General features: G+C 42.8%; 3 protein-coding genes across 6 annotated transcripts in view; 2 read left to right on the forward strand and 1 right to left on the reverse strand.

Moving 5' to 3' along the window:
- Positions 1-1,206: 1,206 nt before the first annotated feature.
- Positions 1,207-50,265, reverse strand: NCKAP1L (NCK associated protein 1 like). 2 transcript variants are annotated; one of them, XM_023557163.2, is made up of 31 exons: positions 50,157-50,265; positions 48,814-48,924; positions 47,879-47,968; positions 38,840-38,896; positions 38,249-38,391; positions 37,216-37,306; positions 36,988-37,125; positions 35,905-35,953; positions 35,652-35,808; positions 31,388-31,444; positions 30,656-30,752; positions 29,821-29,930; positions 29,516-29,648; positions 28,571-28,652; positions 28,323-28,381; positions 27,959-28,104; positions 26,543-26,675; positions 26,122-26,241; positions 23,164-23,309; positions 22,789-22,920; positions 19,537-19,755; positions 17,887-18,017; positions 14,666-14,763; positions 14,460-14,553; positions 14,219-14,301; positions 13,857-13,937; positions 11,121-11,214; positions 10,083-10,199; positions 9,475-9,584; positions 6,723-6,812; positions 1,207-2,858 (listed from the first exon to the last, which is right to left on the reverse strand). In XM_023557163.2, the coding sequence occupies exons 1-31, from the start codon at positions 50,256-50,258 to the stop codon at positions 2,727-2,729; spliced, it is 3,402 nt and encodes a 1,133-aa protein (XP_023412931.2). In that variant the 5' UTR covers positions 50,259-50,265; the 3' UTR covers positions 1,207-2,726. The 2 variants fall into 2 exon arrangements, with proteins under 2 accessions (XP_023412931.2, XP_003405530.2); XM_003405482.4 differs by having other exon boundaries at positions 47,879-47,971.
- A 53-nt stretch (positions 50,266-50,318) lies between these two features.
- Positions 50,319-89,469, forward strand: GTSF1 (gametocyte specific factor 1). 3 transcript variants are annotated; one of them, XM_064284106.1, is made up of 12 exons: positions 50,319-50,510; positions 54,289-54,352; positions 56,323-56,411; positions 73,691-73,916; positions 75,898-75,942; positions 80,102-80,202; positions 82,017-82,143; positions 82,578-82,661; positions 83,126-83,189; positions 84,279-84,373; positions 85,299-85,335; positions 87,683-89,469. In XM_064284106.1, the coding sequence occupies exons 3-11, from the start codon at positions 56,367-56,369 to the stop codon at positions 85,313-85,315; spliced, it is 804 nt and encodes a 267-aa protein (XP_064140176.1). In that variant the 5' UTR covers positions 50,319-50,510; positions 54,289-54,352; positions 56,323-56,366; the 3' UTR covers positions 85,316-85,335; positions 87,683-89,469. The 3 variants fall into 3 exon arrangements, with proteins under 3 accessions (XP_064140176.1, XP_064140175.1, XP_010595626.2); XM_064284105.1 differs by having other exon boundaries at positions 54,289-56,411; XM_010597324.3 differs by lacking the exon at positions 56,323-56,411.
- A 43,120-nt stretch (positions 89,470-132,589) lies between these two features.
- ITGA5 (integrin subunit alpha 5) overlaps positions 132,590-144,179 on the forward strand; it is a 23,397-nt gene continuing 11,807 nt past the window's right edge. Inside the window, exons 1-9 of the mRNA XM_064284108.1 lie at positions 132,590-132,851; positions 139,972-140,102; positions 141,973-142,085; positions 142,169-142,289; positions 142,508-142,569; positions 142,664-142,709; positions 142,981-143,106; positions 143,337-143,381; positions 143,517-143,560. Of these exons, the coding sequence (XP_064140178.1) occupies positions 132,628-132,851; positions 139,972-140,102; positions 141,973-142,085; positions 142,169-142,289; positions 142,508-142,569; positions 142,664-142,709; positions 142,981-143,106; positions 143,337-143,381; positions 143,517-143,560 (912 nt within the window). The 5' untranslated portion in view covers positions 132,590-132,627. The remainder of the gene's footprint in view (positions 132,852-139,971; positions 140,103-141,972; positions 142,086-142,168; positions 142,290-142,507; positions 142,570-142,663; positions 142,710-142,980; positions 143,107-143,336; positions 143,382-143,516; positions 143,561-144,179) is intronic.

The following is a 144,179-nucleotide window of genomic DNA, read 5'->3' on the forward strand; positions in this document are numbered from 1 at the left end:
GCAGTTCTACTACTAAATATGTGAGCTTCATTAAATCATTTAACACCCCTGAATCTGTTTCCTGATCTGATTATAGGAAAGCCTGCCCTTGCAGAATTATTATGAGAATGGAAAAGCCCTTTGAAAAAAGTATAGGTGGTAAAGAAATATGTGTGTAATCTATGTTTATAAAAAGATACTGTGTCAAATGACAAAATTTTAGAAATGGAGAATAGATCAGTGTTGCCAGGGGTTAGGAACGGGGAGTGGGATGGTACATGAAGGAGGTGGGTATCGTTATAAAAGAGTAACATGAAAGATCCTTGTCATGATGGCGCTGTTCTGGATCTTGACTGGTGGCAGATACACAAACCTATACATGCGATGAAGTTGTGTAGAACTAAATACACAGAGAATCAAGTAAAAGTAAAACTGGGGAAATCTGAATAAGATCAGTGGATTGTATCAATGTAAATATCCTGGCTGTGATTTTTGCAAGATGTTACCAAGGGAGGAAACTGGTAAAGGGTATACCCTATCTCCGTGTTTTGCTTCTTCCAAGTGCATGTGCATCAATTAGCCCAATAAAATTTTCAATATAAAAAACATAAAATATTATTATGTCTACTCTCAATCCTTCTGCAGCATCTTGTCTTGCTGTTCTCTGGGAGATTCCTCTTAAGCAATTGATGTAGACGGAAATGGATCTCTATCCCTTCAAGCTGAAGAGCCCAGAGGAGACATAACAGTAGAAGGGTAGTTCTTCAGATACTTCTGAATCTTCTCTTCCTCACCAACTACCACAGTCTCAGTAGACTTGACCCTAAGGAGCCCTGGTGGTGCAATGGTTAAATATTTGGCTGCTAACCAAAAAGTCCCACCAGCCACTCTGCAGGAGAAAAGACCTGGCAATCTGCTCCCATAAAGATTTCAGCCTAGGAAACCCTATGGGACAGTTCTATTAAGTCAGAATCGACTCCACATCACACAAGAACAACAGACTTGACCCTAAATCACTCCTTAGAAAGTAATACCCTTCCCATAGCAAGGAAGGACAATTAGCTGATGCATGAAGCAGGATCCTCTTTGTATCTGTCCTAAAGAGCAGACAATCGTTGCTAAGAAAAAACTGTGTGTTGATTATGAGTGCCAAGTTAAGAAAGTATTGACTAAACCTGGGTGTCTACTAAGATGTCAGAGGAATAAAGATCAAATACACCTACAAAATTCAAAAACAGCTATCAAATAGCTTTAATGAAGGCCAGATGGTTTTGCTGAAAACTAAAAATTGCTTCCCTTTCATCAGGAAGTATGGACATGACCCTAATTAATCAACTAGCTAATTATATTTGCCCATTTCAGCCACTCTAGACCTGTGACAAATATCTGTTGCTCCAGTCCTCCCTAGCAGTGGGTACACAGAAGTGATGGATGGGGGCCTGTTTCCTGCCGTGGAGTTAACTAAACCTAGTTTAGTGCTATCTTGAACGCCCCAGGCTTTGTGACACTTGAAATTCTAATTAGTGCAGAAAAGGGCTAAGTTGAAACAGCTTGTACTCCCTCAAGGATACCCAATCTCAGGGCCCTACTATCTAATGAGGTCTGTGAAATTTAAGATCTAGAAAAGAAATCCCTGCCTGGAGCAACAGCTGTACCCAGGCTGGCAAGGGAATCTGGGGTTAAATGAGTCCCTCCACATAGGAGGGGGGAACAAAATCCACTGCCATCGAGTCAAATCCAACTCATAGCAACCCTGTAGGACAGAGTAGAACTGCCCCCTGAGGTTTCCAAGGCTGTACCCTTTATGGAAGCAGGCTGCCACATCTTTCTCCAGCGTAGCAGCTGGTAGGTTCGAACCACTGACCTTTCAGTCAGTAGCCGAACACTGCTCCTTGGTAAGAGGGAAAGTACCTCCAAATGGTACAGGAGGGAAAACCCACATGACTCTGGGCCAATGAGTTGTCCTATAACCTAGAATTGACCTAGACTGACCCTCTGCTCTGGGTTGTGGAGATATCAAAGAAAAAGCCTGCGGGGCTAAAGTTTAACAGATAACTTACTCATTACCCACAATGTGCAGTAGAGCAGGTAGAAGGGGGTCGGGGGGACAGTGCAAATCTCTAAAAAGCACTTCCGCATTGCCCTGGTAGGAAAGGCAATCAAGCTAGAGGCAGAGGGAGAGACCCAATGACTCCTAAAAGAGCCCCCACATAGGAAAAGAGGGGTTCCTTTGCTACTACTCTGAGGCGGGAGCAGGCTGAATGTTTGCTGAATGCATTTGGAAAAGGAGGAGAGGAAATAATCGTCCTAATGAATGTGCAGGAGACAATAGCAGCTCCAGTGGGAGGATTATAAGCTCATTATGGTTTAATACGATGATTGATCATCTCTGCCTGCCAGCATCATCCTAGAATAGTGATGAAGGTTGGAGAAACCCATGCCAGTCAGAGCTCAAGCTCTAGTCACCAGCAGATTGAAAATATACTTGTAGATCACTTATTTTTCATTGTAAAAATTCATATATGTGGCCCCAGTGCCCTCATTTTTTCCCATAAATGTCCCCCCTCCCCCAGCCTGCCCCACTTCTCTCTGATTTCTCAGCCCAGGACTGTTCCTCTGTACGCCTGTTCATCATCTCTGGCTCCTGGGCCTCTCCCTAGCAACCCCCACTCCCCTTCCCACCCCTTGAGAAAATGGCCACAGTTCCCACTATGGCAGAGGTTTCAGTAGGTACAAAGAAAGAGCCCTCAGTGTGTACTGGCAGGCACCCGGTTCAGGTGGAAAGTTCGGGAAACCTCCCGATAGGCATTTCGAAGCAGGACATAAGGAAAACAGGACTCCAGCATGTCCAGGGTCAGGAAGGATGATTCCTCTACCACCTGGAAGAGATAGGGCCAAGAGATGAGAACCTCAGGTAGGACATACCTCCGTGACACCCTGTTCTCCCTCAGCTCCCTGGGTCCTCTGAGGCCCTTAGACTTAACAAGTGAAAAGCATTCCAAATCACACTCCCCGCTTCTTCCCTCACTTGGTTTGGATTTACAATGGCAAGGTGGCCTCTCCAGCTCCATTATAATGGCCCCCATCCCCCTCCTTGGAGCCCTGGTGGTGCAGTGGTTAAAAGCTTGACTGCTAACCAAAAGGTTAGCAGTTTCAATCCACAAGCCACTCCTTGGAAACCCTATTAGCAGTTCTACTCTGCCCTATAGGGTCACCTTGAGTCGGAATCCACTCAATGGAAATGGGTTTGGTTTTGGGTTTTGCTCTCCCTCCTCAAGGCTATGTGAAGGGCTCAGAAACAGGTAGCAGGAAAGAATTCCTTCCCTAGTGCCAGAAAAAGCCCCATTCTCTCCCATCTGGATGCTAAGTCATACATAGGTGGGCAGCACAAATGCAGGTAGGATGTATAAAAGTGCCTATTAACATGTTTTGCAAAGAAGGAAACAATCACCACTACAGGCCAAGGAAGAAAGGCCTGCGATCCACCCGACTCCTCTTGTGCTGGGCCTTAGTCCCCTCCCTCCCTCTCTCAGTACAGTGCTTGGGGAACAGTAAGGATGCTGCAGAAAGGAGCAGGCATGATTAATTTGTTTAATTAGAAGCCTGCGTGCTGCAGTAGTCCCAGCAGCCCCCACAGCCAAGCAGAAAGATGGATCACGATGTCTGGATGAGACTGAAGGTGGGATGGCGGGAGGAGGGGGTAGGTTCCAGAGAGCAGCACAACTTAATGTTGGACTGGAGGGTCCCCATCCCTGAGGATGGAGCAGGGTTTATTAACATTTAGCACCCTCATCATCCAAAAGGTTGCAGGACTGGTAAAGCATGCTCTGGGGAGAAGTGTCCCATATCCTCCCGCGATGCACACAGATGGATCCTCCCCAATATGGCTGGTATTTCAAGCCCCAAAAAGCAATAAGGAAAAGAATCTACCATATCACTCTAATATGTTTTTCTCTCTGAAGTCCTTTCGAGTTTTCAAATTTCTAAGATTCTGCTATTCACAAGTACATATACACACAATGCACACAACAGCTTCAAAAGAGCAGATACTGCAGGCTGAAGGAAAGGAAACCTGCCTGTAAAACTCAAGCCTTGATCTTAGGTTTGATAACAGAATCTTGATGGGTAAGACTTTCAAACCAAAAGCCAGGAGAGAGATACGATCTCTTTTCCAGTATACTATCTTCAAGTACAGGGAAAGGAGTTCACTGACCCCAGATTTTCTACTCTTCAGTAAGTACAAGAAAAAAATAAGGCTCTAAAATGTTGGAGGTTCAAGTCTACCCAAAGGTACCTCAGAAGAAAGGCCTGGCAATCTAATTCTGAAAAATCAGCCATTAAAAACCCTATGGAGTACAGTTCTACTCTGACACACCTAGTGTCGTCATGTGTCAGAATTGACTTGATGGCAACTGGTTCTGGTTAACTAGAGGAAGTTTTAGGGTAGTGGTAACAGCCTTAGAATAAACCCCAGAAACTTAGGTTCTAGTCTGAAATCTGCCCATGTATTTTGGGGGAGACCTTGAGTGTAATCTTTCCCTCCCTCTTCCTCAGTTTCCTCACCCATGAATTGTAAGGACTGGACGAATTGCCAGGACCTGGTCTGGTTCTGACAATCTAGAATTCCATGATTCTATTTTTTTTTTTTTTTATGAGAGAGCCATCCATGCCAGGCACAGGCTGGCAGCATTGAGGGTGGGCACTGCCCAGGCTTGACAGCCAAGACAGAAAGACCCCAGGGAGAGAAGTGCCCGGCTAGGATTTGGGGCTACATGAATAGCCTCTTAACTCAGAATACAGCTCTTCCCTTCAGTCATTTCCAATTTCTCTGTGGAAACATTTGCATTTAAATTGCTTTGCAGCAGCTAGTCCCTTCTGCTTCCCCCTCTAACTAAAAAAAATGCCTGGACCTAGCTCTGCTCCTGCCAGTTTTCTGGCCTCCCTGCGAGGCTGAAAGGGGCAGACCCCTTACCACAATGTTGAAATAGGGGCACCTGGGTAAAGCAGGAGGAGGCAGGGCTGTGTGGCAATAGAGAATCACCTGCAATCCTACAGAGGTGGAATGAAGAGGCACACCTAAATCATCTGGAAACTAAAATGAACAGCAGAGAGAGGGAACTAACATTTGTTGAGCACCTACTATGTACTAAGCACTTTTGCATATATTATCTCATGAATCCGAACCACCCATAAGGATCATTTCCCACTTTTATAGACGAAGAATCAGAGTCTCAGAAAGGTTAAATTCCCCAAGGTCATGCTGCTCCAAAGACTGTGCTCCATCTGGCACACTGCTAGCATTTGGCCTCCCTCTGCCTTCATCCACACCCGCCGCCACCACACACACACACACACACACACACACACACACACCATCATTTCCATTCTCTTCTGCATCATAATCCTTTATCGGCCCAACCTAGGCCTTTTTCTAGCTGGAGAAACTGAGGCATCGATGCCACCTCAATGCCTATGCATTCAAAGAGGAAGACCTAGAGGGGGTCCCAGACATGCCACCCCTATCACTTGTGGGCCTGGGTCAAGGATACAAATGGAGGCCCGTATACCGTATGCCTAAATAAATTAAGCTAACAGACTATTATGTTCTATCTTTCTACCTTTGCAATACACCTTTATAGTTTCGTGGGAGGCCAGGTTTAAATTAAGAATTCTTAGGCTCCTCAGAGTTCTTCACCAGGATAAGATGAAGAGAAGAAACCAGCCCCAGCTGAATGCCCCTTCTCTGCCCACCCCCCATCTTGTGGGACTTTGTACACACATGTGACTTCCCTATCTGCACATCTAAACTCCAGCTACATTCCTTGGGCGCTGGGACACCCGCCAGTAACAAAGGCTGCCTCAGCAGGGTGGACTTGGGGAATAAGCTCCACGCAGGCCCTGCAATGGGCTGGAGATCCTTGGCAAGGAATTCTGGGGCCCCAGGTATCTTGAGTGTGGTCTTCAAGGGGGCAAACAGGCTCCATTTCAGCATATCCTCTCCCCATGAGCCAGAGAAGGGGCAAAGGAGGGCTTCTTAAACAGGAGGCCCAGGGTAGGAGACCTTCCCATCCATATCTAAGGGCAGTGCTAACCTGAAGAATCAGACTTTTAGAGCAAGACAGTGAGTAAGCATGAAGAGGGAAACAAGGTCACGAGAAAAGTTTAAAAAGTTAACTGAGTCAGAGGTCCCTGAAATTTCTGCCAGAGAAGGGGAATGAATGCCCAGAGCTTGGGAAGCAAGAAGAGAGAGCAAGAGCTGCCTGATTTGTGGCTCACTTGGCTCCCTACCTCACAGCTTTTCAGCTAAAATCCCTTCCCTCCCGAGCCCCTGAACTGCCTCCCCGACCTCAGCTCAGCTATATGCTCTTCAGCACCCTCTTCATAGTGCCCATAAAGACAAAAAATACACTGATGGGGAGAGGTCAGGTAAAACCAAACATGTACTGGACAGGTAGTTACATATGAGGTCCACAGCTGCCCCGCTAGCTCAGACTCAGCAACACTGTAGAAAAAGAAGCCCACTCAGCTAGGGGACAGGAAGGCTGTTTCCCACAGAGAAATTTTTGAAAACCCTAGGATTACAGGACAAGTCTAGAATGTTAACTAGAATGCAAAAACTGGACCCAGAGGGTCAGGTATGCTTTTGGGTGATGACAATGACAGTGGCCCAAAGGCCCTAAAGAGGAGTCTCCCTCTGGCCTTTCCTCTCTCTTCTCCCAGACCAGCCTAAACCAGATACATACCAAGCGCATGAGCAGAGAAATGGACTCCCGATTTCTGGTTTTCAGTTTGTCAGTCTCCTGGCCCAGCTGCAGGAGACTGACAGAGGCCACCTGTAAAAGAAGAATTTGTAAGGAAGCATATTTTTATGGAGGTCAGAGTAGGATAGCCTCGGGCTACAGTAAGTTAAGAAAAGATCAAAAAGGAGAGTTAAGAAGGGCTGGGACTTTCCTGGAGACTCAGGATGAAAAGTGGCATATCCCCTAGGGTTCAGAGATGCACACTGCCTGTACACCAGTCTGGATCCCGTTGGTCTACCAGTACAGTCACCCAGAACGTTATTGAATGTTACTGGGGGGGCAAGGAAAGAACCTAGGATGAAGGCAGGTGATACTGCTTGCCAGGAGATGAATCTCTCTTTCCTAGGAGGCCTCCAGATATGCTGTCTTCAGGCTGTTTACAGCTGACTCCCCACCCGTTACAGACAGAGCTTGCCCCAGACTCAGACCCAGTGCTCTTGGTATTCTCCTCTTGTTAGCTCCCAAATGACTGCCATCTCTAGGTACCGGCAGGGCCCCAACATATCAAGGAGTGAGGAAGAAAGGTGATGTAATTATATCCCAGGCCCAGGTTGCTTCCACTTAGCAAACAAAGAGGGTAAAAAGGAAAAATAAAAAAATGAAGCCCATTACTGTTGCGTCAATTCTGACTCATGACAACCCCATGTGTTAGAGGGTAGATCTGCTCCATAGGGTTTTCTTGACTGTAATCTTTATGGAAGCAGATCGCCAGGCCTTTCTTCCATAGCACTGCTGGGTGGGTTTAGACCGCCAACTTTTACGTTAGCAGTCAGGTGCAAACTGTTGTGCCACCCAGAGGCCTTATAAGGGAAAAGGAGGGGGAAATTCTCAGCCCATGTTAGAGATCTAGTATGAATTCCCTTTTTATCTACGGTGCTCAGAGCCCTTTCCAGAGTATGGACTGGTGGTCCCAGGTTAAATAAACCTTCTAACTAAGCTTTGGAAACCCTGGTGGCGTAGAGGTTAAGTGCTACAGCTGCTAACCAAAAGGTCAGCAGTTTGAATCCTCCAGGCGCTCCTTGGAAACTCTATGGGGCAGTTCTACTCTGTCCTATAGGAGTCGCTATGAGTCGGAATCAACTCGACGGCAGTGGGTTTGGGTTTTGCTTCTTTTTTCAAAACCAAGCTTCGGTCATTGACATGTACTTCTCAAGACAAGGGTATAATTCCTGAGAAGACTGTCTCCTCCTGAAAAGACACAGACAAAGCTGTAGTTCTTAAATCAGAACTATGCCTTGCAAAAGAATAAGCCTCCTATTCCTTAAGGCCCAAGCAGGCAGTGGGTAATGGACCATTTACCTGAAGTGCGTGGATGGGATTCCTCCATACAGGATTAGGAATGGAAAAACTCTGGGATCTCTTTCAACTCTGGAAAGAGATTACTCAGTGTTTTTCCAGAGGCAAAACTAAGATCAATGGTGATAGTTACAGGTTGTTACACTTTGGCTAAAACATTTTTTTCAAACACTTGGATGCAACCTACAGTATAACAGGCTGTCTGGCTTTAAGCACCAGGCCCTAAAACCTAGACCAGTGGTTCTCAAAGTGAGATCCCAGGATAAGCAGCATCAACATTACCTGGGAACTTGTAAATGCAAACTGTCCAGCTCTACCCCTGATCCACTGATTCAAAAACCCTTCAGGTGATTCTGATTTACACTAGTCATTGACTATTTACCAGTAATAGAGTTAGAATCCAAACCAAACCCATTACTGTAGAGTCAATTCCAACTCATAGCAAACCTGTAGGACAGAGTAGAACTGCCCCCGTAGGGTTTCCAAGGCCATAATCCTTATGGAAGCAGACTGCCACATCTTTCTTCCTCAGGGCGGCTGATGGGTTCGAACTGCTGAACTTTTGATTAGCAGCTGAGTGTTTTAATCACCACACTACCAGAGCTCCTTCAAAGTGTCTTCGAGATGATAAAAGTCAGTTGTCTCTCCAACTTTGATATGCATCAGATCACCTGGAGAGCTTATTAAAAACACAGAGGACTGGACTCACCCTAACCAAAAACCAAATCAGTTGCCGTCAAATAGATTCCAACTCATGGCGACCCCATGTGTGTCAGAAGAGAACTGTGCTCCACGTTGATGTGCATCAGATCACCTGGAGAGCTCACTAAAAACGCATCCCCAGATGCATCCAGTTTAATGCCCCTATCTGTAAATGATAAAATTGAGGCCCCAAAATTTCAACTCTTCAGAGGTCACACAGCTTCTCAGTGGCAGATCCAGAACGAGAATCCAGATTTCCTGACTTTTAGTCCCATGATCTTTCCAAGCATTCAGGTATTGTTGTTAACTGCTGTTGAGTCAATCCTGACTCACAGCAACCCTATAGGACAGAGTAGAACCCCACAAGGTTCCCAAAGCTGTAATCTTTACTTTCTCCCATGGAGTGCCTGGTGGGTTTGAACTGCCCACCTATCCGTTAGCAGCTGAGCACTTAACCACTGCAACACCAGGGCTCCTCAAGCATTCAGGTAGAGACAGAATACTAACTATTAGGGAATTTAGAAGAAACTCCTGCCTTTCACAAAGGAGACTCTCACTATTTACTGAATGAATTAGGTGGGAGAAAGACCAGATGATCTCAAAGGCCTGTTCAACAATAAGAGTCTATGGATTTAAGACAAACTAGTTCTCACCAGACCTTGCCATCTTGCATTCTTTATAACCTAGACCCACTCACCACCAGAAATTCCTTGAGGTGAGTTTCAATGTTCTTGTTGTAGACTGTGAAGAGGGCAGCAGACACCTGGATGATGGCTTTGGTCAGGCAGTGAATATTATTGTTGTAACCTAGGTTATTATTGATAGAGGGAGAGAAATAAAAGAAATGACAAAGTAAGCCACTCCAGGAGACTCCAACTGATTATTTCTCACGTTTTCAGGCTGACCCACCCCTATGTGACACCAAAAGGGCTAAAAGGCACTTTGGGATTACCAAAAAACTAAACCCATTACTATCAAGTCAATTCCAACTCATAGCAACCCTACAGGACAGAGTAGAACTGCCCCATAGGCTGGTGGAATCAAAATGCCAACCTTTTGTTTAGCAGCTGCGCTCTTAACCACTGTGCCGCCAGGACTGCACTTTGGGATTAGGGGAAGAATATTCCAAAGAAATTTCACTGGAATTGAATTTTATGCACAGTTCATTCTCAGATGCTTTCTGGAACAGAACTTTACATCTAAGTCAGAAGTCTGTATCTTCCAGACAAATGTCTTCATCTCATCTCCCTGCCCTGGGACACTAATCTAAATAGCACCGGTTCATCAAACCTACTCCTTACTTACCATCCTTCTCAATGTTATAGAAGGAAGAAGGATCTGTGGCAAGGAGCGGGAGGGAAACTGCAATAAAGATCAAGAGCAGGCAGGCCACCTTATATTCTTCCTCAGGGGATGAAGTATCTGGTGAGAGGGAAAAAGAAGAAAAGCAAGTAAGATCAACAAATAGGAATTATCTTCTACAGGGGTCCTACTTCACAGGATTGCTGTGAGGATCACAAGAAAATATCTATGAAACCACTTCATAAAGCACTATAGGCAAGTTCTTATTACTGAAGGGGACTGGGCTAGCATCCACCTATAGTGAGGGGCCTGAGTTCTGGAGGCCTCTTCTGGTGACTGAGCACAGCTCTTAGCTATGGGCTCTGCTGAAATGCAGCCAAGGACACTCTGCCAGCTGCCAGATGGGGTGGAGAAGCAGGAAAGAGAGGAAAGTAGGGGGAAAGCCTCTCACCTACCAAGAGAGTGGAGGGAAGGGAGGGTGAGTCTGGCAATTTTGAAGGGGCAGAACACCAGCCCTTTGTTGCATCCTATTCTGAGTATATGTAAGTATGGATGTGCTCATCAGAGGAAATGTGTAATGGAATGTAAGAGACAAGTGTGAGACTGAGCAAGAAGTGAATGGTGTCTAGGTGATTATGTAGGAGGGGCACACAAGATCACTGTGGGGAACTTAGGTGCTATATCACACAATTTAGCACAACTCCTATACTATTTTGTATTGTTCTCTCGTTGTTTCATTTGCATGGATCTAATTTCCCTAACCAGACTGTAATTTCCTTTGGGCACTTGCTAAGCACCAGACTCTCATTTAACACACTTTTTTGCTGATTGACAGATCAGTTGGTTGAAACCTGAGGTGAAATCTAAATTGCCTATGTAGTAAGTATTTTCTGGGGGCTAAAGTCTGTACTTTAAGTCTTTCCTTAGCTCCCAAGCTATATCCCCTGAATTCACAAACCCAAATAAAGTCTTCTTTGACACTGACATTTTCCCACCAAAATAGGGCCGAAGTCCTCCCTTGCCCCCTTTCCCCTATCTTACCAGCTTTCAGATTTGCAATGGCAGCCACCAGGGCTGGGTCAATGTCACAGCCCACTCCTGCAGCAGATGCCAGCTCAAAGACACTCAGGGTCACCTGATGGAGAAGAAAACAACACTTGGAAGAGGCTTCCCAAGAATGAAGTGCTTGGCAAAAGCTATAGGTAGCCGAGATTCCTGGATCACAGATTTGAAACATTTGCTGTACTATCATCATCTTTTCTAGGTATTCATTTAATAGTTCTCCCTAGCCTCCGGGGGCGAGGCAATGCTTTGGCTTGGCATTTGGACATACCATGGTACAAATTTATCTTTTCAACCTTATTTCTCTAAATGCTTCCAACAGTCAAAGCAGCCAGGGTAATTTATTCACTGTCCCAAAAATACAACTTACTTTCATACTTTGGCTCACGTTGCTTCTCTCTATAATATCCTTTCCTCTCCTCTAGTTATAGTTAAAAGAGCCCTGGTGGCACGATGGTTAAGCACGCAGTTGCTAACAGAAAGGTCGGCAGTTCAAACCCACCAACAGCTCCATGAAAGAAAACACCTGGTGATCTGCTCCTATAAAGATTACAGCCTAGGAAACCCTATGGGGCAGTTCTACTCTGTCCTATAGGGTCACTATGAGTTGGAATTGACTCAAGGGCACATAACAGCAACTTACAGCTAAGTGACACCCATCCCTTAAGGCTTAACTCAAACCTCATCTTCTCTGTGAAGCCCACCCTGATTACTTCACCCCAAACTCATCTCTCCCTCCTTAAACTGGTACCACCCACTTTACATTTATCACACACAATACCTTGTATTATTACTTAGATTTTCAGATAGGACATGAGACATATGGCTTATGTCACCAACAAGATCATAATTTTATAAGACCTCGTAGCATAGTGAGGGGAGAAAAAAGCTTTGGAGTGAGACAGATTTGGGTTCAAATCTTAGTGCTACCAAAATTACTACATATGTAACCTTTGCTAAAAGTTATTTAACTTCTCTGAGCCTCAGTTTTCTCATCTGTAAAACTGGGATGACGATACTTACCTCACAGAGCTGGTGTTAAGATTAAATTAGACCACATATGTAAAGTATCTACCCCAGTGACTGACAGAGAGTGATGTCAATAAATGCTATTCTCTCGCTCCTCCTCCTTTACCTTAAAGCCAGGAATGTTGCATTTCCTTGTATCCTTGCTAGTGTTTAACACAATGCTAAATACATAGAAGGCACTCAGTAAATCTTCATTGACTGCTACCTGAATCCCCGAACAAAGCCCCAATTCCCCACTCCCACTCCAAGTACTTAGATCCCTTTAGAAGCTTAAAAAAATGTTTTTAAAGACTTCAAAATGTTCTGAGAAATAAAGGATAACTGTTCCAATAATTGACAACCAAGTACAGTATCTTATGCAAAGAACCCAAAGACATAACAACAGGCATATATTTTGCCTATGGCACTTGACCCGAAGCCAAACGTTAGCCACACTCAGCTCTGCTGCTTATTTAAATTTCCTATTACCTAGAAGACCCTGCTCGTGGCAGCCATGTCTAAATCAGGCACCTGGTGCGTATGTGACCTGTGGTTTTCTGGAGGAAGAAAGGGATGACTGAAGGCAGAAGGGGATGACTGAAGGCATCTTATTTTCTCTTCCCCTAATCATCTCAACCCTCAGAGACAGTAACAGAATCTATGATAGACAGGCTATCCCTCCTCTCTACCCCCACTTGCTTATTTTCACAGGCAGGCAGAGCCTAAACCTCCGAGACTGTCCAGGAGATATAAGCTGGACAAGCTCCTTACAGACTAGAGCACTTGGCGCCAACATCAGCAGCTGCCAGAAGCCCAGGCTCACTGTAAAATCAAGGACTATTCAAGAGGGGCAGGCATCCCGGTGAAACATTGCCCTTTCACCTCATGACCACTTGGCCCTCATATGATCACAGGCAGAGAGGGGGGAAATTTTAACTCTTTGGTCTCAACATAAGAAAGTCTTTCTTAACATCTAACTTTAATTTTTCTTGCTACCACTTTCTTCTTACCATAGACTTCTCTCCATTAGAGGAATCAATTAATAGCCTTCCCTATACATTTGAAGGGCCTTGCCTCAAGTCTTTGTATTTCCTGCATAACATACTTGTCTGTTCCAGGTGATTCAGAAGATAAAAGGATGACTCAAAGGTAGGGGATGGGCAGGAGAAACAGATGTTTATGTTAGTGTCTTGTCTGTAAAAGCCCCTCTTCCTCTCTCTATCTCCTGTAGCAAATGAGGGCCTGAAGGTTTAAGAACTGGGAGAAAGAAAAGAGTAGGAAAAGGAAGGAAACTCTGAGGGTAGGCAGGGTGGGTGATAACGGAAGGAACAAGTTCTTTTACAAAAAGTACCCAAGCTCCAGAGGGGACTAGTTTGCACATAGTTTGGCATCTAATTTCCACACTGCTCATTTCAGGTGAAAACCTACAGATTCTATCCTAGATCTTAGTCCTCTCCCTCCAGTAATGTTTCCCCAGCCTCTACAGGGTCTCCCTGGCTTCCACTTCTCTCCATGCCCCCATGTCTCCCCAGCTCTGCTCTATCTTTCATGACTAGTGCTCCTCTCTCCACAAAGTCTCCCCACATTATTTTCCCATATAGATCCCAGCTCTTCTCAAAACCCTCTCTCTCTCCCTTACAATATCCTAGCTATATCCATTTTCAACAACAATCATCTGATGAGATTATACTTTGCACTCCCCCATACCTTGATGTCTGTGTCTGGAGTGACAAACTCCTTCAGGCACTCAATGGGACCCATAAGGAATGGGCAATGGGAGGAGAAAACCTGAAGGAAAAAGGAGATAAATAAGCCCACAGGATATTGGCCAGTGCCTTCAAAGATAGGTGGAAACAAACAAAAAAAGGCGTCAACATAGACAAGAACCTAGCCAACATTCCATGTTCTCCTGCTCCTTACGACTCTGGGTTTCCTCAGCTCATTTATCCCCAGGGATCTTCCTCTTTCTTTCTCCTCATCACCCACCTACCCTTTCCACAACTTTTCACATACACCCTACTTCCTGAGGTATCTGTAATTCAGTGAGCCCCTTCTCCCCGCAAGTTCACCTCCCGAAGTCCCTCTTGGGCCATGGCCCTAAAACTGAGGATCACTCCAATGATGGTCATGCGCTTCAGGACATTCTCAGCCCCTGAGGAGAAAGAAGAGCATTAGACAAGAGAACTGAGCAGCAGAATTAGGATGGTTTTGCTTCTTCCAGACCCAGCCTAGCCCCCAAGTCCCTGAAAAACCCTGTCATTCCCAATGCTTTGCCCACAGTTTCTTCTCACTGTAAGGGAAGGTACTTACCTATCAGCTGGGGTAGCAGAGAGGCCATCAAGTCTGGCTTGCTAAAGTTGGATCTGATCTGAACAAGTACATCCATGTTTTCCACCACCAGCTTCTGCAGCCCATGGAACAGAGAGACATTATGCAGGAAATGAAGAGTTCAATGTTACGTCTTTCCCCCAGTGCCCCGAGTCTGGACCTTTTCACAGGGCTTGTTTCCACAGTACCTTCAGCTCCACGATCTGAGAGGTCACGTGCCACAACAAGTTTTCACTCAGGAACTTCATGCCATAGGGTCCCAAGAGTTCAGCCAAGGCCCGCATCTCTAGAATAGAGTTACAGAGGTCCCAGGTGGGACTCAAAGGACACTGGGGCATTTGCACAACAACTATAGGGTAATTCAAACATTTAAAATGTTTTCCAGCTAGGAAAAGAAGTGGGAGGTTGGGGAGAAAAAGTAAAATCCCGCATTCAGGTGAGAGCTCTGGCCTGCATGTGCAATGGCTTACCATGTCCCCACTGATATGTACACCAGGACTTACAACAGATAATAACTATTTTACTTTACATTTTTATAAGAATCTATACATTCCCTAGCCCCTTCACCTGTGCCTGGGTTTTACTCTTGTGCTAGCTGTATTAGCTTTATTAGCTATAAGAGCCTCTCTGACTTTTATAATTCTCTATATGATGAAGTAATTAATAGCTGCCCTGAAATACCTTATAGAGTAAGATTGTGATACATTATAAGAATTTTAGAAAACTGTAACTATATATATAAATAAGGGATAATTATGATGATCACCATTAACAGCCCTCTGAGGTATGTTGCACAAGGATCTTCCACGTGCACTGTCACACTGGTTTTATACACAAGGAGGGTTAAGCGCTTGTCCAAGATCACCCAGCCAAGTTAGGGGCTGGTGCTAAAAACCTAGCCTCTTTTAACCCTCACTATGTCTAGATACCAAAACTATTTCCTTACCTAAGGTCTGGCTTTTTGTATGTTCCTCCCTTTGCTTCCTTTATTTAATGTTTCACTGTCCAAGTTTTCCTCTCCTTGGGCTAGTTTTCTTTTCTCAAAATCAACACACATCCCCAGAATCTCAGGGTTTTTTTTCTCTCTAAATCTTTCTTCCCTCAAGCCTGCTTGTGGCCCTTTGTGAAATAAATAAAACTTGCCCGGGGAAATCCCATGTTAGAAACACTAGTAACAAATACAGGCAGGAGAGGACTCTAGCTATGATCTTTGGCTATAGGCCCATTCAGCAGTTAAAGCCATAAAAGACCAGAAGTAACAAGAGACCAGTAGGAGAAAGGAAAATTTAAAAGAGTTAATAAGAGTTCAGATAGAAAAGCAAGTCAGTGCTCCATACTCAAGTCTCTGAAGGCAAGACCAGTTAATGTCCACCTCCACCAATGACAGAGGAAGTAGAACACAGTAGTTGACACAGTACCTTGTCCAGAATGGATATTTACTAGACATTTTTAGATTTATAATCGAAAGAACTGAGATTAGAACTCTAAAAAGATTTCCTAACTGGTGAACTTAAATAATGCTAAAATGGCTGACACAGGGGGAGAGGGGCTGAATCACATTCCTCTGGAGCTGCTGGAGAAGACAACGCTGATTGACCCGTTGGAACCTGCCAAACCTTCTTACTCCAGTCTTCTCTACTGTAGGCTAGTAACCCTAGGGCATCTTTCTCTTTCCATCTATCTATTTTTACAGTAGCATTGCCCCATCACCATGGCAACCCAGGGAAACTGGGGTGGGGTGGTAGAAGGGGGAATCAGCATTACCTCCTGCTGCTTGTCAGTTGTCAGCAAGGAATAAAGCTGATTTTAGAGGCTGCCTACAGTTTGTAGGTAGAGTTGATGAAAAGGGGACATCTGAAACCTCCAGCAGGTAAAAACAGTAGGGTCAGCATACTGATAGAGTTGGGTGAGGGTAAGAAGAAGGCAGAGCTGGAAAACAGAACTGTGTATTCTGACTTTCTTAATACTCCCAAGGAAAGGGAAGAATGGAGAGGTCAGGATCACTGAAGCATCTCCTACCTGACCCACCAACCACACAGGATTCATGATTTATATGGAGGTGAGGAGAAGCAGAGTAGTAGCATAGTTCATGAATCAGTCAGTCGGTAAAACCAATCTATTAAAAAGTATCTGTATGTGATCAGTGGTTACCAGGGCCTGGGGGCTGGGGTGTGTGAGGAGCAACTCCTTAATGGATACAGGCTTTCCTTTTGTGGTAATGATAATGTTTTGGAACCAGATGGAGATGGTGGTCGCACAACATTTTGAATGTTCTATATGCCACTGAATGGCTAAACAATTTTAATTTAAATGATTAAATTACAGTTAATTTAACATTATGAGAATTTCACATCAGCTTAAAAAAGGGGGGATCTGTATGGCTTCAACTCTATTTAAAAAGAGACCAGCTTCCCAACTCATTCATTATATGCTCCTTACCTCCCCACCCGCCTTGAAACACAGGAGCACTTCTATACACTGGGAAGCAGCACTGAATGGTGGCTAAGCACCCAGTATCTGGAGTTAGACTGCCTTGCGTTGAAATCCCAGCTGTACCATTTACAAATGTGTGACTTTAGGCAAGGTCCTAACCTCTCTGTAACTCAGTTTGCTTGTCTGTAAAATAGGGTAATAAAAGTAACTACCTCAAGGCCGTTGTTAGGATTAAATGAGTTAATACGCCTAAGCATTTAGAATTTAGCCTACAAGGAATGTCAGGCATTATTTCATCATCGTTATTATTGTATTATTATTAAGCATAAGGAGACTGGTGGTACAATGGTTAAATGCTCAGCTGCTAACTGAAAGGCTGGAGGTCTGAACCTACCCAGCAGCTCTCATCCAGGGAGAAAGACCTGGCAATCTGCTTCTGTAAAGATTATAGCCAAGAAAACCCTTGGGACTGTTCTATTTTGTCACATGGGATCGCTATGAGTTGGAATTAATGGCACCCAATAACAATTATTAAACATCAGCAATTCAAGCACTGGCTAAAACTCCAAACTTTATCACTAAGGAAAAAGATGCCATGACATCAGACCACTGTTTAATAATTCCAAGCATGAGGACGTCCTCTAGACACTTTATCCTCTGCCCTTCATTATATGTCCTACTCTTCTATTCTTTGTGGAAATGAAGAATAACCATTTACCACCCTTCCAGGAATAAATACCTTCGATGACTTGAGTACCCTTAACTCCCCCCATTTTCTTTCTCCACCTTTAACCCCCAGACCATTCCTCAATTCTAGCTTAGAATCCCCGTCTACCTTCCCTAGGGCAGAGATGCTGAGGAGAGTGTAAAGTGGGCCTCTGGGAGGGTAGGAGAGTTTAGGTGGGGCCTGTATTGAGATACTATATTGAGGGGAAAGGCCCAGCTCCTTGACAAGGAGACCAGGCCCCAGGCTTACCAGAGATGTCAGAGAACTCCTCTGCACTGAAGTTCTGCTCCCCTTCTCTGGGGAGGTTGATGAAGGCCTGCATGGCTGGGGCAAGGATGATGGCCCCACTGCTTGCCTGTCTAAGCAGACTTTCCAGGTACCTACAGGGTTGATCGGGAAAGCAGAGATTAGTGTTCACTCCCTTCTGCCACTACTACTGGTCTCAGAAGGAGAAACTCTGCTAAAAGCTGGGATAGGAAGAAGAGGTTCAAAGAAGACAGTACAATGCTCTAATTAAGGCCCCAGCCTGTTGGTTCAAAAACAATTGGCAGTAATGTTCCACTTGGGCTCTAATCTACAGGGTGTTTCACTATGCTGTCAAAATGCACTACATCCCTCTCCCCAGCCCCTGTTGTTTTCCAACTACTGCGCTCCCCTCACCCTTGGCCCTACTCTGTCAGGTAAGACAGGCCCAACCTGACAAGAAAAAAATCCCCACTAATTAGGCTTCTCTGAAATATACTTAGCCTCGGCCTCTCCAGTGAGAATGCTGAACTGAGGGCTCAGGAGTCCTGGAAGCCTGTCTCAAGTCAGATCTTCTGGCAGAGAGAGGCCCAATGAACAGTGGTCATCCAGCCTCCAAATACTCCCCACCCCCCCACCCCCCCACCCCCCCACCCCGACCTCTGGGCAAGCTGAGAGGGGCAGGGCTCTGGCCACGTCGTCAGAGGAGGTCTTGGCCAACCCCCTGTCCCTCACCCAGGCTCTAGCTCCTGGTCTGTGTCTTATAAAGATCACAAACTAATTGCAGGTAGGCCAAACCCAGTTGCTGAATGTGTCTTTTTTTTTTTTTTTTTTTTTCTCTTTAAATTGGAATTAATTGTAAAATTTTTAAAACTGAAAATTTTTACATTAAAAATAAAAGATTTAGTGGACCAGCAAGCAGCTGGAAGGGACTAGTGGCTGCCCCCTTGCCTTCTCCAACTCCTCCAAGTCCCTACCTAGCCCATGACACCCATTTACCTTACCTACCTGGCAACTGTTGACATGTGTATTTGCAAACCTTGTCTAAGCCTTTCCCATACTCACTGGTCTCTTCATTGCAGCTGACTCCTACTGAGTTGATATTGGATTAAGAGCGCCACCCAGTGGCTCGGGGAGGTAGGAATCGACTCCTTTCGACTCCTTAAAATCCCAAAAGAAATAGTCTGACTCCCACCTCCTTCAGATTTGAAGAGGTCCCCTTCCTAATTAAGAACAGTCTGCTAGACTTGACAGGGTCCTGTCTGGGGATGCGGAGGTGGTGTTCCACAGAGATGGCGGTACACAGAAAAGCTGGGGTGGAAAAAGAAATATGAGAATTTCAGAAAGAGGAAGAGAAATTATTTGAAATCCAAATGGTAAGAATCCAGAAAAAGGAAGGTTAAGAAGTGGAGATTAAAAGAAGAGATCAAACTGTTGCAGGGTAGGGTGATAGATGTTACATGGAAAGTTAGAAGGAAACCTTGCAGTGGACATAAGGATATCTGGGTTTGCCCCAATTTACTGCTCTAATCATCAAACAAAAACAAGCGTCTATGGCCCTGGGAGCTAAAATGCTTGGTCCCTGGAGTCCTACTGTGGAAAGGAGAGCACGCTAACAAAGAGGTGAGGCAGTGGGAGAGGATAAGCAGCACTGACCAATTCGTGTAGAGAGTGGTAATAGTCTGCTCCCCAGATGAGTCCAGTGGCTGTGTCTGCTGCAGGAGGGCACTCCGGATGATCCTGGAAGCGTCTGCACCCAAAAACTGGGCCAGTGACTGTATGAAACCAATGTATGCTTTGACTCCTGCCAATAGCTCAGAAGGCCTTACAATCTCCTGGGTAGGTGCATTGTAGCCAGCCAGCCACACAATGGCTCTAGGTGATAAAAATCATAATTACAATCACAGTGACAAACATAATAACATTCATCAAATGTATACTGTGTTCCAGGCAGTGTGCTGAGATTCTACTACATGCATTATCTCATTTAAACCTCACAGTAACCCAATAAGGTAAGTACAATTGTTATCCCCATTTTACAGGTGAGGAAACTGAGATATGGAGGCATTAAACCATTTGCTGAAGATCACACAGGTGGAAAGTTGCAGAGCTGGGCCCTGAGGGCCCACACCACCTGCATTTTCAGTGCCAGTAGCTGTCTTTTCTCCTTGGAAAGAATTTGTTCCAACCACTGTCAGAATTGGAAAATCACACCCAGAAATCCATGGGAATGCAGTGTAATCCCCAAGTGGCCAGGGTAGCCAGGGCTGGATAGAAAGCACACTTAGCTGACATGCAGCTACAGCCAACCTGAGAGAAAATGGAGTAATTGCCTACACTGTATTATTTCAGAGAAACACCAGGAAGACCCCTCCCCATGGACTCCCATCTCTTAATACCCCCCACAGATGCCTGAGATTTCAATGGTCAAGCATTCGGATGCCGAGAGGTTGGTGGTTTGAACCTACCAGCAGCTTCCCGAGAGAAAAGACCTTAGGTCTATTCCTGTAATGAGTACAGTCTAAAAAACCCTAAGGGGCAGTTCTACTCTGTCAAACAGGGTCAGTATAGGTGGGAATTGGCTTGCAGGCACACAACTTTGACCTCAGGCTTTTTTACTTATTAGACTATAAATCGTAGGGGACAGAAGAACATCACACTTCCAGCTTTTGTTAGTCATTTATGCTTCAAATATGAATGAGTTTTAGAAGTCCCTGAGTGGTCCAAGGAAACTCTGGTGGCATAGTGGTTAAGAGCTACGGATGCTAACCAAATGGTCGGCAGTTCATAATCCAACAGGCGCTCCTTGGAAGCCCTTTGAGGCAGTTCTACCCTCTCCCGTAGGGTTGCTATGAGCTGGAATCGACTTGGCAGCAACGGGTTTGTTTTTTTTTTGTTTCAGTGGTGCAAATGCTTAATGCCCCTGGCTGCTAACCAAAAGGTTGGAGGTCCAAGTCTACCCAGAGGCACCTTGGAAGAAAGGTCTAGCAATCTATTTCTGAAAAACCACCGTTGAAAATCCTATGGAGCACAGTTCTACTCTAACACACGTGGGGACACCATGAGTTGGAGTCGACTTGACAGCAACTGGATTTTTTATGAATGAGTTTATCATATTCTTCCTATAGAAGCAGGTGTTTTGTTGCTGTTGTTTGGGGAAATTTGTATGCAGGAGGAGAACGGAGCAGGAGGGCGGCCCACTTCCCAAATGAAAGAGAAAACAGAGGAGGTGCCTAACACTTGGTACCACTTGGAGGAAAATAATACATAAGGGACAGGCTGGAGGCAAACCTAATCTATTTCAGAGTTTTCACTAAGACCAAACCTCTAGGCCAGCCTTGGGGCTTTGGGAACAATTATGTCAATGAAGAAAGTACCAGAGATATTTATGGAAAACTAAAATAGCACACCCATGCTGCTACAGGGCCTGGAAACCACTACCAACTTCTAAAGGTCTGCACACGAACAATTATGAAACTATCTTCTTGACGTTGTGTATGTACCTGAGACCCTTCCTTCCGTATCATTAATATGTATGTAAGGAAAACAAACTAATTTTACTATCCCCCAAGTAAAATCCTAGTTATAAAATAAATCTGCACCTCCTACAATTAAAACAGACTACTAACTGGTCTCCCTGTCTCCACCCTTGACCCACTAGTGCAGCCACAGCTATCCTGTTGAAATATTAAGTCAGAACCTGTTACTCCTATGCTCAAAACCCCCGAGGTTCCTCAACTCCCTCAGAATAAAAGTCAAAGTCCTTCCGATGACATATAAGCAACTGCGTAATCTGCAATTCCCCCAACCTCTCTGATAACCTCATATCCTACCAGTCTCCCCAGGCTCGTTTTGCTCCAGCCACACCGGCCTCCTCCAGGTCCCTTTAACATACCAGATCTGCTCCCACCTCAGAGCTTGCTGTTTTCTCTGCCTCGAATGCTCTTTCCCCTGACAGCCACTTGGCTGGCTTCCTCACTTCCTTCAGATGTTTACTCGAATATCATCTTCTCAAGGAGGCCTTCTCTGGCCACCCTGTCTAAAACTGCAACACCCCCCACCACCCCGCCATTCACATGTTTCCTATCTCCCTTTCCTGCTTTATTTTTCTGCTTTACACTTATTACCATAACACACTGTATATTCTTCTTATTTTTTTGTCTATCTCCCTCAATAGAATGTAAGCTTCATGGGGGCAGGGGGTTTTATCTGTTTTGTACACAGCTGTATTAACAGCTTCTACAATAGTGCTGGCACACAGAAGGTGTTCAATAAATATTTGCTGAATAAATGAATGAATATACAACTTTTCCAAAATAAAACAGAAGATCAGGGGATTACCTGTAATAATTCCTCCCCCTACTTCCCTGATTTCTGATAGTGCCCAATTCTAATGATAGGGGTGTTCCTCCTAATTTGGGGGGACAACAGAAAGAAGGCAAAACAGGGGGAAGGGAATTCATTTTACTGAGGCCTATTATATGTCAGAAACTTTGCATTCATTATTATCTTTAATTCTCACTACCAATTTTCAATTACAGGTAATTCTCAATTACCTGTAACATAAATATCATTCTTATTTTACGGGGGAGAAAACTAAGGCTCAAGCAAGTTAGATAACCTGCTCCAGCCTCTTAGCTAATGGCCAGGATGTCAACGCTGGTGCTCTGGCTGTAAACAAAGGCCCTGATCATTCTACTATGGTGATCAATCTACCAATGGTGACCAATTCTGGCTGTTCATCAAAACCATTTGTAGAGGATTGCGGTTGTTTCTATTTGTTTTTTATCAAGACTGACTGTGTCAGAATCTCCAGGGTGTGGCATGACCACCAAGAGGAGAGTAAAGGAACACATATTTGAGAACTACCATATCATGCAAACATAGAAGACAAGAAAAGAGCAATACCTGTTGAGTCTGGCCTCCAGGTGGCTGCTGAGATACTCAGAAGGGAAGATAGTGTGTTCAAACACAGAAAAACTGTGTACGTGATTCATTGTCAGTGCCAGTTCTGTCAAGGTGAGGTGTAGCTTGTCCATGCTGGGTAAAATTGAGAAAGTAAAATGGGCCTTGATTACAGGTCTGGCACTGCTGACTAGTATCTGGGAAGGATTTGTTCAACCTATGACCCTCAGGCTCCTTTCATCTTCTAGGGATACTCAGCCTAGAATGGTACACATTGATGATGACTTCCACATTCTTTTGCTATATCACCTTCCCTCTTCCCTTCTCTCCCTTCTTTGATGCAGTGCCCAGTTTGCCCTCTGGGGCCCATGTCCTCACGTGGTGACGATGCTGCGGTTCTTCCGGTGACTTTCAGCTCCTGGCTTGTCCCTTTCCGGCTCTCCCTTTCTGGGAATCTGCCTCTGCTTCATGGTTTTCTTGTTCTTGGCCTTGCTGATGGTGGTCGCACAATGCTTAGGTAGAAGCTTTTGAAACAAACATAGGTGAACGGAGAAACAAGATTAGCTTCCAAACAGCAGAGAATCCCATCTAATAGTTATAAAAACAAAGTATCTACATTATTATCTATTTCTTTTATCTTTCTGCCTTTTTCTCTCCTTCCATGTTTCTCTTTCTCTAATGAGGACCCATTTGTAATGTGTTCACCCCTTTTATTTTTCATTAAATACCTCCCCATTTATGGGCTCAAAGTCTCAAAGTGGCAGTGTCTTTCAGGGATCTGGTCATCAAACCCCCACCCGCATGCTGAGAGTGTTTCCTAATGGAAAAATGCAAGTTAAAAAAAAAAACAAGATCTAAGAACTTCACTCAGCTGCACTTTCTAGGGTCTCCCAATCTGGGAAAACAGCTATTTTTGCTAGTATGGAACCACCATCTCTTTTGCTTTGTTCCTTCATATTCTATTTCATAGAAACAGTTATCCACACCACCACAGCCTTCCGAACGCAGAGAGCTCACAACATGGCCACCACTCTCTCTCTACCTCCTCTTTTCTTGAAATAAGATATTGTATTTTTTGCTAGTTAGCTTAAACATCAATTCTGCGTTTTTTCTCTTCACCAAAATACCCCAGTTAGCCATACAGGAAGTATAAGATAGAATGTATACGTTCAGGTATTTTCTTCAAGGCAATCACCACAGAATTGTATTTATTCCAGTGCTGCTAACAACTTGCAGAGTGTATCTGAAAACTCCTCCCTTGGAATTGCATTTAGAGCAACATAGGAGCCACACAGGAAATATGGTTTTGTTACTTACTAGTCACACTTTTTTTTTTTAATCCAAATTCTTGGCCGTTTCAAAGAATCAAGTCTACCTTGATGGACAAAGATGTATCAACCCTGATATTATTCAGTGGTGTCTATGGTACACAAGAGGACAAATATTATATGACCCAACTTACATGAAATATCTAGAAAAAGGAAATGGATAGAGACAAAGTTTATTAGTGGTTATCAGGGGCTGTGGGGAGGAAGGAATGGGGAGTTATTATGTTTCTACTTGGGGTGATGAAAAACTTCTGGAAATAGATAATGGTGGTGGTTATACAAAGTGAAGGTAATTAATGGCACTGAATTATACACTTAAAATGGCAAAATTTTGTTTTTTATATATATATCTCCATTATCATTGAGTTGATTCCAACTCATAGTCACCATGTAGGACAAAGTAGAACTGCCGCATAGGGTTTCCAAGGCTGTAAATCTTTATAGAAGCAGACTGCCACATCTTTCTACCAAAGAGTGGCTGGTGGGTTTGAACAGCCAGCCTTCCGGTACCAGTGAAGCACTTAACCACTGGGCCACCAAGGCTCCTATATATATATAAATAAAGTGTCTACGGTGGATTCTGAGAGCCGTTCCAAAAAATTATAACTCCAGTAGTATCGGCAACATAACTAACACAATTATTTACTCAAAACGGTAACTTTGGATGGGCTAATACTCACTGGGTTGCAAAGATTCTGGTGTGTGTGAAAACAATTGCTCACATCATGTTTTAGTCATCCCTGACAAAGCACTGAGCAAATCTCCTTAACTATGCCCCTTGCACGTAGTAGCTATTCAAACCGAGTGATGAATACACCCATTATACTTGTTTGCATATCTTCCTTGCATTAATTATTTAAATTTCTTTGAAACATGTTTTGTACTCTCTTCCTCAATCAGATTGAAACATTCCCCAAGGGCAGGGGTTGTGTTCCCTCCTTTAGAGACCTGACCCCAAAAATCGAGCACAGGGCTTAGTGCCCAGTAAATCCAAGTAATGTTAACAGCTGACATTTATTGATTGTTGTATACCAAAAATTTTATGTGCTCTATTCCATTTAATCCTTATGCACCTCTATGAAGAAAATATTTTTGTCCCATTTTACATACGAGAAAACAGAAAGTTAAGTTATAATGTAGCTATGCCTATGTACCCTCCCCCTCCCCCCGCCACATACACATGCACACACCTGGTTTTCTTTTCACCAAAGTTGTTACTAAGCGTGACTCAAATCCAGGAAGGGTAGGTAGTCTTGGCAACCTAAAAGACTCCAGGGCAACAGCAAAACAAGTTCCTCATTTTAGAATTTCCTGAAATTTAGGTTGAACTAATCATGACCAGGTGCTGTGAGTCAGTCAAGGAAGGGAGGAGGGGAAAAACGAGAATAAAAGGACAAGAAAGCAGCCCTGAGGATAAACACAGACAAGGTGACTGAAAATGTTCAGATGGCCACAGATCAGGATACAGATGGGTAGAAGAGAAGAGACAGATAAAATGTCCTACGATTGATCTGTGGGCCACTGTCCCAAGCCTGTGTACACAGAGGCAAGAGAGAAGGGGAAGAAAATTAGAAAGTTAACTCATCTCTTGGAACTCTTCACATGAGAGCACAGATTTTGTTGGAGTCCAGCTGTTCAAATAAGAGTATTTTTAGAAACTTCAACATAGTCCTAAGGAGCCCTGGTGGCACAACCCTTGGTTAAAGTACTCAGCTGCTAACCAAAAGGTCGGCAGTTCGAACACACCAGTCACTCCACAAGAGAAAATGTGGCAGTCTGCTTTTGTAAAGATTACAGCCTTGGGAGCCCTATGGGGCAGTTCTACTCCATCCTATCCTATTAGGTTGCTGTAAGTTGGAATTGGCTTGAAAGCAATGGGTTTGGTTTGGTTTGATCTAGACCTAAGATAGTAAAGACTGAAGGGACTGTGCTAAGAAAAGAATCATGCCATAAACTCAAGAACACAATGGCAGAGGGGAAGCAGAAACAATGGAATAACCAGGCCTACCTGCTCGCTCAGGTTTCGCTGTTCAGCGCAGATCTCCAGGACACAGTTGCTGGTCTGCTTGGCCAAGTCTTCCAGGAAAGAGTTGCAGTGGTGAAGGCCATGGTTCTTCAGATGAGGGTACTGTGGGAAAAGGGACAAAGGAAGAAATTGTCATCACCAGGGTAGCTGCTTCTTAACTCATAATACTGCTCTGATCCTCTTGCCTGAGCTACCCAGTTTCTTCTACAAAAGAAACTGAGACCCAGAGGGAGAGGACACATTCCACATCAAGCTGAGATATATTTAGGGACTCGTTTCACATCCCTATGTTTGTACCCTTCTTGGGATCAAAATCAACCCTTGAGGATATGTTTTCTATTTGGGGGAATAAGGATGAAACGTGATTAGAGAGATGACAAGGTTTGGAGTTCCAAACACCAACCTCTTCTGGGCACATCTCGTGAGTGCAGTGAACAAAATGAGCACAAATCAGGGGGAAGGCAATGGCATAACGCAACATAGCAGGTTCCTCCAGAGTCATAGCAAACATCTTCTCAAAAACACGGAGGTGAAAGCTGCAGAGAAAGAGGAAGAAGATTTAGAGCCATGGCACAGGAGCTGGTCCCCCTGAGACGGAGAGAATAGTCATTCTTTCAATAAATATTTATTGATACCCACTATTACCTCCTTGATTTACCTTACCCTGACGGAGAAGGGAAACCTAACTCTTGCAGACATTTTTATAACGGACCCCAGGGTGGTTTAATGACAATCTTCTTCCCTTTTCTTGTACAAAACTTGTCATTCCTCCCTCAGAACCTCTGCATGATTTGGGCCATTCCCCCTAATTTAGAACCCCTTGAATACTGCTAATTCACATCCCTCCCAAAATTCAACATTCCAACTCCAGAAATCCTCCTCAGGTTAATTTCATGAGACTCATCTTTCCTCAACCCTATATCCTCTCAACATTGTGCACTCATTTTACATTTTTTTATATTTACAATTATTATGTTGATGTCCTTTTCACATGCGGTTGTTATATCTATGCTCGCCTATATTGCATACGAAATCCTGGGTGGTACAAATGGTTAATGGGGTAGACTGCTAATCAAAAGTTTAGAGGTTTAGTCTACCCAGAGGTACCCCAGAAGAAAGGCTTAATGATCTATGTCCAAAATTTCAGCTGTTGAAAACCCTGTAAAGGAAAAGTTCTACTCTGACACACATACCGTCACCATGAGTTGGGGTTGACTCGACAGCAACTTTTTTTTTTTTTTTACACTGAATACAGACAGCAGAAACAACATATTAGGTTTTTTCAATATCCTAAAGGGTAGAGTTATATACAACAGTGGTCATCCAATAAACATTGAATGCTACCTAAGGAAGACAAATTAATTTTCATTCTCCAAAGACCTATGCTCCAGCTTTCTCAATTATTTTTAGTTCTGTCCACTAAACCTCTTAAGTTTTCCATGTCTCTTTTAAATTACAATGTCCCAAAAGCAAAAAAAAAAAAAAAAGCTGAAGAAGTTTTCAAAGATAACAGGGAAGATAATAAAAGACTGGAAAAAGACATGTGGCTGAATTATCTCGGAGAAGGGAAGGCTGTGTAAAGTCTAAATGACTTTCCTAAAGAGGGTGGCTACAGAACAAAAGCGAATCAACTTCAAATTCCTGTTGCTTAGGATTACTGGTAGAAACTGAATGAGTACGCTGTGCAGTTTGAGCATCTGCCTTTAAGGAGATCTCAAAGGAAAAAATACTTTCCTATCTGTCTAGGGGAATTACAATCCTTCACAGACACTGGCAGGAGATCAAGCGAATTGATAAAGAGCTCTGAATCAGGACATACCAGAAGATAGACAGGTCAGAAGTTTCCACCAGCATTTTCTCTACTGAATCCAGCATTTGGGAGTGAAACACAATGAGGTTCATCACCTTGGCTAAGTCAGGGTTCTCATGCAGGTGCAGGGGGGCCTTAGTCACACTGGTATATACCTGTGGTTGGAGATGGGAAAAGGGTGGAGAAAAACAAGAGAGATGAAAAGGGCTCCCAGCCTTGGGACTACAGTTTGGCCTCGGTATGTCCTGTTCAATTAGCAGTTTCCCAAGATTGAGTTACCCCCTATAGCAGAGCTTAGGAAATAAAATTAGAAGAGATTGTGAGGGAACGAAAATCTGAGGATGGGGGACGATTAACACCAATAGACTGTTACCTGTAGGCGGAACCAGTCCAGCCTCAAACCAGAGAATTCAAATTTCTCTCCATTATCAACTACAAAAAAAAAAACAGGCAAATTTTAAAAACAAACAACAAAACAGCACCCTAATATCCAGATTGCACAGCATGGCCGATCCTCTCCCAAGTCATCTTTTCTTTTATCCTAGATCAAGAGACTGATATTTCTAGAGAAAAGATGTTCTCCCTCATAAATGCTCTACTCCCTCACCTCCCTCCAGTTACCTTGTTTGAGATTCAGGGAAGAGAGAGTACTGACGAATGAGGACATGATGATGGACTCCTCCTCAGGACACACTGACAGGTTCTGAAAGTGAAGGTGAGTAATGTCAAGTGGGCATAGGTCCCACTAGGATAGAAAATAAGACCAAAATGCTTGGTCAGTGTATGAAGGTAGAAGGAATTGGTAAGTGCCACAAACAAAGAAAAAATGCGAAGCAAGAGATGGAGAGGAACGTTCCTGATTTCCTCCCACACTAACACTCAGTTTCTTTTTAATTTTCTCTCCTGGAGCCATCGTGGCGCAGTGGTAAGAGCTCAGCTGCTAAACAAAAGGTCAGCAGTTCAAATTCACCAGCTGCTCCTTGGGAACCCTATGGGGCAGTTCTACGTTGTCCTAAAGGGTCACTAGGAGTCAGAATCAACTTGATGGCAAAGGGTTTGGTTTTTCAGTTTTCTCCTATTTCTGTGTAGCTTCACCCAGGAAAAAAATGCTATTGAGATTATTAAAAAAAAAAAAAAAAAAAAAAACCTCAATGCCATGGAGTTGATTCTGACTCCTAGTGACCCTGTAGGACAGAGTAGAACTGCCCGACAGGGTTTCCGGCTGTAAATCTTTATGGAAGCAGACTACCACATCTTTCTCCCATGGAATGGCTGGTGGGTTCACACTGCTGACCTTTTGGTTAGCAGGGGAGGGCTTTAACACTGCACCACCAGGGCTCCTTATTGAGATTATCAGTTCTTTTAAATATATGTATGTATGCATATATACATATATGCATATATATATATACACACACACACACATACATATATATACACATAGAGTGGGAAATTAAGCTTTCTGATATCCAGTCTACAGAACATGAGATTCAACCAGGGTGGCTCTAAGAGGAAAATGACCAGGGACCACCCTGAAATTTCCAAACTATAATCAATTAAACATACCTGAATGATGTCACTGAGCACAAGTGCATCAAATCTGGCCAAGTACTGAAGGTGGTATTGCTGTATCACTTTGATGTGTCTTCGGACAAGAGCTCTAATCTCCTCCAACAAGAAAAGCAGTTCTGCAATGTTTCTACAAAGGAGTGGGTGAGAACAGGGAGATGTATAAGACCAGTAATATAAATTGAGACAAAGACGGTAATAACAAGGCAGAAATTTAGACTTCCTAAAATTATTTGATCCCTTCCTGTACCCTTTTCCCAGTCCATCTAAGGTCAAGGTTCTTAACCATATCAAATACTAACATGTCAGCATAATCCTCAGGCGTTTTTGTCTTGGTGACATTTTCTATGTGGCGAACCAGCCAGGTAACCTCATCACGAATGAAGGATAGGGCCATGAAAGCCAAAAGTGCCTAAGAAGAGTACAGGGACTATTAAGCATTTTCAACTTAAAGAATGGATCGCAAAGCATAGAGAAAACCACCATGATAATATGAATATGGACACAATTCTATAGCCACAACAACAGTGTCCAATAATAAACACACCAAACCCAAAACCAAACCCATGGCCATGGAGTCAACTCTGACTCATAGCAACGCTATAGGACAGAGTAGAACTGCCCCACAGAATTTCCAAGGAGCACCTGGTGGATTCGAACTGCCAGCCCTTTGGTTAGCAGCTGTAGCACTTAACCACTACACCACCAGGGCTTCCAATAAACACACAGACACACAAAAAAACCTCAGCACGTGCCCAGAATCAGACACGTACATGTTAATATTAGCTCATAGCCAGTATTCCCTCCCCATCAAACTAATTTTAGAAATAATTTGGCATTTATGTGGTTCTACAAGATTTAAAAAAAGCTCTGTCTTCGATTAGTTCACACTCAAACAGAGGATAAGAGAAGTATACAAATAGCTGTAATATATACTATGATTAGCGCCAAAAAAAGACTTATAAAAAGCTTTGTGGTCCTCCAAGGAGCTTCAGTGGAAATCAAATATCTATGTACAAATAGATCACAAAAGACTCAGAAATACAAAAACTCATGAATGCAAAAACACCTCCTCCCCAAAGAGTCTCTTATCCTTGGTCATCACATCCCCCTTCCCCCAACATTTCTTTCTCTTGCCTTGGGACCCAGTAGTCCTGGTTCATCAGTTAACACACTCCCCAACTCCTTCACTGCCATCCGCAGAAACTGTCGCCGTTGACAATGTAACTGGCCACTGAGGAAGGAAGGCAGAAACCAGAAAATATTGCCTCCCCCACCCTTAAAAACCCTCCACAGCACTCTGCTAACTCAGAACTGAAGCCACTCCCGAAGTCCATCTTTCAGCTAAAGATTAGACAGGCCTATAAAATAAACAAGAACACAGGTGAAGGAAGGTGCTTCTTAGTTCAATTAAGTATATGACATCAAATGGACAACACCTGCCCAAAAGTAAAGATGGAAGGGACAGGAAAACTGGATGAATGGACACTGGAACCTGGGGTAGAAAGGGAAAGAGTGCTGACACATTGTGGGGTTTGCGACCAACGTCACAAAACAATTTGCATATAAATTTTTGAATGAGAAACTAACTTCAGCTGTAAACTCTCACCTAAAACACAATAAAATTTCTAAAAACCCTCCACAGGCAGCGCAGAGGAAAGCTGCAGTTAAAAAGGAGCGTCAAGCGGGAGAAAGGTTCAATGCAAAAGTTAGACTTGGTAAGAAAACGCAAGACTCTATAGGGGCAGGAGAAGTTCCTGGGTTGAGGCAGAAAGGCTGTACAGAAAGTGGGGGTGGCTTAGGTGAGAACAAAGGTCAGGAGAGATTCCTATTCCATCTCCTCTCAGGGAACCCGTTCCCCAACTTTACCTGTTTGCAATTGCATGTTCCTTGCTTTCCTTTATGTCCGCCACTCGCTTGCCATACCTGAGGGTTGACACAAGCACAGAAGGGTTGGCCATACCACCAGTTAGGGGCCTTGCCCACCTCCCCAGTTCCCAGAGATTCCAAACTAAAGTCTGGGGGAGCACAAGCAGTCCTCACTAGCTGGATCTTTCCAAACCCTATTTTCTAACATGGCCTATTCCTAAAAGACTCAACAAGCTTAGAGATCAATCAATTCTACCTTATTATTTTGCAGATAAAGAAAATAATACGTAGTGAAGGAAAATAATACCTAGTGAAGGAAAATTACTTGTCCAAGGTTACATAAGGCTTTAATGGTACAGCTGGGGCTAGACCCCTTGACTTCTCATCCTATGCTTCAAGAGTACCTTCAAGTCAAGATTTAATCTTAGATTTACACTTCCAGGTTTGAGGGGGATAAAAGAAGTGTATGAATATGATATAGGCCCTGCTCTCAACTAAAAGCAGTTACTCCAGCTCTACCTTGGCTCACATTCCCCATCCACCTCCTCTTAGAATATAACTGTCAGTTACCTCTTTGTAGTTTCTTTAATCTCTCCCTCTTCACTGGCTCTTTCTTTTCTCCCAAAAAGTTCAAAGCCTCTTCCATTCTAAGAAGACCCTGGCTTGACCCTGACAATCTATCGAACTTTGCCCATTCTCCCGCATCACTAAACTCCTCAAGGGATATACTTTCAGTTTTTTACTTCTTCAACTCTCATTGACCGTTGAGACCCACAAGGCCTTTGACATTAGACAAACTGCTTTCTCTAAGATCAATGTGAACTTTTGAATCACCAAATTAATTGGCCTTTTCATTGTTCTTGGTTTGCTTACAATATTTGATTCTGGTAACCAAATGTTTCTCCTAGTCACTCATGTTCAAAATTCCAGCATTACCTTAAACTGGTCGCTTTCTACTTTACTCACATGTGTCTTCTCTTGTCTACCATTGCCACTGCATTAGTGGAGCAACATAACCTCTTATTTTGCCTTCTCCAAACCACTCCCTTATTGAACTTAGCATAGAATCAAAGAAACTTAGAGTTGGAAATTATCTTAATTAAATCAGGATTCAACTCCACAGCATTCCCGATGGATAGTTATTTCAACCTCTACATGATATGATGGAAAAAGAACAGGAATAAGAGTCAAAATCTCTGGAATTTACTTTCTAGCTCCACTGCTTATTAGCTGAGTCACACCAAGACTGAGTCTCCGTTCTCCCATTTATAAAAAATGATATTCACATTTACATCTGACTTATCATGAAGATCAACTTTGATTATTTATATCAAAAACAACAACCAACCCCATTGTTGTCAAGTCAATTACTACTCTTAGCGACCCTACAGAACAGAGTAGAACTGCCCCATAAGGTTTCCAAGGAGTGGCTGGTGGATTTGAACTGCTGACTTTTGGTTAGAAGCCCAAGCTTTTAACCACTGCACCACCAAGGATCCATTTATGTCAAAGAACTCCCTGAATTATAAATCATACATGTTAGTTGTTTCTCTTAGTGATGTGGAATGAACACCCTTCAAACATTCCTTCCACTCTCTGGAGGAAGTAATCATTAGGAAGTTTTTCCTCATACATATCCAAATCTACAAATCTATCTCCCGTAACTTCCAATTATTAATCTTAGATTTACTCTCTTTAAACTCTGGCAATGATTTTTTTTAAGATAATACCTAGTTGATGAGGGTATGAGGAATCAATATTCTCATAGACTGTAGATAGTGGCATAAACAGTATAATCTGCTTGGAGGATAATTTGATGAGTCATTAAAGCTTAAAATATCCATATCCTTTACCCCAGCATTCCACTTCTGAGAATTTACCCTATAGAAATATTCAAATAGGTTCACAAAGATATATATCTAAGGATGTTAACTGCAGCATTGTTGATAATAATAAAAAAGTGGAAACAATTCAAATACCCCTCAATAGGAGATTGGTAAATAAATTATGTTACACTTATATAATAGAATATTATGCAACCTTTAAAAAGAATGAGATAAAGTCACTATAGACTGATATGGGAAGATATTCAAAATACAAAAACCAAACCCATTGCCATCGAGTTGATTCCGACTCATAGCAACTCAAAATATAGGAAAAAAAAAAAAAAAAGACTATAGAACGTAATGTTTAATGTCCACCCATTGCTTTTCAAAGATTATTTATATAAGGTTGAAATCACATGCACGCCTTGATATACACACACAGACATCTGGAGGAAACACACCAAACTATTCCAGGTGTTTTGATTATAGTCAGCTTCCACTTTATATTTTTTACATTTCTGGGTGTTACTTTTGCAACCAGAAAAAATAAAGGTATTTTGGCCTTTTCCTTAATCCCTTAAATCCTTCTTGTTATAGCCTTTTCTCTATTCTTCCCTTCACAAGAAGAACTTTCTGAAAGAGCTGTTTATTAAATTCCTTGTCTCCCATTTGCTCCTAAACCCCTGCTACCCAGCTTTCAACTCACCACATGACTGAAATTGTTCACAAGAAGAGCATTAAGACACTCTGTAGCCAGATCCAATGAACCCTTTTCAATCTTTAATTTATTTGACCTCTCAGTATCCTCTAACATAGACAACTAGTTCTTCCTTCTAGAAATGTTTTTTTCCTTCGATTTCTACTTTCCCTGTTCTTCCCAATATCCCTCACTGACTTCTCTGCCTCTGTCTTATCCCAGAGGTTCTGTCTTCTCTTCTCACTTGACACGTTTTCTTTAAGTTATCTCAAAGATTACTTGGATTACCATTTCACCAATCTTTATCTGAAACCAGACCTTGCTCCTAAGTTCTAAAATCACATAGTCAGAGGCCTAATACACATCAAACTTCAATGTCCACTTTAAATTCAACTAGTTCAAAACTAAATTCAAAATCTTTCCCCTACAAACTTACTTTTCGTCACATGTTCTCTATCTTAATGCATGCCAGGTATACATGCTAGAAACCCTGACATTATCCTCAATTTCTCCTAACTTACTTAATTAATCTCTGCCTCTAGTTTTACCCATCTAATCTCTTATCTCCTCTGCAGCAGAATGATTTTTTCCAAAATGCAAATATCATTATGTCATTCCCCTTTTTAAAAGCATTCAGTGGCTCCCTATCATCCTTAGAGCAGGTTCAAACTTACTGCAGGGCATATAAGGCCCCAATTTACCTCTTCTAGCCTTCTCTTGACATCCCCATTGTCTATGCGCTGAAATACATGAATGTGTTAGAATTTGCCGTACTCTCTCTTGCCTAGAAAACTTGATAGTTTCTCTGCCTGGAATCTTTCTCTTCTTTAATCTCCTTCCCTGCCTTTCTGTCCTAAACACACACCCACGCACGTGCGTACACACACACACACACACACACACACACACACACACGCACCCCTTATTTGTTTAACTCTTCAGGTCTACCTGTTCCCAGGAAACCTTTCTGTATTCTCCAAGGCCAGTTTAAGGGGCCTTCTAAATGCTTCCATGCCACTTGGGGTTTACGCATCATAATACCCTCACTGTAGCACAACTGCCTGTCTATTTTCTACCAATTTGTAAGCTCCTTAACAGCAAGGAGTCTGTTGTTTTTTTTTTTTTTTTTTGAAACAATCATATGTACAGCACTTAGAATGTTCTAGGAACTTTTCCATATGCTTTATAATTTTTTTTATTCCTCATAACAACCCTATGAGATAGGGACTATTATCTCCATTTTATAGCATAGAAGATTGAGGCATGGCATGAAAAAATTAAGTAACTTGCCCAAGGTCACACAATTAATAAGTGGTAGAGCTGGAATTAAAACCCAGGCAGTCTGGCTTCAGGGTTCATGCTCTTAATCTCTATGCTATCTTATTGCCTACGTAATACCTGAAACCCAGTGACCAAAAAAACCCGTTGCCATCGAGTCAATTCCAACTCATGGTGACTCCATAGGACAGAGCAAAACTGCCCCATAGGGTTTCCAAGAGCTACTGGTAGATTCAAACTGCCAACCTTTTGGTTAGCAGCCCTAGCTCTTAACCAATGCGCCACCAGCGCTCCGAAACCCAGTGAAGTACCTAGTAAATAGCAAGTATTTGATAAATATTTCTTCAATCATTAGAATTAACCCTTATCACCTGTACTCCAGGGGCACTTGGAGACTGACAAAGGCTGTAACAAGGGACTAAAAATCCCCAAATAAGATCGGTTCGGCGTTAAGGTCTCTCACCCTTTCAAACCACTGAACAGGTCCTCGGTGACCTTGTGCACTTGCAGCACATCCTCCCGGATGAGGGTGATGTACAGGGAGCCCTGCAGACACAGTTTCCACAGCTTCTGACACTGGCTGTTAGAGTTGAGGCAACCATGGCAAAGAAGAAACCCAACTGTAGGTGGGGAAAACAGTGCAGAGAAAGACTTTTAGAACGTGTTCTCCATGCAGTGCTGCTACAGCCATTCCCATTTAATTCCACAAAGCTTACTGATAATCCAGCGCTCCATCACTTCCATGGACAGGTACTCACAGGCCATCTGTGAGAAGAGAAGAAGAGACGGTCAAGCAGTCATTTAACTTAGTCCTCCCCTAAAGGAGAAAAATAACAAGGGCAGTCAAACTAGAATCTGAGTACCAAAACCAACTGTTATTTTACCAGGCTGAGCTATTTTACCAATAGCTGGAAAATCTGCTGATAACGGAGGTGAGGCACTCGGAGTAGAATGAGGAAAAAGAAATATGATTGAGGAAATAAAAAGGAGCTTGGACTGGAAGTCAGGACAAACAAAAGGTTCAATATAACATCTCTTTAACAGTTGTTACTTTTAATAATAAGAGAGCTAGACTTGATGAAACCATCTCATGATTTCACCCTTTTTGGGGTTATTTTAGGAGCCCTGGTGGTGCAGTGGTTAAAGCACTTGTCTGCTAACAGAAAGGTTGACAGTTCAAACTCACCAGTCACACTGGGGGAGAAAGACATGGCAGTTTGCTTCCCTAAAGATTACAGCCTTGAAAGTCCTTTGGGACAGTTCTACTGTGTCTCATAGATAGGGTCACTATCAGTCAGAATTAACCTCATGGCAATGGGTTTGGTCTCAGGTTTTGGTTGAACTATTTCACCACTTAAAGTGCAAATCACTCATTTGGCACTTACAGTTCATCCTGCAGCATCAGCTGTATTTTTACGACTACATGGCCTAGTTTCCCCAGACTATGGGCCATGGTAGTTGAACAAAAAATATTTAATTGATTGACTACTAAATTCAAGTTTCTGCTGGGCAAATAGGTACCTAATGACACAGTTTCTCCACCATTCATTCATCTATTCATTCATTCTATGAATATTTACTAAATCCCTTCTATGAGCAAGCACACACTAATCCTGGTCCCAATAAAAGCTCTAACTTAACTACAACTTTTTAGCTGCAAGAGGTAATCAACTTAGAGGCATATTCTAGAAGAGGGCTAAAACATTTTTAGGGCTGGTATTTCCTGAAAGAAGCACTCACTCCAGAGGAGGCCTTGGGAAAGGGAACGCCTCTACTAACAAAAGGAAAGGGGAACTCACTGTGTCTGAATTGGCAGGGTTAATCATGGCTGGGGGAGTGCTGATGACACTCAGAAGCTGAGCACTACGCCACTGCTCCGCCCCCTGGTTCCTTCGGACAAAGAGGAAGTGCAAAGAGAGGAGAGCCCCACTCACAGCCTGTGAGGAAAAACAAATGAATCCTTAATGACAATGACAGGGACAATATGCTTCTCACTAAGGAATTCTCTACTCTCTCAGGAAACTTGCCTTTGTGTGAGGTGTAAACTCCTCTGTCAGCTTTTTCAGAGGGTGGTCATACTCCAAGACCATCTGACCCAGACGAGCAAAACTGGCGTCACTGAAAGAAAACAGAGGAAAGAGGAGATACAGGTCTCCCTTAACCAATCTATAAAGTCACTGGGGGGGGGGGGGCAGGTGGAATTCCTCTCTAATCATGACATAAACTCTCATATTTGCATATAGGATAAAGATATGTGCACAGGCTGGTGTTCCCTACCACCTCCAAAGACATACATATTAAACTGTGAATTACATATACATACACAGGCCTGGGTGCACACTAAGCTATGGTTAGATAGAACCACACAGTATTGGGCAGATCCACAATATTTTCCTCCTTATAAGCACTCAAATTAGTGTTGGACACATGAAAAATTCTTGTTCATTAATCAGAAATTCAGTAATATGCCTGGACTCAAATCTGTATACAACCTAAAAAGACATAAAACAATCAAAGCTAATGGCTAAGGCATGTGCCTAGGGAAACCATAGGCATGCACAAAACAGTATGCCACGACCCACTCTGATCCCCCTGATCTTCGTTTTTTCAGCCCTGAAATACTTACATTTGCACTAATGGAGGGAAGCAGAATTACAGATAATCCAAAAGCCATTTGTATTTGGCTTCAAGTGTATTACCATACATTACTTACCTCTAATGGATTTATCTTATTAGTGCTATTCCTACCAATACTAAAAAGAATTTTCTTTGCTTTTGCAATAACCTGAAAAGCAGAGTGGAAGCCAGCTCAGGATTAAAAATTGATCAGAGGCAATGCAAACTGGATAACCCACTATAAGTATTGGAGAGGTAACTGTATGTAAAAACACACCTGTTGGTATGTGCATTTGTAAGTATTTTGTTTAGTTTTGCCTGGGTCATCATGTTCATTATAGGTTCTCATATGAGAATGGATGGCATCTATTTCCTTTGAAACCACTGACTGCCTGTCTCATAGCACCACGTACGAGACTTCATACAGTATACCCCTGGACTCACCTATGTCCATGCACCATCTCGTGGGCACAGTTGTACAAGCCCATGAGTATTCGTCGATCCTCAATCCGTGACAGAAGTAAAATAACTGAGGTGTAAGTCACAATCAAGTCCAGGTAACTTCGAGTGAAATCAAAGTTGAGATTCTACAAGGAAAATACACAGAAATCCAAGAGCAGCAGGGCCACTTAACCTGGATCTCCCTATTTCCCCAACCATTCTAAACAATGCTAAATAGACTCTGAATGGGTATATTTAGAAGTAGAAACTGACAGGATTGAAAATTTAGGAGGAGAAAATTATAACAAAAGTCAGGAGCTAAAAGTGAACTCACAATACAAGGAGGCTGGGAAATACGTAGCATTTGGGGGCTAAGTGGGTAAAGTAAGATTTTAATGTAATTTTATATTAAATAAATCACATTGCTAATTTGCTTAACATGTAAGTGCATTTTAATTTCATCACTTTTTACAAAAGAATTATAGTCCTGGGAATAAACAAATGAAAGAGCCATTCCTGCAGCCTCACGCTGTCCCAAGCTAGACCTAGCCTTCTTTGTAGCTCTTGGGTAAAAGAAAATGAAAAGGATCTTACAATATCGAAATGGCACTGGCAGGCATCAATAGTGTTGAGAAGTTCATATACGTGATCCTGGGAGTAGAATTGGAGATAAGAATGAATAAAGAATAAAGAGAAGGTGACATGTACTACTGGAATTTGAGGGGAAGGGTTCTCTCCCTGAGAAGTCCGAGCCACCAAGTAATAGAAGGGAGGCATTGTTAAATACAGAGATTTCTTCCTCAGTAAGGGTTCAGTGGGCTCATATCAGGCAAACCTGCCCAAATACCCATGTTTCCACAGGCACAAGTCACTACTATATTACAAACACTATCCTTGAGCTTACCATCCCTGAGACTCCTTCCCCAACAAAGAAGTTAAAAACAGAAACAAAAAACAGGTCATCTGACAGGCTGTTTGGAAAATGTCGAAAATCAAACCCATTTTTATCGATGAATCCCATAGTAAGTCTGTTCTTGGATTGCATCTCCTGTTCTGGGGCATCAACTACATTAAAAAATGAATACTACTCAACTATCTGTGTTTGTATTTACTGACCAACTAAACCAAAAAGCCCACTGCCCTCAAGCTGATTGTGACTCATGGAGACCCTATGGGACAGAAGGGCCCCACAGGGTTTCCAAAGCTGTAATCTTTATGGAAACAGGCTGCCACAGCTTTCTTCCGCAGAGTGGCTGGTGGGTTCCAACAGCCGACCTTTTGGTTAACAGCCGAGCACTTTAACCACTGTGTCACCAGGGCTTCTTACTGAACAACTACTGTATGTTAAACACTTACTGGATAATTTTCATATACTTCATTTAGCCTTTATTTCAGTGTGATAGGGATTCTTTTTATAAACAATTTTACATAAATAAAATCATATAAAATATACAGTTTTATTGTGGACACTTCCCTTCTCCCACATCAGCACCCACCCTCCATCATGTCCCACCTTCCCTCCCCTGGTAAACCAGTTAACAATTTGGTATGTCCTTTTTTATTTTTCTCCCTATTTATATAATTTATTCCAATAGAAAGGAAAAAAAAGTTTTTCTTGGTCATCATTTATGTTAATAAATATTAAGATAATATTACACCCTTCTTGACATTTTGCTTTTCTCACTCAATGGTACTTGCTGAAAGTCCTCAAAGTTATCTGGTAGAGCACTAGTGCATTCTTTATAATGGCTGCATAATAGTCCATGATCTGTCATACCACTAATAAACTGAAGGAGGGTCAGGTCAGAGAGAACTAATCTTCAAACTGAGAGCAGTGGTTACCGGGGGCTTCACAGAAAGGGAGATGAGGAGTTATTGCTTAGAAGACACCGAGTTTCTGTTTGGGGTAATGAAACATTTTTGGAAATGGATAGTGGTGATGGTTGCACAACACAGTAAATCTGAATGGGAAAACAAATTGTGGCATATTAAACACCCATGTTGATTGCAGCATTGTTCACATCAGCAAAAAGATAGAAACAACCTAGATGTCCATCCACAGATGAATGGATAAACAAACTATGGTACATACACAGACTACTACACAAGGATAAAGAACAACGATGAATCTGTGCAGCATCTTACAACATGGATGAATCTGGAGGGCATTATGCTGAGTGAAATAAGTCAATCACAAAAGACCACTACTATAAAAACTCATGAAAAGGTTTACACACAAAAAGAAACAACCTTTGATGGTATGAGGGAGGGGAAGAGTGGGAAGGGAAAAACACTAAATAGACAATAGGTAAGTGATAACTTTGGTGAAGGGAAGACAGTACACAATACTGGGGAAGCCAGCACAACTTGTCCAAGACAAGGTCATGGAAGCTCCACAGACACATCCAAACTCCTTGAGGAACCGAATTGCTGGGCTGAGGGCTGTGGGACCATGGTCTTGAAGAACATCTAGCTCAATTGGCATAACATAGTTTATAAAGAAAATGTTCTACATTCTACTTCGGTGAGTAGCATCTGGGGTCTTAAAAGCTTGTGAGAGCCATCTAAGATACTCCACTGGTCTCACCCTATCTGGAGCAAGGAAGAAGGAAGGAAACCAAAGACACAAGTGAAAGATTAGTCCAAATGACTAATGGACCACAACTACCACAGCCTCTTACCAGACTGAGTCCAGCACAACTAGGTCATGCCTGGCTACGACCACCAACTACTCTGACAGGGATTAAAATAGAGGGATCCAGACAGAGCTGGAGAAAAATACATAGCAAAATTCTAACACAAAAAAAAAGACCACACTTATTGGCCTGATAGAGTCTGGAGAAACCCCGAGAGTATGGCCCCTGGACACCCTTTCAGGTCAGTAATGAAGTCACTCCTAAGGTTCACCCTTCAGCCAAAGATTATACAGGCCCATAAAACAAAATGAGACTAAAGGGGCACACCAGCCCAGGGGCAAGAACTAGAATGCAGGAGGAAAGCTGATAATAGGGAACCCAAGGTTGAGAAGGGACAGTGTTGACATGTTGTGGGGTCGGTAACCAATGTCACAAAACAGTATGTATACTAATTGCTTAATGAGAAGCTAGTTTGTTCCGTAAACCTTCATCTAAAGCACAATAATAAAAAAAATTTTTTTAATTGTGGCATATTTATGGACTAAACCAAAAGCAAAGCAGTTTCCTGAATAAACTGAAAGCTTCGAAGGCCAGCATAGCAGGGGCAGGGGTCTGGGGACCATGGTTTCAGGGGACATCTAAGTCAATTGGCATAATAAAATCTATTAAGAAAACATTCTGCATCCCACTTTGAAGAGTGGCGTCTGGGGTCTTAAACGCTAGCAAGCGGCCATCTAAGATGCATCAATTGGTCTCAACCCACCTGGATCAAAGGAGAATAAAGAACACCAAGGACACAAGACAATTACGAGCCCAAGAGACAGAAAGGGCCATATGAGCCAGAGACTACATCATCCTGAGACCAGAAGAACTAGATGGTGCCCAGCTACAACGGATGACTGCCCTGACAGGGAACACAACAGAGAACCCCTGAGGGAGCAGGAGACCAGTGGGATGCAGACGCCAAATTCTCATAAAAAGACCAGACTTAATGGTCTGACTGAGACTAGAAGGATCCCAGTGGCCATGGCCCCCAGACCTTCTGTTGGCCCAGGACAGGAACCATTCCTGAAGCCAACTCTTCAGACATGGATTGGACTGGACAATGGGTTGGAGAGGGATGCTGGTGAGGAATGAGCTTCCTGGATCAGGTGGACACTTGAGACTGTGTTGGCATCTCTTGCCTGGAGGGGAGATGAGAGGTTGGAGGGGGTTAGAAGCTGGCGAAATGGACACAAAAAGAGAGAGTGGAAGGAGAGAGCGGGCTGTCTCATTAGTGGGAGAGTAATTGGGAGTGTGTAGCAAAGTGTATATGGGTTTTTGTGTGAGAGACTGACTTGATTTGTAAACTTTCACTTAGAGCACAATAAAAATTATTTTTAAAAGTTATTTTAAAAATTGTGGCATATTTATATAATTGAAGAGTACTCAGCAAAAATAAGGAATAAACTTCTGCTACATGCAACAACATAGGTAAATCTCAAAAACATTACACTGAGTAAAAGAAAAAAAAGAAGTCAGACACAAAACAGTACATGCTGCTAGCAAAAAGATGAAAACAACCTAAATGCCCATCAACAGATGAATGGATAAACAAATTATGGTACGTACACCCAAGGGAATACTATACAACAATAAAGAACAATAATGAATCTGTGAAACATCTCACAACATGGATGAACCTGGAGGCATTATGCTGTATGAAATAAGTCAGTCACAAAATGACAAATATTGTATGAGACCACTATTGTAAGAACTTAAGAAAAGGTTTAAACACAGAAAAAAGCATTATTTGATGGTTACAAGGGCGGGGCGGGAGAAAGAGGGGAAATCACTAACTAGATAGTAAACAAGGGTCAACTTTGGTGACGGGAAGGACAACACAGAATACAGGGAAAGTAGCACAAATGGACCAAAGCAAAAGCAAAGAAGTTTCCTAGACACACCCAAACACTTTGAAGGAAAGAACAGCTGGGACTGGGGCCTGGGGACTGTAATTTCAGGGGACATCTAGATCAATTGGCATAACATAGCTTATAAAGAAAATGTTCTACATCCCACTTTGGTGAGCAGCTTTCAAGCGGCCATCTAAGATACATCTATTGGTCCCACCCCACTTGCAGCAAGGAAGAATGAAGAAAACCAAAGACACAAGGAAAATACTAGCCCAAAGGACTAAAGGACCAAATGAACCAGAGACTCCACCAGCCTGAGACCAGAGCTAGATGGTTCTTAGCTACCAGCAATGACCGCCCTGATAGGGAACACAACAGAGAGTCCCAGACAGAGTAGGAGAAAAATGTAGAACAGAATTCATATTGACATAAAAAGACCAGACTTAGTGGTCTGACAGAGCCTTGAGGAAGCCCCAAAACTATGGCCTGGGTGCTCTGTTAACCCAGAACTGAAACCATTCCTGAAGCCCACTCTTCAGACAAAGATTACACAGGACTATAAAACAAAAAACAATACATGTGAGGAATGTGCTTCTTAATTCATTCAGATACAGGAGATCAAATAAGCAGCTCCTGTCCAAAAGCAGGATAAGAAGGCCGGAAGGGACAGGAATGGTTCAAATGGGCACAGGGAACCCAGGGTGGAAAGGTAGAGTGTGCTGTCACGTTGTGGGGATTGCAACCAATGTCATAAAACAATACATGTACAAATTCTTGAATGAGAAATTAACTTGAGCCATAAACTTTCACCTTAAACACAATAAAAATAAAAAAGAGTACCTGCTGCATAGATTCCATTTATATGGACCTCTATAAAAGAAATATCTACTCTACAGTAACAGAAAGCAGATCAGTGGTCGCCTGGAGCCAGAAGTGGGGGTACAGATTCACTGGGAACAGACACAGGGGAACCTTTGAGGTGATAGAAATTTCCTATATCTTGATTGTGGTGGTGGTAACATGAGTGTATACATTTGTCAAAATTTCTTAAATTGTATGCTTAAAAAGTGGGTGGGTGGGGGGATGTTTCCAAGTTATCTTTCCAAAAAGGCTTTATCTAAACTTACAGATGGGGAAACTGAGACTAAGAGCAGTTAAGAAACTTGTTCAAGATCCCAGAGCTAGTAACCCAGAACCCATGATCTTCTCTCTATTCTACACGACCTCTAGACCTCTGTCTAGGTCTATGTTGTCTCACTCACTAAAGGAGCCTTTCTACAACTCTTGCCTATAACACAATTCCTAAAAAAATAACTTTCAGCCAGTTACATAACCACTGTCACTATGCAGGTCTTATACTCTAAAGACATGAATAAGAGAGGAACAGAATTAACTACCGTGAGACCCAGCAATTCCACTCCTAGGTATAAACCCAAAAGACTTGAAAGCAGAGACTCAAAAAGAGACTTGTACACCAACGTTCATTGCAGCACTATTCACAATAGCCAAAAGGTGGAAACAACCTAAAGGCCTATCAACAGATGAATGGATAAACAAAATGTGGTACATATATACAATGGAATACTACTCAGTCAGTAGGAGAAATGAAGTCTTGCTACATGCTTCATGTACGGATGGCACTTGAAGACATTATGCTGAGCAAAATAAACCCATCACAGAAAGACAAATATTGTACGACCTCACTTTTATAAAAAGATAAGAAAAGGCAGATATATAGAGACAAAAGTTTATTGGTGGCTACCAGGGGCAGGAAGCGGAAAAGGTGGATTAACAGTGATGGAAAAATTACATTGACTAAGGGTAGGGTTGCACAGCCCATTACTGTAAGTGCTGTCAATACGTTGTACACCTGAAAAAAGTTGAATTGGCAAAAATTCTGTGACAGATATATTTAAAACAAAGACAATAAAAAAAAAAAAAAAAAAGATGGCTGTTGAGGCTGCTTAAGTACAACCAAACACTTCACAGGAGTTCAGTCCTTGGTTTGAAGGCTTAGGATCATGGTTTCATGGGACATCCCAGTTAATTGGCCTACTAATGTGCTTAGTGCTTCTGTTCTACCTCCTAGTTTGTTTTGTAGTGCTTGGGGTCTTAAAAGCTTGCAAGCAGCCATCCAAGGCACAACAATTGGTCTCTATGCACCTAAAGCCACAGAGGAAGAGGAAGAGTCAGGAATAGGAGGAGGATATGGAATGTGTGGCTAATTGCCTCCATGAACAACTGCCTCTTTTGTCGTGAGACCAGAAGAACTGAATGGTGCCCAGCTACCATTACTGAATATTTTGATCAAAGATTCCATAGACTAATCCTGATCAAAAAGGGGGAAATACATAAAGAATTTCAAATTCTCATGGACTCTAGACTTTCAGGAGCCATGGAGGATAAATGAATCCCTGAAACTATTGCCCTGAGATAATCTTTGAATCTTAAACCAAAAATATCTCCTGAAGTCATCTTAAAACCAAACAGTAAGTTAGCTTAACTGGTGAAAAAAAGTCCTGCCTTGGGCATCATGCTCTTTTAAGGACTAGATTTAAAAAAAATTTTTTTTATATGGAATCAAATTGAAAACAGCATCTTGAAAGACTGGATGGGAAACTTAGAGGCACTGAGTTTGGGTTAATGAGGGAAGAACAACTCCGAAAAGAGGGTAAGAATGGTTGCGCAACTCAAGGAATGTAATCAATGTCACTGAATTGTACATGTAGAAACGATTGAACTGGTGTATGTTTTGTTGTATATATTCTCAACAACTTGCCTGGCAGACTACAGGGTCAGCGGAAAAGAGGAAGACCCTCAACGAGGTGGACTGACACAGTGGCTGCAACAATGAGCTCAAGCATAACAATTATAAGGATGGCGCAGGACCAGGCAGTGTTTTGTTCTGTTGTGCATAGGGTCGCTATGAGTCAGAACCGACTCGACGGCACCTAACAACAACGACAACAATAAAATAAATAAACTTTAGGGGAAAAAAGAAGAAAGGAACAGAATTAACATTTGTTGGACTATTACTTTATTATATGCTAAACACTATGCTAGAAGCTCTCCACACATAATCTCATTTAATCCTCACCAATACCCCATGTATTAAATTTTATTTCCCCATTTTCTAGATAAGGAAACTAGGATTTTAAAAGTCTTTGCCTAAAGTCACACAACTTAGAAGTGGTAAAGCTGAGGTTTGAAATCAGATCTGTCTGATTCAAAGCCCACCTACTTTACACCATACCTCAGTATGCCTATTTCCTTTCCTGTGCTAAATAAACCATATCAAACACTTTGGGGTCAGAACTTTACCACCACAGCAACCATCCAGATGCCCTAAAAATCTCCTTTGGACTACAACTTTCCCTAGTAAGAGGCTTTTTAAATATGCTTCCAGTATTCTTTCCATTGCCTTCACCAGTGTCTACCTTCTTCCTCACCATGACTCTCAATTTCAAGGTTAATACCTTCTGACCTGACCCTTCTTCAGACCTTACAGTCGTCCATGTCCCCACTTCTTTCTTCATTGTGTGACCTGATGAATGTCCTCGATTAGCTCCCTAGGGTAGGCACAGGGCACCTAGGGCAGGGCCGTAGACCCTTGTTCCTATCATCTGAAGAAATACTCTAACAGCATCACAAATGTGAATTGCTCAGAGGCAATGAGGGCTAAATTTTACATTATCTCTTGAACACGTTCATTGTAGAAAAAATAAAAAATATAGTTAAGCATAATTTTAATTAGTTTTTAAAACCACTCATTACTCCACCAATTCTTAATATGAGTGTTTATCTATGTAAATAAACATTTTAGTGACATTTTATTTCTTAAACTGTATTGTAATTTGCTTTTACACTAAGCAATATGTAAAGAATACTTTTTTATGCCAATTAAGATAAATATAATTATCTTTAACAGCTGCATAATATTCATTTACAGATGTATACTTGAAACTTTTAACTAAGCCTCTATTATTGGATGTATTGATTATTATCAATAATAATTGCATTATCAAAAATAATGCAACAGAGTACATTCTTATACATATATATTTGAACTCCTACCTAATTATTTTCTTAAGATAAATTTCTAGAGGAAGAATTGCTACATTAAAAAGTATACATTTTTAAGACTTTGGAAATACATTATCAATTTGCCCTTCATAAACATTGTATTATATAATTTTAGCATACAAGCTTTTTTATAGTTACAGAAATAGTACGTGCTCATTATCAAAAACTCAAAATATCACTTACATAGCATTCCTACCAAAAAACTGTTAACAATCAGACTAATCCAAATTGAGAGATATTCTGAAAAATAATTAGTCCAAACTCTTCAAATAGGTCAGTGTCATGAAGGACAAAAGCTGGTGAACTAGAAGAAAGACTATAAAGCTTTATGAAAACTAGATTCAGTGTGTGATTGTTGGCTAAGTGGAGAAGCGTGAGTATGAGCTGCATACTAACAGATAATACTGTGGCAATTTTAACACTTCCTGAGTACAATAATGGCATTAGGGTTATTTAAAAAACGTGTTCTTATTCTTAGGCGATGCATACTGAAGTATTCTGGGGTGGGGGAGAAATGATGTCTACAACTAACTCTCAAATATTTCGTGGGGAAAAAAAATAGGAAGAGAGAAAAAATTGTGGTAAAAACTAACACATAGTAAACCCAGGTGAAGAGTAGAACAATATTCATTGCACTACTCTTGCAAGGTTGGAAATAAAACATTGCGAAAAAAAATTTAAAGTTTTTAATAATTGAAACACTACAAAAATATATATCATAGTAAGTTGAAACCGATCAAAATCTACTCCCAAAGATCATTATTTTAACAGTTTATTGTCTAATATTCCAAATCTTTCTTATGTATATATACTTTTTAAACAAAAATATGATTGTATCACATGCAACTCTAACTTGTTTTCATTTAACCATACAATTTAGATTATCTTTCTGTATCACTACATCTCTTTTATTTTTTTCAAGTAACTGTACTAAGCAATGTAAACGAACATCTACTAAAGAAAGAATAGTCTCTGAAGGATGATGCCTATACTGGAGACCTGCGCTAGAGAGAGCTCACCCGAAATTCCATGACGTCCACAAATGACTGGTAGTAGTTCGTGAGGAATCTAATTATCTCAGTTTTTTCCCGATGTACTAGTCCTAAGTGCTGCTGCAAAAAACAAGAAGCAAAACAAGAATATAATAATTGTAGCAAGGTGTATATAAGTTTTTATGTGAGAGACTGACTTGATTTGTAAACTTTCACTTAAAGCACAATAAAAATTATTAAAAAAAAAAGAATACAATTGATCAAAATAACCCAAGAAAAATATGGGTTATTCTTATATATTCTTCAAGAGGGTTAGAATACACTGACACAGAACGTTGGAAAATCCTCAACTCCCTGAAGGTCTTTAAACTAAGGAGATTCTCTGTCTAGCTAGTACGGTCGTATGTCATCCTGACTAGATACAGAAGGCTAAATAAGAAGGGATTACCGATTCCCTTTCATCTTAAAGGGGTTACAAGTTATATCAAAATCAAAAGAAACAGAATAAGAAGATGCTACAGGTAGGGTGGGTGAGAAATCTAGAACCAACATTTAATAAGGGAGAAGATATAAGTGATATCTCACTTGATGAATAATTCCGAGACAAGTGGCAAAGAAACACTGTGTGGGAACCAGGAACAATAACGAACTCTACTGAGTTGATAGAGCTATCTTCCTCTACAAGTATAATTAGCGCTCTCATAAGTCTTCCAATGGAGAAAGGGGCAATGCTCCAGCTAACCCTGGAAGAATCCCACCTTATCTCTCAGAATTCTCAAAACTACAACAACCTGAAGTCCTGTGGCTGAGGTTCAGAAAAACTAAAAGGCTGCTCTAAAAAAAAAAAAAAAAAAGGCTGCTCTACCCCCTGCCTAATTCAATGAGAGACAGTCAAAAGAGGAGAGTTTGAGACATCCAAGGATAGAGTTACTTTAGAGAGAGAAGAGACACTGAGTGCTTACCGTGCTGTTTCGGACATCTATGTTGGGAAATTTCTTGTTGATGTACTTGAGAGATGATTCCATAGACTTTTCCACTAAGAAAGGTGGCTTGGATTTGGGATCTGAACAAGTCTGCACAGACAAACCACACTATATTTCAACCCCTTCTCCCGTCCCTCAGAAACATAACTCTTCCTGCATCATTCATTCTCACAACCTCTCTTAGGAAAAAGGAATCTGGAAATTAATTATAGAATCATGATAATACATCAGGAACAAGTTACAGAATATTAAGTCAACTCTCATAAGAGCTAAGTGACAACCTGGCATCTTGTCTTGCTGGGTAAAGCTTAATGTCTGCTTGGTTCCAGCACAAAGAGGAAGCTCTCTCCCCACCCTCAACTGAAGCCGGAAGGAGCAACTGCTCAGAAGTTAGACTTTATGGGTAACTCAGTGTCACGATTATATCCTTTATGTAAGTATTTCATCCCAAAGGGCATTTACAGGAGGCGTTGGGAACAGAGAAACCACGTTCCTGGCGATTTGTTTTATTACAAAATGTACAAAATCTCTTCCCTCAAGTCTATTTTCTCTCTCACGAATTCCCCCACTTCCATCCCTGTATTTACCTCTTCCCTCTCCTATGGCTAGCCCAGCCCCAACCCACCTCTTGCCACCAGCTCCCCCCAGTTTCACAGTTCCTATCCTAAACATGGAGCCCTGGTGGCCAGTAGTTAAGTGCTCCGCTGCTAACAAAAAGGTCAGCAGTTCAAATCCACCAGCTTCTCCTTGGTGAACCCTATGGGGCAGTTCTACTCTGTCTTATAGGGTCATTGTGAGTCGGAATTGACTCAAAGGCAGCGGGTTTGATTTTTTTGGGTTTTTTTTTTGTTTATCTTAAACACACACACACCCAACCACAGCCCTTGCCCAGCATCCCCAGCCCCTATAGTAGTATGAATTGTCCCAGATTCTAAACACCTCAGAAAGTTCCTACCCCTTTTATCTTTTTTTTAGGGAAGTACCTCCACGGATGAGTTTCTGTCAGAAAACCCAACTTTAGATACCCTCAGATTGTTCAGGGTCGGCATTAAATAATAAGACCTGGAATCCAAGTAACTCAGAACACATTTATTATCCACACCCTTACCACTTACCCCAGCAAAAACCAGATGCTCCCATTGGGTAAGAATAATACCTAGAACGAGGAAGCTCTGAAAAGAACCTCCCCTTCTGCCTCCCAGCACTGCCTGGCCTCTATAATCCAAGAGGGGCCAAACACCAGTTAAACCAGTAGGAGAGAGGACAGTCTAACTGCTGGACCTGCTGGAATAATTGGTACTAGCCCAGTTGCTTATGCTTACCTTCTTGATGTTATACATACGGATGAGAACCCCCTGACCTCGATCATTCAGAATAGTGAGCTTCTCTGCCAATTTATGCTGGTAGGCAGGGGTCAAAGACATGATGGCCACCAAGAGAGAGGAGGATCCGGACAGCAACGCCTGATTTCCCCCAGACACTTTCAGCTTGGGCGTTGACACCCTCAGGGCGGAGGGACCTAGGCTGGTTGGTGCTTTGGTCTTCCTGTTGCCTCTGCAATTGGCTCGTGGGTGAAAGCAGTCATTACAGCTCACAGGCCCTCAGAGCCTCCTTGTTCTTCCTCTCTGCACACTCAGCAGGCGGAACTTCCTCTTTGTGACCGTGCAGCATTTTTGGTAAGGACTGGGAAGCTGGGGGGTGGGGGAAGAGGGCAGTAATTCACAGTCTTCACAGCCTGGCCCCAACCTATTTGGCATTACACCTCCACGACTGTCCTATGTAAAACTTTACACCAGACACAAGTACCCACCACCCCATCTCCATACACCTTTATACTTTCCTTCTTTTAAACCCTCATCAAGAATGCTCATATTATTCTCTTTTAAATCTTTGTTCTATCCATTTTTTTAGGGCACAGGTTAAATCCCATCTCCTCCTAACTACTCTGTTCAATGTCATACATTTTATACATGACATTATATTGGGTTTTATTTTTAAGTATATATCTTATCTCTCCCAACTATAACATAACCTCTTTAATGACAGAATTGTAGCTAATACTTCTTTATATTCTTCACAATGTTCTAATACAGTGATTCTCAAAGTGTGATCCAGCAGCATCAGTATCACCTAGGAACTTGATAGACAGGCAAGTTCTTGGGCCCTACCTCAGATCTATTAAATCCCAAAACTCTGGGATGGGATCCAGGAAACTGTGGTTTAACAGGTCCTCTCAGTGATTCCAGTGCACCCTCAGGTTTGAGAACCACTGCTCAAATACAATGGTTCTTAAGGGTGCTTAAGAAACTGAGATCAACCCTATTCCCAAAAAGTCAAAATCAGTAGGTCCGTGGTGGGGCTCAGAAGTGTCCTAGGTACAAGTGTTCAATGGCACACATTTTGAGAAACAATGATCTAGAACAATATCTCTTGGACACAATAGCAACTCACTCAATAAACATGCTGGTTTATTTGTTGAATCATTTAAGACAAAATTGGGAAATAGGCCTTATGAAGAAGAACCAAATTAACTAAGACTAACAAGGAGAAATTAATAGTAGCCCTTAAATCTTGGAAGCCTGAATTAATTCTAGCACTGAAGTATTCTTGCCATCCCAACGAGGCCTTAAGAAAACCTTCAACTCATTTTTCAGCTTCATTCGAGGTCAAAAGCAGAGGGTCCTAGGGAAAAAAATACTAAATCAGACAGAATTGTTTTCACATCCACCTCCTTTTCAATCCCTTTTTCCTCTGCTTTTCAACCTTTCCCATTTTCCATACCCAGGGCTCTCACACTGCCCCAATAAACCCGGGGGGGGGGGGCGGGGTGGGTATTAGCATTAGTATTTAAAGAACATGTTTGTCCCAAGAGAATGCATTTTTTAAAGAAACAGGAAAATGGCAATGCTTAACACATGAAATTTCAAATATCTCCTAGTTTCATAGCCTGCTGTAATACAAGTACCACAAGTGGGTGGCTTTAAAGAACAAAAACTTATTTTCTCACAACTTAAGAGGCTAGAAATCCAAATTCAGGGTACCAGATATAGGGGGAGGCTCTCTCTCTCTCTCTGTCAGGTCTGCGGGAAGATCCTTGTCTCAGCTTCTGAAGCCCTGGTGTTCTTTGATTCATTGGCAATCTTCTCACGACATGGCGTCTATCTTCTTCCCTTTGTGCTTGCTTGTCTCTGTGTCTATGCTGCTCCTTATAACTCAGAAGAGATTAGGTTTAGAACACACCCTATAGTGATACAGCCTCACTAGCATAATAAAGCCTTATTTTCAGACAGGATTACATCCACAGGTATATGGGTTAGGATTCTAACACATATTTTGAGGGGACAGGATTCAATCCACAATAATCTCTAAGAGAAACTTTGCGTTTTAAGAAAATAGAATCTGCCTTTCGGCTTATTTACTGGACTGTATCCCTAGATAGCTGTGGGCCTGTCATAATGTACTATTGGCCCCAAATATCTGAATCACTTGCTGTATCAAACAAACCCAGTTTCTACCAAGGAGATCTGTGGGGTTTCTACTGGTCTTTCACTTTAATAGGAGAGAATAAAGAGCAGGTAGGAAAAAACCAACACCTAGAAAACTGAGCAGCAGCACAGCCCCAGCCTTCTTACAGGTTAGTATAGTTCTATTGGATTGGATCTTTCTCACTTGATTTCTATCCTTATCCTGAAAATTTTGTTGAAGACTATGCCAAGCCAATCTTGTTTTCTGCTGTCCTCTTATATGTTCTCTCCAGCCTAAACCTGTTGTCAATTCTGACTCATAGCGACCTTATAGGACAGAGTAGAACTGCCCCTTATGGTTTCCGGGGAGCACCTGGTGGATTCGAACTGCCAACCTTTTGGTTAGCAGCCGTAGCTCTCAATCGCTATGCCACCAAGGTTTCCAAACCTCTCCAACCTAGTGGGGACCATATTCTCAGTCTACTGTGATAAATACACTATGTTTATTTCTGACTTCACTTCTGTATGCTTTTCTTCTTGCTGATCTAAATCCTGCCATTCTTCAGCACCTAGCTCAATAGTCCCAATACCAGCCCTTGCTGAACTCGTACAGCCCTTGGTCTGTACCACACAGTTATAATTTAAATTAGGTTCTACATTTAATTGCCCGTTTCACATTATACTGCTTCTCCAGCTAGACCGTAAGACTGCTGGAGCCTGGAAACACTTATTCCCCTATGTTTGGTTTATGAGAAAAGCCAATATCTCTTGGCATCAAAAAGAAACAATTGAAAAAAAAAAAATCCGGTTGCCATTGAGTGGATTCCGACTCATAGCAAATCTATAGGACAGAGTAGAACTGCTCCATAGGGTTTCCAAGGAGTGGGTGGTGGATTCAAACTGCTGACCTTTTGGTTAACCACTGCACCACCAGGACTCCAGGCATCAGAAAAAAAACTGGACTCATACACAGCTGAGTATAGTGGGCTGAGTCTTATGATTTAGTGCCTAAGAGCCCAGGTTATGGAGTCATAAAGTTTGAATTCATGTCTTAACCATATCACTTACCAGCTCTAACCCAGTTTTCCTGTGTGCAAAATGGAGATGATATTGATAATAGTTCCCATCTCATGGGGTTATTGTGTAGATTTAAATAAATTAGTATATGTAATGACCTAACATTTATTATTTATTATATACCAGATACTTACATGCTTTACATATATTGCTTCAGATAATATTAATGTTATTCAACTACTTACCAGCTTTGCAACTTTAGGCTATCTATCACCACTGATTTGGTTTCCTAATCTATAAAATGGTAGTAACCCTCATATAACTGAGGAAGTAATTAAATGATATGGCATATGTAAAACATTCACTCAAGGCCCAGTACACTATATTAGAAATGTCAACAATAAAGTAAAAACTTGGTCTGAGTATGTAGCGAGCTCATTGCCACCTTCTGTGGGATTGTATATGGCATCCCAGAAAGAAAAAGGCCAGTTTTAGACATGGCACTAATCATGCCAACCAGTAGTCTTTGGAGAAACTTCATGAGAAAGATCATGAGGCAATTTCTCCTACCAAGAGGCCTCACCAGCCGCTTCTAAGAGTGGTCTGACTACACCAGAGCAGGGCCTAGCAACCCTGGCTGCAAATCAGAATCACCTGTAGAACTGTTTTAAAGCCAGTTAGCCAGACCACAACCTTGGAGATTCTGATCTAATAGTTCAAGGGTGGGGCCAAAGGATCTGTCACATTAAAACTACTCAGTGATTCTCATGCATAACCAGAATTGAGAGCCACTTCTCCAAGACTTAACTATGGCATCAAAAACTTCCAAACCTCTGAGAAACCATAGAACACTATGGTGGGAAAAGAAGAATTGAATAGCTTGAACACAAAGGTGATTTATATTGCTTGACTAAAATGTACTGTACTTTCCCTCTCCTCAAATTTCAGGTATTGGCCTTGCTTTGTTTTACAGATTTTTTTCCTCCTTGAGTGACATTTTCCTTCGGATTCTTGACAGGCACTGCTTCAAAAATAAGGTAGGTCTCAAGATCCTTTAAACTGGGGTTAAGTGTCAAGGGGGTATTAAATTTGTAGTATTCTTGCCAAGGCTAACGTGTACTAACCCAAATGGTCTCCATTATAATCTTGGCCTCCTTAAATGAGATATTCAGCTATTGATAACTAGTTGAATAATCCAAGGTCACCAGTTCTCACTGCCTATTCTAAAGCACTCTTCATTTATTATCACCAGTCTTCTTAGTCTGGCAAACTTCATACTTTTCTAGGCTGCTGGCTAACATAAAGGTTTGGGGTCATCTGAAGACTACATTTAGGTATTGAAACTCCTTTCCATTATCTTTAAGAATCTGAAGATAACTGTATACAATACTGGATTATACTGCAGCCTTTATTTTCCAGAGCACCAACACGCTTCATAATAAGTGTTCATGATGATTCTAATATAATCATTAATATGCAATGGAAGCTTTAAAGAACAACCCTGGCTTTTGTGGCTAAAAGGAACCCCAGTCTAAATGCCTGGAGTTAATAACTTAAATGCCCTCAGGAAAATCCAACAATTAACAGTCTACCTATGTGCCCTTTGTCTATGCCCTATACATGGCACAACGCAGAATTGAAACAGGCTACTCCAGGCACTTTTCCAACCCTACTGTTTATGCCAGTCTGCCTTAATCTTTTTTTTTCCCCCTACCAGACTACTCTGCCCCTGTTTTGCAGAAATCTCAGCTGTAGCTGTTGCCTAGAAACTTGAGAGTCCTTGAAGTGAGTGTTAGGATAGCTAAAGACAGTTAACAATAGGGGAAAGTAGGCCTCCTATTGGCAGTAAATACAGCAGTTAACTTCAAGGTTTGAGATGCTATAGTCTTAGTTCACTGTCTTAGTTATCTAGTGCTGCTATAACAGAAATACCACAAATAGGTGGCTTTAACAAACAGAAGTTTATTCTCTTACAGTTTAGGAGGCTAGAAGTCCAACTTCAGGGTGCCAGCTCCAGGGGAAGGCTTTTCTCTCTGTCAGCTCTGGGGGAAGGTCCTTGTCATCAATCTTTACCTGGTCTAGGAGCTTCTCAGCACAGGGGTCCTGGGTCCAAAGGACACGCTCCACTCCTGGCTCTTCTCTCTTGGTGGTATGAGGTCCCTCTCCTCTCTGCTCAATTCTCTCTTTTATATCTCAGAGGAGACCAACTCAAAATACAACCTAATCCTGTAGATTGAGTCCTCATTAACATAAGTGCCTCATTAACATCATAGACCTTAGGATTTACAATACAGAGTAATCACATCAGATCACAGAATGGTGGACAACTGAACAATGCTGGGAACCACGACCTAGCCAAGCTCACACGCATTTCTGGAGGACACAATTCAATCCATAACATTCACTTAAAGGGATCTTCACATTAATACCTACAGCTTTAGAGATTTCAGACTGGTATTCTCAGGTAATTATAAAGTAGCCTCAACTTGAACATGGTACTATACATTCTTCTGCAGAACCCCTTTTCCTAAAGTGGCTAGACTGACCTTATCTAACAATTAGCATCCTTCCCTGGCTCAGAGATTTATTTACGTAGCTTTGGAGGAGGTACGGAAGGAAGCAGTGCTGAATAGTACAGGAAATCACGTGCCCTCAGTCCCAGCACTCAAGCTTATGGTAGTAAGCTCCGTCTTCCTCTAGTACTGTGAGTTTTCCAAGGATCCCTACCTATTTAATATGCTATGTGGGAAGACAAAACACCCTATTTAAAACAACATATAAAACTAAAAATACGTAAAGAAGTTAATTTTTGGTCTTCTGAGGCACAAAATTTCCTCTATTGCAAATGCCTAGACTATTACTTTATTCCAAACTTTCATACGTAAGACCCAATATACACACCCCTTTTCTTTAGAGAACAGAAAATAGACCTATGTCAAGACTACCTGATCTTAAATGTCAATCTTTTCTTTGCCAATTCATGGTTCCTGCTCCTTATGCCTCACAGAGCCAGAATCCTTAGAAATATGTCCTTATGACCCAAACCACAGGATGCCAGCCAGCAGGTTACAGTACCACCTGGCATCATGCAGAAAGGTAAGTTTTCCTGATGAGAAATGAAACTCATTAGATGGAGAAATCTCAGAATATAAAAGGTTAAAGTTGTTTTTGTTTTTTTTTTTTTTAAAGAATAACCTCCCAACCATACATAGCACCTACTAGTTTTTAATGGTGGAATGTGGTATCTCTTCAGCATTTCCAGGAAGAGGTGGAGGGGTGTGATACAGGCAAAGCCTAACAGCCATTTAACAAGTACTTTTTCCTTCTAGAAAAATCTAAAAACAGCTAAAGAGATGGCTAACTGCAAATTTCATGCTCACCATGTGGTCACACTCAAAAGGCTCAAAGACATGAGGTTACCATGTCAAGAGAACTACTATAGATGATAGTAAGCTTTTTATTTAGGGGGCAGTAAGCGGCATCAAGTTCTACCATCTGGCACCCTAACCCCTCCCTTCTATATTTCACAACTATGGGAGTCTTAGCCAATTGAGAGGGACAGGGAACAAAAGGAAGTTTCTACTCTGCTTCTATAACTTCTGGTCTGCTTTATTTCAGAGCTTTTTAATCCTCCAAAGGTTATTTCTCCAATTTTGGAAACCCTGGTGGCATAGTGGTTAAGTGCTACAGCTGCTAACCAAGAGGTCGGCAGTTCAAATCCGCCAGGTGCTCCTTGGAAATTCTATCGGGCAGTTCTACTTTGTTCTATAGAGTCACTATGAGTCGGAATTGACTTGACAGCAGTGGGTTTTGGTTTTTTGGAACCAAATGAAAAACTTTCTAATACTGCCAATTGGATTCCTGACCCTGATGTCTGGAAGGCAGGTGAGCAAGGCTGAAACAGTGAACAGTCAAAAATGAAGGCCTGAACCTTAAGTCTTTCATATCTGCTGTGTACTCTAACCCTGAATAATTAAGTCTTAATACTTCACCCACAAAGTCATTCATCAGAACAATCAAAACAAGAAATCTGAGAATTTCACCTGTCTCTGGAGAGTTAGCCCAGTATAAACGAGTCTAATGAAAATCTAAATTCACTTACAACAATTAAAAGACTCTTCTCATCTTACCAGTATCTGCTCACTTTCCTATCTATAGAAAACATTACTGGTGGTGGTGGGGCCAAGATGGCAGAGTAGTCTGATGCTTCCAGTGGTCCCTCTTACAACAAAGACCTGAAAAAACAAGTGAATCCATTATATATATGGCAAGCTAGGAAACCCGTGCATCAAATGCAAAGTTAAGAAACTGGACTGAGTGACAGGGGAGAGAGAGATGGTACAGAACCAGCAAGGAGTTGCCAAGCCCACGGCAGTGCCTCAGCCCCAATTCCTTGGCGTGACTGTGGCAGGGCTGATGGTAGTTTTCAGGGACACAGCCGCTTCAGCGAAAGAAGGCAAGCAAAGTGGAGCACCCTTGATCCTGTGGTGTGACTGCAGCGGAGCTGGCCCTGGAGTTTAGCACACGGCAGCTTCAGTGAAAGAAGGCAAGTGCAGGACGCAGCCCTAACCCCCAGGGGTGATCTCGGCACAGAGCCAGCTGTGCACACAGGCTACCCACGCCTCTGGAATCAGAGATAAATCAGTGCTATTGGCACACGATAAGTGATTTTGTCTAATTTACCATGCGGATCTAGTAGCTCCTCCTCTTGAAAGAACTCTCTCCCATCTATCTGATCCCTCTGCCCCAGCCTGCTTCATTAACAGTTGATTTCCCTGGACCTGAGGTAGGTCCTGATGTGCTCCCTGGGGCATTCTCCTGGCCTTGGAGAAGTAACAAATTAAAAAACGGGGGAAAAATACTCTGCCAACTCCCCTGATCTGGAAACTCAGATCAGAAGCAGCTCCAGTCCAGGCACAAGTGATCCACAGACTTTGTCTTTCACCCCTGCATGGATCCAGGTGGCTCCACTACACCAGATAGGATCTGGCTATTATATTGCAAGGGTGAATCTGTTTGAGGCCTGACTGTATCTGTTTCAGCTGTGCAGTGGAGAGCCAGGTTTTGGACTTTTGATACCATTGTGCCTATTAAACAGGGCCTTCACCTACTCACAGCAGGGGCCTGAGGACTAGAGGCTCCAACCACGCCACCTAGCCACCCATGAAAGGATTGCAAGGATAAGTGGTGCCTACCAGTCCTTACAGGTAAAAGTATTGGGTGCGTATGGTATGGCTGCAGAGCCCACCCACCAGAATACTCTAGAGAACAGGGACATGCACAGACAACTCGGAGAAAAGTTGCCAGCCCCCTGCCTTCCTCAGAGTGTGACCCCCTGCTACTACCAGAAACCTGTGCATACACCAATCACTACTGCTCCTCTAAGACAGTAGGTGAAAGCCTGCACCACACATTAGGTGACTGACTATCAGGATGCATGAACTGAATCTATACAAGAATAGTGAATGGACTCCTAGGCTTATATACCTGGTAACAGCTCTAGCCATCTGGTAACAGGACATTAGTGCTTCAAAGGCTCCAGTAATCAAGTTAGCTCACTCTAGTAGCCTATTTGGGTATATCAAAACAAAACAATGCAAGAAACTAGGACACAGTGAGCAAACATAAAATAAATTCATACAATAACTTATAGATGACTTGCAGACAACAGTCAATATCAACTCACATAAAGAAGCAGACCATGATTCCTTCAACAAACTCCCAAAACAAAAAATCAAGGACTCTCCTGAATGAAGATGCATCCCTGGAATTACCAAATGTAGAATACAAAAGATTAATATACAGAACTCTTCAAGATATCAGAAACAAGATCAGGCAAAGCTCAGAACAAGCCAAGAGCACACAGATAAAACAACTGAAGACATTAAAAAGGTTATTCAAGAACATAATGAAAAATTTAATAAGCTACAGGAATTCATAGAGAAACAGCAATCAGAAATTCAGAAGATTCACAATAAAATTACATAATTAGACAACCTAATAGAAAGTCAGAGGAGCAGCATTGAGGAAGTGGAAGACAGAATTAGAGAGATTGAAGATAAAACACTTGGCAACAATATATTCTAAGAAAAATCAGATAAAAGAATTTTTAAAAATGAAGAAACCCTAAGAATCATATGGGACTCCCTTACTTGCGAATGATTGGAATACCAGAACAGGGAGGGATAACAGAAAATACAGAGAGAATTGCTGAAGATTTTTTGGCAGAAAAGTTTCCTGATGTCGTGAAAAATGAAAGGATATCTACCCAAAACACCCATCGAACCCCATACAAGGTAGATCCCAAAAGAAAGTCACCAAGACATATTATAATCAAACTTGCCAAAACCAAAGATAAAGAGAAAATTTTAAGAGTGGCCAGGGATAAGCAAAAAGTCACCTACAAAGGAGAATCACTAAGAATACGTTTGGACTACTCAGCAGAAACCATGCAGGCAACAAGGCAATGGGATGACATATATAAAGCACTGAAGGAGAAAAACTGCCAACCAAGAATCATATATCCAGTAAGACTGTCTCTCAAATATGAAGGGGAAATTAAGACATTTCCAGATAAAGAGAAGCTTACAGAATTTGCAAAAACCAAACCAAAATTACAAGAAACACTAAAGGGAATTCTCTGGTTAGAAAATCAATAATCAGATATCAACTCAACACTAGAACACAGGACAAAGCAACCAGATATCAACCCAGATAGGAAAATCACAAAAATAAATCAAGACCAAAAAATGCTCAAAACATGGAATCAGTGATGTCATTATGTAAAAGATGACAACATTAAATCAATAAAGAGGGGCTAAATAAATAAAGTAGGCATAGATCTTCCATATGGAGAGGAAATCAAGGCAATATAGGGAGATACAAGTTAGGTTTAAACTTAGAAAAACAGGGGTAAATATTAAGGAAACCACAAAGAAGACTAACAATCCTACATATCAAAATTTAAAAAAAAGAAAAACATAAAGACTCAGCAAAAACAAAATCAACTACAACGAAAAACAGGAACACACAATTTACAAAGAAAAACTACTCAGCACAAAAAAATAAGTAGAAAAATGAAACAGTCAACAACACACACAAAAAAGGCATCAAAATGACAGTACTAAACTCATACCTATCTATAATTACACTGAATGAAAATGGAGTAAATGCACCAATAAGGAGACAGAGAGTGGCAGAATGGATTAAAAAACACTATATGTCTATATGCTGCCTACAAGAGACACACATTACACTTAAAGACACAAACTAAAACTCAAAGGATGGAAAAAAATATATCAAGCAAACAACAAACAAAAAAGAACAGAAGTGGCTATACTAATTTCTGACAAAACAGACTTCAGACTTAAACCTACCACAAAGCATAAGGAAGGACAATATACCAGGAGGATATTACCATACTAAATATTTATGCACCCAATGCAGGGCCTCAAGATACATAAAACAAACTCTAACAGCATTGAAAAGTGAGACAGATAGCTCCACAATAATAGTAGACTTGAACATACCACTTTCAGTGAAGGGCAGAACATCCGGAAAGCAGCTCAATAAAGACACAGAAGAGATAAAACCCCACAATTAACCAACTTGACCTCATAGACATATACAGAACACTCCACGCAACAGCACCCAAGTATACTTTCTTTTCCAACACATACGGAACATTCTCTAGAATAGGCCACACATTAGGACAAAAATCAAGCCTTAACAGAATCCAAAACATTGAAATATTGCAAAGGATCTTTTCTGACCACAAAGCCATAAAACTAGAATAGCGGAAAAATCAGGGAAAAGAAATCAAACACATGGAAACTGAACAACACTTTGCTCAAAAACGATTGGATTATAGAACAAATAAAGGATGGAATAAAGAAATTCATACAATCCAACAAGAATGAAACACTTCCTGTCAGAACCTTTGGGACACAGCGAAAGCAGTGCTCAGAGGTCAATTTCTATCAATAAATGCACACATACAAAAAAAAGAAAGGGCCAGAATCAAAGAATTATCCCTACAACTTGAACAAATAGAAAGAGAGCAAAAAAAGAAAACTTCAGGCACCAGAAAAAGGCAAATAATAAAAATTAGAGCAGAATTAAATGAAATAGAAAACAGAAAAACAATTGAAAGAGTCAACAAGACCAAAAGCTGGTTCTTTGAAAAGATTAACAAAATTGATAAATCACTGGCCAGACTGACAAAAGAAAAACAGGAGACGAAGTAAATAACCCAAATAAGAAATAAGATGGATAATATCACAACAGAACCAACTGAAATTAAAAGAATCATAACAGAGTCCTATGAAAAGTAGTTTCTAACAAATTTGAAAATCTAGAGGAAATGGGCAAATTTCTAGAAACCCATTACCTACCTAAACTAACACAATCAGAGGCAGAACAACTAAAAAAACCCATAACAAGAGATTGAAAAACTAAAAAACTCCCAAGAAAGAAAAGCTCTGGCCCTGACGGCTTCACTGGAAAATTCTACCAAACTTTCAGAGAAGAGTTAACACCACTACTACTAAAGGTATTTCAGAGCATAGAAAAGAATGGAATACTCCCAAACTCATTCTACGAACCCAGCATAACCTTGATACCAAAACCAGGTAAAGACACTACAAAAAAAGAAAATTACAGACCAATATCCCTCATGAACTTAGATGCAAAAATCCTCAACAAAATTCTAGCCAATAGAATTCAACAACATATCAAAAAAATAATTCACCATGACCAAGTGGGATTCATACCAGGTATGCAGGGATGGTTCAACATTAGAAAAACAATCAATGTAATCCATCACGTAAATAAAAGACAAGAACCATTCGATCTTATCAATTGATACAGAAAAGGCATTTGACAAAGTCCAACCCCATTCCTAATAAAAACTCTCGGCAAAATAGGAATAGAAGGAAAATTCCTAAACATTATAAAGGGCATTTATACAAAGCCAACAGCCAACGTCATCCTAAACGGAGAAAGACTGAAAGCATTCCCCTTAAGACCAGACAAGGATGCCCTTTATCACCACTCTTATTCAACATTGTACTGGAGGTCCTAGCCAGAGCTATTAGGCTAGATAAAGAAATAAAGGGCATCCAAATTGGCAAAGAAAAAGTAAAAGTATCTCTGTTTGCAGATGACATAATCTTATACACAGAAAAGCTTCAAGAAAACTACTGAAACTAATAGCAGAGTTTAGCAGAGTATCAGGATACAAGATAAACATACACAAATCAGTTGGATTCCTCTACACCGACAAAGACAGCATCGAAGAGGAAATCACCAAATCAATACCATTTATAATAGCCCCTAAGAAGATAAAATACTTAGGAATAAATCTAACCAGAGATGTAAAACACATATACAAAGAAAACGAAAAGACACTATTTTAAGAAACCAAAAGAGACCTACATAAGTTGAAAAACACACTTTGCTCATGGATAGGAAGACTTGACATTATAAAAATGTCTATTCTGCCCTAAGTGATCTATAGATGCAATGCAATCCCAATCCAAATACCAGTGATATCTTTTTAATGAGATAGAGAAACAAACCACCAACTTCACATGGAAGGGAAAGAGGCCCCGGATAAGTAAAGGTTACTGAAAAAGAACAAAGTGGGAGGCCTCACACTACCTGATTTTAGGACCTATTATACCGCCACAGTAGTTAAAACAGCCTGGTAGGGGTACAACAACAGATACATTGACCAATGGAACAGAATTGAGAAACCAGACATAAAATCATCCACATATGAGCAGCTGATATTTGACAAAGGCCCAAAGTCTGTTAAATGGGGAAAAGATAGTCTCTTTAACAAATGGTGCTGGCATAACTGGATATCCATCTTCAAAAAAATGAAACAGGACCCATACCTCACACCATGCACAAAAACCAACTCAAACACCTAATTATAAAATCTAAAATGATAAAGATCATGGAAGAAAAAATAGGAACAATGCTAGGAGCCCTAATATATGGCATAAACAGTATATAAAACATTACTAGAAATGTACAAACACCAGAAAAGAAATTAGATAACGGGGAGCTCCTAAAAGTCAAACACCTATGCTCATCCAAAGATTTTACCAAAAGACTGAAAAGATTGCCTACAGACTGGGAAAAAGGTTTTAGCTGTGACATTTCCAATCAGCGGCTAATCTTTAAAATCTACATGTTACTGAAAAAACTCAACAACAAAAAGACAAATAACCCAACTAAAAAATGGGTAAAGGATATGAACAGACATTTCACTGAACAAGACATTCAGGTAGCTAACAGATACACGAGGAAATGCTACCATGATTAGCCGTTAGGGAAATGCAAATCAAAACTACAATGAGATTCCATCTCACTCCAACAACAACAAAAAAAAGGCTGGCATTAATCCAAAAAACACAGAATAATAAATGCTGGAGAGGTTGTGAAGAGACTGGAACACTTAGACACTGCTGGTGGGAATGTAAAATGGTACAACCACTTTGGAAATAGATTTGGTGCTTGCTTAAGAAGCTAGAAATAGAACTACCATACGATCCAGCAATCCCACTCCTTGGAAAATATCCTAGAGAAACAAGAGCCTTTACACAAACACCCATGTTCATTGCAGCACTATTTACAATAGAAAGAGATGGAAGCAACCAAGGTGCCCATCAATGGATGAATGGATAAATTATGGCATATTCACACAGTGGAATACTATGCATCAATAAAGAACAACGATGAATCTGTGAAACATTTCGTAACATGGAGGAATCTGGAAGGCATTATGCTGAGTGAAATCAGTCAGCTGCAAAAGGACAAATATTGTATGAGACCACTATTACAAGAACTCAAGAAATAGTTTAAATAGAGAAGAAATACTCTTTGATGGTTAAGAGATGGGGAGGGAGAGAGAGAGGGAGAGGGGGATTCACTAATTAGATAGTAGACAAGAACTAATTTAGGTGAAGGGAAAGATAACACACAGTATGGGAGAGGTCAGCACAACTGAACTAAACCAACAGCAAAGAAGTTTCCTGAATAAACCGAACACTTTGAAGGCCAGAATAGCAAGGGCGGGGGGTTGGGGACCATGGTTTCAGGGGACATCTAAGTCAATTGGCATAATAAAATCTATTAAGAAAACATTCTGCATCCCATTTTGGAGAGTGGCATCTAGGGTCTTAAACGCTAGCAAGCGGCCATCTAAGATGTATCAATTGGTCTCAATCCACCTGGAGCAAAGAAGAATGAAGAACACCAAAGACAAAAGGTAATTATGTAAAGGGCATCTATGCAAAGCCAACAGCCAATATCACTCTAAATGGAGAGAACCTGAAAGCATTTCCCTTGAGAATGGGAACCAGACAAGGATGCCCTTTATCACCACTCTTATTCAACATCGTGCTAGAAGTCCTAGCCAGGGCAATTAGGCGAGACAAAGAAATAAAAGGCATCCAGATTGGCAAGGAGGAAGTAAAATTATCTCTATTTGCAGATGACATGATCTTAGACACAGAAAACCCTAAGGAATCCTCCAGAAAACTACTGAAACTAATAGAAGAGTCTGGCAGAGTCTCAGGGTATAAAATAAACATACAAAAATCACTTGGATTCCTCTACATCAACAAAAAGAACACCGAAGAGGAAATAACCAAATCAATACCATTCACAGTAGCCACCAAGAAGATAAAATACTTAGGAATAAATCTTACCAAGGATGTAAAAGACCTATACAAAAAAAACTACAAAGCTCTACTACAAGAAATTCAAAAGGACATACTTAAGTGGAAAAACATACCTTGCTCATGGATAGGAAGACTTAACATAGTAAAAATGTCTATTCTACCAAAAGCCATCTATACATACAATGCACTTCCGATCCAAATTCCAATGTCATTTTTTAAGGTGATAGAGAAACAAATCACCAATTTCATATGGAAGGGAAAGAAGCCTCGGATAAGCAAAGCATTACTGAAAAAGAAGAAGAAAGTGGGAGGCCTCACTCTACCTGATTTCAGAAGCTATTATACAGCCACAGTAGTTAAAACAGCCTGGTATTGGTACGACAACAGGCACATAGACCAATGGAACAGAATTGAGAACCCAGATATAAATCCATCCACGTATGAGCAGCTGATATTTGCCAAAGGACCAGTGCCAGTTAATTGGGGAAAAGATAGTCTTTTTAACAAATGGTGCTGGCATAACTGGATATCCATTTGCAAAAAAATGAAACAGGACCCATACCTCACACCATGCACAAAAACTAACTCCAAGTGGATCAAAGACCTAAACATAAAGACTAAAACGATAAAGATCATGGAAGAAAAAATAGGGACAACCCTAGGAGCCCTAATACAAGGCATAAACAGAATACAAAACATTACCAAAAATGACGAAGAGAAACCCGATAACTGGGAGCTCCTAAAAATCAAACACCTATGCTCATCTAAAGACTTCACCAAAAGAGTAAAAAGACCACCTACAGACTGGGAAAGAATCTTCAGCTATGACATCTCCGACCAGCGCCTGATCTCTAAAATCTACATGATTCTGTCAAAACTCAACCACAAAAAGACAAACAACCCAATCAAGAAGTGGGCAAAGGATATGAACACACACTTCACTAAAGACGATATTCAGGCAGCTAACAGATACATGAGAAAATGCTCTCGATCATTAGCCATTAGAGAAATGCAGATTAAAACTACGATGAGATTCCATCTCACTCCAACAAGGCTGGCATTAATCCAAAAAACACAAAATAATAAATGTTGGAGAGGCTGCGGAGAGATTGGAACTCTTATACACTGCTGGTGGGAATGTAAAATGGTACAACCACTTTGGAAATCTATCTGGCGTTATCTTAAACAGTTAGAAATAGAACTACCATACAACCCAGAAATCCCACTCCTCGGAATATACTCTAGAGAAACAAGAGCCTTCACACAAACAGATATATGCACACCCATGTTTATTGCAGCTCTGTTTACAATAGCAAAAAGCTGGAAGCAACTAAGGTGTCCATCTACGGATGAATGGGTAAATAAATTGTGGTATATTCATACAATGAAATACTACGCATCGATAAAGAACAGTGACGAATCTGTCAAACATTTCATAACATGGAGGAACCTGGAAGGCATTATGCTGAGCGAAATTAGTCAGAGGCAAAAGGACAAATATTGTATAAGACCGCTATTATAAGATCTTGAGAAATAGTATAAACTGAGAAGAACACATACTTTTGTGGTTACGAGGTGGGGAGAGAGGGAGGGAGGGAGAGGGTTTTTTTACTGATTAATTAGCTGAAAAGAACTGCTTTAGGTGAAGGGAAGGACAACACTCAATACATGGAAGGTCAGCTCAACTGGACTGGACTGGACCAAAAGCAAAGAAGCTTCCGGGATAAACTGAATACTTCAAAGGTCAGCGGAGCAAGGGCGGGGGTTTGGGAACCATGGTTTAAGGGGACTTCTAAGTCAATTGGCAAAATAATTCTATTATGAAAACATTCTGCATCCCACTTTGAAATGTGGCGTCTGGGGTCTTAAAAGCTAACAAGCGGCCTAAGATGCATCGACTGGTCTCAACCCACCTGGAGCAAAGGAGAATGAAGAACACGAAGGTCACACGACAACTAAGAGCCCAAGAGACAGAGAGAGCCACATGAACCAGAGACCTACATTATCCTGAGACCAGAAGAACTAGTTGGTGCCCGGCCACAACCGATGACTGCCCTGACAGGGAGCACAATAGAGAACCCCTGAGGGAGCAGGAGATAAGTGGGATGCAGACCCCAAATTCTCATAAAAAGACCAACTTAATGGTCTGGATGTGACTAGAGGAATCCCGGCGGTCATGGTCCCCAAACCTTCTGTTGGCACAGGATGGGAACCATCCCCGAAGACAATTCATCAGACATGAAACGGACTGGACAGTGGGTGGGAGAGAGATGCTGATGAAGAGTGAGCTAATAATATCAGGTGGACACTTGAGACTGTGTTGGCATCTCCTGTCTGGAGGGGGGATGGGAGGATAGAGAGAGTTGGAGGCTGCCAAGGTTTTCACGAAAGGAGAGACTGGAAGGGCTGACTCATTAGGGGGAGAGCAAGTGGGAGTAAGGAGTAAGATGTATATTAACTTATATGTGACAGACTGACTTGATTTGTAAACGTTCACTTGAAGCTCAATAAAAGTTAATTAAAAAAATTAAAAAATAAAACCTTGGTAACTGGTATTCTCTTCTGCAAGAAGGCCTATCAAGGCAATTTAAATTATATTTATGGGATAGTAATGAGACTTTTTGGCTATACAGTTTCTTCCCTAAAGTCAAGTTTCATGGTTTCTACCCTTACATTCACAGTATGAACTTTGGGGAAGAAAATTGCTAAAGCCCATTACTCATGTCCTTGATACATACCGAAACTTATTCTATTGGTTCCACATCTTCATCTTGTGGTTGGTCCATACACTATGGGGCTTTTTTTGTTCAGGCTTCCCAGCCAGCTACGGTATAAAACAGAGGATGAAAAAGAATTTTTTTTAGTCTCTTCTTTTCATATATTCTTTTACAAGATAGATGACGTCTTACAGTTGCTTCATTTCCTTACAAAATACATCCGTGTTCTCAAGTCAAATGGTCAAGTATCTGCTATGCTTGAGACATTATGCTAAGCATTGCAGTGGACCCAGTCCATTATGAGGGAACAATGTTTTCAACTGTAGTAGACAGCAATGGTTCTCAAACTTTAGCAGCGGAGAGCTTGTTAAAATACAGATTGTTGGGCACCTCACCCCCAGAGTTTCTGATTCAGTAGATCTGGGATAGGGCCTAAAATTTTGCATTTTCTCAAGTTCCCAGATGATGCCAATGTTGCTGGTCTATGGCTCACACTTTGAGAACCACTGGTATAAGGCATACTTAAGTGCTGGGAGGGAGGGAGGGAAGGTAAAGGGAGGCTACAAGAAAATGTAAAGACTTATCCCCAGGCAGAGGTTAGAAAATGACTTCACAAAGAAAATGATCCTTGGGTTTAAACATTTGGCATTCCTCAAAATAACAGATGAGAAGAATGGCAGTATTGGAATTTTAGAACTGTTCTATCCAAGATCAATCTTTTACACTATTTAGGTAGGCACAGCCTCGAAAACCCTGTGGAGCAGTTCTACTCTGCACACATGGGGTTGCCATGAGTTGGAATAGACTCAACAGCAACTAACAACAACAAATGTTTCTTTAGTCTCTGGGTAGTGAAGGTGATTAAGCCCTCAGCTACTTAACCAAAGGTTGGTAGTTCCAATCCACCCAGAGGCACCTTCGAAGAAAGAGTAGCAGCTTGGGTTTTAAAAGCTTTCGAGAGGCCATCTAAAATACATCTATTGATCCCATCCCATCCAGAACAAAGGAGAATGAAGAAAACCAAAGATAAGGAAAATATTAACGCAAAGGACGAAAGGACCATGTGAACCAGAACCTCCACCAGCCTATGTCCAGAAGAACCAGATGGTGCCCGGCTACCACCACTGACTACTTTGACAGGGATCACAACAGAAAGTCCCAGACAGAGCAAAAGAAAAATGTAGAACAAAACTCAAGTTCACAAAAACAGACCAGACTTAACAGATCTGACAGAATGGAGAAACCCCCAGACACAGACCCTGGATACTCTAACTCAGAACTGAAACCACCACTGAAGCCCACTTTTCAGACAAAGATTAGACAGGCCTATAAAGCAATAACACACATGAGGAATGTGCTTTTTAGTTCAATCAAATATATGAGACCAAATGGGCAACTCCTGTCCAAAATCAAGACAAGAAGGCAGGAAAGGACAAGAAAACTGGACGAATGAACACAGGGAACCTGGGGTGGAAAGGGGGATAGTGCTGTCACATTGTGGGGACTGCAACCAATGTCACAAAATGATACATGTATAAATTTTTTCTATTGTGCTTTAGTGAAAGTTAACAGCTCAAGTTAGTTTCTCATTCAAAAATTTATGTACACGTTGTTTTGTGACACTGATTGTAATCTCCAAAATGTGACTGATAAATTTTTGAACAAAAAACTAACTTGAGCTGTAAACTTTCACCCTAAAGCACAATAAAAATCAATAAATAAAATACATGGGGTTGTCGTGAGTGGGAACTGGATTTTTAAAGAATCGTACTAAAGAAACTTTGGCTTACAATTTACATCTTAGATGCCTACACCAATAAAAGGTTGAGGAGCTGTTTTTTGTGTCTAAGAAGGGACTCACCTAGAAGTCAAGGAAAATCACAGAGAACAGATTTCTCAAGTACACCGGTAATTATTAAAGACAGTGTGGATTAGAGAGTTTTATAACGTTTACACAGATGTTTAAAGAAAATACCACTACTAGTTTTTTCAATCATCCTGTATCTTACTCCAGCTTTCTAGAGCTGAATGTTGGCTCTTCTTGGCAAGCTCCCATTACAGACTCTTTTTCAAATAAAAGTATATTTTCATTGGTTCCTACCATCTCTCCCTGCCACTTTACCTAAACAACTGTAAACAACCAACCTCTAAAGCAGTACTTCCCAATCTACCCTCATCCATAAGAAATTTATTATTTCCCCCATAGATCGCTCATTTTGAAAGATCCTGCAACTGCATTTATTGAATAATTTTTCTATTTTTAATTAGGCACTTAACTACCAGTCAGAAATCATAATTAGATGAGAAAGCCAGGACTTACTTGATAAAATCAAAGCCCAAAACAAAGAAATATTTTAGTCTTCTAATGGGCAAAAAATTGAGTCTTACTAGGCATTTTTTTTAATAATCTTTATTGTGCTTTAAGTAAAAGTTTACAAATCAAGTCAGCCTCTCACATATAAACTTATATACACCTTACTACATACTCCCACTTACTCTCTCCTTAATGAGTCAGCTCGCTCCCTCCTTCCAGTCTCTCCTTTCGTGACCATTTTGCCAGTTTCTAACCCTCTCTACCCTCCCATCTCCCCTCCGGACAGGAAATGTCAACACAGTCTCAAGCGCCCACCTGATACAAGTAGCTCACTCCTCATCAGCATCTCTCTCCAACCCATTGTCCAGTCCATTCCATGTCTGATGAGTTGTCTTCAGGAATGGTTCCTATCCTGGGCCAACAGAAGGTTTGGGGACCATGACCACTGGGATTCTTCTAGTCTCAGTCAGACCATTAAGTCTGGTCTTTTTATGAGAATTTGGAGTCTGCATCCCACTGTTCTCCCGCTCCCTCAGGGGTTCTCTGTTGTGCTCCCTGTCAGGGCAGTCATCGGTTGTGGCTGGGCACCATCTAGTTCTTCTGGTCTCAGGATGATGTAAGTCTCTTACTAGGCTTTTTGAAACACTGAAAGTTTCCAACGAGTCTACTAAAATTCCTTCAATTCTAAAGGCTGAGACAAGTCATCTTCTAACAAAGGTTTTTTTCAGTCACTAGAGTACATATCTATTTTTTTACTCATTAGTCCAGAGTCTTCATTTTTAACTAATAATTATGAATTCTAAAAATACAATCTATAATTTAAGAATAAATGCTAGGGTCCCTGGGTGGCTACCCTATCAGCAGAACTAGCAAGAATCAGATGGAGTTTAGGGTATTAATCCCAACTAGCTTCTAGAATGACCCTTGTGTAAATGCCTGGCCTCTCATTTTTTCCTTTTCAAATATATTCAACCTGGTTGGAAAACCAGTCTGAAAGAAAGCACAGGAGGGATCTCAGATAAAGCACAAATTTTCTGGGTTGGAAAGGATGAACAAAGCATTTAAGAATAGATATATACGGCATTCTTATTTTAAAATTTCCACAAAAGTCTTTTTTTTTTTTTTTTCAAAGTTGGTAGGCTTGTTCACTGGTGCTAAATGGAACGGCTTTATCAATTGAGGAAACAGTCACCTTGAGAAAGCATCACTAAAGGCAGTGAGGCCTGACTTTGAATTCTGGTTTGGTACTCACTCCTCATCCCCCCCACCCCTTAGCTCTTTCTTCCTCAGAAATTTCAATCTGCAGGTGTCTGAATGAAAAGTACTTATGGGTCACAGAAACAGTGTCAACAATTGCACAAGATTACTGCAATTTAAAGCCTGAAAAATCACATTTCAGTTCAAATCACACTGGCCCCACCAATTTTGCACAAATGATGTTGTGATAAGCTCAGAGGTTTTGGATTTGGTAGGAATTATTTTAAAATATCTCCTACCAATCTGAAACTGATTTGTCAAAACAGCAGCATTTTCTAAAATGTTTTATGCTAAGCTTGCAATGAAGTTTTCATTCTCACAATTATCTTTCCAGAAGGACATTAACAGCTTGCTCCTCCATATGAATCAACCAGGCCATTCAGGTGAAATAACAGCTTTTGTAAATTCAGAACAGCGCCTAGGTGAGTGGTTGTCAACCCTGGCTATACATTAGAATCATCTGGGTAGCTTTTTAAAAATAACTATGCCTGGACCTTTCTGATTAATTGATCTGAGATGGGAAATTGGCATGGTATGTCTTAAAAGCTCCCCAGATGATTCTAATGGCAGACAAGATTAAAAACCACGAGCCTACATCAAGAATAGCTTGGGCTCAGCTTCCATCAACACCTGTTTCTTTTTAGGGTTTTAATCTGAACTGAAGGCTGTGAAGCACACTCTCTTATCCACTGCTGCTATAACAGAAATACCACAAGTGGATGATTTTAACAAACAGATATTTATTCTCTCACAGTTTAGTAGGCTAGAAGTCTGAATTAAGGGCACCAGCCCCCAGTGGAAGGTTTTTTCTCTCTGTAGGCTCCGGGGGAAGGTCCTTGTCATCAATCTTCCCCAATCGAGGAGCTCCTCATCACAGACTCTGGGTCCAAAGGACTCGCTATGCCCCCAGTGCTCCGTTCTTGGTGGTATGAGGTCCCACTGTCTCTCTGCTCGCTTTGCTCTTTTATATTTCAAAAGAGATTGGTTTAAGATGCAACCTAATCTTCCAGTCAGTCCTCCTCTACTAACATAACTGCCAGTAATCGCACCTCATTAACAGCATAGAGATAGGATTTAAAACACATTGGAAGGTCACATCAGATGACAAAATGGCGGACAATCACACACTACTGGGAATCATGGCCTCACCAAGTTGACAGATTTTGGGAGGACACAATTCAATCCATAGCACTTTCCTCAGCCCAAGGGCTAACCTAAAAAAAAAAAAAAAACTGAGAACATGTTTTCAAGTTGTTGTTGTGTGCCCTGAAGTCAATTCCAACTCACAGCAAACCTACAGGACAAAGTAAATCTGTCCTATTGGGTTTCCTAGTCTGTAGTCTTTCTGGGAGCAGATTGCCAGATCTTTTCTCCCAGGTAGAGCCACTGGTACTCAAACTGCTGACTTGAGTGCTTAACCACTGCACCACCAGGGCTCCTTAAATGCTCACAAATTAGTCACATTAAAAATAAAATTAACCACTCCCACAAAACTTTTCACTAAAGCTACGTTTGATTTTTGCTGTCAGGACACGTTCCCCCAAGTCATATTTGTGCTCTATATGACACTGAAATTTTCTAGAAATCCCAACGTTTCAGCCCCAAACTAATCTTCCAGACTGTCCCCTACACCTTGGACAGCAAACTTTTTTTCAGACCACATCTTTTACTTCTTGGTTTTGAAAAATATTATCACCAGATCTACTTGGTGAGTCAACACCTTACTTCCCCTACCCATCCACCCTTTTTGTTTTTGTTTTCTAACCTTCAAAAACTACAAGTCCTTTTTCTCCATAAAGCCTTCCCAGGTCATTTAAAACTCAATTTTTTCCGAATACGAATTTACAACCTGTATCGCTTTTTTATTTATTATTGCCTTTTAACCTTTTATCCACTTTGGGACCTGTTTCCCTAATCACCTTTATGAATAGAACTGCTTCTTACACTCACAAGGGTTATTCGTTGTAGTATCACAGAGTTTCCAGAACAAAGGCCCACAATACATGTTTGGCTTTCCACTATCAAATTATAACTTCCTGGCATTCTATCTCTTCCCGTTGAGCTCTCTCCCCAGCCCTAAAACTCCTCTTTATCTGACTACCAATTATTTATCATCCTACCAAGCATTCTCAAATACTACTGTTGACTTGTGAATTTTAAGATTCCACAACGTACTAAACAAAAAGAGCTAGACACAAAATTCCTGTCCTTGGTGATTGGTTTTTGCCTGTTCTGCCTTCTTGTTTTCTCCTCTTCTCTCTCCTAAAAGTCTAAATTACCCTTCTAGCTGGACAACTTCTACAAACAGGCTTCTTTCCAGTCCGCATCCCACCTGTAACCAAGCCCATTCTCTCCTCAAGAGCCCATTTCTAACTATTAGTTTTTTTTTCTAAGATGGCCGCCACAAAGCCAAGAAAGGAAGTGAGGTCCACTCAGTCGCAGCCGCCATCATTTCAGGAGTCCGAAAAGGATGGATCCCGAAGCGGAACGGCCAGCAGAGGGGAAGCCCTAGAAGCCCACAGCCAGGCGCGCAGACCCATGCGCCTAGCTTCTCGACCAGAGCGTAGACTACGTCACAGGAAGTGGGGGGGGCCTCACCCCTTAACGTCAGGGGCCGGAAGTGAGCGTTGCTGGGGCGCTGATGTGGGGCGGGGTCGGTCGTGGCAGAGCGTGTCGTGATCGAGGTAGGTAAGGCGTCCTGGCCCGGGCTTGGCGCCTCAGGCCACTTCACCCTTAGTGTACTGGGCCTGTCAGTCTTTCCACCTTCGTGTACCTTCACTACCTAATAACCTTCTGTTCCCTTTTCCACCCGTAGCCTTACGCCTTGTGGGTTCTCTGCGCAGTTTGACTACCGGCCTGTTCTCTCCATCGTCCACCCGAGGGCCTGCCTGTCCAGCGCCTTTTTCTATACACTTTTAAGTTAACCGCCTTCATCTGTTACTTAAGTCGGCTCTGATTGTGTTTGTTCGTTTAAAGGAAGAAAATAGGAAGGGACCGCGTCATTTACTGAGGTTCCCAGCTCAGTTTAGAGTTAAGCCAGTTGCTTACGACTACATCCAGCCCCTAGACTTGACTGCTTCACATAGTTTGTCCATTTAACCGTGGTGTGGTACTAGGGAAAAGGTAAAGATGTGAAGAATCACCTGTTAGCAGACGCAGAAGATACTTAAGTCAACCTTGCCGAATTATAAGGCTATGAATTCCAGTGCCCAGAATCCTTTTGCTCCCAAAGGATATATTGGCGGCCTACAGGCTTCTGAATCTGGCTCTGAATACTCCTTTAAATGCCTTAAAATGAAAACATAATAATTGGCTTTTCCCTTCAAACCTTTTATTTTTAATGATAAAGGGTAAAGCAGCTATATGTAAGTAAAATATTTGAGAAAGGAAGGTCAAGGTTTCTTAATCCAGACCTGGAAAATTCACTTTAAGACAGTTTCACTGAAGATTGCCCTTAACAAATGGGCTCTGTAGCAATTTACTAGAGTTCCAGCTATCTCTTGTGTTTCCTATCATAGGTTCCAAGGCTGCTTATGTCATAGAATGGGATGAAGGCATGTGGAATTGTGTGAGTGGCCAAAGGAGAGCTTGCTCTAGAGACAGTAGCTGTAAATCTATTTTCTATTTTTTAGGTTTTCTGTGGGAGTAGTTTTATATAAGTTTTACTTTTCCGCATAATGATGGTATTTAATCACAGTACTCAATAGGGACTCTGTAGAAGAGGACAAAAACTATGAAGTCGTCACCCTTTAATTTTTTACATTTCTGCTACAGACTTGCTTTATGTCTGTGTTATCCATAAAATGAATAGTGCTTAAGTCCTAACGATGAGAAGTTTTCTCTCAGTACACAGAGGGAATGACCATTAACTGGAGAGACTTAAATAACCAAGGCATTATATTTTAGTAGGAGGTTTGGGGCAGAGAAGGTGAAGCATCACTGAAAAAGGGTGAGGAGGGGGATGTCATTGTGGCACTTCTTGATCATGTTAAAATCATGGCAATGGCAAACTAGAATGTCTCTGAGCATATTGGATGGGCTAAGTGTGTACCGTCTGACACAGGCCTCCAGAATCCCCATATTCCAGGAAGGAGAAAGACTGCAGGCTACCCATCCTGTTCTTAAGAACTTGAGAGTTTTAAAATAGTATCCTGTTTCTATGCTTTGGGGCTGATTCTGTTTCTGTGTTTATCCAGATGCTTAAATAGCATAGTACTCTTGTGGTCTTGCTTTGCCTCCTTTATCGTTAAATAGCCACAAATCCTAATAGATGGTAAATAGTGGCTTTTTTTTTTTTTTAGTGGCAGGTTGTTGTAGTAACACTTAAAACAGACTGACATCTTGGCACCTGAATACAGTTGAAATTAGTAGTCATATTTGATTTTTCTTAACTATTAGTGGGCCTGAGCATTTAGTCCAAGGATATGAATTAGGCAGTGATATAAAAATGCTTCGAAGACGTAAAGAATGCTTTAAAAGAAGATTTAAAGGTTTCTTATGTTGAAGTTGGGTAGTTTCAATTCTAGTTTGACTCCACTTAGTGCTATCTTTGGTACATTTTATTTCTGAGTCACTGAACCATGGCTTTTTTTTCCCCCCAGCACTTGGATTCGGCTCCTTCATTTCCAACATGGAAGAAACTTATAGTATGTATTTCTTGTTGATCTTAGAAAATAGATTGTTTTCATATAGTTTTCTGTATGACAAGATGTTTAGTGTGTTAAAAAAAAAAATTTTTTTGGGGGGAGGTATTTAAATTTCTCCCTAAACTGCTGAGGAGGAAAAGTCTGTTGTGGTAATGATATACAGAAGTGCCCAAATTTGAAATAAGACACTTGAAATGTGAATAATAGCTATGAGAAGTCATAGAGCTTTGAAAAGGCTACAGTCAGGATACCTGTGTTAAACCATATTAAATGAGGCATTTTCAACCACTCAGAACCTCAGTTTCTCCTTGTATGACATGGGAATAGTAATCTCTCCATTTTGAGGAATAATATAGCATACACAATAATGTTAATGTACATTAAGTTTTTAGCATTAAATCCTGGGGAGAATTCTTATTTCTGAAGTGATCAAGAAACCTTAGGTAATCAAAGGGGAGCCAGCACTGGAATCATACACATGTAGAAGCAAAAGAGACCTGAAAAATCATTTAATTTAACCCTCAAATTTTATAGCTGAAAAAATAGAGCCTAGATTGATTTGCCCAAAGTCACAAACGTTGTTAGGGACAGAGTCAAAACCAGAGTCTTACATGTTGTTTATACCAGGGCTTCCAACCAGTTTGTTCCACTTTGACCCCCCTGCTGAGAATTTGCATTTCTACCCCCAGATATACTGAATCGAGCTACGTTTTAACAAGATCCGCAGGTGGTTCTTATAAGATTCAGATATCTGGGGTGGAAATACAAGTCCTCAGCAGGGGATTGAACCATAGTGAACTGGTTTGAAGCCCTGGTTTATACATAGTTGATACCGCACAAGGCATTATGATTTCTAGGCCCTGACCAAGTTTGAGGAACACCTGAGTGATGCTTGTGAATGAAGTTTGTCAACAGGGCCTACTTTGTTTCCTACTTTGCCGTTTGTCCAGAATGTCATAATTATTAAGTCCAACTAAGGGATATTTTAACCCCCGTCTACCTTCTAGGAAGAGTCCAATGGAAATCTTTATCACCAAAATACAGAAAATTCATGGAAATAGTCTTTATTAAATATCTGGAGCAGTGGTTCTCAGATTAGCATGCAGCAAAATCACCTGGAAGGGTTGTTAAAACAAGTTGCTGGGCCCCAACTCCAGAATTTCTAATTCAGAAGGTCTGGGGAGGGACCTGAAATTTTCCATTTCTGACAATTCCTAGGTGATGCTGACGCCGCTGCCCTTAGGACTATACTTTGAGAACCATTACTCTAGAAGGATGATTCTTTGTTCTTCCCTAGGTTCCCCCCCTCCCCTTAATTTTTCCTTAAACATATTTACTTAAAATCTGAAGTCCTGTGTGGTATATGTATTTATTCTTAGAAATTTATTATTCTGTATTAGAAAGCAACATCTCTCCTTTCACTCTCACTTTTCTCAGCCACAATTTTTTTCTTACAAAAATGTAACCTAGGAATGCATTATAAATGCCTAATCCTGGGCCCTATCCCAAACCTAGTAATCAGAATCTGCATTTTAACACAATCCCCAAGTGACTTAACATCTAAGGAAACACTGCCTTAGAATATTCTCGACCATTTTCCCAAATTGACCTGAAACTCCAACCTTAATCTGATTCATGAATCTAATTCCTAAAGATTTCCAATTTATGTCTTAGGGCTGTACCTCTTAGCTAATAATATTTTTGCCAGGCCTAGTCTTTATTTCCATGGTGCATCCTCCATCTCTCAACCATGGATTCTAGGCCCTGCCCACGTCTGAGAAACATCTGAGTCCCTGCTTATGGGGGAAGGTTATCAAGCCTGCTTTGTTTTCTAAATTATATACATTCCCAGAGAGCAGTTTGATAGATTTATTACAACTTAAAATGTACATACACTTCAGTGCAGCACTCTTCGGTATCTGTCCTAGAGAAATACTTGCACAGTGCACAAAGAAGTATATACCAGATTGTTAGTCACAGCACTGTATATAATAGTAAAAAACTGGAAACAACCTAAACATCCATCAGTAAGGGAGCTGATTAAGAATCTGTGGTACATCCATATACAGCAATGAAATATTCCTTGTATGTACTGACATGGAAAGAGCTCCAGGATACATCAACTGAAAAAGGTTGCAAGATAGAAGGTACACTGTGATCACATTTATTTAATGTATATATATAGATACATACTTACATATACATATAAACAAAACATAATGTACCTATCATGCACAGAAAAAGGTTTGATAACTTGGGTTACCCCTGTCATGGTTACAAACTGATAACTGGTTACTCCAGGGAAGGAAGAGGATTGAAGAAGGCCCAAAAAGAACCTTCAGTTTATGTGTATTGAGTTTTTTCCAATAGGAATACATTTATATATTATTTCTGTTATTAAAAATATTTTTTAATCTAGACAAACCAGATTAAAACTAAGTCACCAGAGACAAGAAGTAAAGCATTATAGTAGGAAGCTATCATTATCAACTCTGATATATGCCACCGTGTGGGCAGTATAATGTGTGTGAATCATAAGGTATATCTAGTCTGTCAGCTGCTGACATAGCCTAACATTTGCTAGTGATGGAATGGATTAAATGAAGGGAAACTAATAACAATTTCATCTGTAAACTCTGCCTGAGTGTCCTGAAGCTTCAGAAATATTAAAAGGATTGCTGGTCAGGAAGAGCCTGGCTGGCATAATAAGCTTGTCTGTCCTCTCAGACTTTTTCTTCCTAGTCATTCTGTCCTTCGAGTCACCTTTCTGGCTTATTTGCATCATGATCATGGTTAGCAATTTATTTCATGTTTACCACTCTTCCAGTGAAACTGTTTCAGTTCCCCACTGGCTTCTGATTTTCATAGCAGTCTCCTGGTTTATAAGCTTCTTATCAAATGTGAATTGTTTATCTTATTTCATTTTTATCATCCCCTCAGTGGTGGCAAGAGCATTTTATTAAGTTGCCTCTTGTCTTCATAATATACACGGAATGTGCTTAACCATTTGATTTCCCTTCCTTAGCCAGGCTTGTTAAAATTTGGAGCTCAAAATGGAACAGCCAGAACAGAAATAATGAGAATGTTCAAGCATTGTGAAGAATGTAACCACTGTCACTAAACAATTGGTGTAGAAATTGTCGAATAGAAACCTAAACTGCTGTGTAAACCTTCACCCAAAACACAATAAAATATTATTTAGAAGAAAAAATGGGGGCTCAGCCTAGGCATCTTAGAGAAGTTTTAAATAGCTTTGTGTAGGTTAGGAACTTTAACACAGCAGCTCCATATGTCTGCAGTCACCTTAACCTCAGGAGTTCTGTTTTTGCAGATTGTTCTTTTTAGCTGGCCAAGGTGGCAATCACTAAATTAAAGAAAATTTTTTTTTCTTTCAAAATATCAAAACCACCTATCTGATAAAGGTATGGGTTTCATTTGAGAGGTAACTAAAGTGACCAAGATCAGGAACTTGAATAATGTATAGGAGTAAGTTAAAGCAGACAGATGAATAAGAAATTTATCAACTAAAATTCTCAAGCTTCCATAGAACATATAACAGATATAGAGCAGTGCTTCCCGACTTTTTTTTTATGTCATGGCATACTAAATAGCCAGGGATGCTGGTGGAGGAGGTTTACTACCCTCAACTTGCCCAAGGACTTGGGTGGCGGGGGGGGGGGGGGGGGGGGGGCGGGGAATGCATGCAGGTGCAGAGAGCCCCTGCATTGATTTATTGACACACCTGCAGTCCATTCAGGCTTTAACGTACTGGTTGGGAGCTCTGGCTGAGCTTGCTAGAGAACAGCAGTGACCCTGAATTAGCACTTTCAGAAAAGGAAAAGAGCTAGTCTTTTCATTTAACCTTTTATTTTTATAGTGAGGGTAACCAACAATGAGAACAACAATATGTACAACAGAAGATGAATTAAGACGCCATCCCATGACAGTTGGTTGTACTGGACTTACTAAGATTCAGTGATAATAGTTTTATCTACTTAAAGAGTTACATTTTCTTTTTTAAATGTTTAGTCTTCCTTTTAAAAAATCATAAGCTGTCTTTAGACTGTATTGTTGTTCTTACAGAGTCTCTTGAAAAATCCAGTGTGCCTAGAATGCTGTAGTGTATTCTCTATACTTAACGTATTTTTCTCTCTTTCAGTCGATTCCCTGGACCCTGAGAAGTTATTACAGTGCCCCTATGATAAAAACCACCAGATCAGGGCCTGCAGGTTCCCTTATCATCTTATCAAGTGCAGAAAGGTAGGGTATTAGTGTGATAGTTTGTCCTCTAATGTCCTCCTGAGTTCTCTTAAAAAGCCAGATTTTATAAACATGAAATCATTTTAGCATGTTTTCATTGAATGCCAGAATTGTTTTGGGAATCTGCCTCTTTGTTAAATGCCAACATTTATAGAAAGGAGTTTGTTTGTTTCTTGGTGTGCACAGTTTTTTCTTGTTTTGATTTTTTCACCCCATAACTAGTGACAAAAAAAAAAAAAGCACCTTTTACAAACAACTTCTCTGGAGTCTTTTCACGCTTTGTAAAACAGAAGAAACAGTAATTTTTGCTAGCAATGAGAGATCCCTTATGATGTGAATTTGATGTGTTCATTTTCCCAAAATACAAGGATCGAGTACTATAACATACTCATTTCTGGGGTCTGTTTGTTTAGAAGTTTTAAAGATTTTAGGTTGAACAGCTAAAGGACAGCCCAAAAAATGATTGTTCTTAAAAATAACTTTCTTCAAGTGTCGACAGTAAGCATTCTTAAGGAGCAGAAAAAAAACCTCATCAGGTTTTCTCTCATCACTCTTTTATAGACCTAACTGATAGAAACTGCTTTAATGCTGGTACTTTACTTGAGGCACTTCGAAAGTTGTTAAAATACAGATGTCAGATACAGAGGCCAAAATTCTGCCAGGATTTACGCTTGAAAAATAATTTGGGTACTTAATCCAATCTACATACGATTCATATTTAACATCTTTTAAAGGGTGTTTCTCTTATAATCCTGTAGACATTGTAATGCCTTTGTTGATTATTTTTCCAGCTGTTTTTATTCTCTAGAGCAAGAATCCCTTCAGGTTAAACGTGGACAATATGGATCAGAATGTATCACCGTAACCTCTTCCTCTAGTCTCCCAACCGTTTCCCAAGGATAGGTTGGGAAAGGGAGGCAAGTGGTAAAAGACAGTGCCCTAACCCCGCTCTCCCAGTCCTTTTCGTCTTTGATCACAAAACCTTTGTGAAGGAATGCCTGATACTCCTTAGGAAAATGATGGAGATTCCTGCCCTCATGAGTTTCTCAATCCTCCTGTTTTATTCCAGCCTTCTCAACGTTTCACATTATTTTTACTTTTTTGAGAATCGTTTGTGACATTGATTATAAATAAATATAATCGATTTTAATAAATTATAATCAGATTTAAAATAAGGAACATCGTTAGCAGAGTAGACAATAACCATTTGGGCTTTTTTCTTAGTGAAATAGCTGAAATAAAGGTCAAATCGTTCACAGCCTCATTTCAGGCATCATTACTTTAAATAAGCGTCCCTATGTTAATCTGAAAAATCATTAGTTGGCCTCTTCTGCAGCTCCCTTCCAACAGCTATTTTCCAGCACTGTTGTGTTGCAGTGGCAGAGATACTTGGTTTTAGTGTTACTATTCATCTTGAGTATCAGCTTTCAAAGAGATCTGGAGAGCTCTGGCATCAGGTTCTGTGCCTCCTGAGTCTTGTGACCCTGAGAAATAAACAGGGGAAGAAGGTATGGTTCGAATACCCTATCCTAAATTCACTGTTGAGCTCTTTATAAGCCACTTTAACCCTAGTTATCTATGTCGTTGGTCTCTACAATCATAACAAAAATGCTCAAGTTTCAACAATATTGAAGTAATGTTTACATGGTCTGCAGGAGCAGTAAATAATTACTCTTAGTTTTCTATGAGTTTGTGTACCATAGTTAAGCCACAAATTTATTGAGGGAAGCCATTTGTAGAATAAGGCTGAGCCATTCCCCTTGGGCTTTAACAGATCCAAAGAACTGACAGACCCCTTAATTTTGTTTCTGTAGAACCATCCTGATGTCGCAAACAAATTGGCTACTTGTCCCTTCAATGCTCGTCACCAGGTTCCTCGGGCTGAAATCAGTCATCATATCTCGAGCTGTGATGACAAAAGTTGTATTGAGCAGGATGTTGGTAAGACTGACTAGCTAAAATGTTTCAGTACTAGAGGTTAGCCCCTTGAAATTTGTATTCCACATCTTTTGCTTGATTTTTGACTCTCATCATTTCAGAAGAACAACGTTTTTCCGCCTTTGAGATTTTTATTTCCTAGCTGCAATAGGTTGTCAGACTACTTTCTCTTCTGAACAGCTTGATTCATTTTACTAATAATTTATCTAAAAATAAAAATCCTTTTATTGCCATAAATATGGTAAACATCTTTGTTTCATGCTTCATTTTGTCTCTGTCAACAAGGAGATAAGAGCCCTCTATTTAATTTTCATACCGTTCATTGTTCAGAAACAAAGACCCATTACTGCCCTGCAACCTTCTGAGTCACTAACTCCTTTAAGTATAATAACTTGGCAATATCCCATTCTTATGTTGGACTCTCTGTTGTTTTGCAGTCAACCAAACGAGGAACCTTGGACAAGAGACTCTGGCTGAGAGCACATGGCAGTGCCCTCCTTGTGACGAAGACTGGGATAAAGGTGAAGTGTCTCTACTTCTTTTTCTGCACGATGTCTAAATAAGTCATTCGCTTAAGACAGGAGGAAGATTTTCCTTTTTTATGAACATACCATGTTGTTTGGAATGTGTTATTATTTTTATTGGGCCCCAAAATGAGCACATTTGTATCCCTGTGCAGACACATGGAACAGCCTATCCCTCTTGATTGGAAAAAGCACTTCTTTACATCTGTTTTTTTCCCCATAAATTGTGTTGTACCATCTGTGTTTGGTTGTTACTAGGCACGTTTATTATTATTTATGTCGTTCATGTTTATATCCTTCAATTAAATTTCTGCTACTGTGTCACTTAGGCAGGGTGCTTGATCAATTTTTACTTGCTTCTCTAAATTTAGGTGTATTATTTCCCATCTTAAAAATTCAACTAGCACGAACTGGTGTCTTACTTAGTAGTACCACAAACTATATTTTGCTTCCTTTGACAGATTTGTGGGAACAGACTAGCACCCCATTTGTTTGGGGCACAGCCAACTACTGTGGCAACAACAGGTAAGTGAAATGGTCACATTTCCAACACTGCCTCTCAAAATCGAAGTGCTCTACTACCCAGAAAAGCCATGAACTCACCTCTTTCCTTGATGTTCCTTGGTGGTAACTTAGTCTAGATTTTGTTTTGGTGTGCGGGGTTTTTTTTCCCCGTTACTTATTCATATAAAGATTGCGTGCTTTGTGCTAATCTTTGGGGGGATACAAAAGATACTTAAAGTCTAGCAAGAAAGACTGAAAGTAACACCAGATACCCTTGTGTCTTAGTTGGTTTCTTTGCTAGGTTCGCATTATTTCAATGGTTTCAAAAAATTCTCCAGCTGTACCACTTGTATCATTTTTATTCTGGGTAACTAATTCTGGGGTAAAAAATATTTTTAAAGCTCTTGATTTGAAATTGGGAGGTCCAGGATACCTATTCAGTAGAGAAGAAAATGCATCTCTTCTTCCCATTGGTTTTGTATCTAATTTAAAACTGTAAGATTTCTCATTACCAAGACTCAAGCCTTAGATCGTTTCAAACCCAAATGAGAATATTTCTGGATTAGAAAACAAAGGAATGAGACTTCAGACATTTTTTTCCCCCAAAATAGAATGCTTATCAGTATTTTATTTCTTACCTCCTGAGGTCAGTTAATTGAGTATAAACTCTTTTGTGTGTACACTAAGACAGTAAAACTTAAAGATGAATTGCATTGGTACAACTTTAATTTTACCTCAGTTTTGTGAGATTTGTTGCTTTTTGGTTTAGTTGTCCTGGCATTTTGTTTTACCTCTTTATGTTTGAGTGGGTTGATGAGCCTGTCATGCAGCTGAACAGTAGATGGCATTGCTGTTTATCTCAATTTCTAGAAAATGAAAATGCTTAAACCCATTTTAATGCCTGTATAGAACAGTAAGCTTTCCAGAGAAGTGGTAATCATTTGAATTGCAGGAATGTTTTGATGGAAATGTGTTTACATTTCAGATGAATGTAGGTGGTTGTTTTCCCTAAATTACAAAAAAACACATTTTGATTTTCTTGTGTGTGATTGCCTGAAGAATATAGATATAGATATCCCTGCATGGTCAAATTCATCTTTCTTTTTGCAGCCCTGCAAGCAACATAGTTATGGAACATAAGAGTAACCTGGCTTCAGGCATGCGCGTTCCCAAGTCTCTGCCATATGTTCTTCCGTGGAAAAACAGTAAGTGAAATAGAGGTAAAACGATGCTTTTAGTCTTTTAATTAGACTAAGTGCAGTTGTTCTTGATTATGCAAAGACATGTTCGGCCTGAAAACCATGCACTTGCATGACTCTGCGAGTGAGTGCCTCCTTAAATTTTGCACCTTAAACACCTCACTAACACCCACCCTAGCACTGGCCCTGGTTAGGAACAAGAAATTATAAACAGGAAAATACAAAAACACAGAAGTCAAATGAATAGTTTCAAGATGGAGTGACCACTGACGATCAAATACCATTGGTAAATTTAGGGACCAATAAAAAAAACTACTGATTTTGGCTAAGAGGAAGTCATCCCCTGACTTTCAAGCACAACATTAATAGGAAATTGGGACTAGAAATTGGATTTCAAGAGCCTAAAAAGAAAATGAAAGTAACGGGTCATAAGAGCCAGTATAAGGAATATCACTCATATGCCTTCCCTAGACCCCAAAGGCATTTGCTGGGTAAAACAGGCACTAAATTTGTATAATATGTGCCATATGTGTTAAAGAAATTCTCACATAGGGAATACTCAAGATATTTAAGTCATTTCATTTATTGCAAACTTCTTTAGTGTTGCCACTAAATTCGGATTTCCTTAATTTCAGTCTTCGCTACTGTTTGAGCTAGTTTTTAGGTGGCTAGATGACTCCCTTTAAAACATTTCTCTTTTGGATACTTGCATCTCTCAAAAAAAGAAGTCGCCAAATTATATGCCAAACGGCATAATGGGTGTTCTTTTCCCATGCTCTTGAGTAGAATCCAGTCACTAAATTTAAATTCTACTTTTAAATTGTAATTCATTACACCCCAGGAGTAAGTCATTTGTGATTTGCGAGACTAGGGGATGGTATGAATGTCAGTTGACATGGTGTATTTATTTTGAAATGTTTCTACTCCATAGATGGAAATGCACAGTAACTGAACATCTAACTCATCAAGTAAGTGTTTCAGTTTTATTTCACTATCTCTTCAGATGGCAGCAAGATTTAACTGGACATAAAGCAATTTGGGTCCAATTTTCTTTCAGATTATGGTACCAAATTAAAGCTTTGTGTGTCTATGTGTCTTTTAAGAATATAGCCTCTGTTATGGCTTTACACGCTAATGAATAGGCATTTACTGGTTAAATTAGAATTCCGTTAACATGCCAAGTTGTTTTCCCTAATGTTAGTACGCACTGCCTTTTTTTTTTCCGATACATCGAAGTTGCATTCCAGATCTATCATGCATCTTTAATGGACTTAGATTAATCAGACAGCTGTGCTTCACTGCTCTGCAATTCTTTCCCTGTGCAGTACAGTTTAACACTCATCAAAAAATTCATACTTTTTAATGAGCACATAAAAGTTTTGGGTCTCTAAAAGAGTCTTGCACTGTTAGCTGAGTATTTGGTTTCACAGCACCCCACAAAATCTACATGAAGAGACCAGAATCTTTTACAAATGAAGCCCTTCCTTGAGCTTATCCTTTCCACAGAGCAAAGTGTGATGCTTCAAAAATCCTGTCGTGGCTGGGGTTACCCAGCCACATGTACCGGCCAAGGAATGTTAAAAAAGCTGGAAATGGGATTATATCCCCCACTGTGTTGCAGATAGTAGGCCCTCAGTGAATATTTACTGAATACATGAATACTTCCCCTGTTGCCTCCCAGTTCATTCACTCTCTCTGGACAGTGAGGCAAATGGATCCATCAGTTAAGATTCATTTTGTACTGAAACTGATGTTTCTTCTACTGAAAAGCAGAAAAGAGATACTAAAAGCAAACACCGTTTAGCTATGAACACTTAATATTTATCAGCTGCTTCTAGGTACCAAATTGTTAAATACATGTAGAAGCCAGAAAATAGGAATTTGGCCCCAGAAGTGAGAGACCCAATAGTACTAGCATGTGTCAGGAAAGCATATATTGAGTAAAAAACCAAAAAAAAAAAAAAACCCATTGTTATCAAGTCGATTCTGACTTCATAGCAACCCTATAGGACAGAATAGGACTACCCCGTAGAGTTTCCGAGGAGTGCCTGGTAGATTTGAATTGCCAGCCTCTTGGTTAGTAGCCATAGCCCTTAACCACTACACCACCAGGGTTCCCACATATTGAGTACACCTGGGTAAATGGTGAACTTTGAATTCCTCTCTGACATACTGCACAGGATGTGTGGTGATCATATAGAATGGATACTACCTAACAAAAATGGCTGCTCCAAGGTGAAAACCTGGGAGTAACTTCTTTCTGTAAAACCCTTCTCTTCTTTGGAACTTAACTCTTTGCTGTTAAACTCCTTACACACTGAAAATTTATTTTCCTTTGTAACCCCTGAGGGATCAGAAAAAAGAAAAACATCCTAGGTTAGATAAAGAATCCTTATCTCAAACGGCCACAGACCTTTTTATCCTCTTAATTGAAGCACCTTTTTTTGAATGCCTCTTGTGTGCATAATTCTATAGCTTCTTTGTTAGGATACAAAAGAAATAGGAGACATGATTTATGCCCTTAAAGAACTTAAGTATGAGTAGAGACTTTTTTTTAATGTATATACATGATACATGAAAAAGGTTTAAGTTAACTTAGCATTTGTGTTTTATCCCATTTGTGTTTTTATCAACAATTCTACTTTTTACTAGCTAAGTGCCTCAAAAACAATATATTAATTTTTGTTCCCTTAATGAACATTGTAGGAGCTCAAAAATATATTTGAATTAATGACTAAAGGAGCCCTGGTGGCACAGTGGTTAAGTGCTTAGCTACTAACCAAAAGGCTAGTAAACAAAAAAGGTCAGTGGTTCAAACCCAGCAGCTGCTCCATGGGAGAAAAATGTGGCAGTCCACTTCCGTGAAGATTACAGCCACAGAAACCCTATGAGGCAGCTCCTACTCTGTCCATAGGGTCACTATGAGTCAGAATCGACTTGACGGCAATGGGTTTAGAGTATTTAAGAGAAAAAAATCAATATAAATTCATTGGAATTAATCCAGAATTATCTGAGTCAATTGCCTAGATAGTCATTTCTGACTTTCTTCTCACTTGTGAAACTTCTGACACAAGGAGTGTATGTTGATTGCTGTGTAGGATGTTTTTAATTCAATTAACAAGTTTCCCTACGCTTAGTGACACAAAAGAGCTAAGGGTCAGAAGGTACTTGGTGTTCTGCCATTAACAACAGCAGATTCCTCCAGCAAACCAAGAGATTTTAATCAGATTGTAGTTGTGTGGCCCATCAATAGATGCACTTGGTCCTTTTGTCATTGACAGGAACTAAGAACTGTTTTTTCCTGTTTCGTTGTAGATGCCAGACTTAAGAAGACTGTTGCTTCTTCCTGCTACCAGTGGGTTCTTCATTTTTCTCCTAGTCTAATTGTAGAAAAGATAAACCTGTGACTTTCAAACTGACAAGTACCTTTTTTTCCTCCCTCATTTGAGCCCTCATTCACTTGATGCAAGAACCCTCAAACTCAGAAGAACTGTTCCAAATAAAGCATCGACTTAGCCAGCCTGATAGTTTGGTTAAGAATACCAGCAGTCCCGAGATCAGAAATCACATCCCATTCCACATTAAAGAAACAATGATTTAAAGTGATTTTAAGGGATCCAGTTAAAGCAGACAGAAAACAAGTAACCGTGTATTTGTCAAGCAAGTTCTTTTCAGCATGTACAAGAATGGGCCTTTTTTGATCAGTGAGTCACTGAGACGGTGATAGCATTTATAGAGCAAAATATCCCATTCTTGTTTAGAATAACGTAAGACATCTTGCTTCCTGAATTCTTCCAATTTAGGGTAGGTTTGTTTTATTTTTTAATCTTCCGCCATTCCTAGGTGTAGATTATGTAGGAGTGAAGATTGGGGTGGAGGGTGTGGAACTAATGCATATGTGGAGAAGAGATAGGCTTTCCACCTGTGTGTGGAATTTGATTACGCTTCAAAACTTAAAAGCCTGAGGGCCCTCTGACAACCCTGAGATGTGCCTGTAACAAGTTAAGATTTCTGAAACACCCAATGCTCTGGGCATCCTAGCATCTTGTTGGCCCTTGCAAGGAGCCATCATAATCTCTCTAGACCAGTTTTTTTTATTGTTCGGATTACTTCTGTTTTCTTTTCTCTTTGGTTGTTTTCAGGCTTTTGTTTTGAAACTGTCTGGCATGAGGAGGAATTTGGGATCTGGTATAGATAGGAACTCTGATGAAGTATACTGACAGATAATTCCAAAAGTGATCTCTGTAGCATTGTTTGTGGGTAACAGATAAGAAGAGGGCTGGGTTCCTGTGGAATGCCTCCTTCCAAGAGCTTTATACAAAACGGGATTCTCACTTTATGAAGAAGAGCTGTTTGTTGAGTTTCAGCCTCTAAAAACAGGTTCCAAGATAAGCCCTCAGTACAATAGTGTTTCTGCTTCTGCCTCTGTGGTCTTAAGTGAATAACTAGACTATTTCTTATGCCCCCTAATTCTGGTTCTTTATGTTTGTGTGTCAGTCAACACCTCGCAACAGTTTATTTCGAAAGTCTTGTTGCTGAAAAATATGAAACCCTTTTGATTTTGTTTGTTTGGGTGATGACAGGACAAAACAATCTTACATTTGTAACCCAGAACACCTACTTACTTTAGGAAAAACGAGCAGAGTCTCATTGCAAAGAATTAGCTAATTGAATATAATTCAACAAAGGCGTTCAATAGGAAATAGTTACTTTGTGTTTTAAAAAAATATCTTTAGGGGTGAGGTAGGCTAACATCTATCATTCATGAAAAAAATTTTTTTATTTTGGAAGGACATCTCTTTCTCACGACTTCTAAAATTTAGTTGAAAACCTCTGGCCTTTAAGGAGTAGGAGTAGCATTCGGTACAGGAGAATGCCTGTCTCTGTTAATTTTGTTAGCTCACAAAAATAGACAATCCTGTTGTGTCTTCAGTAAACTAATGATTAAAGCAGCCAGTTTGGCTGGTTCAAGAGCTTTAAGAGACTGCTTAGGATTTTTATTTGGCCTAGGATTCACTAGTCTGGATTTAGTTTGCTGGAAATGTTTGGAGATTTCCAAGAACTAGCACAAAGAAGTGGCTCTAACTCTAGTGTTACCAGAAATTGGGAGGGGAAGCTTTTATCTTAGGGAAGCCCCTCCCCCCCACCCATTTTGGAATGTGAGCTGTGTAAAGGTAAACAGTCGATTATTCTGCCTGTGTTCCTGGTTAGAGGTTAAATGCAGATGTTGCAAAAGCTTAGCCCAGAAGGAGAGCCTTTGAGTCCTACATTTTGGTCTTAACCAGGGCCTCCATACTCTGTCCCAAGGAGAGGATTTGCTTTTTTGGAAGATTGCTTTTCTCTGTAGGGGTCTGGGAAGTGCCATTGTGATTTGCAAAGGGTTCTCACTAGGAATAAACAAATGTATGTGTTAAGTGGTGCTTAGCTGGCTTGGTAGCTCTGCCTGAGCTAAGCAGGGAGAGTGGATTTAATTTGAAATAATGCACTGAGGTACCATTTCGTATTGGTGAGGCAGAACAGTAGCTGCTTGTGTTAGTCTCTTAGACAAAAATGTATATTATCTGTACTGGTGCACTATTCTTGAGGTGCTTTAGTTGTACTTTTCACAATTCATATTAAACTCCAAAATACACAAAAACTAAGGGGATAACGTTTATGCCATTTTTAAAGAGGGAGGTTATAAAAATCAAGGCAGTTTATATACCATATTTTGAATGATTGAAGCAGGACTGGCCTTGGGAAGGAGAGATGTTTAATTTAAGAAAATATTTGGTTTAGTGTGTCAACTCAGTGGGCAGAATAAGGAAAAACTAAATTTCATGAGAAAAATACTGTAGTGATTGTTCTTTCTTTTGGTCACTGTCTTCCTAGTACTGTGAAGGTTCAGAACATACTCACATCTTACTTTACAGTCTTGACCTCTCTGGAGGCCACTGAAGATACATAAACCTGTTGCATCATACCAACAGCCTGGCCTGACTTTCTATTCCAGGCACACTGAGGTCTGATAAATGCAGACCTGTGTGTTAACAGGGCATTTGCCCTCTGCACAGCAATTCCACTGCCTGGTCCAACTCACTTAACTCTTACAGTTTAGTGAAATCTAACCTTGTGTATAGCTAGGAAATACAGCATCCTAGACCAGACAGTATCCCTAGAGAACAGCCATATGATCAGCAGATTTGTATTTGTGTTCACCTTGTTTAAAGAAGGTTTAATGCAACTAAAACAGTGTAAGAAAGAGACTTTGAAGAAATCTGAAGAAGACAAGTTACTTGTTTTATTATTTATGTATTTACTTACATATATAAAAGGAGGAAATCTAGATTGTATGAAAAACTGCTTATAAATCCAACCATGCCTCTCAATTTTTATTAAAGTACTTTTCACGTTAAAAAAATGTTTTCCAAGTTCATCTTTTTCAGTTTATTTCCTCAGGCTTGGGTTTGAGGTTTTCACTGAACAGGGTCAGGGGCTTAGATTATTTGCATCCTTGTGTTGGTTTTCTCAAAAGTAGAGTTTTATGGCAGTTACAAATCGAAAGTTAATAGAAGCCCTTGAAATTTTTTTTTTTTCTTGAAATTAGAAGCACCATTGAGATATCCTTGTGTTGAACTGGAGATTTCAACAGAAGTCAGTATTACAGCTTTATAAAAACTTTTTAAAATAAGCATTGATATGGTTCTACCAGATATGTAACTTTGATATGCACCTATCTTATTCTCATATACTCTTAGACCTGGAAGGGAGCTGAAAAGCTGCCTAACCCAAAGCTTCATTTTGCATATAAGGAAATAGGCCCTGTACAAATGTGGCACATGAAGTTTTTTAAAAGGAATAATAAACAGAAAAATTCAAGACAGTGATTATCTCCAGAGGAGAGAGAGGCCAGGGAGATAGGAAGAAGCACAGGATAATAGTAGTATTCTGTTCAATAAATTGGGCAGTGGGCTTCCCAAATTTCATTTTATTATGCTTTATGTGTATGTATTAAATGCTATATAATTTTAAAACAGTAAACATTAAGAATAGTTGCTAAGACTGGGGCCTTAAATGCTAGCAATCAGCCATCTAAAATGTATCAATTGGTCTCAACCTACCTGGAGCAAAGGAGAACGAGGAACACTAAAGACAAAAGGTAATTATGAGCCCAAGAGAAAGAAAGGGCCACATAAACCAGAGACTACATCAGCCTGAGACCGGAAGAACTAGATGGTGCCCAGGTACAACTGATGACTGCCCTGACAGGGAGCACAACAGAGAACCCCTGAGAGAGTAGGAGAGCAGTGGGATGCAGACCTCAAATTCTTGTAAAAGACCAGACTTAATGGTCAGACTGAGACCAGAAGGACCCTGGAGGTCATGGTCCCTAGACCTTCTGTTAGCCCAAGACAGGAACCATTCCCAAAGCCAACTTTTCAGACAGGGATTGGACTGGACTTTAAGATAGAAAATGATAGCCGGAGCGAGGAGTGAGCTTCTTGGATCAAGTAGACACGTGAGACTGTGGGCAGCCCCTGTCAGGAGGGGAGATGAGAAGGCAGAGGGCGTCAGAAGCTGGCTGAATGGACACGGAAATAGAGGGTGGAGAGGAGTGTGCTGTCTGGGGAAAAGCAGCTAGGACTGTATAGCAAGGTGTATATAAATATCTGTATGAGAGACTGACTTGATATGTAAACTCACTTAAAGCACAATAAAAATTAAAAAAAAAAAAATAGTTGCAGAGCACTTACTATATGCTCGCCATTGTTTTCACTTGGCATTTTACGTATTTTAACACAGGCCCTGAACATTTGATATTTGCTGGGGATACATAGCTTGATGACCATAACCTGGTATTTCTGATTTCTAATTTACTACTCTTGGCTTCTATACCATCCTGCTTCCCTAAATGTTGATTCTGTATTCAACTGTCTTTCTCCCAGGCTATGAGTTTCTACCTGAACTTATTTCTATGTCTACCAAGATGGAAAGTCATTTCAGTGGCCTAAGTCAATACCCTGAATTCCTTTGACCACCTTGTTCTTCTGGTGTCTCCACACATTTACCAATTCCCAAGCCAGATGAATCCCACCATCTCTTACTGTATTCATTTTAGGTTATCAAGCTTAGTTCTAGAAATTCACATAAATATACCAAGTGACTCTACTGCAGATACGTGATTTCTAAACTCAGGCACTCAATTATGCTTGGCTCTTTCAGATTTACCTGTTGGCTGTTGCACCCCTATATGGCTGATCTAAGTTAATTGTGTCACAGCTCATCCAATCTTTTCAGAATTCCCTTATATTTTCCTGAACGTTATAGCCCCTACTTTGTACCCCGACTTGGCAGCAGATGACTTTGCCTCTTAACTTTCTCGGGAAAATACTGGTCATTAAACTTAACGTCTTCTCTTTCCAATTCGGGGACTTAACTCTTACAGTAACCACCTTTTCCTTTGTCTCAGCAGTATACGTCCTCTCCAGTGCTAGCCTCATCCCTGTATTGTAGCCAGGAAACCCTGGTGGCGTAGTGGCTAAGTGGTACGGCTGCTAACCAAAGGGTCAGCAGTTCAAATCTGCCAGGCACTCCTTGGAAACTCTATGGGGCAGTTCTACTCTGTTCTGTAGGTTGCTATGAGTCGGAATCGACTCGACGGCACTAGGTTTGGTTTTTTTTTTTTTTTTGGTACTGTAGCCCAGCGTATTAGTTATCCATCACTGCATAACAGATTACTGTAAAACAGTGGATTATAACAATAAACATTTATTAGCATCATAATTTCTATAAGAAATTCAGGAGTGGCTTAGCTTGGTGACCCTGACTTAGATCATGGTTGCAGTCAAGATGTCAGGGCAGCAGCTGTCTGAAGACTGAGGCTGGACGATTTGTTTACAAGGTGGCTTACTTACATATCTGGGTAGTCAGTGCAGGTAGTTGATAGAAGGCTTCACTCCCTCCCTACATGGGCCTTTCTACAGCCTGTTTGAGCATCCTTAGAACATAGCAACTGACTTCCCCAGAGTGAACAATTTGAAAGAGCAAGGTGGGAGTTGCAAATTTTTTTATGACCTAATTTCAGAAGCCACTTTCCATTTCTGCAATATCCTATTGCTTTCACTGGTGAATAAATCCTGTTCATTGTGGGAGGAGACTTCACAGGTATGATTACCAGGAGGCCACAATCTCTTGGGGCCATCTTGGAGGATGGCTACCACACCCAACTTCTCTTACCCTCCAATATCTTCCCTAAATTATTCCCTTTCTTTACCTTAACTCTTTTCTCTTGCCTTGACTCTTTAAGCTACAGAAATGCTAAAGTTAATATCCTTTCTTTTTAAAAAAAAAAAAAAAGACATCCTTGTTCCCCTGTATTGGTCAGGATTCAGTTGCAGAGAACAGAATCCACTTGAGCTAATTTAAGCCGGAAGGGACTTTGTTATAGGGCATTAAATGAATCATGGGGTTTGAAGGAAGGCTGAAGAAGCAGACTCTAAACATCTAGAAACAACTCCCAGTGACTGCTCAGGGAGCTGCTACTTCTACAGTTAGGAAGCTGCCACTCTAGCTGCCAGTTCAAGAAGCATACCACTTCTGCCACTGTCACATCTCTAAATGAATGCCCTGAACCCTCTCTTAATCCCTGCTGGCTTCAGAATCCAAGCAATACACTAGTGCATCTGATTGGCAGAACTTAAATCACATCTGAACCCTAACTGCAAGGGAATATAGGAAATATAGTGTTTAGCTTTCTGGTTTCTGCACACTAGAAGAGTGTACATGTTGAGCAAGTCAATACCTAGAACTCCACACTCCCTGTCAAGCTATTGCTTGCTTCCCTTCAGTGCCAGTCTTCTTGAATTGTCTATACTTGGCCTTCAGTTCTTGTTCACTCTTTAATCCGTTGCAACCTGCCCACTCTACTCTTTTCTCACTAATGTCGTCGCTGGCCCTCTGTACTGAATTGTGTCCTCCAAAAATACATGAAGTAAATCCTAACTTATGCCTAAGGTTATGATCCCATTTGTGAATGGGTTGTGTTTGTTATGTTAATGAGGCAGAATTAGGGTCTATCTTGAGTCAGTCTATTTTGAGATACAAAGATTAAGTGAGAGAGAACCAAGAAGCAAAGAACAAGGAAAGAGAGATGCCAAGCCACATGAAGATCACTGAGGAGCAAAAACTCAAACAGGCAAGGCTCTTCCTCCAGAAGCAACAGAAAGAGAAAGCCTTCCACCTAGAGCAGGCACACTGAATTGGGGCTTCTAGTCTCCTAAACGGTGAGAAAATAAATTGTTAAAGCCATCCGCTTGTGGTATTTCTGTTATAGCAGCACCGTATAAGTAAGACACCATCCTTATTTTCAGGACAGTAGTCTAGTAGTTGCTTTTAGACCTACTTGCTGGGGCATTCAGGGGTAGCAGGGTGTTTGTTGTGATGCTTGTGGTGGGAGCCCTATCAGCATTATGCAAAAAAGATAATGGAACCACTGTCCTCAAAGGGGCTTTGGATTTGGGAGGTGCTCAGAGCTTCAGCTACCACCCAGGCCTTCTCTTCCTCTTATATGGCTAATTTAGGTTGGCTGTGTTACTGTTATCCAATCTTTTCAGAATTCTCTCACATTCTATCAGTAACCAAATCCTGGCATTTCAATACTAGTGATGACTTTGAAAGCCAGCCAGTTTGTTTGTTTGTTTGCATCTCCACTACCACTGCTTTATTTCAGATCACCATTCTTACCTGGATTAATGCAGCAACCTCCTAACTAGCCTTTTAGCCACTAGTCTTTATTCATTTCAGTTGATCTTCCACCTGTCTTAGCACCGCTTTCAAGATATTTAATAATTTGTTCCCATTTACCTAATAATAATAGCAAAGGCTTTTCAAGCACTTGATATGTGCCAGTCACTATACAGAGTATATGTATTGTTGCATTTAATTCCACATAACTATGAAATAGGTAGTATTATGTCCCCACTTAATAGATAAGGAAACTGAGGATCATAAATTTGTAAGATAAGAGTTGATCATTTACTATATTGGAGCCAAGTCTGCTACTCCCAAAGACAGTACTCTTCACCCCACTGTGTTTCACTATTGCACCAGAATCATCTTCTATTCCCCACCTTGTCTGTGGTGAACTCATTGTCTCCCTAACATCGTGCTTTGGTACATGTTCTTCCTAAAATGCACTTCTTCCCTTCCCTTCCCATCCCTTTTCAGTTTGCTGCTGTTGTTAGACGCTGTCGAGTGGGTCCGACTCAGCGACCCTATGCACAACAGAACGAAACACTGCCCGGTTCTGTGCCATCCCCACAATTGTTGCTATGCTTCAGCCCGTTACTGCAGCCACTGTCAAGCCATCTCATCGAGGGTCTTCCTCTTTTTCGCTGACTCTACCAAGTATGATGTCCTTCTCCAGGAACTAATCCCTCCTGATAACGTATCCAAAGTATGTAAGATGTAGTCTCACCATCCTTGCTTCTAAAGAGTGTTCTGGTTGTACTTCTTCCCGGAGGGATTTGTTCCTTCTTTTGGCAGTTTATGGTGTATTCAGTATTTTTTGCCAACACCACATTTCAAAGGCGTCAATTCTTCTTCAATCTTCCTTACTAATTGCCCAGCTTTCGCATGCATATGAGGCGATTGAAAACACCGTGGGTTGGGTCAGGCACACCTTAGGCCTCAAGGTGACATCTTTGCTTTTTAACACTTCAGAGAGGTCTTTTGCAGCAGATTTGCCCAGTGCAATGCATCTCTTGATTTCTTGACTGCTGCCTCCATGGCTGTTGACTGTGGATCCAAGTAAAATGAAATCCTTGACAACTTCAATCCTGTTGGTCTAGTTGTGAGGATTTTTGTTTTATGTTGAGGTGTACTCCATACTGAAGGCTGTAGTCTTTGATCTTCATCAGTAAGTACTTCTAGTCCTTCAGCAAGCAAGGCTGTGTCATCTGTATGATGCAGGTTGTTAATGAGCCTTCCTCCAATCCTGATGCCCCATTCTTCTTCATATAGTCCAGCTACTCAGATTATTTGCTCAGCATACAGGCTGAATAAGTGTGGTGAAAGAATACAACCCTGACACATACCTTTCCTGACTTTACTCAGTATCCCTTGTTCTGTTCGACCAACTGCCTCTCTATCCATGTACAGATTACTCATGGGCACAATTAAGTGTTCTGGAATTCCCATTCTCCATAATGTTATCCATAGTTTGTTATGATCCACACAGTCAAATGCCTTTGTATAGTCAATAAAACACAGGTAAACATCTTCCTGGTATTCTCTGCTTTCAGCCAGGATCCATCTGACATCAGCAATGATATACTTGGTTCCATGTCCTCTTCTAAATCTGGCTTGAATTTTTGGCAGTTCCCTGTCAATATACTGCTGCAGCCACTTTTGAATGATCTTCAGCAAAATTTTTGCTTGCATGTGATATTAATGATAAAAAACGTTCAATAATTTCCACATTCAGCTGGATCACCTTTGGAATAAGCATAAATATGGATCTCTTCCAGCCAGTTAGCCAGGTAGCTGTCTTCAAGATTTCTTGGCATAGACGAGTGAGCACTTCCAGTACTGCATCCATTTGCTGAAATATCTCAATTGGTATTCCGTCAATTCCCAGAGCCTTGTTTTTCGCCAGTGTCTTCAGTGCAGCTTGGACTTCTTCAGTACATCAGTTCCTGATCATATGATACCTCCTGAAATGGTTGAACGTCAACCAATTCTTTCTGGTATAGTGACTCTGTATTTCTTCCATCTTCTTTTGATGCTTCCTGCATCATTTAATATTTTCCCCATAGAATCCTTCAGTATTGTAATATCTTTTTTCACAAACATAAACAGCAACTACACACACGAACCTCGCCCAGTGGAATACACAGGAATCAAATCCACTACATATGTGTGCAAAAGCTCAATATCATCAGTCAGAATAAGGCCAGGCCCCGGATAAGTAAAGTATTACTGAAAAAGAACAAAGTGGGAGGCCTCTCACTGCCTGATTTTAGGACATATTATACCACACGGTAGTCAAAATAGCCTGGTACTGATAGAACAACAGATTCATAGACCAATGGAACAGAATTGAGAATCCAGACATAAATCCATCCACATATGAGCAGCTGATATTTGACAAAGGCCCAAAGTCTGTTAAATGGGGAAAAGACAGTCTCTTCAACAAATGGTGCTGGCATAATTGGAGATCCATCTACAAAAAAACGAAACAAGACCCATACCTCACACCATGCATAAACACCAACTCAAAATGAATCAAAGACCTAAATATAACATCTAAAACTCTGAAGATCATGGAAGAAAAAAAAGGGACAACATTAGGAGCCCTGATACATGGCATAAACAGTATACAAAACATTACTAGAACTGTACAAACAGCAAAAGAGAAGTTAGATAACTGGGAGATCTTAAAAGTCAAACACCTTTGCTCATCCAAAGACTTCACCAAAAGAGTGAAAAGATTACCTACAGATTGGGAAAAGGTTTTAGCTCTGACATTTCAGATCAGCAGCTGATCTCTAAAATCTACATGTTACTGTAAAAACTCAACAAAAAACAACCCAATTAAAAAATGGGCAAAGGATATGAACAGGCACTTCACTAAAGAAGACATTCAGGTGGCCAACATACATGAGGAAATCCTCACGATCATTAGCCATTAGAGAAATGCAAATCAAAACTACAATGAGATTCCATCTCACTCCAACAAGGCTGGCATTAATCCAAAAAACACAAAATAATAAATGCTGGAGAGGTTGTGGAGAGACTGGAACACTCAGACACTGCTGGTGGGAATGTAAAATGGTACAACCACTTTGGAAATCGATTTGGTGCTTCCTTAAAAAGCTAGAAATAGAACTACCATGCAATCCAGCAATCTGACTCCTTGGAATATATCCTAGAGAAGTAAAAGCCTTCACATGAACAGATACGTGCACACCCGTGTTCATCGCAGCACTGTTTACAATAGCAAAAAGATGGAAGCAACCAAGGTGCTCATCTACAGATGAATGGATAAATAAATTACGGTATATTCACACAATGGAATACTACACATTGATAAAGAACAGTGATGAATCTGAAACATTTCATAACATGGAGGAATCTGGAAGGCATTACACTGAGTGAAATTAGTTGCAAAAGGACAAATATTGTATGAGACCACTATTATAAGAACTCAAGAAATAGTTTAAACAGAAAAGAAAATATCCTTTGATGGTTACAAGAGGGGGGAGGGAGGGAGGGAAAGGAGTATTCACTAATTAGTTGAAAAGAACTAATTTAGGTGAAGGGAAGGACAACACACAATACAGGTGAGGTCAGCACAACTGGACTAAACCAAAAGCAAAGACGTTTCCTGAATAAACTGAACTCTTCGAAGGCTAGCTTGGCAGTGGTTTGGGGACCATGATTTCAGGGGACATCTAGGTCGATTGGCATAATAAAATCTATTAAGAAAACATTCTGCATCCCACTTTGGAGAGTGGCATCTGAGGTCTTAAACGCTAGCAAGCGGCCATCTAAGATGCATCAATTGGTCTCAACCTTCATGGAACCAAGGAGAATGAAGAACACCAAAGACACAAGGTAATTATAAGCCCAAGAGTCAGAATGGGCCACATAAATCAGAGACTACAACACCCTGAGACCAGAAGAACTAGATGTTGCCCGGCTACAACCGATGACTGCCCTGACAGGGAACACAACAGAGAATTCCTGAAGGAGCAGGAGAGCAGTGGGATGCAGACCTCAAATTCTCATAAAAGACCAGACTTAATGGTCAGACTGAGACCAGAAGGACCCTGGAGGTCATGGTCCCCAGACCTTCTGTTAGCCCGAGACAGGAACCATTCCCAAAGCCAACTCTTCAGACAGGGATTGGACTGGACTATAAGACAGAAAATGATACTGGTGAGGAATGAGCTTCTTGGATCAAGTAGACATACGAGACTATGTGTGCAGCTCCTGTCTGTGAGCTGTGAGGGCCAAGGGGGACATGCAAAGGCTGAGCGGACAGAAGCTGGCTGAATGGACACGGAAATGCAGGGTGGAAAGGAGTATGCTGTCTTAACAGGGGAAGAGCAACTAGGAGTATATTAAAAAAAAAAAAAAAAAAACAGTGCTGTCGAGTCGATTCCGACTCATAGCGACCCTATAGGACAGAGTAGAACTGCCCCATAGAGTTTCCAAGGAGCGCCTGGCGGATTCAAACTGCTAACCCTAACCCTTTGGTTAGCAGTCGTAGCACTCAACCACTATACCACCAGGGTTTCCAGGAGTATATAGCAAGGTGTATATAAGGTTCTGTATGAGAGACTGACTTGATTTGTAAACTTTCACTTAAAGCATAATAAAAATATTTAAAAAATAGGAAGAAGAACAAGGCCAGGGGCCGACTGTGGATCAGACCATCAGTTGCTCATATGCAAGTTCAAGCTGAAAGTGAAGAAAACTAGAACAAGTCCTCGAGAGCCAAAGTACAACCTTAAGTATATCCCACCTGAATTTAGAGATCGTCTTAAGAATAGATTTGACATATTGAACACTAATGACCAAAGATCAGATGAGTTGTGGGATGACATCAAGGACATCATACATGAAGAATGGAAAAAGTTATTAAAAAGTCAAGAACGAAAAGACCTAAATGGATGTCAGGAGAGACCCTGAAACTTCCTCTTGAACATCAAGTAGCTAAAGCAAAAGGAAAAAATGATGAAATAAAAGAGCTGAACAGAAGATTTATAAGGGTGGCTCGAGAAGACAGAGTATTACGATGACACGTGCAAAGACCTGGAGATAAAAAACCAAAAGGGAAGAACATGCTCAGCATCTCTCAAGCTAAAAGAGCTGAAAAAAAAAAAAAAATTCAAGCCTCAAGTTGCACTACTGAAGGATACTTTTCAGCTTAGCACCTTCCTATTCTACCTTCAAGTTCCAATTTAAATGCTTCCACCTTGGGTAACTTTTCCAAGCTCTCTGTTCTATGCTCCCACTATCCTGTGCTCATGCCCCCCTTTTTTTTTTTTTTTAGTAGCATTTATTGAGTTGTGTTGTAATTATCTTCAGGGTTTAGAAGAGGAAACAAACCACTAAATATTTTAAGCAGAAGGGGAATTTAATACAGGGAATTTGGTGGTTACAAAGTAATTTGAATGGCTGGAGGAACAGGCCTGGACCTGTAGAAATGACTCCCAGAACATTACCAAACTAACCCACCAAGGTGTCCACAGACTCTGATAGCCACTGGAATGTTGTGGTGTTGTTAGGTGCTGTCGAGTCTTTTTCCACTCCTAGCAACCCCCTGTGACACAGTAGAACTGCCCCCTAGGATTTTCTAAGCTGTAATCTTCTTTACTTTTCTCCCTCAGAGCTGCTGGTGGGTTCGAAACACCAACCTTTTGGTTAGCAGCCAAACGTTTTAGCCATTGCATCACCAGGGCTTCTTGTCACTAGAATACAGAGTTCGAAAATGTAGCGCCATAGCTGCATTCCAGGGATGAGGAAGGTGTCACAATCCCACATAGTATCAGACTTTTTACAGAGCTACTGACCAATGTAAACTTCTGAATGCACGGTCAGCTGAGGGAAAAGGAAACTGGATAATGTGTCCTAGGAGCACTGAGAGTTCGCTCTAGGTTATGTTGGGTTTTTGAATGTTTGCTTTTATAATAAGATTGAAGCCAGTCTTTTTTTTTTAGGGAAGGCAGTTACTTTCAAAGCTCAAAGGAATAGATACCATATGTCAACCCCCCCCCCAAAAAAAACGCTGTTTCTGTAGTATTTGAGGAACCCTGGTGGCACAGTGGTTAAGAGTTCGGCTGCTAACCAAAAGGTCTACTCTGGCCCATGGGGTCGCTGTGAGTTGGAATCTACTGGACGACGACAGGTTTTGGATAGTTTTGAATGCCTCTGGGTGGTACAAATGGTTAAGTGCTCAACTGTAAATGGAAAGATTGGCAGTTCTGGTTCGTGTTGGCCCAGAGGTGCCTTGGAAGAAAGGCCTGGCGATCTACTGAAAAATCAGCTATTGAAACCCTACAGAGCACAGTTGTACTGTGACACATGTGGGACCGCCAGGAGTCAGAATCAGCTCCGCAGCAACTGGTTTTACTGGCAGTACTTGAATACTGAGTGGGCAGCCAAAAACTACTTGAGAAAAGCAGTTATGAAAACAATTATGAGAGAGGTAACATTGACCTAGGGGTCAATACAGACTTGAGCTACCTTGAATCTGTGACCAGCCTCATGACCTTGGAAACGTCAATTAAACTTTGTATGCCTCAGTCCTCTCTCCTAATAAAGTGAGGGGATTGAACTAGATGACCTCCAAGGTTCAGTCCAGCCCTAAATTTTTTTTTCCTAGTCAGTTGAAAAAAGTATTTTTCAAGTAAAGAGGAGGAAGATTATGCAACCATTTCTAGGGCTTTTCTTTTGATCATACTGTAAAATTCTTCTGCCAACCTTAAAATATTCCCTGAGGCTATCCAGATGAGGTAAGAGAAGCAATAGGAGAAAAAAGTAACCTAGAAGGTGAAGAGGTCCCCCACCCCCCCGCCACTCCCCATTTAGAATCAAATAACTGCTTCTTAAAACATATAGAGCAACTTTGGGGTTCCCTAATTTCCCACTATGGGGTGTTGGTTAATCTGTCCCCAGGAGTTAAGGGAAAAGAAATTCTTCAAAGAACCATCACTGATTTCTAGGAGCTAGAAGGGCTGATCACAACCTCAGAAGCCAGGCTTATTATAAAAAGTGCATAGAAAGCATCCTCTAGGCTCTCTTAGCTAGGCCAGAGATTAAATGGAGCTTTCAGCCAGGTCCCTGCAACCTCCTTTGGGCTATTTGAGGTGCTGGCTGTGTTGTTGGCCTAATTTTTTTTTTCCTTGAAGGCTTGTCCTTCATTCTCTTGCTTCTCTGATGTAAACTTCTTTTCAGAACACATTTCCAGACAAACCTTCAGACGTTATCCCAGGATCAGTTTGCCAATACAGTTTGTTGTTATTGTTGTTGGATTGTCCTCAAAACAGGAGACACCAGCAGTGGCTGGTGCTGTCTTCAGAGAATGCTGTGGTGTTATAGCTGCTGTGCACAGCCCTTCATTTCTCCCTGCTAATATGCTTTCTTATTTTGCTTCAAAGTTTGTTTACCAACTCCAGTTGAGTCCCTTGACTCTTTTCCCTTCACCCTGCCCCCTGTTTTGTACATTTCAAAAGGCAGAGAAAAATAACAGCTTCTTCTCAGCAATCCAGTGAAGACTACAAAATGACCGACCAGGGCCACTATGTGCAATTGTACAGGCTTCACCAAGCTTTTGCATAGAGATGTTGTAGGTTGGCAAAACAAAAAGCCACAGCCTCTTTCCTAAGGACGTCTAACAGAAAGGGAGACCCAGGGTTGTTTCTCCTCACTGAAGAAAAAGAAAAGGGTAAATGAGCAGGATTTAGTTCTTAGCCAAGGATGATATAAACCCCAATGTTATATCTATTGCCACATGGAACCAACTTAAATGGGAATATGCATATGAAGATTTGGTATCATCCCAGCCCTACCCTTATGCCATTTATAGTCAAAGGCAGGGTTTTTTAAAACATAGTCCAAAAAATCACCTAAATCAAAAGTACTTTGGATGCTTATTTGAAAATGCAGATTCCTGGGCTTCAGTCCATATTTCCTGAATTAGACTATCTGGAAACATGGCACACAGGAATCTATTTTTGACAAACACCTCATAGAATTCTTATGCACAATAAAGTTTCTGAAACTACATATTACATTGACTAAAGACTCTAGGAATTTGAAAAGAAGATTGCTACACTATTTGATTTTTTTGAGGGCCTAGAGCCTTTAAAAATTCACACACTAATCACAAGATAAAGAGTATAGCATGGGTTAAGAACATGGAGCATGGGGACAATAAAAGTATAGTACCTACCTCATAATTTAAATAAAAATTAAAGTTTCTAAGAGTAAACAATACATTTTAGCTGGTATGAATGAACTGGAAACTCTGGTGGCATAGTGGTTAAGTGCTGTGGCAGCTAACCAAAGGGTCAGCAGTTTGAATCCACCAGGTGCTCCTTGGAAACCCTATGGGGGCAGTTCTACTCTGTCCTCTAGGGTCTCTATGAGTCGGAATCGACTCGACGGCACTGGGTTTGGTTCGGACTTTTTTTTTACGAATGAACTGAGGATATCTAATACAGAGATAACATGAAGTACATGAAGGACAAGATAAATTACTTCTTGGCTCTTTCCTGTTTTAAAACAAAAACTTGAGAGACACATAATTATGTTGAGGCCGGGCATCCAAAAAAAAAAAAAAAAGATTGCTTTCTACTTAGCCTGTGCTATGGATTGAATTGTGTTCCCCAGAAATATGTGTTGTAAATCCTAACCTGTACACCCGTGGTTATAATCCCATTCGGGAACAGGTTGTCTTTGTGATGTTAATGAGGCAGGATTAGTGTAGGGTATATCATGAGTTAATCTCTTTTGAGATGTAAAGGAGATTAAACAAGCAGAGATGGGGGGAAGAGAGATGCCAAGCCACATGAAGATCACTAGGAGCAGAAGCTCAAAGAAACGAGGACTTGCCTCCAGAGCTAACAGAGAAAGTCCTCCCCTAGAGCCGGCATCCTGAATTGAGATTTCTAGCCTTCTAAACTGTGAGAAAATAAATCTGTTTGTTAAAGCCACCCCCTTGTGGTAATTCTGTTATAGCAGCACTAGATAACTAAGACAACCTGGAGAGATCTCAGCGTCTGCTGAGAAAGCAGAGTAGATTTTTCAATCTGATGTAATTTGTTTTCCTAGCACTCTAACCTCCATGGATTGATATTATTTTAAGTCCTGTTAAATTCTGAGGGTATTTATTGACATTGCCCCCATTTCACCAATAAAAGATTCATTTGAGAGTTGTCACTATTTATAAACGCCATTCAATTCTGAGAATGTAGTCCAGGGACTTTGGGGAATAGCTGGTCCACAGTTTCAACATGATTGAATGATTGTTAGTGGGTTCTAATGGAGTTGTCTTTTCTAATGGGCACAGGAAGGGGAGAACAGTCAGTGGGTATGAAAAGAATAGCAGAGGATACCCCCCAGTCTCTCCCATATCTGAATCAGCTAGAGAACAGAGAGACTTGTTGTTAGGTGCTGTCGACTCAGTTCCAACTCATAGTGATCCAGCGTACAACAGAACAAAACTCTGCCCAGTCTTGTGCCATCCTCACAACTATTGCTACGTTTAAGCCCATTGTTGCAGCCACTGTGTCAGTCCATCACGTCGAGGGCCTTCCTCTCTTTCGCTACCCCTGTACTTTACCAAGCATGATGTCCTACTCCAGGAACTGGTCCCTGCTGATAACATGTCCAAAACACATGAGTCGAAGTCTCACCATCCTCGCTTCTAAGGAGTATTCTGGCTGTGCTTCCTCCAAGATAGATTTGTTTGTTCTTCTGGCAGCCCATAGTATATTCCGTATTCTTCACCAATACCATAATTCAAAGGCATCAATTCTTCTTCAGTCTTCCTTATTCATTGTCCAACTTTTGCATGCATATGAGGCAATTGAAAATACCATGACTTGAATCACGTGCACCTTAGTCCTCAAAGCGATGTCTTTGCTTTATAACACTTTCAAGAGATATTTTGCAGCAGAGTTGCCCAATGCAGTAAGTCATTAGATTTCTTGACTGCTGCTTCCATGGGTGTTGATTAAGGATGCAAGTAAAATGAAATCCTTGACAACTTCATTATTTTCACTGTTTATCATGATGTTGCCTATTGGTCCATTTGTGAGGATTTTTGTTTTATGGTGTGGTGTAATCCATACTGAAGGCTGTAGTCTTTGATCTTCATCAGTAAGTGCTTCATGTCCTCTTCGCTTCCAGTAAGTAAGGTTTTATCATCTGCATATCGCAGGTTGTTAATGAGTCTCCAGTCCTGATGCCCTGTTCTTCTTCATATAGTCCAGCTTCTCAGATTATCTGCTAAGCATACAGATTGAATAAGTATGGTGAAAGGATACAGTCCTGATACAGGCCTTTCCTGACTTTAAACCATGCAGTATTCCCTTGTTATGTTTGAACGCTGCCTTTTGGTCTATGTATAGGTTCCATATAAGCACAAGCAAGTGTTCTGGAATTCCCATTCTTCACAACGTTATCCATAATTTGTTATGCTCCACACAGTCAAATGTCTTTGCATGGTCAAAAAAACACAGGTAAACGTCTTTCTGGTATTCTGTGCTTTCAGCCAAAATCCATCTTATGTCAGCAGTGATAGCCCTCTTTGCACATCCTATTCTGAATCTGGCTTGAATTTCTGGCAGTTCCCTGTCAAAGAACTCCTACAACCATTTTTGAATTATTGTCAGCAAAATTTTACTTGTGTGTGGTATTAATGATATTGCTCAATAATTTCTACATTCTGTTGGATTGCCTTTCTTTGGAAAAGGCACAAATATGGATCTCTTCTAGTCGGTTGGCCAGGTAGCTATCTTCCAAATTTCTTGGCATGGACAAGTAAGCACTTACAGCATTGCATCTTCTTGTTGAAACATCTCACTTGGTATTCCATTAATTCCTGGAGCCTTGTTTTCCACCTGTGCCTTCAGTGCAGCTTGGACTTCCTGAATATCATCAGTTCTTAATCTTTTTTTTTTTATTATTATTCTGCCTCCTGAAATGGTTTGATGTCAACCAGTTTTTCTTTGGTACAGTGACTATGTATTCCTTTCATCTTCTTTTGATACTTCCTGCATTGTTCAGTATTTTGCCCATAGAATCCTTCAATATCGCAACTCAGGGCTAGAATTTTTTCTTCAGGTTTTTCAGCTTGAGAAATTCTGAGTGTGTTCTTCCCTTTCAGTTTTCTAACTCAAGGTCTTCGCACATTTCATTATAATACTTTGTCTTCTCAAGCCACCCTTTGAAATCTTTTATTCAGCTCTTTTACTTCATCATTTCTTCCATTTGCTTTAGCTGCTCTGTGTTCAAGAGCAAGTTTTCGAATCTCTTCTGACATACATTTTGATCTTTTCTTTCTTTCCTGTCTTTTTTAACGACTTTTTGCTTTCTTCATGTATGATATCCTTGATGTCATCCCACCACTCATCTGGTCTTCTGTCTATCTCAGAAAAAGACAACTTTCAGAATAGTCAGTGAGACAGAGCATAATATGCTGACCATGCTGTCTAATTTTAATCTGGATTCTAGCCTAACAGCTATGTTTTTGAGAAAAACATGTTTTTCCTCAGTGGTCAAAACCAGAATGTGGAACTATATGCCCTGAAGGGTCTTAACCAAGTGACCATCTGCATCCCCCAAAATACACATACTCAGGAAGAGTGCTGTCTGGGTGCTGTTGCCAATAAGGTATTTTTGCAAGACAGGCAAAATGCGGTAAGCATCTTGTGACCATGATATAAGCATCCTGTGAAATGATCTGTAATCACTAACTACAATTATTAATAATCAGCAACCAATTAAAAAAAAAATTAAGTTATGATTATTACAATAGTCACTGATTTTCCTGTAATTTCCCTTTCCATGGTTTGGTTCCTCTTTTTACCCCATAAGAATACTTGTATAACAAAACTGCCCCAGGACTACCTGGTTCCATTTTCAATGGGCTATGTAGTTCCCAGATCGCAGTTGTTTTAAGCCCTTAATAAACCTCTCTGTTTTAACTTGAAATAGCATTCACGTTTTCCCTACAACAGATCATTAGTGTTCAATGTGTCAAATCTATTCTTGAGATGGTCTCTAAATTCAGGTGGGATATACTCAAGGTCATACTTTGGCACTCGTGGACTTGTTTTCATTTCCTCCAGCTTCAACTTGAACTTGCCTGGGAGCAATATCTGTTCTGCAGTCAGCGCCTGGCCTTTTTCTGACTGATATTTTCTCCATCGTCTCTTTCCACAGGTATAGTCAATTTGATTCCTGTGTATTCCATCTGGCAAGGTCCACATATATAGTTGCCATTTATGTTGTTAAAAAAGGTATTTGCTATGAAGAAGTCATTGGTCTTGCAAAATTCTATCATGTGATCTCTGGCATTGTTTTTGTCACCGAAGCCATATTTTCCAACTACCAACCCTTCTTCTTTGTTTCTAACTTGCACATTCCAATCACCAGTAATTATCAATTAATCTTGATTGGATGTTTGATCAATGTCAGACTGCAGAAGTTGGTAAAAATCTTCAATTTTTTCGTCTTTGGCCTTAGTGGTTGGTGCATAAATTTGATTAAGAGTCATATTAAATGGTCTTCCTTGTAGGCATATGGGTATTATCCTATCACTGACAGTGGTGTACTGCAGGATAGATCTTGAACTGTTCTTTTTGGCAATGAATGCATGTCATTTCTCTTCAATTTGTTATTCCCGGGATAGTAGACCATGTGATTATCTGATTCAAAATGGCCAGTACCAGTCCATTTCAGCTCACTAATGCCTAGGATATCTATCTTCAAACATTCCATTTCATTTTTTACAACTTCCAATTTTTCTACATTCATGCTTCATATATTCCATGTTCAGATTATTAAATGGATGTTTGCAGCTGTTTCTTCTCATTTCGAGTCATGCCACATCAGCAAATGAAGGTCCTGAAAGCTTTACTCCATCCACATCTTAAAGGTCTAGGATTTCTTTCCCCCTGTCCCAAGGTTAGGAATCCCAGCCATTGAAACCCCTGTGGAGCACAGTTACCACGAGTCAGAATTGACTTGATGGCTACTGCTTTCTGTTTGTGGGCCTTAACCAGTATGAGGAGAGGCATAGATTTCAACCACTCAACACCTAGGACAGCTGAAGCAAGGAGATGAGTGAGCCTCCTCTGCCTCAGAGATATTTTGATAGGGAATGGGCAGCATATGGGGGAAACTGTATAAAGGTATCCCTAGTGCCCAGTATCCCTGAAAAGGCAATCAATCCAGTCCCAAGGGAGAGAAACAAGAAAAACAAAACTGTAGCTTCAACAGATTCTGAGAAGGAAGGACTTAATCTTGGGATAAAGATGAGGTACTGGTAAAGTTTGAATTTCTGTGCTAGTTCTAAAGAAAGAGCTGATACAGGGTTGTTGATCTCCTTGGTGTCCAGCAGATGGAGATATAGTTTAAGCCCGCTTGAGACTACAGTGGAAATTATAGGGCACTTCCTGGTGGCCTAACGGTTAAGAGCTACCGCTGCTAACCAAAAGGTCAGCAGTTTGAATCCACTAGGCGCTTCTTGCAAACTCTATGGGGCAGTTCTACTCTGTCCTGTAGGGTCGCTATGAGTCAGAATTGACTTGACAGTAGTGGGTTAGGCAGCTTCCTGGAACCCTGGTAGTGCAGTGGTTAAGAGATTGTCTGCTAACCAAAAGATCAACAGTTCGAATCCATTAGCCACTGCTTAGGAACCCTATGGGGCAGTTTTACTCTGTCCTGTAGGGTTGGTATGAGTCGGAATCAACTCGATAGCCACGGATTTGGTTTTTTGAGACAGCCCTGGTGGTGCAGCGGCTGCTAACCAAAAGGTTGGCAGTTTGAACCCATCAGTTGCTCTGCAGGAGAAAGATGTGGCATTCGGCTTCCATAAAGATTTATAACCTTGGAAACTTTATGGGGCAGTTCTACTCTGCCCTACACAGTCACTGTGAGTTGGAATCGACTCGATGGCAATGGGTTTGGTTTTTGGTTAGGCAGATTCCATGAGTCCCTGGGTGGCGCAAATGATTAAGCACTGAACTACTAGCTCAAAGGTTGGCAGTTTGAACCCACCCAGAGGTGCCTCAGAAGACAGGCCTGATGATCTGCTTCCAAAAGGTCACAGCCTTGAAAACCCTATGGAGCATATACGGGATCACCAGGAGTCAGAATCGAGTCGATGGCAACTAACAACAAACAACAGGCAGCTTCCAGATTCCTCTGAAGAGTGGGAAAGAGAAAACAGAGTGTCTTTGCTGCTTCCCAGTCCCTAATCATCCTACATCCTACATGAGTTTCTCTCATGTATTACCTGTCAGCTTCTGGTATCATGCTATGGTGGATTGATGCAGAAAACTCTGTGGTGGGGAAAAGTTGGGAGGAAGGAGAACACAGAGATATTTGAAGAACTTTCCTGAAGTCCACATTCTAGGTCGGCAGTGAGGTGTCCTGCTCCCTGACAATCTGGAAATGCCAGTACCTTAAATCCACGGAGGGACTACCCTCCAAGCATAATACAAATCTGAAACTGACTCAAAGCAGGAACAGCAAACCAGTCAAGATGCAGCACAGGTATGCAGTCAGCCATCTGGCATCCACAGACAGTAGGCCTCCAGCTAATGCGTGTGTGGGCACTGGGCCATAACCACCAGTGGGTACAATCAGCCTTCCAAGGTGGAGGGCATCCCAGGGCATTGCGCCTATCAGCTTCTCCTGCCAAAAACTGAATGGAGCCTAGAGCTTTTGAGAGCCCTCCTGCCTATGAAGAAATAGACTCAGTTCCTCCTTAAGAGCAACAGGAAAAAGGGAGGCAGGGAAAAGGGGTACTGCTATATTTTACCTAAAAGCAGTAGCAGAGGCAGAGGTCTTTTTACCCTTCTATTGAGAAATAAAAGTCTGGAAATGGACCTTTCTGAATTATGACCCAGAACTTGAAGCTGAGAATCAGTAAGACACAGCTGAACATGTGATGGAAGTAGAGTGAAGGCAAATGTAGCATAGTAGAAACAGCTGGTTTGGAGGAAAGACACCAGATTCTATCCCACGCTAGCTGTGTAACCTCAGGCAAGTCATTTCCTTTCTCTGGGCTTCAGTTTCCTTATCTGTAAAATGAGGACATCAGACTAAATGGTATCTAACGTGTCTTCCTCCTCTGACATCTGCTATTCAATCCTAAGAAGTGATTGCCTTTCCCTTGAGGTGACCAGTCTAGCACCCCCAGAACCCCATGTGACCCCACACATAAGCTATGTCTGAGCTAAGAGAGCCCTGTACTAGAGGAGCGGGGGAAGTGAAAGTTCTGAGTTCTCAGTGTCCCCACCCCACTATCTCTGTTCCACCACTATATCCAGCATGTGTGGTAGGTCCACCACCACAGATGCTTGACAGTCAGAGATCTAGACCTCCTAATCTGTGTACTGGCAAGGCCAGAAGCTAGAGTCTGCCCTGTAACTAAGAGAATCTAAAGCTCCTATTGCAAAAAGAAATTGATGCTTATCTGGGTAAAAAAAAACCCATATTAATATGTACTGAGTTTGGATCTAATGCAGGTCTGTCTCTGATCTGTGCTCCAGTGTCCCCCAGAGCTACCCTTCCTCACTCAAGTTCCTTCCTGCCCATTCAGGTTCACAGTAGGCTGCAGTGTTCACCTAGTCCCTGAAAAGGACGAGTGCCTAATTTATCCAGTGAAGACAGGCATCATCCCTCTACTCCCCTTCCAGGCCTTGTTTCACTTCCTTTGCCCAGATGACTTTCTATTGGATATTGGAAACCTCTGCCTCTCCCATTTACCAGAGCTCTCTCACACTCCCAGACCTAAAAGAAAGTACTCAACTTAGGTGTTTGAGAACAGAGAGTTTTGGCAGATTCCAGTATCACAAATAACTACTCATCTGAGACCGGAGTTCTCCCCCTTTGTCCTCACCTCCACCTTGGGGAATCTTAAGTACCCTCCTGGAAAAAAAAAAAAAAAAGAATAGACTGACAAATATCTTGTTTTTTCTCACCCAGTTGCATTATAGTGAATTTCAGTGGGAATGTCATATCACCTCTCATCTTCCACCAGATATTTTGGTATGCTCTCAACTCCAAGAGGGGAACGGACGGGGTGGTGGGGTGGGGGGAGTGAATGAATGCAATGTCTTGAGATAAAATAAGTCTAAGACGTGAATTTCACTTTCAAGGAATATCTGTTGAAGCATAACAAATTACCACAAAACTGAGTGACGGAAACAACAATAAACATTTATTCTCTCTCACAGTTTCTGTGGATCAGGAGTTCAAGAGCAGCTTAGCTAGGCAGTACTGACTTGAAGTCTTTCATGAGGTTACAGTCAGCATGTCATTTGGGGCTCCAGTTATCTGAAAGCTTGACTGGGGTTGAAGAATCTACCTTTAGAGTGGCTCACTTACATGCTGGCAAGCTGATGCTGGCTTTTAGCAAAAGACCTCAGTTCCTCTCCTGTGGGCCTCTCGTAGGGCTACTTGAGTATCCTCAGACATGGCAGCTGGCTTCCCTCACAGCAAGTGATCCAAGAGAGAGACCAGGACGGAAACTGCAAGGTCTTTTTTGGCATAGCCTTGGAAGCTACACACATCACTTCCAAGGAATTCTATTGATCACACAGGCCAGCCATGATTCAGTATAGGAAGAGAGTACAGAAAGGACATGAATACCAGGAAATGCAGATTACTGCAGCTATCTGGGATTTCAAAGTTATAAGTGATGAATAATGCTAAATAGAAGAACAAGAATGTTTATAAACATGAAAGAACTTTGGATATGCTCATGATAGAAACAAACTTCATAGTTTTTTGTTTGTTTGTTTATACAAAATGCCATTAAATGTAGTTCAGAAGACTATTTTCATTGAAACTGGGTTCAACTTTATTTTTGAGCTTCTTGAAAACATTGTTCAGAGCATGTTATGGGATTTCATGAATTGCAAGGTGATATTAATCTTTAGTCAAAGAATGTAGGCCATGCTGCTACAACAACAACAAAAAAACAACAAAGAGACCCACAAATAGAGTCATTCAAATAAATGGAATAGTCTAGAGGTAGATGGGGTAGATGGTCATTGGCTTGTGGAAAAGACTTGCATCTTTGGGTCCAAGGTGGTTGCTCAGTTTGTCACCGTGTCCCAACAAGAAGGAGGAAGATGAAGTAGAGGGCACCCAGCTTCCTTTTTAAGGACAAGACCCACCCAGAAGTTACACACACTGCTTCACCCTCATTCCATTGATCAGAACTTAGATATGTGGTCACCCCTTACTAATGTCTTGCTTCGTTAGTATCTGGCTGGCAGCCATGTGCCCTGCTAAAACTCAGTGTGCAGGTGACAGGGTGTAAGGGTCCTATTACTAAAAGGAAAAGAAGGAGATACATACTGTGAGACAGTGGTCTCTGCCACACCTACAAAATATAGTTCAGTGGGGACAGATCAGGTGACCAAGTTTAATAAGTAATTAGACCACATCTTCGGATCCATTTCAAGAATTGCATGCCATGTTAAAAATATGACAGCAAGAAGTGCTATCTTGCTGGAAGACTACCTTGTAAAAAAGCCATAAATCATATGTCACACAGTTCAGGAATTAGTTTTGTAAGGTCACTATGTTATGTTCACCATTGATTTTTCCAAAAGAAAGAAAGGATGAATTTATGCAAATAATATTTACTGACCCCAGCAATATGCTGCTAGGCATGGAAAAACAGAAGTAAACAACATCCTTACATCACAGAATTTAGGGTGGTAAGAGAGACAATTAAACAGGGAGATAAATTGAGTGGGTTAGGTACTATGACTGGTGAAATCTGGTGTAATAGATTGAATTGTGTTGTAAATCCTAACCTCAATGCCTGTAGTTATAATCTCATTTGAAAATGAGTTGTCTTTGTCATGTTAATGAGACAGGATTAGTATAGAGTATGCTTTGAGTTAATCTCTTTTGAGATATAAAAGGAGCAGATTAAGGAAGCAGAGATGGGGGAAGAGAGATGCCAAACTACATGAAGATCATCTAGGAGCAGAAGCTCAGAAGAGACAAAGACTTTCCTCCAAAGCCAACAGAGAGAGAAAGGCTTTTCCTAAAGCCAGCACCTTAAACTCAGCCTCCTAAACTATGAGAAAATAAATTTCTGTTTGTTAAAGCCATCCACTTGTGGTATTTCTGTTATAGCAGCACTAGATAACTAAGACAGAATTTGGTACCAGAAGAGTGGGGTAGAGCCCTAACAAATACCTAAACTGTGGAAGTGGTTTTGGAATTGGGTAATAGGTAGAGGCTGGAGGATTTTTTTGCTTGTTTGTTTGTTTGATTTTTATTGTGTTTTAAGTGAAAGTTTACAAACCAATTCAGCCTCTCATACAAAAACTTATATAAACCTTGCTATGTACTCCTAGTTACTCTCCCTCTAATGAGACTGCACACTCCTTCCCTCCTCTCTCTATTTTTGTGTCCATCTGGCCAGTTTCTGCCCCTCTCTGCCCTCTCATCTCTTCTCCAGACAGGAGCTGCCCACGTAATCTTATGTGTCTACTTGATCCAACGAGCTCAGTCTTCACCAGTATCATTTTCTATCCCATAGTCCAGTCCAATCCCTGTCTGAAGAGTTGGCTTTGGGAATGGTTCCTGTCTTGGGCTAACAGAAGGTCTGGGGACCGTGACCTCTAGGGTCCTAGTCTCAGTCAGACCATTAAGTTGGTCTTTTTACAAGAATTTAGGGTTTTTATCCCACTGCTCTCTTGCTCCCTCAGGGATTCTCTCTTGTGTTCCCTGTCAGAGCAGTCATCACTTGTAGCCAGGCACCATCTAGTTTTTCTGGTCTCAGGCTGCTGTAGTCTCTGGTTTATGTGGCCCTTTCTGTCTCTTGGGCTCATAATTACCTCGAGTCTTTGGTGTTCTTCATTCTCCTTTGCTCCAGGCAGGTTGAGACCAATTGATGCACCTTAGATGGCTGCTTGCTAGCGTTTAAGACCCCAGATGCCACTCTCCGAAGTGGGATGCAGAATGTTTTCTTAATAGATTTTATTATGCCAATCGACTTAGATGTCCCCAGAAACCATGGTCCCCAAACCCCTGCCCCTGCTATACTGGCCTTTGAAGGATTCAGTTTATTCAGGAAACTTCTTTGCTTTTGGCTTAGTCCAGTTGTGCTGACCTCTCTTGTATTGTGTGTTGTCTTTCCCTTCACCTAAAATAGTTCTTATCTATTATCTAATTAGTGAAAACCCTCTCCTTCCCTCCCTCCCTTCTTCCCTCCCTCCCTCCCCCCTCTTATAACCATCAAAGAATATTTTCTGCTCTGTTTAAACTATTTTTTGAGTTCTTATAATAATGGGGCTGGAGGAGTTTTAAAGTGCCTAATAGTGAAAGCCTAGATTGCCTTGAAAAGACTGTTGGTAGAATTATGGACATCGGAGACAATTCTGGTGAGGGCTCAGAAGGAAGTGAGGAGAGCTGAAGAGAAACGCTCTATCGTCTTACAGAATACATATGGCATCAGGGAAATGTGGGTGTTAAATGTGTTTCTGCTGAGGCTTTAAAAGAAAATGATGAACATGTGACTGGACAATGGAAGAAGGGCAATGTTTTTTAATGCAGTGGCAAAGAACTGGTCTGAATTATGTTCAGATTTTGGTAGACGGTAGATCTTGTAAGTGATGAATTTGGAGATCTGGATGATAAGATTTCTAAGCAAGATTTTAAAGGGCCACATAGTTTCTCCTTGCTGCTTACAGTAAAATGTGAGAGGAAAGAGACTTAAAAACGAACTGTGCAAAACACAAACAGAACTTAATGATTTGGAAAAGTCTATTGCACAAACTGAAGACATGTGTTCTAGAATATTCACCAAGGCTACACCAGTGACTGATGGACCTAACTAACTACCACACAGAAAACCCATAGATAAAGAATGAAAGGAAATAATGCTGTCTGCCTCTTGGAATTCTACAGGTAGGAAACAGGCAAAAGGTGCTATATCTGTTGTCCTCCAAGAAAAGGACTATCCTGGGGCAGCTCGGAAGATCAGCAGAACTGTTGGAAGGAGCACAGGAAACAGGGCCTTATCGGTTATAAGGGGTGGGGCCATGGTCTCCTGCATCTCAAAGGGTGGGACCACAGCCTCTTAGGTTTCAAAGAGTTGCATCTTTACCAACTTAGTTCCAGAGTGTGGGGCTGCCACTAAGGTGTGCCAAGGGGATGGGGCTGCTGCCAAAGCTGAGGGGGTGGGGCTGCTGTGCCCAAGGGGCTGAAGAATTGGGCCTGCTGGGGCCAAGGGTGTATGGTTGCCACTCAGATAGACTAGGAGAATGGGGCCACCCAAAGCTGAGAGAGCAGAGCTACCATCCCAGTAGGCCTGGAAGGTGGAGTTGAAGCCCAGGGCTGAGAGGCCTCCACCCAGAATCCAAAGGGCATGGGCAACACCCAGAGTCTGGAGGGCAGGGCCCTTGCCCAATGGTCTCAGAGAATAGAAGATTATTTCCAAGCCTTGAGAGCTAATGTAACTTGTTCTCCTGGGATTTGGACTTGCTTGGTGCCTGTTATCCCTTCCTTTCCTCAAATTCTTCCATTTGTAATGGAAATGTCTGCCTTGTGCCTGTTCCACCATTGTACTTTGGAAACAGATAACTTGTATTCTAGATTTCACAAGTTCACAGATGAAAAGGAATTTTCCCCCCGAATGAAATATGCTTAAAGTCTCACCCATATTTGATATAGATGATTCAGAAGATGAGATTTTGGACTAGGAGTTGATTTAAGTCTTCTGGGATGTTGTATGGGGTGAACGTGTTTTGTATGTGGCTAACTTGTTGCTGTCAAGTCAATTCCAACTCATAGGGACCCTACAAGACAGAGCAGAACTACTCCATAGGGTTTCCAAAGCTATAAATCTTTACAGAAGCAGACTGCCACATCTTTCTTCTGTGGAGCTGCTGGCAGCTCCAAACTGCCGACCTTTCAGTTAGCTACCAAGCACTTAGTTGCTCCACTACCAGGGCTCCTTTGCATGTGGCAAGGACATGAATTTGGCGGGGGGGGGGGGGGGGGGGGTGCAAAGTGTGGAATGTTATGGATTGAATTGCATCCCCAAAAAATATGTGTTGCAAATCCTAACCTCTATTCAGTGATCATAATTCATTTGAGAATGGGTTGTCTTTGTCATATTAATGAGGCAGGATTAGTGTAGGGTGTGTCTTGAGTTAATCTCTTTTGAGATATAAAAGGAGCATATTAAGGAAGCAGAGATGGGGGAAGAGAGATGCTAAGCCACAAGAAGATCGATCATCTAGGAGCAGAAGTTCAGAAGAGACAAGAGCCGCCAGAGACAGAAAGTCTTCCCCTAGAGCCAGCACCCTGAATTAGGACTTCTAGCCTCCTAAACTGTAGGAAAATAAATTCCTGTTTGTTAAAGCCATTCACTTGTGGTATTTCTGTGGTAGCAGCACTAGATACCTAGGACAGAAGACTTCCTAAATGAAGTAATGTCTGTGCTAAGAACAGACCTAGAAAATACATTACATTACATTCAGAGATGAGTATACCTTACTTCGACTACATTTCAGATTCATCAGGCAGACTGAATGATAATATAATATTATCTATCTATTGTAGATAATGGTACATATATTAGTTTGATTGTCCCAATAAACCTATGAGAATTATCTCCATTTTACAGATGAAGATCTGAGACCCAGGGACATTACATAACTTTCCAAGGTCATGTATCTAGTAAGTGAGGACGGCAACGTTCAAACCAAGCTCTTCTTTCCAGTAAAACAGACACCTTTCCTGTGCAAAATAAAAGGACATTATCAAAAAGCAAGCATTAGTATTAAAAATTCTATGGAATATGCGTTCACAAAATATTTATAGTTTCTTCTATCATATGTACATCCAAATATATTGAATTTCTAAATTGCACAAGGATTTTATAAATACCCTGTGTAATTAAGTGCTAGACTGTGTAGTGCAGACTATGAATGCAGGACTTCAGAAGAGTGCAGCAGTGCTGAGAGCTAGAATGAGCTGTGGAAGCTTATGCAGGGCTTATGTGAGCCTCAATGCAGGATAAAGAGAAAGCATTCCAGACACCAGAACCACAGGAGCAAAGTTGCAAGTGAACTGGGCACATTAGTGAGACAATACTGAGACAGAGAGACAAAATTGACCAGAGTGGAGGGTGTTCTGTTTCTCTGAGGTACAGGGCAGTGGTAGGGGTTGAGGCGGGGGTGGGGTGGGGTGGAAGTCTCAGTGCCTGTTTATCCCCATTTAAGTGGCCCTGCCCATTCCCCTTTCTAGGAAAAATTATATTCCAGCACTTTCAAGGTCTCCCTTCTCCAGGGTGATCATATTGCATATCCGGAGGCATGTGTTGTTTTCCTAATGCTGGGCTGGGGGCTGTACCAATTGACAGACACACAATTCTTGCTCCATTAAAGCTTCTAATGGGAATGCAGGCAGACAATTCAGAGAACAGAATGGGGCAAACAGCCCAAAATAAAAGCATCATGTTTCCCATGCAGGAGGTCATGACAAACTCATTTACATAAAAGAGAGCACTAAGCATGAGTGGGGTGGTTCAGGCTAGATGAGTTTACCTATATCCCTGAATCCCTGCCGTCAGCCCGAACAGTCATCTGGAAAAGGGACTGAGGGAAGGGGTGCCTTTCCTCCAGAGGAGCTCTGCCACAAATAAGCTCTCTTCCCACAAATGAGCACTGAGTGGGAAGCTGACCAAAGGAAGAGGCAGGAGGTGCTGTTAGGGTAGGGTCAGACAGGACCCAGCAGCCTGGACCCAGGCCAGCGGAAAGGGCCATTGTCTGAGTTGCTTTCTCGACTTCCTGCCCTCAAACACCTACCCCAGCCAACATGCACACTCCATCTTATGCCTTCTGCTCAGTCTCCCCATCACTGTGATCAGGAGGACAGCAGACCACCAAGGTTGCCCTAAGGTGAGAAGGTGAGGGCATCCAGACGTATTCCCAGTGGGAAGGACGAAATAAATGACTTAGTGCAGGCCTTTGAGCTCACTAGAGGAGGGTGTTTCTTGGTCTAAATGAAGATCCAGGATCCTCTTACTTGTCTCAACTCCTACTCCCTTCTCCTAGTGCAGCTCACCGGAAGATCTGGGATTTTCTGGTAGAAGAGGGCAACAGCTGGATGGGGGGAGGAGAGGAGGTGTGTCTGTGGAGGTGTCTGTGCCTCTAGGCACGTCCCAGTGGTTTTATGTGTGGGAAAGGAAAATATACCACACTGGGCATGGCTGTGGGTGTGTCCCCATGTAGGACCAGGGATCCATGGTCCAGTTCTATTGAGATCCCTGAGCTCCCTGCCCCACCTGCCCAGACCCTGAGCCCTTTCCACAACCCTGCTGAGACCAGATTTCCATTCCCAGCTGATTCCCATTCTCAACCACCAGCTTCCAGCTCCTTGCCCCCTCCCCCAGCCCCACACTCATTCCACTGGCAGGCTGGCTAGGCTTTTGGCTGGAACTGAGCTCCAAGCGGAAACGGGCAGTTGGGAGGTGTGATTTATGTCTCTGACTTCACCCCAGGCTGGAGCCCAAACACATGGACCCTCCCCCCAAGTGCCCATTTGGTAAATGTCCTCCTCCCCCTCAAAAATGTCAGGCTCTTCTAGTTGGTCAGAGGTCATCCAGGCAAACCACCCCATCCCTACGACCATCCCCCTCTCCACCACCACTACCACTCACACCTCCACCTCCTGCCAGAAGGCAGTGAAGGAAGAATGCATTAACTTTACAACCACCCACAGTAGGCAAGATTCCCCTCTCAGCAACAAACAATAGGGAAGTCCCCCTATATATCTAATTTCCCTCTCTCCTGCTGTTGGGCCAGTAATTGGTGGGAACAAACGGCAGCTAGCTCACTCAGAATTCTGCTTTTGGGCTCTCAACCTCCCTTTACAGATTTAAGGTAATCCCCAAAGTGTTGCTTTGAGTTGAATCCACTCCACTCGATGGCAGTGGTTTATGATCATTTCTAAAGATTTCTCAGAAACATTCTCAAAGATATCAGATATCTCACTCCTAATCAGGAAGAAGTACAGCCTGAATGCTCCTTAGAAGCAAGGATGGCAAGACTTATTCTCATGTACTTTGGACATGTTATCAGAAGGGACCAGTCCCTGGAGAAGGACATCACACTTGGTAAAGTAGAGGGGTGGGTGAAAAAGAGGAAGACCCTCAAAGAGACAGAATGACACAGTGGCTGCAACAATGGGCTGTAGCATAGCAATGATTTGAGGATGGCACAGGACCAGGCTGTGTTTTGTTCTGTTGTACATGGGGTTGCTAAGAGTCCGAACCACTCGACAGCACCTAACAATAACAACAATCAGTAACATGCTATAGGGGTGCATATCTCTATATTTCCCATATGTCAGGGGCTGAAAAGCACCACCCCCACACCCCCCAGCTAAACCATTGCTGAAGCTGGTAACAAAAAAGATCTTATTAGGAAGTGAGATAACTAATTCCTTCCAGGGTCTTCCACCTTGACCAGTTAGAAAGTCCCACTAGAAGTCCAATTTCCCCCTTTTCTACTTTTCCAGTCAATGGCCGTTGTTAACCTTAAGGAGATGTTGGAAGATTACATGAGGAAATAGATTTGAAAAACATAAAGTGCTCCCTCATAGGATTACTTTGAGATTAAATGAGGTAATATATGTAAAATGCTTAGATCTGTGCCTGGTACTTGATAACTACTAGCTTTTTTCCCCATAATATCTCAAAAATTGGGTATTAGACCTGAATGTTTGCCTTTCCCAGATGCCTAGAGCTTGCGCTCTCATTGCAGCCTCCTTGATGGGAAGCTCAGATTCTTAGGTTATAATTTCTGAAGATATACGGTTGAATGAATGAAGAAGTCCGTCTACATTCACTTTTCTGGAGTCTGACCCCTCCTGGCCTGGCTTCCCTCCCATCACCCCCTGCAGAGCCTTTCCCCAGAGTCCTGATCTCATCCTAGTTACCACTGTTTGTTTATCCCTGGCCCACACCCAAGAACTCCAGCCCCCAGCCTGGTTTTCCCCACCAGAGCTCCTACATAAGAATCAGAATGTGTTGGAGTGAGCTGGATCCTCAGGGATCAACTAGACCAATTCCTTTGATTTATGAAAGACAAAATTGAGAGCCAGAGAAAGGCAGGGTCTTGCTCAAGCTGGAACCTCCAAATCAAGAGCCTGGGCTCATCCCAGGAGGCCCCTGTGTGCTGTCAGGCCTAGCAGAATTTTCATCTCCCTCTCCCCTTGTCCCTCTCAATGGGTAGGATATGACACCATTTTTAACTGCCTGGTATATAAGCAAAGGCTGGAGAAGGGCTGAGAAGGCCCTTCCACACAAACCCCTGTTGTTCTCTTCCTTATTCTTTCAGCTTTTCCCTAATCCTTATTTCCACCCTTTCTCATATACATCACTCCCACACACACACACACACACACACACACACACTTATTTGGCTTCTGTGCTAACCTACATATCATTCGCATGTCGCGCAACGCTGGGCCTGTTTAAAAAAAAAAAACAAATGAATGGATTAATGGCTCTCTTTTGGGAGTATTTAGTCAGAATCTATCCAAATACCCAAGGGTCCATAGTGGGGCACATTTGAGCAGCAGCTTCTGTAAGCATCAGCACCCTGTAAGCCACCTGAGCATCCCTTCTGCCTCTGCCAATGAGGCTCAAGAATTCCAAAGATACCAAAAGTCCATCAAATTGGGAAAAGACAGTCTTTTTAACAAATGGTGCTGGCAAAACTGGATGTCCATCTGCAAAAAAAAAATGGAACAGGACCCATACCTCACACCATATACAAAAATAATTCAAAATGGATCAAGGCCTAAATATAAAACCAAAAACAATAAAGATCATAGAAGAAAAGATAGGGTCAGTGCTAGAGGCCCTAATACACTGCATAAAGAGGATACAAACCATAACTACCAATACACGAACACCAGAAGGTAAGCTAGATAACTGGGATCTTCTAAAGACTAAATACTTATGCTCATCAAAAGACTTCACCAAAAGAGTAAAAACAGAACCTACAGAGTGGGAAAAAAGAAATAGCTATGACAAATCCAACGAAGGTCTAATCTCTAAAATCTAACACCTCTACAACAAAAAGACAAATAATCCAATTAAAAAATGGGCAAAGGATGTGCACACTTCACCAAAGAAAACATTCAGAAAGCTAACAGTCACATGAGGAAATGTTTGTGATCCCTTGCCATTAGAGAAATGCGAATCAAAACCACAAGGAGATACTATCTCACCCTCGACATTACTGGCACAAAAAAAAAAAAAAACCCAGAAAGTAACAAATGTTGAAGAGGCTGTGGGAGACTGGAACTCTTATGCACTACTGGTAGGAATGCAAAATGGTACGACGATATTGGAAAACAATATGGCACTTCCTTAAAAACCTAGGAATAGAAATACCATATGACCCAGCAATTCCACTCCTAGGAATATATCCTAGAGAAATAAGAGCCAGCACACGAATAGACATGTGCATACCCATGTTCATTACAGCATTATTCCCAATAGTAAAATAATGGAAACAACCTAAGAGCCCATCAACAGATGAATGGATAAATAAACTTTGGCACATACACACAATGGAATACTATGCAACGATAAAGAACAACGATGAATCTGTGACACATCTCACAACAGGATGAATCTGGAGGGCATTATGCTGAGTGAAATAAGTGAATCACAAAAGGGCAAGTATTATATAAGACCACTATTATAAAAATTCATGAAAAGGTTTACACAAAAAAAGAAACAATCTTTGATGATTACAAGGGTGGGGAGGGAAAATACTAAATAGACAATAGGTAAGCGGTAGCTCTGGTGAAGGGTAATCTAGTACACAATACTGGGGAAGCCAGCACAACTTAACCAAGGCAAGGTTATGGAAGCTCCATAGACACATCCACACTCCCTGAGGGACCAAATTACGGGGCTGAGGTCCAGGGACCATGATCTCAGGAAACATCTAGCTCAACTGGCATAACAGTTTATAAGGAAAATGTTCTACATCCTGCTTTAGTGAGTAGCATCTGCGGTCTTAGAAGCTTGTGAGCGGCCATCTAAGATACTCCACTTGTCTCACCCTATCTGGAACAAGGGAGAATGCAGAAAACCAAAGACGCAAGGGAAAGATTAGTCCAAAGGACTAAAGGACCACAAGTACCATAGCCTCTACCAGACTGAGTCCAGTACAACTAGATAATGCCTGGCTACCACCAACAACTGCTCTGACAGGGATCGCAATAGACATTTCCAGACAGAGCTTGAGAAAAATGTAGAACAAAATTCTAATTCACAAAAAAAAAAAAAAGACCAGACCTACTGGTCTGACAGAGTCTGGAGAAACCCAGAGAGTATGGCTTCTGAATACCCTTTTAACTCAGAACTGAAGTCACTCCTGAGGTTCACCTTTCAGCCAAGGATTAGACAGGCCTGTAAAACAAAATGAGACTAAATGGGCACACCAGCCCAGGGTCAAGGACTAGAAGGCAAGAGTGGACAGGAAAGCTGGTAAAGGGGAACACAAGGTAGAATGTTGACATGTCGTGGAGGTGGCAACCAATGTCACAAAACAATACGTGTATTAATTATTTAATGAGAAATTAATTTGTTCTGTAAACCTTCATCTAAAATACAATTTGAAAAAAAAAAAAGAATTCCAAAGATAGACCGAGTGGACTGGTCTCCCCTAAAGTGAAGCCAGATTGCTTGGGTTTGAATCCGGCTTTCTCACTTACTATTTACCTTGGGCAAGTTAATTAACCTGTCTGGCCTCAGTTTCCTCACCTTACTGATAGGTCAATAGTACCTCCCTCAGAAAGGCAGTGCCAATTAAACGAGTAAATATATCTAAACCTCTTAGAATGCATAGTACATACCATAAAACATAAGCTATTATTATTATTATTATTGAAGAGACAATAACTCCAGGAAGCTGTGCCTCTGCCCCTACCCCCATACATACCTGGGCCATGTGACCCAATTTCCCTCTCTTCCTGGGATCCCATTACCATTCTCCAAACCAGCCCATCTGGCCTCTGTGCATTCTTACTCTAACCCAACCCCTTCTTTCCCTAGGGGCCCAGACCTGGGTGGGGAGGCAAAGACGTGGCCATTTTAGGGCAGAGGAGCTGTTAGAGGGGAGAGGGGTGGGGGCAGCAGGGGAGTAGACCCAGAGTTGGGAGGCTCCTTATTGGGAAAGGCCCCTGTCTGATTCTGGAAGACAGAGGCCAGGCCTGGGCACTCAGCCAAGTCCAAGGAGCGGGCCCCAGGCCCTAGCCCTGGACCTGAAGCCAGCACCGGTGAGGGGACTAGATGCTTAGGGCATTTGTTGCTTTGGACCCTTCTCCAATCACAGCACACAGTCCCTTACTCCAACCACGCCCCTCCTGACTAAACTTCTGTGGCGATTAAAGTTGGCCAGAACCAGGAGTACAACCTCCATGTGTATGTGCATGTTGGGAGGAGGGGGCTTTTGTTCTGGGCCATAACAAGATCAAACCACTGTGTCAAAAGTGGCTGTCTCTAGGATATTGCCCACCCACATCCCCCACTACTGCCCCCCGCCCCATATCCAACACCATGTGCTCCTCCTACAGGAATTCAGCCAGTTCTGGGGAGAGGGATCCTGGTGAGGGGGGGCCCAAGGGTGAGTAACGGTTCCCGCGGGGATCGGGGTGCCCATGACTAATCAATGAGAGAGTGAGAGAGGAAACTTACATTCCTTGACTTGTAGGGCAGTGGTTGGAGGTGGGGCAGGGGCAGACTGAGGCAAGGACAGCCAAGTAGGGACACAGAGAGGGAAGCTAGGCTAGGGTGGGGGTGGGTGTCTCTCTAGCCCTGCTGTCTCCATACCCCAGGCTGAAGGAGAGACAGGCCATAGGTAACTAAACACCTGGGTCCTCGCTTTGTTCAGAGTGCTTCCTTTCCTCTGACAAATAAGCCCCTCCCCCATTCACTCAAGCCAGGGCTACTGATACTGGCATCTCATTTGTGTACCTTAGCCTCTATCCCACTAATCTAGGGGTCCCCATGCCCAGAAGACCCAGCTGGGAAAGACTCCACTGTGCCAGGCTGAGAGCTGGACTAAGGGCATCAGAGCGGAAATGAGCTGGGAGCCAAGGTGCCATGCAGAGGAAGGAAACCCGTCTGCAGCCACAAAGGAGTCAGGAAAGAGAGGGAACAAACAGCCAAGTGCTTCCTGCCCACCCCCTTCCCAGCCTGCCCACCAAACACTACCCACCAACCCCCTCCAGCCTGTCCCAACAGCTCAGTGACTGGGCCAGGGGAGAAAGCCGGTGCAGTGACCCACATCAGGTGCCCTCTGAAGCATCCAGCTCAGCAGCCTCCGTGGCAGGGGGCCACAGCCTGCTCTCACAGCAGCCTCTATATCCACCGTTGGGTCATCACCCCTACCTCAGCCAGGCCTGGAAGTTCCCTTGCTCCAATTCCTTCCACTGGGTAGGAAAGTGGCCTCACTCCCTGTCTCTGTTCTAGAACTTGCTTCCTTTGGCCCTCCAGTGTCTGGTTGAAAGAGAAGGGTTGGGGGAGGAGTTGGTGGTGGAGAGAGACAAGCAAATTATCAGAACTGGGTAGACCTGCTCGCATTACTGCTGTCTCACTTCCCACTGCACTGGAAGGGAGTGGGGGTGGATCACATCCTCACCCACACACCCCAACTTCAGCCCATTGGCCATTCATGTCACAGATACCCCCACCCAGTCTGCACATATGTGTACACACTGACACAAGCATGTTCAGAACACACACACACAGGTTTTCACCTCCCATAAACATTCACATCACACCGGATCCTTTCCCAGCCTGCCCAGCACAAATGATGAACATTCATGTGTAGGGATGAAGAAATCTGGACCAATTGGGCCCCAAATCTATTCCAGCTCTGGCTCTCCTCCAGAACTCAGTTTCTTCTCTGTCTTTGCTCCTCCCAGCACTTCCCCATGCAGAGCACAGCAGAAGGTAGGGAGGAGGCACCTGAGGATGCTCCATCCCCAAGCCCGCTTGTCATGAAACTCAGCTTTCTGGGTTTCTGGAACTCAGCCTCTCTCCCTGAGGTGATCACATGGAAAATGTCCAGCTGTGGTTGCTTGGAGAGATGAGCTCAACTAGTCTGACTGAGGCTGGGGGCCCTGAACTCAGCATCAGACTTTCCACCTCGGACCTTACCCCTCCTCCCACCCCCAAACACCACCCCAGGGATTCAGGAGTAGGAAAGGGGCCGAAGGGACTTGTGACACAAATGCAAACGTCTTAGCCTTGAGCTGGTTTGGGAGAGGGAGTATGGGTTGAGCTTCTAGCAGATTTGAGCTGGAAGCACCTCCAATTGGTTTTATCCCTGCCCATCCACTTCAGGGAAAGAAGACCAGAGAAGAGGGACCAAAAGAGACGCAGGAGACTGCCGGGCAGCCTGATGAGCAAGGAGGAAGTTGACTTCCAAAATGTGTGCCCCACGGGTAGTCTCAAAGCTGTGAGGGGGATGGGGGAGTACATGGTCCAGTTAAACCAAAAAACAAACCAGATGCCGTGGATCCGATTTTGACTCATAGTGACCCCAGGTGTGTAGTGTAGAACTCTCCATAGGGTTTTCAAGACTATAACCTTTTAGAAACAGATCACCAGGCCTTTCTTCCCAGGTGCCTCTGGGTGGGTTCGAACCACCAACCTTTCAGTTAGTAGTCAAGCGTCACCCAGGGACTACTAGAGTCCAGTCAAGGACCCCAAAATGACAAAGGATATAGAAAGCTAGACCCTAAAATGATAAGTGTGTGTGTCTGTGTGTGTGTGTGTGTGTGTGTGTGTGTAGGCTAGGCGGGAGAAGACCAGGTGCCCAGCTTCCTGTCCCCTCCAAACTACCCCACTGGCCAGTGGGGAGTTCCTGACCCAGCAGGAGGAAAGGATTAGTTCCTCCATCCAGTCTTCCAAACTTCTATCTCTCACTCTCTGTGGCTCAGCACCCCTGCTCTTCCCTCTTCTCACATTCTTCTCCCTCTACCCCTCTCTCCTTCCCTTCCTCTTCTTTTTTTCGCCTTCCCTCTCTCCTTCTTTCCAAGACCCTCCTTCCTGCGTCCTCCATTCCTTTCTCTCTCAGTCTCCACATCTCACTCACGGCCCACCCTCTGGAGTCACTCTGCCTTTTCTCTCTCTCAGGCCCCTGTCTACCTCTCTTTGCTCTTATTTTTGTCTTCGCCCTAACACAATTCCCCGTCCTTCTTTTTCTTTATTCCGCACCTCCAGCATGGCCCACAGAGCTTTGTACATAGTTAACACGCAAAAAATGTGTACTCAATTGGATCCATAGCACCTGCTATCCATAAGGCACAGTTCTAGGCACTTCAGAGCAGACTGGAATCTTTATTGGTTAAAGGATTGGAGCTATGGAAGGTTTGAAGCTGAGAAATAACATCAGAGCTGTGGTTTGGGAAGATTAACTTGTCTGCAGTGAGTTCTTCATTTCCTCTCTCCCTCTCCAACTCTTTCTTTCTCTTTGACTTCTTCCCCATCTTCACAGGCTTCCACCTGACCACAACTTTCTCCCTTCTGTGAATCTACCCCTCCTTCCTTCAGTCTTCCTTCCCTGCACCCCCACCCTATACTCCATTCTCTCACCCCCCCTTTCCTAAAACATCTGTAAGTAATCAGTTTGTGGAGGGGGGGTAGGGTTGAGACCGCTTCCCAGCCAGCTGTGGGGGTGTGACCAGCTGTGGCAGGCTGGGTGGGAGGGTGTGGCCTAAAGGGAGGTAAAAGTTTTGAGTTCCATACCACCTTTTGCTCCCCCAGGCACCCAACTCTCCACCTAAATCCCAAAGCTTCCCCTCTTCCCAGGCCACTCTCTATCACACAACCGTCTATCTTAGAGACCTGCAGGCCCTAGTCCTATCCCCCAGCCTCACAATTCTGTCATCTGGGATCCTCAAGCCAAGCCTAGATCAGAGAATGGGGCAGGAAGGTTTCTGGTGCTCACTCAGCCTTTGAGCAGCTGGCCAGCTCTAGAAAGGGATCTAGGCCAGAGGGTCAGGGAGTTCCTCCCCTTGGATCCTCCCCTAGGAATTTGAAGTCCAATCAAGGGTTGAGGCCAGAAATGGGGAGGAGAAGGGGCTCAGAGGGCAAAGTCCATTCAACTTTTGCCTCAGGTGAGGCAGGAAGCCCAAAATATTTTTGTACATTAGACTCAGAAGTGAACCACTTGTAAATTGTATACATTACCCCCTTTTCTTTTATATTACTATCTCAACTTAGAGAATCACAACCCTGGAGTCCAAGGATTGTTTAAAGTCATCTAGGGCTCAGTTCTCCCTCATGCTATAGCTCTGGGAGGAAAAGGGAGTGCTCCATATTACTGTGTTCCTGAATCTCAGCCCCAGAGACTTTCCACTTGGCCCTTAGGGGGCTGGCTGCTAGGGACACCTGAACCCCTTGAAAGAATCACTATACACCCCATTTACCCCTAGTTCAGGACCCCAAGAGGTTAGATCTCCCCAGACGGAAGGGCAAGGTGGTGAGCCTATTCTTAGCCCTGTACATGATCCCTGGAAAACAAATGTGCTCATTGTGAGGTGATGATGGACAGGAGGAATTTACAGCCAAGGAAGGAGTGTATGTGTTTGTTGGAGGGGTGTGGTCTGAGGCGTGTCAGAGGTCCAGGGAACTCATGGGTAGGACTCGTGGAAAGGACTTATGCCTGTTTACGAAAGGCAAGGAAGGGGGCATGCTGACCCCATCCCCAACACGAAGACACAATAAATTTATTGAATTAAGGATGAATGGTATACTATGCTCTCCATACACACACAAACAGACACACACACACACAGTGGTTACCTATCTGATCAGAGATTCTGTCATCTCTATAGAGCCAGAAAGCACTGAAGCTGGTGAAATAGCATGTTTGGGTTTTGGGTACAATCTCTGGCCCTCTTGCCCTCCTCCCCCGCTTCCAATGCCCTAACTTCCTGTCTGAGATTGGTAATCCTTCCCAGGAGAGGGCTAGAAATGGCAGCAGGCTTGTGGAGGTGGGAGGGAACGCCTGGCTCATCCTCAGACCCTCGCAGCCCCAATCAGATGAGCTTTGGGAATCCCGATGCTCCAGATCCCTCCCTGATGGGCTCCAGATGTGCTTACATCTGGGAAGGCCATCCCAGGAAGCTGATGCTCCTGCCCACAGCTGCCATTCCAGCCCTTGAGACGAGAGGCCTCTGGCACCCCCTTCCTCTCCAGAGGTAGACATGGCAGCAGAGGAGGGAAAAAGGAAGGAAGGTAATGGGGGTAGGGTGGGATAGCAAATAAAGTGAGGTCAATGTTAGGACACTCCAGAGCATCTTATTTCCCTTTTAACTTCCTATCTGGGGTTGTTACATTTTACTATAGAATTCTGTTGCCTCAAAAATTGCCCCCACCCCATAAAAGAATAGAAAAACAGCAGAAATTTTGGAGAAGACACTAGTTGAGGTGGGGGACATTCCTTACCATTGATCTGCTTGTTCTGAACCCCAGAGTCCTATATTTTTTACCCCAGTGTCTCCTTACCCCTGCCCTTCTCCCTGCTATGCTTTTCCCCTAGTCCCTGCCCCTTTACCTTCCCTAGTCTATCTAGTCCAGCCTGAAAAAACTCCCAGTTTGGTCCCTATAGAGATATCTGGTCCCAGGCTCAATCACTAGGTTGAGAAAAAGGGGTCCTCAGGTACCAAAAGCACCCAAGCCTCTTATCTCCCGGGAGTGTTCTTTTTACCCTCGCAAACATCCTGTATCCACCCCTCCTGTGCTCTGAGCAAAGCAAGGGCTGAAAGGCAAGGAGAGTCTGGGTTTATTTTAGGTCTGGGATATGAGGCCGGGGTTTCTCCCGGGTCAGACAGGGGGTGGAAGTGGGGGTGGTGACTCACAGATGATAGAGCCATCAGTTCTCCTAGTCAGAGTCCTGAGTCAGGGCAGTGACAGAGCCCCTGTACTTTCCCATCTCTCTCTGTTAGACACACATACGCACAAGGCAGCACCCCAACTTAACTAGGCTCTGGTCTCAGACTCCTAGTAATAACTTGGTTCCTACTTTATCTTCTAATATCCCCTATAAACTAAAACCAAACCCATTGCGGTTGAGTCAATTCTGACTCGTAGGGACTGTACAGGACAGAGGAGAACTCCCTCACTGGGTTTCCAAGGAGCGGCTGGTGGATTCTAATTGCCAACCTTTTGGTTAGTTGCTGAGCCCTTAACCACTGTGCCGCCAGGCTTCAATATCCCCCATACCAGTTCCATAATCTTCATAAATACACGTCCTTCCTTCCACCTATGAAATCCAACTCCTACCCCTCACCCTAAAAGTCCTTGGGTGGTACAAATGGTTTGCACTTGACTGCTACCTAAAGATTGACTGTTTAAACCCACCCAGCGGCACCACAGAAGTAAAGGCCCAGCTATCTGTTTCCATAAAGATTACAGCCAAGAAAATCCTATGGGGCAGTTCTACTCTGTAACACATGGGTTCACCATGAGTTTGAATCAACTCTGCAGCAGCCAGTTTTTGGTTTTACTCATCACCCCACCTCTGGGCAGAAAGAAATGGGGCGCCTGGGGCCAAATCTAGGCGCCTCATACCAACAAGGTCCTCTGACCCCTTTGTGCCATCGAGTGGATTCTAGTCATAACTACCCTATATGAGAGGGTGGAACTGTACCATAGGGTCTCCTAGGCTGTAATCTTTACAGGAGCAGATCGCCAGGTCTTTTCTCCTGTGGAGCTGCTGGTGGGTTTGAACCACCCACCTTTTGGTTAGCAGTGAGCGCTTAACCACTGCGCCACCAGGGCTCCTTCCCTATGCTATATAAACCATTACTAATGCTTCCCACCCTACTGAAACTTAGCGTAGCTCCTGGCTTTAGAACTTGCTTTTGTGTCCTAAACTCCTCTGTGGAAATTCACTCTTCTGCTTCTAAAACTCTAGCCTTCAGGGCAGGCAGGCTGGTGACAACAGGAGCCTGGTGAGTGTTCTGACCTTGCCCTTCACCCCTTCTGCCCCTCTGTGGGGCAGACCATGATTAATAATATTCAGTCATCACAGCAAATCATTCCTACTGAGAGATGAAGGGACAGAGGGTACCAGAGAGGTCAGATCTGAGAGAAAACAGAGATATTTGGATACTCACAGGCAGTCCTAGAGACAAGCTGAGAGACACAGGAGGCAGAGAAAAATGCTGAGAATAGACAAAGCATTTAAAGGGGCAGTGGGCTTAGAGGAGAGGGTACTGGGTTTAGAGTCAAAACACTTAGGTTCTAGACTCAGCTCCACCACCAACTGGCTAGGCAATGTGACCTTGGACCCATTTCCTCTTCTGAAGGAGAGATTGGACTGATGACCTCCAGGGAACCCTCTTGGCTGGCCTTTCTAGGCCAGATTCCAGGCTTCGAGGGCTATGCTGAAGTAGCTCCAACTATGAGAGAACCCTAAGTTCAGGCCCAACCCTAAGCAGAAGAAAAGAGGGCCAGGCAAAGCCAGGCATGGTGGGAGGGAAGGCAGGAGGTGTTGGGGCAACTGGGAGAGGACTTATAAGGGCAGAGAGAGCCAAGAGAGGAGGGATATTGGGGAGAGGAGAAAAGCCAGCCAGAGAATGACTAAGGGGCTCCCGGTATAAACAGGAGCTGAGAATGGACAGGGAGGGGGCCTGTTTGAGTTGGCCAAGGTTAGGGGGGTGGAGTGGAGGACTGGGGCAGGACACTATGTCCCCTGTCCCTCACCAAGGCTTCTAGGAGGAACTGAGTCATATACATGCCTTCCTGCACACACCCCCCTCCCGCCCCCACCCCTCTTGCCCCTATCCCAGCTCCCAAATCTTGGGAAAATCTAGAGCTTGCCTGGGCTGAGAAACAAGAGGGCCTGATTCACACACATGTGCTTTGCTGGTTTAAACAGCAGTCCCAAGGGGGGTTCTGAGCCCCATGGCTTGAATAGTTTTCACCTAGAGGTTACCTCTGCGACAGTGTTGTATTTAAAATCCTTACCCAGAGATTCCTTGGGTTCCCGGCCTAAAAAAGGGTCAGGACCTGCAGATGTGAGTGGTATGGGGCCAGCATCGCCCTGCAGTCTGACCAGCTTCTATTGGAAGAAGCTCTAGAGAGGGGCTTTTAAAAACAGCTGGATAGTTGGGGACAGGAAGTAGAGTAGCAAAGTGACAGGGCGAGCATCATGGCAGAAGGAAAAAAATTGACTCTGCACTTTCATTCTGAGCTCCCCAGTCCAGACTGGGGTGGTGGGGGGGAGGCTGGGGAAGAGAAGGGACAGGGTCTGATGGGGAGGGCAGGTAATTCTGGAAGGAGAGGAGTCCTGGAGGCAAAGGGCAGGAAGAGGGCTGGAAAGGAGAGGGGTTTAGGAGAGAAGCTAGGCCCCTTGGTCCCCCTCCCCCAGACTAAGATAAAGATTAGAATCCTGAAAGGTGATCTCATCACACAGAACCAGGGCCAGGGAAAGGAGTGGGGAGGGGGCCACTGTCTTTCATTACTAGAGTCCCTTCCTCTACCACAGAAGATCTGAGGAGAATTAGGGTCCTGGGTTCCAGCTCCCAGATCCTACAGCTAATAGAAGCTGAAGGTTGGGGTCCTTTTCAAGATCCCATCCCACCCCCTGCTACAATTCTCCAGGTTTGGATCAAGAAGGGACTGAGGGGCCAAAGGCCCCATACCACTCCCCAGCTCTTGGTCAACTGCCAAATCCAAGGTAGGGGCTCAACAGAGGTTTCCATATCTTACAAAAGAGAAAGAGGAGAACTGGGGCAGAGCTCTTGTGAGGGACCCTAAATTTCTGGGTTTTCAATTCGGCCAGCTTCAATGGGGGGGGGGGACAGAAGCCGGTGTAGGTCCTCTCTCAGGCTGCCTGGGAGTGCTCTGTACCTCAACTCATGAGTCCCAAATCCAGCTGGCAGGAACCCAGGCATCCGGTGGCCCGAGGAAGGCAAGGGGGAATCCCAGTTGGTCAGATGCCAGAGGAGTCTCCTGTCTCTTTAGACCCCAAAGACTCCTCCCTGAAGAAGTGGGGGAGATCCTACACACATGGACAGGCTCCTTTCACCCTCCAGAGGTGATTCCTTTCCTCATTAGGAAATTCTCCGCTCCCTTTTTCCGACTCCTTTTCCGAGCGTTTACGTTGTACATCTGGAAAGGCGAAGGTGGGGGGAGCGAGGGGGAAGCGCGAGAAGGAGGGGGAAGAGCCCAAACCGCCCGGTCTGACCCAGTCCAGACAACAGGCCTCCAGCTGGGGCTGGGGAAAGGGGGGCGTAGAGGTGCGGGGCCCCCCCACGCCCCTTCGGGGTGGGGGGCGCGGGCTCAACGTTCCAAGGACCCAGGAATGCCCCCCCGCCCGCCCCCCCGGCCGGCGGGGGGAGGGCTCAGCCCGGAGTTTGGCAAACTCCTCCCCGCGTTGAGTCATTCGCCTCTGGGAGGTTTAGGAAGCGGCTCCGGGTCGGTGGCCCCAGGACAGGGAAGAGCGGGAGCTATGGGGAGCCGGACGCCAGGGTCCCCTCTCCACGTCGTGCAGCCGCGCTGGCGCCCCCGGCGCCAACCTCCGCTGCCGCTACTACTGCCGCTGCTGCTGCTGTTGCCGCCGCCGCCCGGGGTCGGGGGCTTCAACTTAGACGCGGAGGCCCCAGCAGTGCTTTCCGGACCCTCGGGCTCCTTCTTCGGCTTCTCGGTGGAGTTTTACCGGCCGGGGGCGGAAGGGTGAGTGCGGAGGCCGCGCGGCGGGTTGGGGGGGAAGGTCTAGAGACTGGGGGCGCGGCTGAGGTCTGGAGGGGACCAGGGCTGGAGTTTGAGGGGCGGAGTTTGGAAGGACGAGGGCTGGAATTGGGGGCCCAAACTGGAGCTGGGAGAAGACCGTGGCCGGCGTGGAGGGGGGCCTGGAGTTTGAAAGAGAGCAGTGGGAAGATGTGTGGGGTGGGGAGAGGACATGAAGCTGGAAGCTGAAGAAGTCTGGGCAGGGGTCTTGGGGCCAAGGGAGAGGAAAGCGCGTAAATGGAGAGAGCTGAGGGTCTCCGGCCACAATCCAAGGGCTGCCGGGACCGGAGGCCGGAGGGGGCGCAGAGGCCGGGAAGGGCATTGAGGGCGGGGGGCGGGGGGGGTGGCGTAGGAGACCTCGCGATCCAAGGAGACCATTGTACAGACAGTGAACAGGTCGAAGCAGAATGAGCTGTGCTTAATAAGGGGGAGTCGGAGACTGAGAGGGTCGGAAGGTTAAATGGGGGCCAACTTCATCCTCCCCTCCCCCCTCAACTCAGACTCGGGAAAAACCTAGGACGCGGGACGGTGGCTTCCTCGCCTTCTCCTCGGTTTCCTACTCCACCCTCCACCCCAATCTCTGTTGAGATGAGTGGGACTGGAAGCATTAGGGGAGTCCAGGGCACTGGTACTGGGGGCACTGGGGCTGGGGGGCAGGCTCAGCCAAGGGCGGGTGCTCGGATGTTTCGGGAGGGGTGTGTGTGCGCGCGTGAAGGGGGTGGGCGGTTTCCCTCTTCCTCTAGCTCTTGGGAGGAAGAGAAAAGCTGATTTCCTGTAGCTTGTCGTCTGGAGCTGAACTGAGACTGGGACTTCTGGGGCTGAGGTCCGAAGCTGGGGAGATGCTGGCTTGCTGGGCCCAACAACCCAGAGAAGGAGCAGCAGAGAACAGGACACCTAGGAACTGAGAATTCTCAAAATAGATCCTCACTCCCAACTCAGCAGGGTGACAAGCAGACCTGGAACCTGGGTGCCTGGAAAATGGGGTACCCACAGGCTTGGGAAGACCAGAGCTAGAACAGAGGCAACATTAGAACAAGGATATTGGTTTAAATGTGGGGGTGTGAGCAAGAGGAGAAGGTGGCTGCTCCTGCGCTGGGCCGGGGCTCCCCAGGCCAGATACCCCATCATCCACAGTGACTGGAGCAGTCTTTCTCCTAAATCTCTGAGCTTTGAGCTTCCCACTGCTCCCTGCCACCCTTCCTCCAAGTATCTAAGGGTTTGACAGGACTTCTGTCAGAGGTGAGCTGTTTTTACACACGGAATGCAGTTAACTGATCTCTACTCATTTTCTTTAATTTTTGGAGAAAAGAGGTTATTCTAGCTAATTCCATGGTGAGAAGGAGGGTGGGGAGGTGCAGGGCAAGTTTCTCCTATGCCTGGAGGCCTTGGGGATGGGGGAAAAAGAAAGATGTTTAGGCCCCAGCTGTTGATTCTGGGCTATTCAAGGTCCCCACCCAACCCCCACCCCACCCCCCTGTCCTCTTGCCCAAACCCCATTGCATCACCCTGGCCTGGAGCCTCTGCCAGGCCTGGCCTCCCCAGGCCCCCTCAAACCTCTTACCACAACCCTAATGGAGTAGAAAAGGGGGAGGGAAGGAATCGGGTCGCTTCTCCTGGATCAAGGTATTCAGTTGTCTGGCTTTTAACCTTCCTCTTACCTCCCACCTAACAAGAGTGTCATTTCCCTTTTAAAACACTCCTCTAAAACATCTGGACTTTCACATACACACTCCTGGCCCCCTAGGTGTCTGTTTGGCCCTTGGCCTGATCCTACAGTCCCTAAAGCCATCTTCTACAACTAGACTCAGCTTTCCTATCCCTTCCCCCTCCCCTTCTGCTCATCCCCCCTCCCAAGAGAACCCAGGTGTCCAGCTTGTACTCCTCCCCCTCCCATTTTCTCTTTACAATCTGCTCTTAGAGTAGGCCTCAGAACATTCTGCCTCCCCTTCTCCCTCCCAGTGACCTCCCACCACAGCTGGGCCTTCAGTCCCCACTGAGGACAAACATAGCCCCTCACCTGCAGCCATTGCCCAAGAGGGAGGGCCACAGTGTACTTGGTCTCTCCTGCATCACCTCTCATGATGAACACCAGAGCAGCCATCAAGGGACAGAACTGAGCACCAGAGAGGTTAGCTAGCAGGGCAAGTGCAAAGCTTTAAGGACCTGCAGGGCTCCAAGAGAATCCTGGCCCCCACTTACTATTTTTTGTTGTTGTTGCTGTTGATTCAATGTAACAATATATAGGAAAGGCATCTAGTCCATACAGGAGCCCTGGTGGCACAGTGTTTAAGAGCTTGGCTGCTGACCAAAAGATCGGCTGTTCAAATCCACCATCCATTCCTTGGAAATTCGATGGGACAATTCTGCTCTGTCCTATAGGGTTACTATGAGTCGGCATCGACTTGATGGCAATGGGTTTGGTTTGATTTTAGTCCATAGAGGGTGCTTAGTATATGCGAGGCATGGTTTTTATGGAGTAGCTATTTTCTATTTCTTGGTCTCTCCTCCCCAGCCACTTAGTTCTTTGTCTTGTTTTTCTCCATTTCTTACTTGCTTTTAGTACTTACTTGTAATAATGATTTTAGTACTAGTCCCTCATGTTCCTTTTGCGCTTGCTTGTGTATCTGTTTATCCACTGGTTTCTTACAAAAATCCTTGCATTAGGCAGAGCAAGCATTATACCCCATTTTGTATGTATAAAAACTGAGGCTTTAGGAGTCATAGAAGTTTCAAACTAGAAGGTACTTTAGGGACCATTCAAGTGCAACCCATCATTTTATGGGTTTAGTAGCCTAGACCTGGAGAGAGGAAGTGAATTGGCCCAGGATACAATCTGGAAAGGTGGACCAGCCTCAGCCCAGATCCTTTTTCCCCCCCGGTACGGCCAAGCAACAACAAAGAGAAGACCCTCAACAAGATGGGTTGACACTGTGGCTGCAACAATGGGCTCAAGGATGGCACAGGACTGGGGCAGTGTTTCATTCTGTTGTACATAGGGTCACTTTGAGTCGGAACCAACTCAACAGCACCTAGCAACAACAACAACACAGCCAAGCAGAGGCGACTCTTCCTCCCCAGCTAGCCAGGCGCATCCTCTTGCGAATGCCAGATGTCCTCCACTGGCCTGTCCAGGGCTTCAGGCCCTGATCCATTTGCAATTTCCCACCCCCAACCTTGTCAGGCCAAGAGAGTCAAACAGTAACCGTGTATTGAACGGAGACTTGGTTAATCAGAAGCCTGGCAGGAGAGATAGTAGAGAGGAGAAGAGAGGAGAGGAGAAACTGGCAATGGGGTAGACCAGAACACTGGCCTAGGAATAAGGATTTTGGGCTTCTGGTTTTCCTACTGGGAAGGACCCTGAGTGACCTCAGAAATGTTACCTAACCTCTCTTGAGACTTAGTTTTCTCATCTTTAAAATGAGGGCACGAGGCTATGTCAACAGTTTTTAAACTTTTTCTTAGCAAAAAAGTTTCATTCAAGATTTTTTCTTTATAAAAATTCAAATGATATAAAAGGGAATATAGTGAAACAGAATCTTTTAAAAATATTATATCTCAGAACATTCTACATAAAACAGATAAAAGAGGTTGTTCTAAAAGATGATGAGAAGGGGTATCAGGACCAAGCTGGCCTCCCCTTTCTCCATGGGCAGTGCTGAGGTATCTACAAGAAAGTTGTAAAACCAGTAGATGCTCTCTTCTGTGCCTTCCAGCTGTGATCACCTGGGTCTCCAAAAATCAACTCTAAAATTTCAGGGTGCTGTGGTTTCAAAATAAATGATGGCAATTATTTCCTCTCTTGGACTCCATGTTTTTGAAGAGTTTATCTGCCAAGCTGCATTGAGTAAAGAATAATTAATTCCTTTTCCCTTTTTTTATTAACCAAAAACATCTATAGCTGCCAATCAGAGCTTCTAACCAACATGAGATAACCAGGTTCCCCACATGAGTTGATATAATTATAGCCAAAAGCAAATAACTTGAGGTTTTAGTTAGCCTGGGCCCCCTTATCAGGTAAATGCATGATTTCCGTTAGGCTTTCTGAAATATTGAAAATAGCCTGAGGACCCTCCACTGTTACCTTCTTGGATCCCTGTGATGGCCCAACTGCTGCAGGATTTGGGAAGCAAGAACTAGGAGTTGGAGATTAAGGACAAGCTATCTTACATGGTATTCCTGGCATAAGGTGCCTCACTTGGCACCTTGGGGACAGCATTGTTTATTGGATTGACCTGGAGAAGCTGGAAACCCTGGTGGTGTAGTGGTTAAGAGCTATGGTTGCTAGCCAAAAAGTCAGAGGGTCGAATCCACCGGTTGCTCCTTGGAAACCCTTTGGGGCACTTCTGTTCTATAGGGTCACTATGAGTCAGAATTGACTCAATGGCAACAGGTTTGATTTGGTTTGCTTGGGAAAGCTGGGATGGAAGGGCCATTTAATTCTCAGGAATAAGCCATGGATGGTAGTCAGGGAACAGGAGCCGTGGTGGCTCAATGGTTAAATGCTCAGCTGCTAACTGAAAGGTCAGCAGTTCAAGCCCACCAGCCACTTTGTGGGAAAAAGATGTGACAGTCCGCTTCCATACACTTTACAGCCTTGGAAACCTTATGGGGCAGTTCTGCTCTGTCCTATAGGGTCACTATGAGTCAGACTCAACAGCAACGGGTTTAGTTTTTTGGTTTTGTTGTTGGTGGTCGGCGGCCCTGTCTACGTCCCAGGTTACTGGAACCTTCACACAGCCAGAATGGATATGCCCCGGGCCTGTGATCTTGTGGGCTTTACAAACTTTGTAAGGCCTGTCTCTCACCTTCCAACAGTGCCAAAGCTTCGTCCTCAGGCCATCCTAGGAGTTCTCAGGCCCAGCTCCTCCCCCAGAGCAAGGGGATGTTGGCAAAATTGGAAGTGAGAACAGGATCCCTTGGCCCCAGCCCTGTGCTTTCCAGGAAATAGAATGTCAGAGCTCCAGGAGACTTTGAGATAACCTATTCAACTACTTCACCCAGAGAAAGTGGGAAAGGGTATTGCCCCAGTCCACACTGACCTAGTGCCTGAACCGAACTCCTGACTGACTCCTGGTCCACGACTCTTCACTGCCTTCTGTTACCACAGCTACTGCAGTCTAGTTTGGGTCAGTGGCCCTTCCTGCTTTCTGGATCCTGAAGGCACCAGCCAAGTTCTCTGGGGGCTGTCCAAAGAGGGGCTGCACCCTTCTTTCCTCACTCAGCCCTGGGACAATGCAATCTCTCCTCCCCTCCCCCCACCAACCTCACCTACTGGGGCCTGGCAACTGACCAGTTCACTGTGCCTTTGGTGTGGCCAGCTCCCACCCCTCAACTGGATGTAATCCCTGAGTGAGAGGGTGGGGCCCGGTGGGTGAGAGACAAACTGAGAAGTGAGAGGTTGGAAACTGACAGGAAGCCACAGGCAGTAAACATTTCCTGTCCCCAGGGTAACCGAGACTAGTACCCCACCCCCCATCACTCCAGGAACTCTCCTCTCCTGCCCACCCCCACCTTTATTCCCCCTGGACTCTGCCTTCACCCTCCTCCATCCCCTGGCCCTTATAAACCCTTCCTCACTCCCCACTTCAGTCCCCTTGGACCTACTCTTTCAGGTTTTCCCATCCCTATTCCTCCTGGGGTCCAATCTGCAACCCATCATGGGATGGCACAGGACCCAGCAGCATTTTGTTCTGTTGTACATGGGGTCACTGTGAGTCAGGCACCTTGAAGGCAGCTAACAACAACAACAACATTCCTTCTGAACCCCACCGCTCTCATCTGTTCCCCACTCAATGTACCTAGTCCTCTCTGAAGACACTTCCAGCTTTTAGGGCCTCTACTATATCCCCAACTTGTACCCTGTTTCCTTTTGAGAGAGGCTGAGGAAGGTACTCAAATACCAGGGAAGGGGTGGTTACTGGGAATGTTGAAAGCTGAAAGAGGACAGTAATCATTAGAGATGGAGAAACCCAAGAGCTGAGACAGAGAGAGAAAGGAGAAAAGAGAGAGAGAGAACCCAGAAACTGAAACCAAGAGAGCAAGTAGTCATAGGGGAAGAAGGACAGGGAAACTGAGAAGCAGAGCCGGAGGCAGACACAAGAAGAGAGCAGAAACCAAGGCTGGCAGGGAAACTGGCCCAGGGGCCAGATCAAGTTGCCTAGGCTGCCAGATGCAGTCCTCATGGGACACCCTGAAGGAGAAAGCCAAGAAGGTGAGAGCTGTGTGGAGGCATCAAAGGCAAGGGGTCCAGAAATGATAACAGCAGATTGCCCAGGACCTTAGCTATCTTCACTAGCTATGACCATTCCATTACATAGGACCACATCAGAGGCAACCTCTCCTCTCTGCCTCTGGGGGAAGTGAGGCACTATGTTCAGAACTAGGACCCCAGTAGAGCAGATCTGGATTCAGACTCCTGGGGATGGTGTGTGAGAGAGGCTGAGACAAAGGCCCAGCAGGATGGGGAGGTCCAAACCAGGGCCTCAGGACTCAGGGCAGGCCTAGGCCCAAGCCCAAGGGAAAGAGACCTTTTTTCATCAGTCCTCCAGCTCCTCTCTCCACTTCTGCTTCCTGATTTCCAGGACTCACGTTTTCCTCCTACATGCCCCAGGGCTGGGTAGCTTGATGCCTGGGTCTTGGCCCTGGGAAGAGCTCTGGCTTGGTATAAGAGCAGGCTAGGTGAGAGGGTCCTGGAATCCCCAGGGTTGAATATTTAACCTAAGGAGGGACATGGGGAGAGGAAGAAACTGGGATCCAGGTCCTCTGGTCCCTTTTCCCCTTCAGGACATTGTCTCTAGTTCCCCATTCCCTTTAATCACAGGGTAAGTAGGAGAGAAGAGAGACTGGCGGAGGAGGTGGGGAGTGTTAGTGACAGCGGCACATGGGGACCGCCTGACTCCAGCCTGTGCCTCTGGCATCTGTGGCATCTTCTGAGATATAAATACAACCCAGGGGGCATCTACCCCACCCCCCATCCAGCCCTGGCCCAGCGGCCTAGGGCCTGGGTCTTTCTTGCATGGGGGGACTAGGAACCACCCCTGAACTGCCTGTTCTTTTCCCTCCACAGGGTCAGCGTACTGGTGGGAGCTCCTAAGGATAACACTAGCCAACCTGGAGTGCTGCAGGGTGGTGCTGTCTACCTCTGCCCCTGGGGCGCTAGCCCCTCACAGTGCACCCCTATTGAATTTGACAGCAAAGGTAACCTACCCCGTTGGTAGGCAGAGGAGGGTCAGCGAGGGACTGGGGGACAGCTACTGCGGCTTGGGGGCAGGACTTGAGTAGTGCGTGGAGCCAGGGGTGGAGCCTGCCTAGAGTTGTGACCATGTGCCCTCCTAGCCCTCTGGTTCTCCAGCTCCCTACAGCGGCTCCCCATGGCACTCACACCGTGTTCCCAATTCAGCCCAGACCAAGGGAGGCGGACATGATTCAGAAACATGTGGCTCTCATTTCCCTTGAATCACCCACAACGCAGGGAGGCCAAGACAGCAACACAGACAAAAACAGGGAGAGTCACACAGACCATTCAGTTCATTTAACTAAACCCTGACTAAGTAATAGTACCTGCCAGGCATTGTGCTGGGTGCTGCAGGGGATTTAAAGATGATTAAGCCACCACTCTCAAGGAGCTCACGGTCTGGAGTAGAGCAAAGTAGATGAGCGGGAGACAGAGACTAGAGATAAATAATAACAGCTAACCCTTACAGGGAAATCCTGGTGGCGCAGTGGTTAAGAGCTACGGCTCCTAACCAAAAGATCAGCAGTTCAAATCCACCAGGCACTCCTTAGAAACCCTGTGGGGTAGTTCTACTCTGTCCTGTAGGGTCACTTTGAGTTGGAATCAACTAAATGGCAACTGGTTTTTTTTTTAACCCTTATAGAGCATTTGCTCTGTGCCAGCCACTGTTGTAAACACTTTACATATATTAACTCATTTAATTCTTTGATATAAAGAATTACATCAACCTTATGAAGTATTATTATCCCCATTTTATAGATGAGGAAACAGAGAGGTTAAGTAACTTGTTCACAGTCACACAACTAGTAAATGGTGGAGCCAAGATATGAATTCAGGCAGTCTGGCTGCAGAAATAAAGACAGGTGTAGGGACAAAAGGGAAGAAATAGGGAGAGACATGAAAGATGGAAACAGAGGGGGAAAAAAATCATGAAATAGATTAATAAAAAAAAGCCCGAGCCACTCCCAAATTCCATCTTTCAGCCAAAGATTATATAGGTCTGAAACACACAGTTACACACATGAGGAATGTACTTCTTAATTCAATCAAGTCTACGAGACCAAATGCGCAACATGTGCCCAAAATCAAAGACAAGATAGCAGGAAGGGCTGGGAAAACTGGACAAATGGACATGAGAACCCAGGGTGGAAGGGGAAAGGGGGAGACTGCTGACACCATGTGGGCATTGCAACCAAATGTCACAAAACAATTTGTGTATAAATTTTTGAATGAGAAACTAATTTGTGCTATAAACGTTCACCTAAAGCACAATAAAATAAAATAAAAAAGTCTGAAAGACAGATGAGAATCAGAAGAATAAGAAAGGCTGTCATATAGAGGGCAGAGACAGGGCTTGGGAAGACAGAGACAAAGCGAGAGATATAAGAGACAGAGATCCCGAAAAGGTCAAGAAGAGAGATGGAGTGAGATGCTGTTAGAGACACAGATAAGGACAGAGAAGTGCAGCCAGAGTGCCCCCTTTTCACCATGAGCATACTTCTCCCAGCTAGGTGAGGAGGCAGGAGAGCCAGGGGAAGGCAACTCTAGAACTCCCACTTTCCGGGGGGGGGTTATGTCTGTGTGTCTGTGTGTGCCTGTGTGTGTCTGTGTGTGTGTGTATAGGTGGAGGGCCGAGTCAGGCTATGCAAACTATCCTTCCCCACTCCTCTTTCCAGTGAATCATGGGGCCTCAGAGCTTAAAAAAAAAGAAGTGCTTAAATCCCCAGGTTAAGAGTGGGGGCCCCTCCTGGGGAAGAGGATGGGGCTGCTTTAGGGCTCAGCTGCCCATGGGGCCCTGGGCCCAGCATGACTTTACTCTCTCACTTCCCCAAGGTTCTCGGATCCTGGAATCTTCATTGTCCAGCCCAGAGGGGGAGGAGCCTGTGGAGTACAAGTCCTTGCAGTGGTTCGGGGCAACAGTTCGAGCCCATGGCTCTTCCATATTGGTGAGGGGGCGGGTGGCTAGGGAACGGGCAGTGGTTGGATGGAGCCAGATAACCCTAAAGCCCCTCCCTTTTGTCACTCCCAGGCCTGTGCTCCACTGTACAGCTGGCGCACAGAGAAGGAGCCACTGAGTGATCCCGTGGGTACCTGCTACCTCTCCACAGACAACTTCACCCGAATTCTGGAGTATGCACCTTGCCGCTCAGGTAGGGGCAAGAGGGGACCTGTGCCCCATGTCTGCCTCCTCTACTTGAATGTCTTCATATGCTCAGGGCTGACTCTCCCCATTAGCCTTTATGCTCACTACCTTGTCTAGGGAGGACTTTTCTCTGGTTACCTCTCCACCTCCTACCCCAGGCTCTCACCTCTTTCCTGAGTGACCCATCTATGCAGGGCCCATCCTCACCACCTTCTCCCCTCACAGATTTCAGCTGGGCAGCAGGACAGGGTTACTGCCAAGGGGGCTTCAGTGCCGAGTTCACCAAGGTAAGAGGATATCCTGAAAGGGCAGTGGCTGGTGGGCAGCAGACACAGGGAGATCAGGGCCAGAAGTTGGACTTACCCCCTTCCCCTCGCACAGACTGGGCGTGTGGTACTGGGTGGACCCGGGAGCTATTTCTGGCAAGGTAAGTCCTTCCTATGCCATCCATTGGCCCCCTGCACACAGCCTCCCATCCCTGCTCCCAGCCCGAAATCACCAGTCCTTCCCTCCTCTGCTTCCTTAGTCCCTACCCCCAATTCTCCTCTCGTTTTCTTGAGATTTACACATCCTGTTTATGCCATTTCCCTCCACTCATTTCCCTTCCTTGAACCAGACTTCTGAAATCCTATGTATTCAGCCCCCAGTACCCTCCTTGCCACCTCCTCCATGCATCCCCTCCTCTTCCCCTTCCCCAGGCCAGATCCTATCTGCCACCCAGGAGCAGATTGCAGAATCCTACTACCCTGAGTACCTGATCAACCTGGTTCAGGGGCAGCTGCAGACTCGCCAGGCCAGTTCCATCTATGATGATAGCTATCTGGGTAAGCAAGCAAGTGGGGAGGGACCCACATGGGGAGAACCTCAGCTGTTGTCCCCACTCACCCCCTTGCCTTCCCTCTCCCAGTTGGGCACCCTGGCCCCTGAGCCATGCTTGTCTTATGCAGGCTGATGGTTAGGACCCAGCAGGGGTGGGGAAGGGCTTTGGGGGATGAGTTAGGGCAGAGGGATCCCTGAAGCAAAGATCCTAACATTGAGCTACTTTGCCCCCCAGGATACTCTGTGGCTGTGGGTGAATTCAGTGGTGATGACACAGAAGGTAAGTGTATCCCCAGGCTGGGGCCAAGGGAGGGGGCAGCTAGAGACCCAGGAGAGGGAAAGCACAGGAACTGAGATACCTACCACAGTTGTCTGTTTCCCCACCCTCAGCCACAGCTTTTTCCTTTCTTTGCAGACTTTGTTGCTGGTGTGCCCAAAGGGAACCTCACCTATGGCTATGTAAGACCCAGACTGACGCCCCACTCCCTCCCCTCCCCTGGCTAATCACTACCATGCATGGCAGTTTGTGAGGGTTCAAAAGATGGATCAGAACATGGGCTCTGTAGTCAGACCTGCGTTCAAGTTCAGGCACTTATACGCTGGGTGAGTCTTTCTGTTATTTATTTATACTCTGCTTCATTCCGTAAAAGACCTTGAGCCTGCTTAACCTCTCTGAGCCTCGTTCTCCTCTGTATAATGGGATAATAATAGTTCTGACCTCACAAGACTCTTATAAGGCTGAAATGAGATAATGCATGTGAAAGTACTGAGTGAATTCTTGGGCAATCTACAACTAGTAGCTGTTATTATTAGACTAGGACAAGTCTCTTAAAAGGATACAGATAAGAATGCCATAGCAGTTCCTTTAATTAACAACATTTATTAAGGCAAGGTAAGAGATAAGAAGATGAATAAGACATCATAGCTCACCTCATAAGGCGCTTCTAATCAAGTATGTAAGTTAAGACACACACACATAACTATAATCTAACTGGAGCTACTATTTATGAGCCCTCAATGCGTGAGGCACTGCCTATTCGTGGTTTCTATTCTTCATAACAAAAGCAGTTGCAATAGT

Source organism: Loxodonta africana, chromosome 4 (assembly GCF_030014295.1).
Source record: "Loxodonta africana isolate mLoxAfr1 chromosome 4, mLoxAfr1.hap2, whole genome shotgun sequence".
NCBI lineage: Eukaryota > Metazoa > Chordata > Mammalia > Proboscidea > Elephantidae > Loxodonta > Loxodonta africana.

Coding starts and splice junctions, on each gene's coding strand:
- NCKAP1L (XM_003405482.4), bottom strand. CDS start 50,258: ATGTCTTTGACCCCTGCCTACCAGCATAAATTGGCAGAGAAGCTCACT. Junction 38,392..38,839: donor GCCAGTGCCATTTCGATATT/GTAAGATCCTTT, acceptor TTTTCCTTGTAG/AATCTCAACTTTGATTTCAC. Junction 11,215..13,856: donor CTCCAGACACAGACATCAAG/GTATGGGGGAGT, acceptor CTTCTCCATCAG/GTGACCCTGAGTGTCTTTGA.
- GTSF1 (XM_064284105.1), top strand. CDS start 56,271: ATGTCAATCTTTTCTTTGCCAATTCATGGTTCCTGCTCCTTATGCCTC. Junction 56,412..73,690: donor ACCTGGCATCATGCAGAAAG/GTAAGTTTTCCT, acceptor TTTTTTTCTAAG/ATGGCCGCCACAAAGCCAAG. Junction 75,943..80,101: donor CAACATGGAAGAAACTTATA/GTATGTATTTCT, acceptor TCTCTCTTTCAG/TCGATTCCCTGGACCCTGAG.